Consider the following 144,179-nt stretch of genomic DNA (forward strand, 5'->3'; position numbering starts at 1 on the left):
TTCATGTGAATTTTAACTAATCAAAGAGGATACGTTGAAAAAGTGTGTGTTAAAATATGTGTTGCTATGTTTCTCAAGATAATAATCGAGAGTTACCACTATATAGTTTTGAAACACAAACAGCCTTTACAAGTACCTGTTCAACTGCATCACCTAGACCATCAATGTATCCTGAAAAGTAATTCATTAGTGAAATACGCATACTTTTAGTCTGATTATGAATGCATTTTCAAGCATCTAGTACCATTAACAAAATTTAATATATAGTTCCACGAACTAAATTGGTACACTTAACTCTATACTCCAGGCCTGAAAAACAAGTGTTTTACTTCATTAAAAAAGTATTCTTGGATTAAAACAATATCATTGAAGAGGATCATAAAATACGAGCCATTGAAGCTTATACACATCCACTGAAGTCATTCCAAGTCTACCAAGGGAATCTTTGAGCGCACTGATAACACTAATGTGGCCTTTAATTACAAACTGCATATTGATAATTATACAAAAAATGCAAGTGTTACCTTCCAAGAAGAGTTTCTGAATTTATGGCTTTGAAGGTAATACAAAGTTTTGAGTGAATGATTTAGATTCATCAATGAAACACTACTAACAGTTTCATTCATCAATGAAACACTACTAACAGTTTCATCATTGTTTCGCAAAAACTCATTTAAAAATGATTTCAAGAACTACAAGTATCTAGGTATTTATGTTATTCTAGTCTATCTTTAATTTTCCTTCAAATACTTTTTTTTTAATTAAATTTTTACTGTTTTATGAACAAAAGTAAACGATTTAGTTTTTTTCTAGCTGAACCATAGAACTTGTCTTATAAAGAAGCATATAGTTGTGTGGATCTTTTAATTGAACTAACGAGTATTGTGTTACTCCTTATCTTAGTCTTAAATTACACTTTAATGTAATGAGGTGTAATATCTCTAGGCTTGTTCTTTAGTTTTTTTTTCCATCTTCTATTAAAAAAATGAATAATAAAGAAAAAGAAACACATGTTTTATATTTGTTAATGTTTATGCTTACACACACACACGTATAGATATATAGGTTGACTAATTTAAATTAAGGAAGTTATTATATTATTAATTAATGTTATAGGTGTAATAAAGAAAGAGAAGGAGATCAGTACCAAAACTTCAAATATTATCTATATATATGTTAGTGTAATACAATTCAGTCACAACTGATATTAGAGAAAAACAACACACACTGTATTGTAGTATATATGGTAACCAAGTCTACATAAGCTTACACATATATAAATTACTATAGATAAATAGCTCATCTCATGTATGCTATATAGTCCAGCATGCATTCATCACATAAGCTCAAGTATTCCTCATATGTTGTATAACAATTCATATTGACAAATCAATTATGCGGCGGGAGCTAGATCGATACCACCATCATCGTCATCGTCATCATCGTCATCAGCTTCATTCTGGATGTGAAATCCAGTTTCTACCCAGTCGTTGCTCAAGACAAACAAAGGCAAACCAGGTTTTGTGCAAGTTAAAACCACCATTGTGTAAGTATTCTAATACAAATTACACTAGTTGTGAACTGCTGTGTTGACTTAACTCCCCCAACCCTACTTATTTATACCCATAAAATATTCTGTTTTAATATTATATATATATATTTTTTTTTTTTGGTCTAGAATATTATATATTTATATTCTTCGAATTTGGAGTTTTTTTATTAATATTCATGAAACAGATGAGAGAGAAAATGGAGATTTTTTAGGTTTTCTTTGATTTTTACCTTATAAAGTTTAGTATAGAAAAATTGGGTGCTTCTAATATAAACCTCTAAAAAGAGTTTGAAGTTGAACTCTTACCTTTTATAGAAAATTATAATAAAATATTACTTCTAATATAAACCTCTAAAAAGAATTTAAAGTTGAACTCTTACCTTTTATAGAAAATTATAATAAAATATTACATCTCTTCCTTTTTATTATTATTATTATTATTATTATTATTATTATTAGAAAGACGAACTCACTTGCCCGTCTTTCCGCTCTTTTTATTACGCTAATGCGTGTTGATTATAGCGGATATTTTATAGAAATTTTGTTTGTAAATTACAAACAATATTTTATAGAATTTTTTTTCTGAAATAATGATATAGATAAAAATTATAAGTATAAATATTTGTGACTTACAAATTCAACAAACCATATTTATCTTTTTCAATGACAAAAATAATAGAATAAATCTACCAAAAATTCATATCTTTGTTAATTACATCAACATTGCAACATTATTAAAGGAAAATTTGTTTAAGGGTATAATTAAAATAATAAAAAATTCAGCTCAAAATCTCCCCAAAATATCCTATTTTCTTTATGTATAGTATAGATTATTATTAACTTTATTTTACTAAAAATGGTAATTCCCTTTAAACAATTTCGAGGTGTATATTGGACAGACCTAAAATAATTGAAAAATGGAATCATTCACTAGTAACCAAAATTGTAAGATATTACTAAAATAATTTATCATCAATATAATTGCAATATCTTTCATTTATTATTTTAGTGTATATTACGTTTAATATTTTGATTCCATAAATAATCTATAAAACCTGCACATGCAAGAATTGTTTCAAATTATAATTGAAACAATTTTTGACTAGACTATCTTTCCGGACAAACTCCGAAGTATGTATTAGGGTCTTCTTTCCCGGCAATCCGAAAGTAATAGAAAAAACTAGACTTTTGACCCGTGCGTCGCACGGGTTTTCTCGACTACAATAGAGACCAATAAATAATTTTTAACCCGTAAGATCATTGATATGGTAGAAAATATTTTCTTCAAAAAAAAAAGGCAAGCGGATAGGAATGAAATTGGTGTGCAATGCATTTTTTTAGATGGAATTTGTTAGGTTAAATAATTGCAATCCTAAGAAAGTAAATGAGCGGGAAAAAATTAGGTTAAGTTGCTGCAGTCGTAACAAAATTAATAAATAAGGATGTCAAAAAAAAAAGGCTTGAAATTAAAAAAAATCCAAAAAAAAAGTGTAAAATTCTTGACAAAAAAAAAATATAAAATAGAAGGATCATAGGTGATCATTGATATGGTAGAAAATATTTTCTTCAAAAAAAAAAAAGGAAGATGATAGGAATGAAATTGGTGTGCAATGCATTTTTTTTAGATGGAATTTGTTAGGTTAAATAATTGCAAACCTAATAAAGCAAATGGCGGGAAAAAATTAAGTTAAGTTGTTGCAGACGTAACAAAATTAATAAATAAGGATAAACAGACATACATCTATGATGTATATACTATTTAGTTACAAAATCTAGCATTACAGCCCATTAATTATAGTTTCATATATTAAGCTATATATTTTTCAATAAATATAGATTGCTAGCAATTTCAGATATGCAAACCTAGTTGGGATCGTTGAATCTATTGTGATACTTTTGTACACCAATTTGCTTTTAAAATCAATTCTTGATGCTTACAAAAGAGGGGATTGGATGATCTGTTCATGCTTCTATCCATACAAATTTACTTAGTGGAGTGTGAGATTCCAAGCTTGAGCTAACCTCATGGCTTCTTGTTACAGAAAGAAGTGAACATGTGGAATTAAGAGTTACTACACACGCATGAGTGCAGTGGCCTCATGCACCAAGATGACTTGGATATACTAAAAATCTAGACAATAAAGGTGAATGCAGAAGGAAATATAAGAGACATGTTCTAGTTAAATGTGGCTTTGGTTAGAAAGAAAGGTTAAAGTTGTGCTTGTGCATTTCTCTCATGACTCTTCAAAGACATATGTGGCCCCAATTTCTAAAGTGAAACATTGGATGCTTATATTCCTTGTGTGGTATAACTGACCTTAATAATAACTTATATAGTTTGTTGACAAAATAACTTATATAGTTGGATATTAAGTTGTGAGGACAATTTATTTGTTCCCGAAATGGCTTGGGACGAAGTTTTTTTATATATGGAAAGAAAATTATTTTTCATGCATGAGTAAATTAAATTTGTGTTGTCGTAACAAATATTTAACAACATGATATTCATCAGCTCATTTTCTCTCTATGATCACATCATCGGTCTATATTTATGACATCACTCTTTCTTATTTCTATCTCTTTATAGGTGTATAAACATATTTTAGTGTCTAACAAATGTTTTTCAATATTTAATTAATTGGAGATTATAATACAAAGGTTTTGCACATAAACAATTAAACTAGCAACTAATATGTGCTAAGCACGGGCCCGTGCTCCGCACGGGCTAATTCGAAGCGGGGGTTGTGCATCAAAGCATATTGCAATGTTATATGAATTGAGAAGATAAGAAAAAACTAATGATAAAGCCAACGTTAATGATAAAAGGGAAAATTATTTTGACTTCCTTTGAGATTTTCTTAAATAACACAGAGACCCCTTCTAATTTTCCAAACACATGAATCTCCCTTCATTTTATCCATTTCAATAACTTTGTAAATATACAATTTAATCCGTCATTTTGGTTTGTTTGTATCAGCTTTCTCTTTTCACAAATAAGTTAAATGAAGTGTTTTTCTCGCAATGGAGAAACAATAACATTTGTTTTTACCACTAAATAGAATCTAACATCGACAATTACAGAAGAGATCAAAAGAGAATATAGAAATGAGAAATTTTTTGGTGGATGGACATTGTGGTTGATCAGTGAAAAGGAAATAATCTTTGATATATCTGTTTTATTACATTTGAATTTAAAAATTAAACCACCTTGACCTAGGAACAATAAGTTGGGAAAAACTACCTACTTGAAAAATGGAAAGAAAAATGGTCAAAAATTAAATGAGTTTCATACTTGTATTGCTCAAAATAAATGGAATTAACAAAGTCTAAACCATGTTATATTATAAGAGAAGTGCTTGTCAATTTAATAAAAAAAAACGGGACATTAGTATTTAGTTAAAAAATAGAGTTGGTGTTTGTGTTATTTAAGAAGATCTTAAGGGATGTTAGTTTAATTATATGTAAAAATATTTAAAATATTAAATATTTTGTTATTGATAAAGATGTCGTTATGAGTCCCGTGTATAAATTGTACAAATGTATTATTTACTGTGTTGGCGGTCGATCCATTAATTGTTTTTCGCAGAGGTTCACTTTTCATTTTTTTTTTGTAACTTGGTTTCGCGCCCGTGTACGGGTTTGCTAGGTTGCGCCCGTGATTAGTGAATTTTTGTTAGGTTAGATTTGGGTCGATCTACTTGGTCTGATTTATTATGTTGTATCCCCGTTTTGTGTTGTACCTGAGTCAGGTCTAATTCCCGCAGACTCTTTATCTATTTCTTTTTATTTAATATAATTTTTCATTTGACTAAGAAAAAAATAAATAAAAAACAAAGGCAAATTATTTTTAGAAAAAAACAATCTTGAAAATGTCTAATATTTTGAAAAATAGATATATGTCTTGTAATAAATATTTTGTAACTTTCTTGAAGTTATGTTATTTTTTTAAGAATGAAGTTTTGTTATTTTGTGATCATCAATCAAATATAATTGAATGTTTTTTCTTAATGAAAATATTTTTCAGTGTTTTGTTAGTATCGAAGATAACTGTCTTAATCATATTTTGTTATTTTATTGATAATTGAAATGTATTTATTGATATTTTTTTATTAAAATTTATATTTATGAACTTTTTTCTTAGACTAAATATGTAAACAATTGTCATTTTTTCATTGGATTACCTACAAAAGAAAAACTCATAGAAAGGTAGTTCTATTGCATCCTAAAAACTAAAAAATCATAGGAAGTTAGTTATGTTGCATGAAATAGTTTCAATGTCAGATAAAAGCACATGAACATCATAAAATTTTTAAGGTACAATCACAAAACTTATTTTTAATAAATGCAAATTGAATATATGGTTCGCTTTTAATAAAATAAAAATATATTTTGTTATTGAATAAAAATAATATATATATTTTGATGTTCAATCATTTAGAGATTATTTTTGAAAAAGCATAATTAGTTTTGTGTTTGTTTATCGTAATAACAATCACTTCTTTAAAAGAAAAAAAATTGTTTGGATACAACTATATAAAATGGATTTTGTATTACAAAATTATCTTCTTGTTTAAAGTTTTTTTTTTAAAGTTATAGCAAACCCTGTAGGGCTTATTTGTTACGAATTAAAATGAATTTTTTTTTCATTCATTAAATTAGTGATTTTTTAAATTTTTTATAAAAATATCATAATCTATTTTGTGTTTGTTTATGGTAATAAAATCATTTTAAAAAAAATAATGATATAATGTAGTTTGTTTAGATACATCAGTATGTCCTCGTGAGCTTAGCTCAGTTGGTAGGGATAGTGCATAATATATGCAAGGTCCGGGGTTCAAACCTCGGCCACACCAAAAAAAAGATACATCATTATAAAAAAATTATAAAAGAAACTTTTTGTTGCAAAATCACATCAATATTTTGAAAATTATAAAAGAAACTTTTTGTTGCAAAATCACATCAATATTTTGAAATTTATGTTCTCTCTCAACTAAATAGGTTCTTTTGTTACGAAAGACACAAAATGATAAATTAAGTTGAGGTGTCAAAATATTAAGATGTGATAAAGTTGTGTTTTTACTGATCATTAACTTTCATAATTAAAGAAAGATAATAAATTTGATAAAAAAAATATAATAGATTGTATTTGTTTTTTTTAACTCTTTAGATATTTAAAAGTTGAATTATAAGAAAATTTGTTTTGATTGGGATTAAGATTAAGTTTGTTTGTAGATTAAGTTAGTGTGTTTTATTGAGTGAATTTGTTTTAATTTGTTTTTAAAAGAGAAAAATAGGGGGAAGTTGAAACAAAACACACAAAAGGATATAATTTTGATGATGTGTCAAAAGATTAAGAAGGGGTAAGATTGTATTTTTGGTAGACATTAAGTTTCATGATTAGAGATTAGAGATTAGAGAATAGAGAATAAAAGATTGTAATTTTTTTAACTCTTTAGATATTTAAAAGTTGAATTATAGGAAAATTTGTTTTGATTGGAATTAAGATTAAGTTTGTTTTTTCTTTAAAAAAGATTTAATTAGTGTGTTTTATCGATTGAGTTTGTTTAATTTGTTTTTAAGAGAGAGAAAATAGGGAGAAGTTGAAGCAAAAGACACAAAAGGATACAATTTTGATGATGTGTCAAAAAATTAAGAAGGGGTAAGATTGTATTTTTGGTAGACATTAAGTTTTATAATTAGAGAATAGATTTATGGTGAGGAGGTAGGGAGGTTGGGGGCCGGAGTGTGTCTTCTTGGTGGAGGGAGGTATCAAAAATATGTGATGGTGTAGGTGTTGAAGAGGGAGGGTGGTTTGAGGAGTGTGTATCGAGGAAGGTGGAAGATGGCGTAGATACTTATTTTTGGCATGATCGGTGGTTAGGAGGTGTTCCTTTTTGTGTGCGGTTTAGGGGCTTATTTCAGTTTTCTGTGAATAAATCATGCTCGATGGCAAACATGTTCTCTCTTGGTTGTGGAGGGAGGTAGCAAAAATCTGTGATGGTGTAGGTGTTGAAGAAGGAGGGTGGTTTGAGGAGTGTGTATCGAGGAAGGTGGAAGATGGCGTAGATACTTATTTTTGGCATGATCGGTGGTTAGGAGGTGTTCCTTTTTGTGTGCGGTTTAGGGGCTTATTTCAGTTTTCTGTGAATAAATCATGCTCGATGGCAAACATGTTCTCTCTTGGTTGGGAGGATGGGGATGCGGCGTTTAGGTGGACGAGACGTTTGTGGGCATGGGAGGAAGATATGTTAGTGGAGTGTAGGACTTTACTTCATGGTGTTTCTTTGCAGTCTAATGTTACATATCAGTGGCAGTGGCAGCTCGACCCTTTAGGAGGTTATTCAGTTCGTGGTGTCTACCAACTTTTAACCTCACAGGAATCTATTCATGTGGAATTTGAGGCGGACTTAATTTGGCATAATCAGGTGCCTCTAAAGGTCTTAATTTTTGCATGGAGACTGCGCGTGACAGGTTGCCAACTAAAGAAAATTTGATGAATCGCGGCATAATCTCTTCGGAAACTAGTTTTTGTACGGCAGGTTGCGGGCATGTGGAATCTGCACAACATTTATTTCTATCTTGCAGCACTTACGGTTCACTTTGGCATTTAGTTTGGTCTTAGATTTGTTTTTCAGGGGTGGATCCTCAGAGTCTTCCAAACCATCTAATCTAGTTTATTTTTTCTTCAGGTTGTTTGAAAGCTCGCTCATTTTTACAGCTCGTTTGGCTTCTTTATGATTGGATAGTATGGAATGAACGCAATAATAGATTATTCAAAAATATAGAAACTTTCATACCTCAGTTATTGAATAAAGTAAATTATTATTCTTTTTGGTGGCTGAAAGCTAATAAGGCCAATTTTGTTTATGGCTTTCAGAGATGTTGGTCGAACCCGTTCATGTGTTTGGATATTGGCTAACCATTATTTGTAATTATTTTGTTGACAGCTTGTAATTTTTAGTGGTTTTCTTGGTATAACTTTTGATAAAGAGACTATTCTATCAATGTTAATATATTACATTTTTGCTTGTTAAAAAAAAAATTTGTCTTCCTATTTACATAGTTCTCCTTAACATATATTTAAAAATAAATTAGGTTATCCTGGTTCAAGGTGTCGATTTAGCGGGATTCTATGGTTGGAGATATAGACAGTTGAGTCATAAATGTTTTTGTTTGGGAGTGCTAACAAGAGCCCCTAAGAGCAAACCCATCCGTGGGGGTTGTTTGTATGGGAGCAATAGTTGTTGGAATTCTGCTCTTTACCCAAATGGTTTTGCTCACTCTCAAAGTAAAAGTCCAAAATGCCCCTACGCGACTTAACATGCGCTAGTATATTCTGAGCTTATGTTAAGTCACGCTACGTGACTTAACATGCGCTAATGTATTTTGAACGTGACTTAAGGAACGATATAACTAGCGCATGTTAACTCACGCTACGCATGTTAAGTTGCGTAGGGGCATTTTGGACTTTTACTTTGGAAGTGAGCAAAAACTATTTGGGTAAAGAGCAGAATTCTAGTTGTTGGGGCTGCCTGCGACCATTAATGGTCCCACAGTTTCCACAGTCGCGGATAGCTAGTCGTTGAATTACGACCTCGATGAGTTGTATTCTAAGAAGCACAGACACAGATATTAATAAATTTTTTAGAAAATAATATAATTTAATGTAACTAAAAGTGTCGATGTCGTGGCAATATCGGACAACATTTGTCAGACATCAAAATACGCCTTCGATCAAAAGTGTCGATGCACAAAACTTGTACTTAGTGAAATAGGCAGATATTTATTTCGGTGATGATCGATAACAAGGAATGACCAACAGTAAAGACCAAAATCTTATCCAGTGTTTGAAAATCTTGGACCCCACTTAAGGTTATCGTCTTCAATTGGTAGCTACTCCAATATAGGATTCCAACTCCCCAACATCTTTTCAACGGGAGGGCTGTAGTCGACCCAAACGGTACTTCTTTTTATTTGGGTGGTGTCACAATTGAGTCTAGCATATGTTTGTTACTTGTGAGTCTTTTCTACCGGTTTCGTGTAGTAAGGTTTGCACGTGGTACGGCAAGTCTTACAAACATGCAAGTTTACAATAGTTAAACCATTCGAACCTAATGTGCTTTAGAGTATAGTAAAAACAAAAAAGATAGCTTTTGGTCATATAATATATACACAAGCTTATAAATAACCATGTCCAAAAAAAAAAATAGTGTTCATTTAATAGCCTAGTTCCAACTTAAAACTTTTACAACTAAGTCTGCATATTAGCTCCTAATTCAATTGCACCTACAAGAAATAAAAAAAAAAAAATTATGAATAATAATGCAATTCAAAATAGATAACATCACTCCTAGAAAACAAATTAAGAAAGTATTAATAACTTTAGAGGAAAATTCTATGGTGAAGTCATGAAAATGACTTTTTTGGTGAAGTTAACACTATAACATTAAAAATGTAGTGAGTAACACCCCACTATTTATACAGTGGCATCAAAAGTTCAGTCCCTATAATATCACCAATTCATCAGATTGACAATACTGCACTTAATCTAATTATATCTCACCTTGTTTTAAGTGTAACACCCCACAAAGTGTAACACTTAAGACTATCACTTAATATCATCAACTTTGTTTGCATGTTAAAGATGCCAACGATAAAATAGTACATGTAAGGCCAAGATGTTGCAAGCATTACTAGATGAATTACTGTTGATCATTAATCAGTAATCAACAATTTAAAAATGAATCAAACATTAAGATCAAAATTAACTTTTCTAAAAAAGTCAGTTTCCTGACTGCACCATAGAAGCTCCCTTAATTAATATTATTTTCATTATCTTTTCTATTGTTTGGACTAGGAGAATTCAAATGGTTAAGAGCACTAAAAGAATCAGTAACATACCACATAAAATAGAAACTTACATATAAAGGTTAGTATTGAATTAGTGAAAACAATATAATAAGTTCCTCAAAACATTGACAACTCTTTTAATTTTCATTTTATTTGTCTTCAAATGTAAAGAAAAATACTAAAAATATAAAAAAGAAATATCATATAATGCTCTATCATCATGACGTATAAGTGGTTTTTAGCATGTTATTGAATCAATACGGTAACCACATATTAACACAGAGGATGCAATATTTACGATTCTACAACACGTGACTCCATGTCAAGCGGCACTCATTGCTGTCATATTTTGGAATAGGAGTATTTGGAAAAACATAAATGTGAGGTGTGACAAACATCATCTGAAACTATTATTAAAAATAAAAATCATCTGAAACTAGTAGCCAATTTATAGAGCGCACAAACCATCTCATCGAAGATTGGAGAGTCATGAATGTGAATTAATGAGTTACATCTCTATTAATTTCATTGGGACTAGTGAAGGAAATCAGAGGTAGCAGCATAATGATGCATCTATGTCCCAACAATGGAAGCATCCTACAACAAGGATATTCAAATGCAACATACTCCCTCCGTCCCGGTATAATTGACATACTTTGGTTTTTCACACAGATTAAGAAAAGTGTATGAATGAAGGGGAAAGTGGAATATATTGTATTGGGAATGATAAAAGTAGTATTATTTAGTGTTATATTGTATTGGGAATGATGAAAGTTGTATTGAAAATTGAAATGGGTCAGTTATTTTGGGACACTTTTTTTTAGAAAATGGGTCAGTTATTACGGGACGGAGGGAGTAGATGCCTCTTTCTCGACCTCCCTGCATAGAGTGATGATTGGCATCTATATTAGAGACGACATAGGTTATGCGCTTGCTAAACCTTATGTTTCAGTCAGATTAATATGTTCAGTTGAAGTAGGTGAGGCCTTGGGTTTATATCACGATATTATGTGGATTCATGAGTTACATTTAGTAAATGTTGACTTCAAAACTTACTCGAAGAAAATGGTTGACTATTTTTTGCATGATAGCAGTGATATTACGAAATTTGGGACGATTATAGGTGATTGTATTCATTATTATTGTAAGTGTAAATTACACTTCCCCTCCTTTGAAAGATGATTGAGTTACACTCTCCACCCTTTTTATGCAAAACATATTAGAAAATATTTCACTCCCCACTCCTGAAAGACACTTGAATTACATTTCTTACTCCTCTTATGTTAAAATCTACAATTTTCTTAATTAATAAGTTTTTTTATTTCTCGTAATTTATCAGCAAAAAAAAAATGAACACACTCCGAAGAAAAATATTGTGGGTCCACTTTAATATAATCAAAATTCAAATTCATATCTTTCTCTGCTTTTTATTCACAATTTCATTAACATCTAATTTTAAACCTCATTATAAATTATAAAATATAAAACAACATAAATTATGATTATTTAAAATTAATTATGAGTGAAAAATTACTAAGGTCGATAAAATATGATTATTTAAAAATGAATTTTATATTCTAAGTTATAAAATTAATAACAAAATATTTAAATTTAATCATCATTGACATTTAAATTACAAATAAATGGTTTTTTTTCTCTTAAATGGAGTTTTAAAATTAGTAGATTTGTAAAAATATTTATTTATTATTAAGAGAGGCTATTGTAAGCATCTCATGGGGAGGGGAGTATAAGTTTTATTTTTCAAGAGAGGGAAGTGTATATTTTAACTTAAGAATGGATAGGAGTGTAATTCAAGCTTCTTTTAGAGGATGAAAGTGTAATTTGCTCTTATAGTAATTTATATTTTGAAAATTATCATGTCGAGTGTACTACAGGGAGACAAGTGAAGGAGGTCGCTCCTACTTTAGTATCTTCATCTCGAACTAACTCCTACACTTTAATTGATGTATCGTCATGTATCACGGCTTTGATATATAATGAAATGTTATAAGCTTATTCCTTTAATAAAAGAAAAATACATCAAATATTATTTTTTTTGGGGTTACGTCAAATATTATATTAATAGCTCATCATTTTAATTTTTTTTCCCAAAAAAAAAAAAAGCTCATCTTTTTTGTTGTTTAATTCCGGTTTCCATCAAAAAGTTTAATATTGTTTTTTGACAAAAAAAATATTATATATCTTTTTTAAAGGAAAAATATATTATATTATTAGGTGTGGAATTCTACCAAATTTTTTTTTTGAAGAACCAAAAAAATTATTATTAGTTGGAATAGAGCCATTATTTATCTATACTATATCTATAAAGAAAATTATCCCTTTTTGCACTTTTGGGTTGGACTTTTCTTTTCAAAAATACCCTTAATTTTAAAAAACAAATAACAGATCCTATTGGTTCGTTGCCGTTCTTGTTCGTCGTCGTATGCAAGTTGGTGTTCTTGAGTTGTTAATTGGGGTTTCGAAGACATGGACGAACTGCTTTGTCTCGCCGGTTCGTTTAGGGTTGAGGTCGTAGCTGGTGCCACAGCTGTTCTTCATGTCCTTTTCCGGGTGGCTTTTTGTTTGCGACGGCGCTTTGTGTTTTCTTTTTTGTTTGTGTGCTTCTGTTTGTTTGCTGTTTTCGTTTTGTACATAGGAAGATGAAGTTGGTAGCGGTTTGATCCGGATCTTGGTTTTATGATAATCTTAAATCTGGATTTTCTTGATTTAGGATCTGGTTACAAAAAGTTCTGTTTATCTGTGTGGATTTGATTCGACAGATAGTGCTCGAAAGAGTTTGGTGCGTAGTCGCTCCGTGTTGCCGGTAGTAGTCGTTAACCGTACCTTCAGAACTGTTTCATCCGTCATCGGTTGTGCCGTTGGTGGACTGTGTCCGTCGCTTGTTCATTGATCTGGACTTCGATTGGATTGATTTGGCTCGAAAGAGCGCTTTGGCTTGCTGAAGTTTTTTAGGGAGCTGTTGGACCTTGGATCGTTTCTCTGTTGGTAGACGATTCATACGCCTACCTCGATACTCTAAACATTCACGCTGCGTTTTTTTCCAGTTTGGTTTTGTATCCACGCGTGGGTTCGCTGTGCTGGCCGTAGTAGTGTTGTTTTGAGTTGTTTTTATTTACCACACTTGTACTGATTTGTTGTATCACCCGTTAGGGTTTGAGTCTGTGGTTATCTGGGCCAGGTTCATGCCCCCCCAACTTGTACTTCCTTTTGATTTTTAATTCAATTTCTGCTTTGCCTAAAAATAAAAACAAAACAAATAACAAATGTAAATAAACTTAATTTAAGGAGAAAACTTACACACGGTTCCTTATGAATTGTTCTTACTGTTAGTCAATTATAAAATAACACATGGATTACTAATTCATGTCACTAATCGTCCCCGTTGACCCTCTTTTACCTCCGTTAACCACAAATCAAACTCACATAAAACTAGCACAAAACAAAAAGTCATGTTATTTTTTTATCAACCGATTTTATGCTATACATCTGTGTTGTTCCCTCAATACAACCGACAAAGATTGCCAAGTATTTTCATATCCATTCCACAAAAAACACTATTTCCATATTATATTATTAATATAAGTTACTCTTCCTTATACTTTGATAAATTGTAACAAACGTGAGCAAAAAATAATGGTAAAGATAGAACTTTAAATCGTCCAAACAAAATATTAGTAACAAACGTGAGCAAAAAATAATGTTAAAGACTGAACTTTAAATCCTCTAAAAAAAGTTTAATAACAAACATGAGTAAAAAAATTTGTTAAAGATTTGACTTTAAATCCTCTAAAAAAAACGATTAGAAACAAACGTGAGCAAAAATTAATGTTAAAAATTGGAGCAAAAAATAATGTTAAAGATTGGACTTTAAATACTCTAAAAAAATGATTAGTAACAAACATGAGCAAAAAATAATGTTAAAGATTGGACTTTAAATCCTCTGGAAAAAAGATTAGCAACAAACGTGAGCAAAATATAATGTTAAAGATAGGACTTTAAATCCTCTAAAAAAACAATAGTAACAAACGTGAGCAAAAAATAATGTAAAAATTGGACTTTAAATCCTCTAAAAAAATATTAGTGACAAACGTGAGCAAAAAATAATGTTAAAGATTGCACTTTAAATCCTCTAAAAAAAAGATTAATAACAAACGTGATTAAAAAAATTGTTAAAGAATGGATTTTAAATCCTCTATTAAAAAGATTAATAACAAACGTGAGCAAAAAATTAATGTTAAAAATTGGAGCAAAAAATAATGTTAAAGATTGGACTTTAAATACTCTAAAAAAATGATTAGTAACAAACATGAGCAAAAAATAATGTTAAAGATTGGACTTTAAATCCCATGGAAAAAAGATTAGCAACAAACGTGAGCAAAATATAATGTTAAAGATTGGACTTTAAATGCTCTAAAAAAAATATTAGTAACAAACGTGAGCAAAAAATATTGTATAATGTTAAAGATTGGACTTTAAATGCTCTAAAAAAATATTAGTAACAAACGTGAGCAAAAAATATTGTTAAAGATTTGACTTTAAATCCTCTAAAACAAGATTAGTAACAAATGTGAGCAAAAAATAATGTAAAAATTGGACTTTAAATCCTCTAATAAAAAGATTAGTAACAAACGTAAGCAAAAAATAATGTTAAAGATTGGACTTTGTTGGATATTTGTATGTTGGCTTCACTTTTGCCTAAAACAAATATTCACTTCAGATGTGGAACACAATGTTCCAACATCAAGAGTTGTTCTGTATGTTCTGGGCCTGACCTATGTTTACACGCGCGCATGCTTGATTGAAGGAATCCACACCAGCATGTGTTGGTAAGAACCGTGTGCAATTATGAAGAGATCAGAACATATGTGATTTCTTAAGGAATTGATGAAATGACTTAGGAAAGTATTTTTATGTGACTTTTAATAAGCCTATTTTATAGGAGTTTCTATATCCGTCCATTGCTTAATGAAGAAGTCACTGATCCGATCTGAAGCATGATTGAAGGAATGACACGCCTTGCTTCAGTATATAAAAGGCTGCAAGACCTGAAGATATTTACTCAAGACATTGGTTTACAAATAGAGTTTTGTTTAGGTTTTGAGTCATACATATTGTGAGCCTTTCGTGTATCATCTTGATACATGTTTAGGACTGTGCCTTGAGTTGTATTACTGTACACTACTCCGAAGCTTTTAAGCAAGGAGCTAGGTAGATTGTGCACTGCATCTAAGCTTTTAAGCAAGGTTGCAAGTTGTTGTTTTTCGAGGGTAACCTCATTTGAACTGAGTCTGTAATTTGGGAATCACAGGGGATTGTGATCTGTTGTAAGGGAGTGAGATGGGATCTCAAATCTAGGAGTTCCTAGGTTGAAGTCTAGTTGGGGTAGGTCCTAGGTCATAAATGCAAACGTGGTTTGCTGAGATCTTTTGAATACGGACTGCACTAGTGGATTTTCTTCCTGGCTTGGTAGCCCCCAGATGTAGGTGACGTTGCACCGAACTGGGTTAACAATTTCTCTGTGCCTCTTTTCTTTCCTGTTTATTATTTGCATTGTATCTGTTAGCTTAATGTTCTAAACATCATATACAACATCTGCTTTTCTGTGTTCTATGTTGGAACATCGTTTGGAACATCGTAAGTCTAACGTGCCAGAATAACAATTGGCATCAGAGCAGGCACCCTGCCTGTTATTGGGTGAGATCCAGAGGAGATCTATTCTGGCAATATGGAAAAAGAAGGAGGTTTCGTTAACAGGCCACCGTTACTAGATGGAATAAACTATGACTACTGGAAGTCACGCATGAGTGCCTATCTCAAGTCTATTGACAGCAAGACTTGGAAGGCTGTGATGAAAGGTTGGGAACATCCAATTGTTCTTGACAAAGATGGCAATAAAACCACGGTTTTGAAACCAGAAAATGACTGGACACTGCCTGAAGATGAACTGGCTCTTGCAAACTCCAAGGCCCTAAATACCCTTTTCAATGGAGTGGACAAAAATATGTTCAGACTAATTAAAAAATGTGATGTTGCCAAAGATGCTTGGGACATCCTAAAGACCGCTCATGAAGGTACCTCCAAGGTGAAGAGCTCAAGGATTCAACTCCTGGCAACCAAATTTGAAAGCCTAAGAATGCAAGAGGATGAGACTATACAGGCTTACTACATGAATGTCCTTGACATTGCCAATTCATTTGATTCTCTTGGAGAAAAACTGTCAGATGAAAAGTTGGTAAGGAAAATTCTCAGATCTCTACCAAAGAGATTTGACATGAAGGTCACGGCCATTGAGGAAGCCCAAGATGTATCCAACATGCAGGTGGAAGAGCTCATAGGTTCTCTTCAAAACTTTGAGCTTGTGGTTGATAACAGATCTGAGAAGAAGGGAAAAGGCATAGCCTTCACAGCAAACACTGCTGATGATGAAGGACTGGAAGAAGGCATGGAGGATGAGAATCTGCCAGAGGACGTTGTGATGCTAGGAAGACAGTTTAACAAAATTCTCAAACAAGTAAGTAGCAGATCCAGAGGGAATGGGCGGAACATCAGATGGAACACTGACAGACAACAAGCTAATCAAAGGTATGAGAAAAATGATGAGAAAAACAGTCGATACAAAGGCGTGCAATGCCATGAGTGCGAAGGTTATGGTCACATCAGAACTGAATGTGCAACTTTCCTCAAGAAGCAAAAGAAAGGAATGATTGTGTCCTAGTCTGATGATGACGGAACAGATGGAGATGTTGATAGTGATTCTGCTAAACGTGTCAGTCCTATGACTGGGAGAGTGGAACCTGAATCTGAAAATGAAGATTCTGATTCTGAGAAAGTAACTGTGTCTTGTGGTCAAGACATTCATGAGGACAGCACTTCCAGGCGTATGATGGAGCAGGAAGAAATCATTGATCATCTCCAGGAAGAAAGGATTGGTCATCTGACTAAAATCTCTGACCTAAACAAAGAGGTAATGTTACTAAATACTCAACTTGATAATGTCCTCAAACAAGTTAAATGATGACCACTGGAACTGATGTTCTAGATAGGATGTTAGAAGGTCAAGTGATAGGTAAACCAAATGGCATAGGCTTTACACATGAACACCAGAAACAGGAACAACAAAATAGTAGCTATATTCAGGCCTTAGAACACTATCATAAGGCCAAGAAGGGAAAGCCTGTTAAGAAAATTAAGTTTGTAGCCTCAGTTAAAGTAGATACCATCACTGATAGAGGTCCAATGTTTGAACATGTGGTACAACATCCTAAAACTGACTCAGTAAAAGAGAATCTCCCTTGGAAGTGTCATTTTTGTCATAGACAGGGCCATAAAACATCTGTTTGTTTTGATCTGTATGGTGTACCTAGACACTTTCAACCTAGTTCAACCTGGAAAGGGGTCAAGAAGGAGTGGAAACCTAAATGCTTAAGTCTAATAGCCCATACCTCCTTGAGAGCATCCTCCAGTGAAGATTGGTACTTTGATAGTGGGTGTTCTCGTCACATGACAGGAATGGACAATTTTCTAGGAAATGTCAGACCTTATTCCAAAAGTTATGTCACATTTGGAGATGGTGCTAAAGGAAAAATTTTGGGGATTGGAGATTTAGTTAGTGAAGGATCACCAAGACTGAATAATGTCTTGTTGGTCAAAGGGCTGGCTGCAAATCTGATTAGTATTAGTCAACTATGTGATCAGGGGCTAAGTGTAAATTTTAGTAAAACTGAGTGTCAGATCATAGATGAAAAAGGTAAGGTGAGTATGAAGGGTACTAGGTCTAAGGACAACTTCTATTTATGGACTTCTCAAGAACATGCTCTCATATCTTCATGCATGCTGAGCAAAGCTGAAGAGGTAACACTGTGACATCAAAAACTAGGTCACTTGAATATGCAAGGAATAAAGAAAGTTATCTCTCTAGAAGCAATCAGAGGTATACCCAAACTGGAAATCACTGATGGAAATATTTGTGGTGAATTTCAAGTTGGTAAACAGACTCGGATGTCCCATCCTAGGTTGGAACATCATGGAACCACAAAAACGCTTGAGCTTCTTCATATTGATTTAATGGGACCCATGCAAGTAGCTAGCATTGGTGGAAAGAAGTATGTTCTGGTGGTTGTTGATGACTTTTCAAGATTTACCTGGGTGAACTTCATCAGGGAAAAATCTGATACCTTTGACTCACTCAAGGAACTCTGTATCCAACTACAAAGAGAGAAAAATAGAGGTATTGTCAGGATAAAAAGTGATCATGGAACAGAATTTGAAAACTCCAGGTTTCATGAATTTTGTGCAGAAGAAGGAATCAGACATGAATTCTCATCTCCCATAACACCTCAACAGAATGGAGTGGTGGAAAGGAAGAATAGGACTCTACAAGAATCAGCCAGAGTCATGTTACATGCTAAACACCTACCTCTTTATTTCTGGGCTGAAGCTATGAATACAGCTTGTCATGTTCATAACAGAGTCACACTAAGAACAGGTACTACAACTACCTTGTATGAGCTATGGAAGGAGAGAAAGCCTACTGTAAATTACTTTCATGTCTTTGGTAGCAAATGTTACATTCTAGCAGACAGAGACTACAGAAGGAAAATGGATCCAAAGAGTAATGTAGGAGTTTTTCTTGGTTACTCTACTAACAGCAGAGTAACCAATCTGAAGAAGTCACTGATCCGATCTGAAGCATGATCGAAGGAATGACACGCCTTGCTTCAGTATATAAAAGGCTGCAAGACCTGAAGATATTTACTCAAGACATTAGTTTACAAATAGAGTTTTGTTTAGGTTTTGAGTCATACATATTGTGAGCCTTTCGTGTATCATCTTGATACATGTTTAGGACTGTGCCTTGAATTGTATTATTGTACACTACTCCGAAGCTTTTAAGCAAGGAGCTAGGTAGATTGTGCACTGCATCTAAGCTTTTAAGCAAGGTTGCAAGTTGTTGTTTTTCGAGGGTAACCTCATTTGAACTGAGTCTGTAATTTGGGAATCACAGGGGATTGTGATCTGTTGTAAGGGAGTGAGATGGGATCTCAAATCTAGGAGTTCCTAGGTTGAAGTCTAGTTGGGGTAGGTCCTAGGTCATAAGTGCAAACGTGGTTTGCTGAGAGCTTTTGAATACGGACTGCACTAGTGGATTTCCTTCCTGGCTTGGTAGCCCCCAGATGCAGGTGACGTTGCACCGAACTGGGTTAACAATTTCTCTGTGCCTCTTTTCTTTCCTGTTTATTATTTGCATTGTATCTGTTAGCTTAATGTTCTAAACATCATATACAACATCTGCTTTTCTGTGTTCTGTGTTGGAACATCGTAAGTCTAACGTGCCAGAATAACAGACTTTAAATACTCTAAAAAAACGATTAGTAATAAACACGAGCAAAAATTAATTTTAAAGATTAGACTTTAAATCCTCTGGAAAAAAGATTAGTAACAAACGTGAGCAAAATATAATGTTAAAGATTGGACTTTAAATCCTCTAAAAAGAATTAGTAACAAACGTGAGGAAAAAAATTATGTTAAAGATTGGACTTTAAATCCTCTACAAAAATGATTAATAACAAACGTGAGTAAAAAATATTGTTAAAGATTGGATTTTAAATCCTATATAAAAAAGAGATTAGTAACAAACGTGAGCAAAAAATAATGTTAAAAATTGGAGAAAAAATAATGTTAAAGATTGGACTTTAAATATTCTAAAAAAATGATTAGTAACAAACATGAGCAAAAAATAATGTTAAAGATTGGACTTGAAATCCTTTGGAAAGAAGATTAGCAACAAACGTGAGCAAAAAATATTGTAAAAGATTGGACTATAAATCCTCTAAAACAAGATTAGTAACAAACATGAGCAAAAAATAATGTAAAAATTGGACTTTAAATCCTCTAAAAAAGATTAGTAACAAACGTAAGCAAAAAAAAATGTGAAAGATTGAACTTTAAATATTCTAAAAAAATAATTAGTAACAAACATGAGCAAAAAATAATGTTAAAGATTGGACTTTAAATCCTCTGGAAAAAAGATTAGCAACAAACGTAAGCAAAATATAATGTTAAAGATTGGACTTTAAATCCTCTAAAAAAAGGTTAGTAACAAACGTGAGCAAAAATATTGTTAAAGATTGAACTTTAAATCCTCTAAAACAAGATTAGTAACAAAACGTGAGCAAAAAAATTGGACTTTAAATCCTCTAAAAAAATATTAGTAACAAACGTGAGCAAAAAATAATGTTAAAGATTGAACTTTAAATCCTCTAAGAAAAAAGAATAATAACAAACGTGAGTAAAAAACATTGTTAAAGATTGGATTTTAAATCCTAGAAAAAAAAAAGATTAATAACAAACGTGAGCAAAAAAATAATGTTAAAAATCGGAGCAAAAAATAATGTTAAAGATTGGACTTTAAATACTCAAAAAATGATTAGTAACAAACATGAGCAAAAAATAATGTTAAAGATTGGACTTTAAATCCTCTGCAAAAAAGATTAGCAACAAACGTGAGCAAAATATAATGTTAAAAATTGGACTTCAAATCCTCTAAAAAAAATATTAGTAACAAACGTGAGCAAAAAATATTGTTAAAGATTAGACTTTAAATCCTCTAAAACAATATTAGTAACAAATGTGAGCAAAAAATAATGTAAAAATTGGACTTTAAATCCTCTTAAAAAAAGATTAGTAACAAACCTAAGGAAAATATAATGTTAAAGATTGGATTTTAAATACTCTAAAAAAATGATTAGTAATAAACATGAGCAAAAATTAATTTTAAAGATTAGACTTTAAATCCTCTGGAAAAAAGATTAGTAACAAACGTGAGCAAAATATAATGTTAAAGATTGGACTTTAAATTTTCTAAAAAAAATAGTAACAAACGTGAGGAAAAAATAATGTTAAAGATTGGACTTTAAATCCTCTACAAAAAAGATTAATAACAAACGTGAGTAAAAAATATTGTTAAAGATTGGATTTTAAATCCTCTAAAAAAAGATTAGTAACAAACGTGAGCAAAAAATAATGTTAAAAATTGGAGAAAAAATAATGTTAAAGATTGGACTTTAAATATTCTAAAAAAATGATTAGTAACAAACATGAGCAAAAAATAATGTTAATGATTGGACTTTAAATCCTCTGGAAAAAAGATTAGCAACAAACGTGAGCAAAAAATATTGTTAAAGATTGGACTGTAAATCCTCTAAAACAAGATTTGTAAAAACGTGAGCAAAAAATAATATAAAAATTGGACTTTAAATCCTCTAAAAAAGATTAGTAACAAACGTAAGCAAAAAGTAATGTTAAAATTGGACTTTAAATACTCTAAAAAAATGATTAGTAATAAACATGAGCAAAAATTAATGTTAAAGATTGAGTTTTAAATCCTCTAGAAATAAGATTAGTAACAAACATGAGCAAAAAATAATGTTAAAGATTAGACTTTAAATCCTATAAAAAAAAGATTATGACTCAAAATATTTTAGAAAAAGATTTGTTAGCACTATATTAAATATTAGTAAGTAGGGTTCTTACGGTTCATACTTCGTTCCCGCATTGTTTAGTTTTTCTCAACCTCTCTTAGCACTCTATATCAGAATTCAGAATTAACAATATTTAGTAGAATACAGTTTTCCGTTAGACTAAATTTTGATATTACCATAAATAAGTCACAAGAGCAGACCATTCCCAATGTCGGAATCTATCTTCCACGACATGTTTTCAGCCATAGTCAATTATATGTAGCTTTATCAAGAGAAGTTTTTCAAAATTCAACAAAAGTTCTCATTAAATAAGGGAAAATAGAAGGAAAAGTTAGAGACTTTAAGAAAAATATAGTTTTTAAATATATTCTTTTATCGCAATCATAACAATGTTTCTTTTACATAACATGTCATTTATACATTTATGTTATGATCTTATCAATTCCTATTAGAATAAACAATAAAAGATCATTATTTTATCTTTATTTTATATGTAGAAAAACTAAAATATGTTGAGTTCATAAATAATTTTGTTATATGTCTTGACAATATTTTGTTTATAAATCAATATATCAATAATTTTCATTAATATTTTTAAAATTTAAAAATTTTAATCAAAATCATACAAACAAACATAATAAAATAATCACATGCAAAAGTGCAGTAGAAAGAGCAGACAGAAGGGCACGATAGTGCCCATCTTTCCGCTGGTAAAAATAAAAATAAGATAAATAAAAAAATAAAAGCTAGAATAGAGCCTTATTAGCTGCTGACTCTTTCAGTTCAGTATCATCTCGACGACGCGTTACACCAACAAACCCTATTTTGACAAACCTCACTCACTCTTCCTTCAAAAAAAAACCTCACTCACTCCCACTCCAACAAACTCCAACCCTTTCATTAGCCGCAGCTGCTCTTATTCTATTTTGAGCAACCTTCCACAACCTAAATTCCAAGTTTCATGTAACCAAAAGTTCCTCTACAATTTCACTTCAATATATCTCATCCTCACAGCCCACTTTTTTCCTGGTATTATATCTGAATTTCCTTGTCTTTGTGTCCTATTGATCTGCTGGTTTGCGATCTCTATGATTGAGTCGATGAGCCAGGCACCAAATCGATCCCGCATCGGTGCATATGTTGGACATATCGTGACCTATATATCTCCGACACCGATTAATGGATCCAACAAGTGTAATTTCTTTGATTAATTATGTCACAAGTACTCTTGGTATGTTGTTCAAGCACAGACCGATAGTTTAGAGTTTAGCAAAATACAATATGAAATCTACAAAGGATTTTTGTTCCTCATCGGTGAAAAGGCAGTACGAGAGTTTAGCAAAATACAATGTGAAAAGGCAGTCATCTCATGTGGTGGTATGGAAAACTGCTTTCACAAAATGTTTGATTGACGTTGTTTTTCACATGCTCTACAAGATCATCGGGTGTGTCAAGGATCTTATGGATGCAGAGTGTAGTTTGAGTATCAAAGCTATAAGATCTGCAGAATGATTTGTTTTTTCAACTAGTGTAATTTTTTTGATTAATCTATTGTAATTTTTCTTTTGAAGGGAATCCTTTGTAATTGATATATTCTTTTGTTTTTTGCTTTATTTAGTATTTATTTAGTATATGAATAAATTGTGAAAGATCAATTAGTTTAATACATGTGTATCATGCAAAAACAAAATAATAATCAACAGGTTGAATTATTTAGGTGATTGTTTTGTTCATCATCGGCTTATGACCGATCCAATGTACATATATTGAGGCCTAATCTGGATTTAAAATGAGTTTTTTTTTTTTTTTTTTTTGAAGTTATAGTAGTATTCTAGAAAAACAAACTATTTTCATTTACAATTTTCTTTGTCATACTTTAGAAGATAATAAATATCTTCTAAAAAAAATACTACAGATAGTTACTACTATACACACTTGCACTTTTAACTGCAGATGTTGTTTTGGTGATTAGAACTCAAGGCCATTAGATGGCAAAGTGGAAACTTAACATTAACACCTAACTGATATACCACAATAACAAAACCATGAAAAGGTTTTGTACAAGTTACAGAAAGGTCATGAAGAAACCAGAGTGCCAAGAAGAAAATTGTTGCCTAGCAAAGCATAAGAAGCATCAATAAGGAAAATACTTGTGCTAAACATCAAGTCAAAATTTTAGCCCAGGTCCAACTAAAGTTATATGGGAACAAGAAGTTTGAACATATACACCAAAAGTCCAACACCACTAGTTGCGCCTGAACCAACTGGAAATAAGTTTCGCCATGTATCCAAAATCTAAGAAAAAATAAAGTACAAGACCATCTATAGCAACAAATGAAACAAATGTTAATGAAGGTTGACTTAGTTAGTGAGGGGTTGAGTCACTCGCAAAGTCGTGAGTTCAACTCCTACGGTTGGTTTGATCAGCCCTCATTAATGGATGATCTATAAATACTGTTGTAAGTGCGCTTTGAGCCTTGAGACATACCCTAACCCTAGTGAGCCTCCAGAGCTCAAATCACCTAAACTTTAAGTAAAAACAAAAAAACATATGGAAACAAATCAACTGTCCATTTTTTTTATCAAGAAGAAAGGACAAAACAAAACAAAAACTACAATCTTATGCGAGCAACTCCAAGAACATAATCAAAAAGGGAGTGATGTAGTTGATGAGGCAAAAAATTCAAGACGATCAAAGCATCCGAAGAAGAAGCATCTTGTTTAGCAAGTCAATTTGTACACTCATTGCCTTGATGGAGAGTATGATGAAAATTAACAATCCAATCTCGACGATGGAGCTGGACAATCTGACTAATCAAAGAAGCAAAAGGATGATGAGGTTGGACATTCGACGTAATTAAATCAAGAGTCACCCTAGAATCGGATTCAAGAATAATGTTTATGTGCTCATCATCATAAGTAACACATAGGTCATATAAAATGGCATACAATTCTTCTGCCAAGTAAAAAGTAATACCATAAAAACCAAAGAAACCCAACAACCAATCATTATTATTATTTCTTTTAAGACCTTCAAAACCTTATCTTCCAATATTAGAAAGAGAACTATCGTCTGTTAAGAACTTTATATTATTTAGTATGTTTTTCGTATTTTCTTTGACAAACTCATAATGATTCGTATTGATGCATCATGAGTTTGAGGATAGGTGTTAGATAATAGAGTATTGAGCTTAAGCTATTGGTCATTTATATTTCTAAGTTAGTAGTCAATTAGGTTTTATTCTATATATATATATATATATATATATATATATATATATATATATATATATATATATATATATTCTTTTGTAACCTTTTGTAATATTATGCTCCCCTAGCCATCTTTGTTATTCTCTCTTTTGTACCTGTATTGTTAACATGATATCTCGAGCTTGTTTCAATCCGCCTTAAACCGCAAGGAGATAACTGTCGACAGTGATCTCACGCACACATCGGCCTCTCAAGCATTGCCTCAACACACTAGTTTCGAATCTAGTCTTAGTGTTTGGTTTTGATGCATGAATACCTAGATTATGTTATGGTGACTTCTATTTCCACCGACACTTGTTCCGGTGGTGACTCTTCCCACATATGGATCATATTAGAGGTGAATTTTCTTCCCACCGACGATGATCAGTCTGACTTCTAATTCCACAAACATTTATTCCGGTTGTGACTCTTCCCACATATGGATCGTATTAGAGGTGAATTTTCTTCCCACGACGACGATCAGTTCGGTGGTGACTCTTCTCACATATGTATCATATTAGTGATGAATTTTCTTCCCATCGACGACGATCAATCCGGTGCTGACTCTTTTCCCACAGATGAATCATAATTGTGTCTTCACTTCTCGTCAAAGATCGTGATGTTTTGTTCTAACAAGATCAAAGTATAGTAAGTTTTAACTTGAGGGGGAGCGTTAAAAATCAATTAGTCCACTAGTATTAATAAGCTTTTATTTGTATTAATATTATAATTGACAATATTCATTACGTTATCAATTGTAGTCAATGCATATGAAGAGACGTTCTCAATTGTAGTCAACACTTACGAAGATATATATTATCAATGTGGTCAATTAGACACACAAACATTCACACGCTTTTCATCTTAGAAATTGTGATTGAACCTGACACAATCCCACAAATATTTTTAATTTATAAGTAGACCGAAACTACAGTAAGTTTGAGGCTTTCTGGTATGGTGGGGTTACTGGGTTAGCGACTAGTGTGGGGATGAGGAATAAAGATGTTGGTCACGGGTGGTTTCAATGGTTTGTGCTTTGAGAGAACATATTTTTGGTCAAATATTCCTTTTTTGCAGTGGAGAGAGAGAGAGATTGTAAAACAGCGAAAAGAGGTGGTTTGTGGAGAGCCAGTTGCCCATTTTACTAACTAAAAGTAGTGATATGTGGCATCAGTAGATGAGGGAGTGTAAAGGCGATTGTCCCTAGCAGTCCTCATGTTTAATTGTATGTTTTATTTTAAATGAATTGTAGAACCAAGATCCAAACACACACACACACACCATTTCTCTATTATTTATGAAAGAATATTTTACATGGAAGAACAAAGAAAGCAAGAAATTGTAGATTGAGGGTGATGCACATGTGATGGCAGGTGAAAGGTCGACGACAGTGGGTGGCTAGACGGCAAGAGTCTATTTGAAGGCTTAAAGTTTATGAATAGCTCCTGATAACATCAAATTCTTTTCAAAAAAAATTAAAATAAAGAGTAGACATGTGTCACGATCTAACACACGAGTGATCGAGCGAACAGGGCTGGCTCAAAGGCACTTGTCTTTCCCGCTTCAAAGTCATGGAAGCACGATCCGGTGATGAGAGCATGGAAGCACGGTCCGGTGATGAGAGCATGGAAGACAGAGACGAATAGTCAACGACGTTGAGGTCATGGTGTTTGGTTCTTTGGAGGCAGTGGTTGAATGTTCAGAGCGCAACAAATAATGTTTTCCACAAGGAAAAGAAAAACATTATGAATTCTTTTGCAACTGGTACAAGAACAGCAAAAGAATTGTGGATAATAAAAAGGGTGAATGTCCATTATATAGAATTTGATTTCTATATTCCAACAATGTAAAACAACTTTACAGACATTCAATTATATCTCACCATATGAATATTACGACAAAATACGATCATTGAACGCCATTTTCAAATGAAAATTTACTATCAATGTATAGTCATTGAACTCATAAAAATGAAGATGATGTATGAATTTGAATCAAACTTTACAGATAAGTTTCACAGATTGTCTACATGAAATATCATTTACAAAAGCAAGTATCTTTCAGTCAAATACCATTCATAGAAGAGATCTTGTATTTTCATCCCCCTACTTATTCCCTTCAACCAATCCAATAATTTACATAAGGATAAATCTAATTATGCTTCTTTACTTTGAGTTTTCCTTTGAGCACACCAGCATCCAGCTTTCTATAGTTATTTTGCATCTGACCAAAGACCTTGAGCACAAAGTTGTCAACTTCATCCTCATACCTTTCATAGAGAACTGGAAGTGTATGTGCAGCAACAATACCTTTCGACAAAACATTTGTTTCAGTATTAAAGTATAACATGAATGTACATAACATTGACCAGCATTTGTTCATAATTTAGAAATAAGATTCAGTTTTTGACATGACAATTATCAGAAAGAACTAAACCAGGCGTGTCTTTGTGAATAGGCGTCATGTTAACGTTTAAAAAGAAAAAAACCTTCATCTCTGCATCTTACTATAGTTCAACATATTTTCAGGAGAAAAGTTTTCATAGGGCTAGCTGAAGCATAAAAATATGGGTCTCTTTACTTTGAGGAAACATTTCTATTTCCAGTCTTCACTTTTAATTACAAAACGGTCACCTTGTTTTCAATCTGCTTCCTGTTTTCATAGTATTTCATCTACAAATATTTTACAAGGACACAGATTGAAAAACTGGCATAAGAAAGCTGGCCATATATTTTTTGCAGACCAGTGCTCGTGGCTCCCTTTTTGGGGCTCTAGGTAAGCTCAAGTATATACGACCACAAGTCGATAACTCTCAGGGGGAAAGACCATTTCATGAACTAGAGCATATACTGCTAGTGCTAGGTATGGGGAAGCAACCTTAATAGGGAGGAAATCTTCCCACTTGCAAAAGTATTTCAGAAGTCCACATTTGAAGAAAAAAAGTTTTGCACTGTATAGATGTGTACTTCCGAAATCATGTCTTTTTAAGAAATGTGGGGGTGGGTAAAGTTGCTCCCTCTTAATTACATGTGCAAATATTTGGGGTCATCATGTCATATTTAATAAAACAACGAAGATCCATCAAAAGATGAAAAGAAAGCCGGACTCACCAATATAGATGACAGTCAAAAAATTGCACCAACTCCCGATCACTGAACCAGCCCACAAACTTACGACAACCTGGAGAGTGTTTCAACTTTCAACAATTGATCACAAATTCAAAAGACAGATACATACAACATTTCTTTGTCACTGTAGAAATAAATATTTTCTAAGGTACATCAATATCTGAAATCAAGCTATAATCTTGAGTGTCCTTGACACTTTGCACAATAATGTTCATATCTCTAGCCATAACAGTGACAAAATGAGGCTTAACCACAAAACATATCATTTTTGACAGATTATCATAATAACCTTGACACTTAATATTATAGCAGGACCTAGTGTATTAGCAGACCTCATCCGAACAGAGGTCAACACACCGGAGTAAGCTCTATGCCTCCACATACGTTGGGCCAGCCCAGCTGGCTCGTGAGATTTAGTTCATTCGAAAGTACTGACAAATTCAACCAACTAATCTCTTTTTATATGGGATCGGTTATACATTTGTTTGTCAATTACACACATGAAGAATTAACCGACATTCTTTTCAACATTCTATCTGTATTGGGTGAAATTTCACATATCTCACTAAATGAGTTTAATTTTGATACACCGTCAGTGTAAAACGTTTAACACTGTCAATAAATCACAACCAATTATATGTGTGATTTAGAAACAATTCTGATTGAAATCAAATTTTTTAATGATCTGGAGATTATAATTGATTGACAGTGTAAAAAACCTTTACACCGGCGATGTATATAAATTAAATCCCTTAGTAAATAACCTGGACGAACACTTTATGCACATGTTACAAGAAATTTTCATATTCACATTACTCCATTTACATACACCATGCCTTCTTTTATGCTTTAAAATGAGGAAAAGTGACAAGGATATTGAAAGATGGGATAGCTGGTTTCGGTGAAGCAATTCCAATCGACTCTTAAGTAACTTCTATATCGCAAAGATGGATGTCAGCAGAATAAATATGGTGACAACCTATGCAGTATGATGTTATGAAGTATTCATACAACATACCTACGACAAAATACTGTGCACATTAAGTGAATATTGAGCCTACCATATCAACTAAGAAAAGGTCAAAAAAGTATTCTCCATGACAATATCAATAACATGTCAAACAATTTAAAGATTATGTTGAAAATTTCAAAAGAAAAGGAATTGATTAAAAAGCAAGCACGGAGGACAATGCACATGTTTGATAAAGGTTAACTCTGAATGATAAATGGCTATATCTAAGTAAATAAATGAAAATAAGTACAAACATACAATGAGAAATGTCTTCAAGTTTCCTTCACAAGAAACATCTTGAAGAAACCTCAACCCACGGTTAACCTCATTTCCGATTACAGTTGCAATGTTCACAAATAACTCTTCTGGGACAGCAACACGAGGTACTTGAGATGGTGTACTGTCAACATATATCACACGTCGTAATCAATTAAAGTTATAAAGTTGAGAAACATATCCACATAAATTAAAACAAGAGAAAATGAAAATATGTAAAATTGCTCAAATCACCTGTTAAACATGCTAGAAGCATTTGACCATAGAAATTGAGCAAGCAGGCCAAGAACCAAGACAAAACATAGTAGAGAAATAAAATTATAATTGAGCCATTCAAATAGCACCCATATAATTGTTGCACCAGTTAAAAAACTAGCAGAAATCTTCTTGTTCCTCCATAGCAAAACATCCGCAGCTATAGCATTTAAAGCCAAAAGATAAAATAAAAAGAAAGTGAATAAAAATTCTTAGTTGACGTAAATAATGTACATCTTACATTGAATTAAATTGAGTGTAAATACCGTACATTTTCCACCTCCTAAAAGATGGTGTACAGGTTTCTCGCGTCCGAACAGTCTGTTGATCTCGGAGCTCACTGGCTTTGATTTGTCTTCCTCAAAGAAGGATGATTTTTTTGGCTTGTCCGATAATGTGTCGACAAGGTTGTGAAGGAGGTTTTCTGCTGTGATTTTATCAGGCATTGTTCGTATGCTATCTAAGAACCAGAAAGCACATCATCAAAGACTATAAAAAAGAGCTCTTACAACAAACATCAGCTTATCATCATTGACAATCATTTATGAGAACACAAGAGGCTACAATTTGCTAACTTCAAATTATGATTATATACTAAGTCTACTGTTTGAGAACCATCGAACACCAATTAATTCTAGTAGGTCACAAATGAAACATCTCTAGCATTTGATTTAACTTTTCTGCATTTCAAATTTATCAAGTTTATCAGGGATCATCAAAATTTAATGATAGTCATTAGACATGATTGACGATGCGAGATCACAGCGTCATTTCAATTATATGGTCATTCCTTTCTGCTCATGTAGCACCGACACTTCAGATTGGAAGCATGTGTCCTCTGTCCGACATGTGTCGGTATCTGACACGACACTAACACATGCAGTTACATTGAATCACTTCTATTTTGTTAAAAATATTGTGTCATCGTCAATGTCGTGTCTGATATCCGTGTTTGTGTCGGTGTTTCATAGCTCTATATCACAATTGAAGCAAGGAATGGACCGAAAAGTACAAAAAAATAGGAGGTAAAAACATTCCAGATCAAATGCAAGTTAAAATTAATCAGGAACTGTAAAGAAAGAGCCTAGCTAACCATAAAACATTAATAGCCCAAGAGGATAAGTCAATTATAGTTCGACTTATCTTAATTTACACAAGATACACAAGAATTTCGACTTATCTCATCACTATGCACACTCATTGACGCTTCAAGAAAGATTGACAAAGAAATTCATCAAAGTTATCTTATATTATCAAATCAAACAACTTCAGAAAATACCATTAAAAAATCATAGCACTAACATAATCAATTCTCACTAACCTTCAATTGATATCACAAAAGGCAAAAAATAGTCCTCGTGAGCTTAGCTCAATTGGTATGGACAATGCCTAAAAAATATGTATGGTCCGGGGTTCAAACCCGGTCCGGGGTTCAAACCCCGGCCACCACCAAAAAAACAAAAGGCAAAAAATAACTGATTCCAGCAGACAAGAGAAGCTTAGTGCTTTGTTCGGACCCACGGTGGGAGAGGGCCAAACGTACTTTCTTTCTAATGCTACTATTTGTAGCTTTTCTTTTTTTCACGTTGGGAGGTGTTCAAACGTAACTTTTTGGTGGTAGAAGCTACCCCAAACACACACTTAGTCAATTGCTTTTCGTTAAATCAATCATACCAAAAACCAACACAATAAAGAATATATCCAAATACATGGATAAATAGATATATTTCCCAGAAGAAGAAATAACAAGCCATAATCATACATAAAAAAAAATATGATTGATAAATTGTACTCCCACCGTTTCAAAATATAAGCAAAATTCACTTTAATTTAATGATGTATGTGGTTCATAATATGGACATTAAATGAATGAACTGTTTGCTTATATTTTGAAACGGAGTGAGTAATAGGAAAAGCAAAAAGGAAAAAGGTACCATAGAAATCTTAAAAAAAAAAAAAAAAAAATAAGAATAAGCATAACTTTCATATGATAAACTGCCATCAATCAATCAAAAGGACAAATTAATATACTATAACCAAACAATCACACGTTGCGGTCTTATCCGACACAAAGGATTAATCTCTGTAGTTGCACGCAGAGATACCCGGTTAACACAACAAAATAATCCAAAAACATTTCACTGTATAAACCGAAACCCCAGGAAATAAATGAAACCCAATAAGCAAACTAAATGAACAAAGGAATAAAAACCATGAATAACAAAGATATGATAGAAGAAAGAACAAAACTTAGCATGATGAAATTGACTAACCAGAGACTAAGCAGAGAGAGAGAGAGAGAAACAGAAGGGAAGTACAGAGAACGAAAATGGAAAAATGAATGGGATTGGAATGACAAAAACAGCATGTAAATTGTGACAAAAACAATAACTGACAAAAGTGATCAACAACCAATCATACCTAACCACATGTTTCTCATTCAATGTTAGTATTCAATTTTGATTTTAAATTCTAATTTTACCGTCTCAAAATTTGATTCAATTCTAAGATGGAACAGATTTTTGACTAGATTTTACTTACTCCGTAGCTAAACTTTGATTAATGGATATCTTCCTCTCGGAACAGCAGCGTTAACGGCTTAACACAAACAAACTTTGAGTCACTTTTCTATTTTTTTTATTTTTATAATTCAAAGTATAAAAAATAAATTACGATAAAAGGAAATTGGTTGAAAAGGGTCAAGATATTTTATTGATGTTTTTGAACTTTGTCAAAATAAAATTCTCTTTTTTTAATTTAAAACTATGCACTAACGTGTAATCTAGAAACTCAATAAAATTGTCTTTTTTAAAATAGCCAACTCATATCAAATTTTATTTTAATGTGTCTGAGCTTAACTCAATTGATAAGGACAATGTATAATATATGCAAGGTTTGAGGTTCAAACCCCGGACACCACCAAAAAAATATATTTTATTTTAAGAAAATTTTAATGAGTTTCTTTGGTGTACTTTTTAATAACATTTGATAATTTGATAATAAGTTTTTATGAAAACATGTGTATTCAATATATTAGAAATTGTAATAATTAAATAAATCAAACTAAGGATTACAAAAAAGTCTATTAAACTTGTCAGATTGACCTATTAAGCATTTTATATAAATTATATATTTCATTGTTGATATTGTTGAAGTTTTTTTCATAAACTCAAGCCTTCATATAATTTGGTTATTTAGTAGCAAATATATTGGTGTCATTAGACTTCGTAGGATTTCGTTATTTAGTGGCAAACCTATACGTGTGTTTTAGACCTTTATAAGTTTTGGCCTATTTAGTAGTTGACTTATAGGTGTTGTTGATCCTTAGTGTAAAATAGACTTTAAAATAGCTTTCAGACTTCATCAGACCTTTAAAAAGTTTAAGTCGGACCATGAAAATGAGCCTATGACGGATAATAGGTCAGACTCAAACCTATTATTTTTGAAGTAGGTCAGACTTAGGCCTTACAAAGTCTGGCCCGGCCTAACCCATTTCCACCCCTAGTCCTGAAAGATTCGTTGAGCAATACCCTTTATTTTATTTGGGTAAATCATAGGTATCTTTTGTTGTGTAACAATATATTAACTCCTTTGAGGTAATTGAGATCGATTTAAGAGTTGAACTATCTCAACAAATGTTTTTTACATACGTATCTACCGACAATATAACTCTAAATAAAATAGTTAAGAGATTCAAATATCTACTACTTCCACCACACATACTCCACACTTATTGATCTTCGGAGTAAAACTAGTTTACGTTAATGGCGCATATTATTTTTCACTATTTTTTTGTCAATTTTTTTTTTGGATAAATTACATTTGTGGTCTGTTAAATTAATAATTTTAAGTTTCATTTTGGTTCCTTAAGTCTAATTCATTTTATTTTTATCACCTAAACAAATATTATGCAATTTGGTCTATTAAGTTTTTTTTTTCAATTTTATTTGCTTAAGTTATGAAAATTGGAAACTTTGGTTTTTTTTTTGTCAAGTAACCTAGTGGCAACAGAAATTCACCTTAAAGATGAATAAGTAGGTTGTCCAGGTTCGAACCCCTACCCCTGCTTATATTATGCATTATCCTTAACCAAGTGTGCTAACCTCACGAGGACGAAGCTTTGGTCCTTTAATCAACAAATATTTAGATATTTTGATGATACGAAGAATTAAAGTGTCTAAAATGTGTAACTTAAATGATTAAATTATCTAATATTTATATGTGACCAAAATACAATTAAAAGAACTTAAAGAATCAAATTGTACAACGTTTAAAGCAACCAAAATGAAACAAAAAATAAAGAGCAAATTACATTAACCTCCCTTAAAGTTTAGTTAAATAGCATTAACACCCCCTCTAGTTTTAAACTAAACACAAACCTCCCTTATTTTGTTATCAAATTGACAAACACCACCCTTCCACTTTAACACCGTTTAATCACCGTTAACTCTGTAACTTTCCTACTACTGCCATGAACTCTTCCATGTTGGTTGTTTTTAGCCAGGTTGCACTTTAAATTATGTTTTCTCCTATTCATCATGGTCCAGGTCTTGTATCAAGTTCAAACCAACATGAATTTTAATTTGAAGTTGTTTATTAATTGAATTTTTTAAATATGCAGATCAACCAATTAAAATGATGAACCTGTAAATTTTGAAAGAAAATAGGACTCAAAAAATATAACTATAGCACATGACAGCAAATATAAATCACTCGATGGAAATCTTTATTCAACTAATTGATTTATTTTGTCCAGATAAATTGATTTTTTTTTAGGGAAATAGATAAATTGATTTATGAATTTACCAATTTAAAAATACTATATTTTTTATCTCATGTTGCTATGCTTTGATTTGAGGAAATATGATGGATTTTTCTTCGATTTCTTACCATTTACAATGGCAAAACCATTCAACACCCACTTTTTCAATTCCCAACACCCCACATCATTTTCTCTCTCTTCCATCTAATAATTCAACACTCATTCAACAAATACCCTCTCCAATGTCACATTGGCAATGTGTCTCTGTCGGTGCTTCATAGCTCTACATCACAATTGAAGCAAGGAATGAACCGAAAAGTACAAAAAAATAGGAGGTAAAAACATTCCAGACCAAATGCAAGTTAAAATTAATCAGGAACTGTAAAGAAAGAGCCTAGCTAACCATAAACATTAATAGCCCAAGAGGATAAAGTCAATTATAGTTCAACTTATCTTAATTTACACAAAATACACAAGAATTTCGACTTATCTCATCACTATGCACACTCATTGATGCTTAAGAAGATTGACAAAGAAATTCATCAAAGTTATCTTAAATTATCTAATCAAACATCTTCAGAAAATACCAATAAAAAATCATAGCACTAACATAATAATCATTTCTCTTTAATCTTCAATTGATATCACAAAAGGCAAAAAATAACTGATTTCAGCATACAAAAGAAGCGTAGTGCTTGTTTGGACCCACGGTGGGAGAGGGCCAAACACACATTCTTTCTAATGCTACTGTTTGTAGCTTTTCTTTTCTCACGTTGGGAGGTGTTCAAACGTAACATTTTGATGGTAGAAGCTACCCCAAACACACACTTAGTCAATTGCTTTTCGTTAAATCAATCATACCAAAAACCAACACAATAAAGAATATATCCAAATACATGGATAAATAGATATATTTCCCAGAAGAAAAGATAACAAGCCATAATCATACATAAAAAAAATATGATTGATAAATTGACTAACCAGAGACTAAGCAGAGAGAGAGAGAATGAAACAGAAGGGAAGTACAGAGAATGAGAATGGAGAAATGAATGGGGTTGGTTGTTAATTGTTATGTCATTCAATTAAAAAGTTTATGAAATTGAACAGCATGTAAATTGTGACAAAAACAATAACTCAACAATCAATCATACCTTCTCTAAAAAAAAACAACCAATCATACCTAATCACATGTAACTCATTCAATGTTAGTATTCAATTTTGATTTTAAACTCTAATTTTACCGTCTCACAATTTGATTCAATTCTAAGATGGAACAGATTTTTGATTAAATTTTACTTACTCGGCGGCTAAAACTCACTTCGATTAATGGATATCTTCCTCTCGGAACTATAGTGTTAACACACACAAACTTTGAGTCACTTTTCTATTTTTTTTATTTTATTTTTATAATTCAAACTTCAAAGTATAAAAAATAAATTACGATAAAAGGAAATTGGTTGAAAAGGGTCAACATGTTTTATTGGGTGGATTGGTATGATTGGTAATCTAGAAACTCAATAAAATGGTCTTATTGTCTTTTAAAAATAGCCGACTCATATCATATTTTATTTTAAGAAAATTTTAACGTTTGGTGTATTTTTTAATGACTTTGATAATAAGTTTTTATAGAAATTTGTGTATTTAATATATTAGAATTGTAATGTTTGACTTTGTTAAGAAGTAATTTATTTATTTAAAATCTATAAAGAGTGTTCCGGGTAGGGGTGGGAACAAGTCAGAACGTTCGACAGGGGTCAACGGCCTAATCTATTTAAAGTCTAGTTTTGCCCAACTCGTTTAATCAAAAGGTCATGTTCAAGCTTTTTATAAAGCATATTTAATTAAATAACTCAGAATAAAAATTACAAAAACAAAAACCTATTAAACCTGTCAAGTCGACCTATTAAGCATTTTATATATAATATATCTTTCATTATTGACATTGTTGAAGTTTTTTTCATAAACTCAAGCCTTCATATAATTTGGTTATTTAGTAGCAAATATATTGGTGTGATTAGACTTCGTAGGATTTCGTTATTTAATGGCAAACCTATTCGTGTGCTTTAGGCCTTTATAAGTTTTGGCCTATTTAATAGTAGACTTATAGATGTTGTTAATCTTTAGTGTAAAATAGACTAAATAGCTTTCAGACTTCATCAGACCTTTAAAAAGTTCAAGTCAGGCCATAAAAATGAGTCTATGACGGGTAATAGGTCAGACTCAAGCCTATAATTTTTGAAGTAGGTCAGGCTTAGGTCTTACAAAGTCTGGCCCTCCCTAACCCATTTCCACCCCTAGTCCCAAAAGACTCGTTGAGCAAGACCCTTTATTTTATTTGGGTAAATCAAATGTATCTTTTGTTGTTTAACAATATATTAACTCCTTTAAGGTAATTGAGATCGATTTAAGAGTTGAACTATCTCAACAAATGGTTTTTACATACGTATCTACCGACAATATGATTCTAAATAAAATGGTTAAGAGATTCAAATATCTACTACTTCCACCACACTATGTTGGTAAGTCATACTCAACTCTTATTGATCTTCGGAGTAAAACTAGTTTACATTCACGGTTCATATTATTTTTCACTATTTTTTGGTTAAATTACATTTGTGGTCTATTAAATTAATAATTTTAAGTTTCAGTTTGGTTCCTTAAGTCTAATTCATTTTATTTTTATCACATAAATGTTCATGGACATAGAATAGAATGAGGGCCATGAGATTTGGATTAGAATTTTCGATGAAGGAAAAAATGACTTTTTTAGAAATATTATGTTTGGTATGTAAATAGGCAGGAAAATAATGTGTGTGGTGGCATTTATAAAGAAATAATTGAATAACATAATTGTTGTGAAGGACAACTTACATGGAGTTCCACTACCTCTTTGGCGTGAATGCTAAAACAATTTTGCAGATTGAAATAAATAAAAAAAGAACACTTTTGTTGTGCGTGTAAATAACAAATAAGTTTGTACAAACAAAGAAAACAATAAAGATATTACAGGAGAGAATTGTGAGAGAAGGTAAACTCAATACTGCAAAAGTTCACATAAGTTACAAATATTATGCAATTTGGTCTATTAAGTTTTTTTTTCATTTTATTTGCTTAAGTTATGAAAATTGGAAACTTTGGTCTTTGTTTTTAAGTAGCCTAGCAGCAATATAAATATAAATTCACCTTAAAAGTTCACCTTAGATAAACTCAATACTGCAAAGCTCAATAAAACTTTTGTCAGTTTGGTTCCTTAAGTCTAATTCATTTTATTTTTATCACATAAGTTACAAATATTATGCAATTTGGTCTATTAAGTTTTTTTTTCATTTTATTTGCTTAAGTTATGAAAATTGGAAACTTTGGTCTTTGTTTTTAAGTAGCCTAGCAGCAATATAAATATAAATTCACCTTAAAAGTTCACCTTAAAAGTGAATAAGTAGGGTGTGTGGGGTTCGAACACCGACTCATACATATATTATGCATTATCCCTAACCAAATGAGCTAAGCTCACAAGGACGAAACTTTGGTTCTTTAATCAACAAATATTAAGACATTTTAATCTTTGATACGAAGAATTAAAGTGTCTAAAATGTGTAACTTAAATGATCAAAGTATCTAATATTTATATGCGACCAAAATACAATTAAAAGAACTTAAAGAATCAAAATGTACAACGTTTGTAATTTAAGCAACGAAATTGTAACAAAAAAGAAAGGGTAAATTGCACTCACCTCCCTTGAGGTTTCATTAAACTACACTCACACCCCTCCTAGTTTTTAAATAGACATATACCTCCCCTATTTATGTTTGCAATTGACAGAACCCCCCTCTCACTTTAACACTGTTATTCCTCTGTTAAAACCAAAACATTTGTGTTCTTCTTCTACCACCGTTACTTCCCCTCCGACACTGTATCATCCCTCCACCTTCGTGTGACGGTCTTTCGATGGTTTCTTCCCGCTAACACCGTCATTGGCATCCTAATAACACCAATTGAAAGAGACTCGTCGAGGTTGTGATTGTCCGTTCATGACAGTTCTTCTTTCATTACTGGTGCCGCCGCAGGCTCCGCCGTTTCCGAAGGAGATATGTCGGCACCGCTGGTGTCACTTTCTTCATTGCAATCATTGGCAACGTTAGGATTCACTTCCATCCTGAACACAATTTAATAATAAGAAAAGAAAAATAAGAAATTCAAGCGAGACCCATTAAAGAATGGTCGAAACCCAGATGAGAAAAACAAAAAAGATTTGAAATTTACCAAATTCATAAGAAAACATAATATTGTGCGTTTTGCTGAGAAGCAAAGTTTTTTTTTTTGGATATATTGTGCGTTTTGCAGAAAAAAAAATTATGTTTTAACCTTAGTTTGGTTCGATTATTTAGTCTGTTTTTTTTTTTTAAGAGATATCTTGTTTGAAAAAATCGATTTATGAATCTATAACTCAATTTACAAATATTTGTTCCATTTTGCAATTTTGTGTTGTGAAGAAATATGAAGATTAGAAAAAGGATTATGTTCTATTTTGAAGAAATACGAAGAAGCAAATTAAAGTGCAGGGAATTAATATAATAGATACGGAAAAGGAAGTTGTAAAATTAACGGTGATAACAGAGTTAACACATGAGGGGAGGTGGTTGTTTTTTTCAAACTAAAGGGGGTGTGAGTGTCTTTGAATGAAACCTTAGGGGAGGTAAATGCAATTTTCTCAAAAAGAAATTAAGGGTTAATGAAACCTGTAATTAATTTAACGGAAAAAATATATAATTTAGGGAAAAGGATAAAAAAAATCAAAATAATGTAATTGTTTTATTTTGTGAAAGAATATTATTTTTGTATAGAGAAGAGTGGTTTTGTTAAGTACTCTCTCTTTATCTCCGTGAGCTTAGCTCAGTTGATAATGACAATGCATAATATATGCAAGGTCTGGGGTTCGAACCTGGACACCACCAAAAAAAAGTATGCTCTCTTTGTGGTTCCCATTTAGTTTGTTTTAGTGGCGTGTCAATTTAATTGTTTATTTTATTTTAATTTTACAATTTAACTGTTATATTAAAATATTTTAATCACACATCAATTTAACTACGCGTCAATTTAATTTTTTGTTTTAATTAATTTTTTTGATTTAACTGTCATGTTAAAATATTTTAATTACTCGTCAATTTAATTGTTTATTTTATTTTAATTTTACGATTTAATTGTTATGTTAGAATGGGTAATGTTTATTATAATTATTGTTTTTATACGATTAAATTGTTATGCCTTTTTTAGTTATTCAAATGTTTATATTGTTAACGGTTTGTTGTTCGTTAAATAATTTGTATTTCAGTTTTGGAGGACGCATCGGTTGACCCCTTCCTCATACGGGAAGAAGCTTAAAAATGAGAAGCTGACAGTCCCGGGACGAGAGCGTTATGGTTCTGGCAAGAGGTGGATGCATCTGGTCTTGCCCCCCTCTTTCAGACTAGGTATGAGAACATCAGCCCCGGCCTCATCAACACCATGTCAGAGAAATGGCATGGAGAAACCATCAGCTTTATTCGTGAGGTAAATAAGCAGGTGGGTATATTAGTATACCTAACCTTAAGATCGTGTATGACAGACTGAAGGTGAGAAAAACACACAAGAAGGGGGGTCGAATTGTTTTGTCCTTTTCGACGATTTCTTTTTCTAAGTGTTAAACACAACCTGGACAGAATCTGATGTTGCAGATTCTAACTCAGAGTCTGAATGCATTGGAATATAGAACACAAAGATAAAACGTAAAAAGTCAGAGAGAGAGAGAGAGAGAGAGAGAGAGAGAGAGAGAGAGAGAGAAGACAGACACAAAGAAATTTATATTGGTTCCTCCTACAATACAGAAGTAGTCCAGTCCCCTAGCACTTCCAAGGATTTCACTATAATCATTTTTTATTACAACTTGCTCAAGGACACACCAAGCGACTTCTCAATGCTCAAGTACAACTGCAAGAGACTTCTAAACCTAAAGACTTCTTTGCTCAAGCACACTTGCAAGAGACTTCCCTTGCTTAAGCACAACTGCTTAAGACTTTACCCTGCTCAATCACAACTGACGAGACTTTCTAGGTGCTCAAGGTTGCACCAAGAGACTTATATGCTCAAGCACACAGGCGAGAGACTTTCTAAAATGTTAGCCCCAACTGCAAACAAGTTAATTTGTTCTTACACTTTTCTAACAAGTAAGTGTAAACTGAACAAATGAAAAGACTCACTCCTTAGGATTTCTATGATATAAACTTGAAAATAAATCCTAAGTGTTTTGCGCTATTTGATTTGACAGAGTTTTGGCACAGAAAAATAACAGGGTCTTGTTACTTCTTATTCAGGTCTTCCATTCCTTTTATAAGCAGTGATTTGAGAGACGTTGGAGAAGAGTGTCAGCGCAATTGTTGTTAATTTAAGGCTTAAACACACTTTTGACACCTTAACTTTTAAAAAGTTATGATTTTGGCCCCCCTAACAAAAAAAAAACAAAATTTTGGCCCCTTTCGTCTCAAAATTGCTGAGAAGACGCCACGTGTCCCAAAAACGGGCCATAATTGCAACTTTTTGTAAAGATAAGTGGTCTAAAAGCATGTTTCCCTTATGTTAGGGGGTCAAAGAACATATTTCCCTAAACATGGGGGTCATTTTTGCCATTCTTTTAAAAGGGGGCCAAAATTGCTACTTTTGCAAACTTATGGGGTGAATAGTGCGTTTAAGCCTTAATTTAATTAACAGTTAGACTCTAGGGTTTGAGATTTGCAAGGTCCCCCTGAGTCTGATATTCTCAGGTTCTCAGGTTTGCAAGCTCCTATTAAGACCAATATGATACCTTATCAGAGTCTGATAAGAATATCAAATAAGCGCATATTTTTTATTTTTTTAATTTATAAATTGCAGAAAAAATAAACTAGGTTCTTTAACTTCTATTAGGCTCAGCATTCAAATACTTTATCCCCCTTTTGTCATCAACAAAATAATAAAAACAGAAAATAAAAGAAAAACTTGTAAAATCATAAATCAACAAAGATGCAATCTGATAGGATAAACATTCTTCATTAATCAGGAAAATTAAAATTTGACAAACAGAAAAACAAAATTAGCGAACAATAAACAAAACAAGCAAACAAAGACCCTAATACTAAAACTTGATCCTAAACTTTGAACTCAGTGTTTGATCGTCCAAAAATCTTCAATCTCAATCTTGTTTCCTCTTCTGCTAGAGAAGTTTGAAACTGCAGCTCTTACTTCAGCTTCATCATCCCAGCAAGAAGAGTGATGCCAAAAACCTTCACCACCTTGAATCTAGTACTGGAAATCACCCAAATCCAACAATCAAGGCTTATTTGAAGTAGCATAAGCAACCACCATTTGGTATAAAGGCAATAGTCTTCTTCCCAATTTTTATGAGTTGAACCCTAGTGCCCTTACGAATAGCAGAGTTGGGTTGCATAGCTTTGATATCAGTGATGGTGATATCAATTCTCATGACGGATGGTATTATCTTCAACTTTTGATCTTCATGCACATACATCATTTATTTTGTTATAAAGACCCAACTGTCTTTCACAAAAGTTGTGTTGTTTGCCTCATTTAGAGTTGTAGAGATTTTCATCCATCTTTGTGTTGCAAACAGGATCCTCATATCACATTCTTCCGTAGTGGATATTTTGATTAATTTCAGTTCTTCTCCAAGCGTTGTTATCGATTTTCCATTGAGATTGCAGATTCTTTCCCATATACTTAAGAGTTTATCATTTTGGACTTGAGTTTCACTAAGAGTTCTTTAAACACGAGGTTGTTTATCAGAAAACATTTTGAAAGATAAAGTGAAAAGTTATTAGAAAGAAAAATATTTATAAACAAAGAGCTAAACTTTTCAGCTTCAGGAGTTTTTCAAAAAACGTAAAAACAAGAACATTAATGACATTTGGGAGCGCGATGATATCGTAAATAGAGCTTAATCATTATAGCTTTCAGGTTATTACCCAACAGTCACAAGCCACGTTAGAAACTTACTCAAAGAAGTAATACGCAGGTGGATAGGTACAATAATGAACTTTTCTACTTCCTTGCATTGTCAATCTAGATTATCCAACTTCTGTATCACTCCAGAATTTGTTTTAGGTTCTGCTACTTGTCTTAGACACTCATAGAGGTTCTGAGAAAGTAGTTTCTGAACCTTCTTCAGATTCTGTGTTATCACTCAGAGGCAAACATCATTCTGAGATAAAGTGCATATTCAGGTTCTTTTTAATAAAATTAAATCTTCTTAACACACAAGGATTTTGTAAATATATCAGCCCATTGATGACCAGTATCAATGAATTGCATATCTATAACACCTTTTTGAACATAATCCCTGATAACACACAAGGATTTTGTAAATATATCATCCCATTGATGATCAGTATCAATGAATTGCATATCTATAACACCTTTTTGAACATAATATCTGATAAAATGATGCTTTATCTCTATGTGCTTGGCTCTTGAGTGACGAATTGGATTCTTAGACAGACAGATTGCTGCAGTATTATCACAATAGATTGGGATAATGCTCTGAGATGAACTATGCTTCTGGTAGTCTTCCAATTGATGGTGAGATGTACTATGCTTCTGCTGTTGACAGTGTAATAGTGTTTTGTCTTTTACTTGCCCAGGATATCAAGTTATCACCAAGGAGATGAGGTTGGTGTTTAATTTAATTTGTTTTTTAGTTTGAATCTTGGAACTATTGTTATTTCTATTTATGATCTTGAATGACAAGGATACATTTTATTAATGAGAACGGTGAAATGTTTCTGCTGTTGAAATTATTAATTAGGAAGAAAATTTATATTATTTTTGTGATCTAATGTCGAGTTGTGTAACATCCTTATTATTAAATATATTATTATTATTTAATATTTATCGACGGGAATTAGGGTGTTACATAGAGGGGCCAACAGATAGCAGCGACTCAGAAATTGGGGTATCATGAGGGCTACATGACTTCGTTCTATCTTGTATCTCATCCTATCATGAGCGACCCTGTGCCTGTCGCTGAGTACACAGCTCGTGTCCCTCCTTATGAGGAGGTTATTGTTCAGCAGCAGTAGGTCAGACAGGTTCCCGACCCACTCCAGATTATTGCAATCATCAAAGACAGAGTCGAGTCAACATTGGAGTATCCTGAGGTGCATCCATTCTTTATCGATGTGTTGTAGGGCATCCGATCGGAGTATCACATTCTTCAGGAGGAGCCGGTTCTCCAGAGGTGGATTAGGAGCCATAGTTTAGAGGAGTAAGGTCTTATTTTATGACATTTGTATATTTGTAGTTATTTTTATGACAATTTGGCGGATATAAATGAAATATATTTACACTTGCACTTTTGCAAGGGTTTATAAAAACAATGGTTACTTGATGGTGTCGTGCAATGGTGGTGTTCTCTCATACAATACCCTCAATTATGATTTTTTTAAAGTTTATTGGTTTGCCAAATTCAAAAGTAAATGGCGTTTTATTTTCAAATTCTGCCATTGATACAACAGTATAAAGTTGTTCATTTGAATCGAATTGATGCTCGACTGGCCAATAATGGTCAATATTTAGAGATTCAGAAGCTGCGTTGCCGAGTCAATTTTGGTGCTCTTAGATTTACTCCTCAGATTGAGGAGTTAGGCAGAAAGGTTATCAATCTTCTAAGGCTCTAGTGATAGTACAATAGTCTAGTAAAATTAGTATGTATGAAGCTTTAGTGATCTTGTGAACTAAGCTTTAGCATGTATTGATCTATAGGTATTGTTGTATGAAGCTTTGGTATACGAATTAAGATTTTGCTATAAGTATAACCTCTTCTATTATGATTTTGTGTTTTGTTGATAATAATTTTTAGGTTTAATTGCACTTTTGGTCCTCGCATTTTGATCAGCTTACGAAAATGGTCATGCCTCTTTCAAATCGAACAAAACCATCCCTAAACTATCATGTTTTTTTGCAGTTTTAGTCCTACCCCGTATTTTCACCTCCAAAAACGCACAGATGGCAAATGAACACCTATGTGGCATTGCCAATCTGGAAAATGTCATTTACATGTAATTAAAAAAGTAATTTTGAATTTCAAAATACAATTTAAACATTTCAAATATTAAAACAAACAAAAACATTAAAAGAAAGAGGAAAGTTAATTTGAAATAAAGTCATAAACCCTAATTCCCAAATTGGTTTTCAATCCATTCAGAAATCATCTTCTTCCTCAATTTCGTCTTCCTCATTGTTTTCTCCTTCCATGTTTTTGCTAAATTATGTCTTCTTTCTCCTCGTTTTCTTCTTCAATTTATTCCAATTTTTCTTCTTTTATCGAAATTGAAAATGTCACAATATACTGTGTCCAGTAACAGTTGTGCATCACGTAGAAGAGATGTTTGTTGCTTCTGTGATCTTGATTCACCTCTTACTACTGCATGGACAACTGAGAATCATGGGCGTAGGTTTAATGAATGTGGGTTATACAAGGTAAATCCTAGATTCTGTCAAATGAAGGTATCAACATAAGTTGAAACCTAGCTTTTTCTTTGCCTTTCTGTGCCATGGTCGAATTAAGTACATCGAAGTAAGGAAGAAGAAGATTTTTCGTTTTTGCGTTCGTATTTGGGAAGAAGAGCAAAATCGATTTGGGAATTTTGGGAAACTATGGTTTTCTATCTTTGTTTCCTACTAATATGTTTTCAATTTTTAATTCATTGTAATTTCTGAAAATGTTAAAATGTTTTTCCCTATTTATAAAATTAATTTGATGAATTTATAAATGAAATTTTCCAAATATGCAATGCCACATATGTGTTCTTTATGCCACATTACTTAAAATTTTGACACATGTGCGTTTTTGGAGGTGAAAATAGGGAGTAGCACTAAAACTGGAAAAAACATGATAGTTTAGGGACAGTTTTGTTCGATTTGAAAGAGGTAGGATCATTTTCGTAAGCTGGTTAAAATGTGAGGACCAAACAATTAAGCCTAATTTTTATTGATTGGATCTCAAATTGGTCTCCAACTGCTCACATAAATGAAATGAATGTATGAAACTAATTTCGTACTGCAGTAACTTTGCATAATATCAGTATATTTCACATTGGTGGGCATTTTAGCCGATGTGAAATATACTTGTTTGCCATCAGTTTCAATGGTACAACCGATGTGAAAACCTATTATTTAGTATTTAATTATCACATATAAAATCTGTGATTATCTGCCCGATGTGGAAAATTACTTATCACAATGGTTCCCTTCCTGATGTGAAATGTTACAGACATACAACATTACCTTTAGTGACATCGGCTGGGACCCGATGTGAAAAGCAGATTTCCACTGACGTTAAATGTCATTTCGGTAGTAGTGTTAGAGGCACATTTGAAAGCAATGTGAATTTTATCCTTGATTCCTTATCCTTAAAATTCATCCCATTGAAATCCCTTAGCCCCTCTTTCCATCATTGTACTTGCAGAATGTACTTAACCCTTCCAAACGACTTATGGACCCTAAAACTACACCATTTTGAATTGTAGGTTTAGAATTCGAAGATGGGCCATTAGGGATTGATGAAAAGTTTTGATTTTTTGGTTGGGTGATTTTGAAGGAGAGATTAATGGGTCATTGTGATTTTGTTCGAATTGTAATTCTAGGGATTGAAGGTGAAGGAAGCTTTGAGAGAGAGTGTTGTGGATGGTTGTGAAGTGTGAATCGATGTATTTCCGTGAAAGAGGGAATGAAGACAAGAGTGAAGAGTGTGATTGAAGACCATTGCATGATTTTTTGAGGTTTTCTTTCTTGTTGTCGACGAGTTTTAGTTCTGCGGCGATTATTTTTTACGTTGTTATTTTTTTTAGTTTGAAAATGTTTTGATTTTGGACCTAAAGTTGAATGAATTATAGTAGCAATCAGTGATTCAATGTCATGTTTTTGTGCCAAAATGTGATGATTAGGTTGCATTAGTTGTTGGAAGAAGATGGTAAGGGAATAGAAGAAAACAAGCGAGATGCATTAGGTGTGAAGGGTCTATGTTACTATCATATCGAGTCCATCTTTGCTCCATTTATGTTTCCTCAATTTACCCTATTTCAAGTCATAGATGCGTGACATGAGGAAAAAATAAAATCAATGGCCGTGGTTAAATGGGTTGGAAAAAGCAATTCTTTAATGAGGAAAAACACTACGCGCTCTACTATGATACAAATCCAATGCGCGTACAAACTCTCCTTCTTCCTTCTCTGATATCACCTATCTCCCTCCCATCGCCGTCACCGCCGCACCTCTCCCTTCCTTGTCCGGCGCACTCTTCCCCTTCTGCTCCACATCACCTCACCTAAATCATCCCATTCAAACGTTTATCTTCACCGCTGCCGCCTCTTCAAACCGCCATTGTTAAGTAGATGTAAAAAAATGGGGATTTTATGTAATATCCCGCCTGTCAGTATCGGTATATTACCAGTTGATTGTGTCAGAGGATTTAAGTTCATGGAAAATAAGTGTGATGGAAATATTTTATGACATGTCAGCTTATCATGGATAAAGTATCAGAGTCGTATTGAACACGTTTAAGACAAGGGCAATTTGGTAATTGCACGGGAAGGGATATTTATTTGGTTAAGGCACCAAAATATCCCATTTTCAATCTTCTTTCTCTCTCTAAGTTTTTGGAAAGGCTTCTCCTCCTTCTCTCTACTCGCCATCGCCACTCTCCCTCTTCTCCTCATCACCAACCTTCCAAAACTTATTCCTCTCAAAGATTAAGCTTATGTATGGTACTTCCAAGATCAAGGAAGAAGTAGAAGCTTTATTTGAGCTTGTTCTTCCACTATATCCTCACAAGGGAAGAAATCATGAGATTAGGGTTTTGGTGAAATAAGCTTTGGAATGGATTAGAGATGAGCTAGTAAAGATCATGATGTTATGGATTGCAAGAAAAACAACCAGATTGAGAAGGTTTGAACAAAGAAAGTAAGTGGATCAAAAACTAGGGTTTTGGGCATGCTTGGGCTTGGAGCTTGGAGCCGTTACAAGAACATGTTTAGAAGAGTTCCATAGATAGATATCCTACCCTTGGGATTATGTTTATGTCATGAAAGATTAACATGAAAATTCTAGGTTCCAAGTATTATGTTTAGTACCCCTTTTGTACCATTTATGATCAAATATTGTTAATTGATGCCATGCACATGATATAAGCTGTTTTTATGATGTTTTGGATGATTAGAATGAATTAGAACACTTGAATTGAGGTTTTTATGCAAAATCACGTTTTCTGCAGAATTCTGGACTGCTACAGTTCGCCAGGCGGAATTTAGCTCGCCATGGCGAGCTGGGGATCAGGGCTCTCTGGAGTAGCTCGCCATTTAGCTCGCCACGGCGAAAAATTTCACCATGGCGGAGAGAATTTGGCCAGGCGAAATTGACTGCACATCATGTGTTGTCAATTCGTTTCGTGGCCAGCGAGGGCTATCCGAGGCTCGATCTTACAGTATCGTTTTAAACTATGAACCCCTCAATTCTAAGTGCCTAAAGTACAATTCCAAACAAGGTTTTAATCAAGGGAAAGACATGGAAAATTGTTATCAATACTTGTTGATAAATGATACGCAAGAGTGATATGTTATGCAATATGTCCGGGTAGTGATGAAATAAGAAAGGGCATGAACGTAGAGCCTCGACATAGTTGTTGAGAACTAGTAAGTTAAGCAAAAATCTCTAGAATGTTAAGACGCGGAGTGTAATCTCTTCGCATAAGAGTTAAGTGCCATACGAGTATGGCAAGACGTGAATCGATTCCATATCCATTCACGAAGTAAGTTAAGCAAGCATTAAGCTTAGCTCTAGTGGGATCGTTTAAGGGTCCGAGGTAAAAGAGAAGGCATGTTTAAGTTTATTTTTCATGCATAAGACTAAGACTTATAAGAAAGAAAGAGTGTCATGTCTCTTGTTATCCAAATTGGATTCAAGGGGTTCCCCGATGGGAATGGTTAAGCCGCAAGGGAGCCGCATTTCACTAAGCTAAGGTGCCGTGTCTTTTGTATTCCATCCAAGGTTGGGTACAAAAGGTTCTCCAAGGGGAACGAGGTAAGCCATAAGGGACCCGCACGTTCACTAAGGGAGTCCGGTGCGCTCTTGCTAAGCATTTCACCGGTAGTAAGGGATTATCTTCCGGGGTTACTCCACTCGGGACTAATCCATAAAATGAACCAAGATAATTGTTTGTTACACGCTAACATAATCAATGAAGCTGCTATCCATATTCATCATACGTTTATGTGTTATGTCATAGAGCCTTGGCATAGACTGTCAAGAACTAGAAAGAATATAGAAGTAAATAGTCAAGAACTAGCAAGCTAGAAAGAGTCACTTTTGTGGCAAGAGATGATATGTTGTTAGATGCAACATATTCAAGTAAGCAAGTTAAGAGAGTTATACCGACGATGATCATAGGTTTCCCCTAATCGTCCGGTTTAGAGTTGTGTCATGACTTTAGCAAGTGAAGGCCTTGATGCGTAGATCATATCTTGGCATTGCGGTTTTAGTTTTCCCCTTAACCGCCATGACATGTGTAAGATGAGAAGCTTATAACAAATAAGATAAGCATATGCCGGGTTTAGCATGCACTACCGTCTAGGAAAGCAAGACTCCACACACGTATAATCAACCGCCAGGTTGTATCGTAGACACGTGGCGACTATAGGTTTTCCCCCGAGGTTGCCATTAGCCTAGGTGATGAGTCATTAGTTAGTCTAATTTAATGCATTATTTAGTTTAGTTTTTATTTAAGATTTAGTTTTATTTTATTGCATTTTATTTCCTTTTTGAATATTTTACTTTAAATTGCTTTTTATTATATTTTAGGAACGAATATATGGTGGAAGGTGTCTTGGAGCAAAAGAAAGAGGACTGGAGCAAATACAGTACGAAAATACGAAGATACGGGACAAAAATATGTTCCCACATAGTCAAAAGCTTGGCACGGCCCATGCCAACATGTGGCACGACCGTGCCCGTCCCAGAAACCTCTTTTGCTGCTTTTTCTTCGGGCCCAAGTTACCCTGTTGCAGCTTTACTGTTTTATCCTTTTAGTTGCTTAGTTTCTAAGTAGATTGTAAAGCTATAAATAGAGTAGCTCTCCACCATAAACACTCACCTTACTTTTGCTTAGAATATGTTAATTATCAATAAAAGTCTTTATTTCTTTACTTTCTTTCTTGCAATTTTACTTTATTGTTATTTTCTCTCTTCTTCCCCCATGTCTACGATGAACATGAGTGAATAGACTTCTTTGTCTTGGGATTGTTGGGAAGTCTAATGACATAATCCTAAACAAACCAAGCTTAAACCCTAATTTTATGTAACCCTAATTTCTAATCTAGATTCACCGTCTTAACGTGGATTAACAATTATCAAACTGTGGAAGCGAAAGCGGAGGGTTTGATAATCGTTAATCCATCATCCCAAACATCAATTCATAAAGCGAGAGCGGAGTTTTGATGTTGGAACAAGTGAATCTAGACAATAATTGCAAAACAGTGAAATAGTCTTTGCAATTATTGAGACACAAGTAATTTCAATCCTATATGCATCTTCTAGTAATCAAGTCAGCGAAATAGGCTTGGTTACTAGAAGTAAACTCTCACCGGACTTTCATCGAAAAGGTGAGGGGCTAAGGGAAACCGGTCTTTAGAAATTAAGGTGTAAACCATGAAATTAGATGTTTAAGTCTTGTCTAGTGAAGGGTTTGTTATTATGACGAACCAATAATCCTAAGGCTCTTTATTATTATTGTTAATTACTTTCAGCAATCAAACCTCCTTTTACTAAACTCTCTCTACTCTAATCATTCTTTAAAAAGTTAATTAAGTTGAACAACTCCCTAGCGGAACGATACTCTACTTATTACTATTACTTCGATAGGCCGTGCACTTGCGGTTTGGCCCTATCAAGTTTTTGGCGTTGTTGCCGGGGAGTTATTGCAATTTGGTTAACTTTTTTTTAACGATTAGACTAAAAAAAAAAATCTTTTTCGTTATTTTATCCTATTTTATTTTATTGCGTTTCTTTTTATATTTCTTTCTAAAAAACAAACATATATATATATAAAAAATATATTATTTCCTCTTTTATTATTATTTTACTTTTATTTTAGAAAAAAAAAATCTTTTGCTTTATCTTATTTTATTTTATTTTATTTCTTTCTTTCTCTATTTCTTCTTTTTCCTATAACTTCTTGGGAAGATAATAACGATATGACTAAGGAACGCTCTCTCAAAGAGTATGCAATCCCATCTTCAAATGAGTCATACGATGCTATTGTGTACCCAACGGTTGAGGACAGTTTTGAAATAGAACCTGCACTTGTTCTCTTAGTGCAGTAAAATCAATTTTTCGGATCACCCACTGAGGATCCGAATTTTCATATTTCAACCTTTTTAAGACTCAGTGGAACCTTGAATGCAAACCAAGAGGGCGTAAGGCTGCACCTCTTTCTTTTCTCCTTAGGGGGTAGAGCTAGTGCTTGGTTTCATTCATTGGAAATTGGTTCTATCTTTTCATGGCAACAAATGAAGCAAGTTTTTCTTGCCCGATTCTTTCCCTATTCTAAAACCGTCCAATTAAGGATTCAAATCACACAATTCACTCAAAAAGATGGAGAATCTCTTTACGATGTGTGGGAGCGTTTCAAAGAAATGCTTAGACTTTGTCCCCATCATGGTTTAAAGAATTGGCTTATTATTCACATTTTTTATAACGGTCTTTTGTATACCACAAAAATTTATGTTGATGCAGCTGCAGATGGAGCTTTAATGAACAAGGATTACACAGAAGCATACGCCTTGATTGAAGACATGGCTCAAAATCATTACAAGTGGACCGACGAGAGAGCCATCACTAATTCTTCACCCTCCAAAAAGGAGGCATGTATGTATGAAGTCTCTAACTATGATCACCTTGCCGTTAAGATTGATGCATTAACCCAAAAATTTGAAAAATTAAATGTTAGTGTCATCTCTTCTCCTTCTTCTGCATCTCCTTCTTGTGAAATTTGTGGTGTATTTGGCCATATTGGCATTGATTGCCAACTAGGTAGTGTTGTTAGAAGTCCCGAGCAAGTAAACTATGCTCATTATAATCAAGGGTTTAGAAACAACAAATTTTTTATTCAAACCCCTCAAAATCTTTTTGGACAACAAACAACAACACCCAGTTATGCAAACAACCAAAGAGTCCCTCAAAAATCCAGCTTGGAACTTTTTTTAGAAAATTTTCTTATCAATCAATCCAAGCAGCTCCAAGAGCTCCAAAATCAAACTGAATTTATGAGTGACTCTTTTGCCAAACTTACATCGAAAGTAGACTCCATAGTTACTCACAGTGAGACGCTAGAGACTCAAACATCTCAAGTGGCTACTCCCTCTCAATCCTCCAAAGTCCTCCTAGACCAAACCGAAACCAACCCCAATAACCATATAAGTGTCATTACCCTTAGGGATGGTAAACAATCAGAGGACCCCATTGTGAAAGCTAATAACAATGAAGGAGAGATAGGGTGTGATGAGCCTCAAAGTGAGAAAGCCATAGGAGAGAATGAAAAGTCATTTGTTTCACCATCTCATGAGCCTGAAATTCCATTAACACAAAGGTTTGATGAGTCCAAGTTAGATGAGCAGTTTATGAATCTTATTGAAATACTTCCAAACAAATTGCCACCTAAGCTTAAGAATCTAGGAAGCTTTTCCCTACCTTGTGTCATAGGATCTAAAACCTTTGAGAAAACCATGTGTGATTTGGGAGAGAATGTTTGTTTGATGCCATTGTCCCTTTCTGAAAGATTGGGTATATGATAGATAAACCACTTTCTAACCGTCAAGCTAATGACTCTAAACGAGCACTTCGTGGGAAGCAACCCATGATTTTTATTGCTTTTATTTTTGTTTTGTGTTATTTTAAATTGTTTTGTAGGTATTTGTCCAAATATGATGCAAAAAAAAGTGAAAGAAAGTCGAAGCTGTTGACCAGAAACCAAAAAAAAAATCAAAAAAAATATTTTTCAAAAAAAAAAAAATTTGTTTCTTACCAGAAGCTTGGCACGGCCCGTGCCGGTGGTGGCACGGCCGTGCCAACTTTTCAGCCAAGAAAAAAATAATTATTTTTTTCCCTTATTCAAAATAACCTCTTTCCTCCTTTCTCCATAACTCTCTAAACCAAATTCATACCCCATTAAACCATAACCAAAAAACCAAAACTTCTTCACCAATCTCCATCATTCAACTCTTAACCTTCACCCAAAATCCACACCAAGTCAACTAAGGTCAATTGGAATCAAAGAGGAAAGGTAAGGAGATTGAAGACTCCGGAAGTGATGCAAGAAGAAATCAACAGCCCGCAATCATAGGATCAAATTCAAGGATCCCGAGCAAAGGAATAGGTTTAAATCTCTAATCTCCAGAACTATCTCTACTTGCAGGTACCTTGATGTTAATGTTATGGATAGACTAGGAATAGAGGATAATGTGATTAGGCAATTGAATAACACAACCCCGTGCTTAGGTACTTTCAAAGGGTTATGACACCATATAGAGTAGGAAAGAGATAGGAATGATGAGGACTGATGAACTATTTATGTTGTGGGCTATGCTTTATAACCATTCTATTACCATTTGCTATTATTTGCTTGTTTATCTTGTTTCAATTGTTTAAAAAGAAACCGGATGATAAGGATGATATAATGGTAGGTGGAATCATCGCTTTTATTGCTAGGAAGTTTGGGGTGAGTGTGAATCAAGGGATCAAGAGGATAGAGGGGAACTATTATCTAGACTTATATACTACTTTGTCCTTCCTTAGAACCCATGACCCTACTCACAATTACCAATATGAATGGAGAACTATTAGAGCTTATTGTTTGATTATTCTACCTAATCCGGACTTAACTATTCTGGAGGTGGTGGAAAATTTGCTTTATGTTGGTACTAACCCACAGGTACATAATGATGGTGATGATGATGGTAATAAAGAGGAGGTAGATGCAAACTTGCACCATGAACAAGAAGCCGGTGGATATAATGATGAACGGCGGGCATGGATGCAAACCAAAGTTCAAAGAATAAGTACCGAGCAACAAAAATAAGGTGTTGAAAGGAACAATGTCCAAAGGAGCAATCGAATAAATGAAGAAAACAATCAAATGCTCCAAAACATGATGCAACACCTTCACCTCCAAAGTCCACTATGGACTTCAATAAAATTGTGAGCTTTCCTCTTCCTCTATTCTTCTTCTTCTTCTTCTTCTTCTTCTTCTTCTTCTTCTTCTTCTTCTTCTTCTTCTTCTTTTATTCTTCTTTTTGAACCATTGAGGACAATGCTTCCCCTAAGTGTGGGGGGTCCTAATAAAGTGTCTAGAGTCGTAGTGTTCCCAAACTCCCTTGAACTTTATTCTTTTTGTTTTGTTTTTATAGCAAGAGGCATGACTAGTAGCTTGTTTTTAATGTAAAATATGGCATAAATTTTTTTGTTTTGTCTCTTCTTTAAAGGTTGTTTCTTAAAAGTAGTTTCTAGTGTTTCTTGTGTTCTTGCTATACCCACATCTTGTTTTATTGTGAAAAATCTCCAATGAGAAAAGCACCCAGTTGCAATCTTTGAGCAAATGTATGAATAGGTATTTTAAGGAGCACGTTCTATCTTTAGTGTTAACTTAGACCCTTTAAAGTCTTCAAAGTAAAAGTAATATAAGTTTGTGTGGGAAAAATCAATGTTCTTAATTGTTATATTCCTAAATTGTTAAAGTTATAATGGGGCGGGAGAATGGCACCAACATGTGGGGGAAAGGACAATCCCTAACTTCCTAATTGTGGTGATACTTAATGTACCCATAAGCGAAGAAGTTGGATATATATATATATATATATATATATATATATATATATATATAATCATGACCGAAAGATTCGGTAAGAGTTATTGTTGGAACGGGTTTATGATATTCTGGAATGTCAGAACAAGGCTACAAGATAGTGAGAAGTCGACATATGTTGACGGAGTCAGCAGGCTCTCAGGAATAGCAATATGTGAATGAAATTAAGGACATGTATGCTCGGAAAGTTGCGTAAGTGGCAATGTAACGAAGTAAGTTATTCGTAGTGGAGGAAGTTAAGGATTCAAGAGAAAGTTTTATGTTATCAGGAGTAAGGCATTGGTTTCCGGCGTGCCAAGAATTGTATCGAAAAAGGTTGATGTTGCCATGCATATGTTATAGAATATTTTACGATGATAGGAATGAATGATGTGCATTGTATACTTGAGAATAAGAATTTTATGCAATAAATGTTTTCCGAAAAATAGAGTTGGAGAAGCTCACCAATAGCAAGCCTGGGACGAAACTTCCCGTTTTGTGAAATCTACTAGTTTGTTTCTATGGTTTGCAATGACTATTGGGGAGATGTCTTCACAATAATATCTTATGTGACGAAAATCTTTTATGACATCAAGTAACGAATGCATATCATATCCTAAGATTTCCAAGGAAAAAGACATGGGCAACCATCAACAAAATCGATACGGTTTAAGGTAGCTTTGTAAGTTAATGTGTTAAGAATCAAGAACGAGCCAAGATCAAGAGTATAAAAGTTCTGGTATCTAGTAGGAAAGTCACAGATGTTTATGCAAGAGGTATGAAGTAAGAAGTTAAAGCAGTGCAAAGTTATGAGGAATCACAAGGTTCACGGATTATGTGGAATTATGACGTATCTCTCGAACCTATGTTTTGCTTAATTGACTTGCTAAGGCTCATTATGAAGTTGAACTATAAAGTTTAAAGGATTTTAAAAAGATTTACACGTATAGGTGATTGAGGTTGATATTTTGAAAATTTACGAGATTTTCTAAGAACCGGTTTGATTCGACACTCGTAGAGCGGGCTAGACTTATAAGAGTCTAAGTTTGATGGCACGTATGTGTTATCAACTCGTTCTATGATTTTAGAGCAACGGCCGGGGCCTAAACTCAATTTATATAGTAGAAAATTTTCAACGTCAATGACCCATGCGTTAGTTTACAAAGTTTTTCTTTAAAGGAAAAATTAACGAGCAAGCATTGATATGATTAAGCAAAATATAGTATGCGAGAAGGCAAAGGTTAAATGTTTAAGAGAGATTTGTTCAAGTACAAGACGAGTTGTCAAAGGAATTTGAGTTTATTCGGAAACAAGTTCAAGTATGATATGTATACCTCAGCAGGTAAATGCAACCAGCAAGGATGTAAGGTTTACCCCCAAGTCAAGTATTATGAGTATAAGATAAGTTATCACGAGTTTTGAATTTACAAAACAAGTGTAAGGTTGTTATGTTGGTTGCAACATGGAAGATCTCAAGAAGTAAGTATTCAAGTGATAAGCATGAATTGAAGTCTCAATTGCTCTAACGGATTAGAGTAATGATTTAAGCCAACCGGTGGGAATCAGAGTAGCGCCATGGAAGCTAATCGTTAATCATGAAACATGGAATTTTAGTGTGAAAGAATTTTCGGTTGGTAATGCAAGTTTAACAAGAAAGCATCATAAGACAAGCGAGGAGTTCTCGATGCGATATGTAAGGAGGGATGCATATTCAGTCAGTGTTGGCTAAGGTAAAAGTTTTAAGTATGTGTTGTCACCTAAGTAAGATAAAAAGGGCAAGAATTGCTATATATGAATTGGTCAGGATGCATGAATGATGATAATAGAAAACATGTAAGGTTCAGAAGGTTACCTTTCATTACTCAGGTAAAGAATCAAAGCATCAAGAATGATGACCGGTATTCGGAGAAGGTATTAATGTTCAAGTAATAATTGAAAGGATTATTTGAAGATTCAAGTTTAGTGTTCCGAAGAAGAGGAACAAGTTAAAGTTAAGAGGTTCAAGGATTTTCTCTGGTTATGATAAGTGGTAATACAAATAAGTATACCAGATAAGAAAGGAAGAATCCACTTGCGAAGTAAGCATGTTATCACGAAAGGAGATGCAACTCTTGAGTATTATGCAACGAGCTTCATACCCTTGTATGCAATACTTGTTGAGTGAAAACGATACTTGTTAACACATGTCAAGCCTTTTATAACTTTTAAAGCTAAGATTGGTATTATGGAACTTGGGAACGATGCTTATTTTTTCTTACTCATGGAATTATACATTTTCGAAACTGCTAAGATACGTTGTAAGTAAACTCACTTAAGACGTACAAACTTCAGGACCAACTTGTCATGGACAAGTTTTGGGCGAGTTGTAAAATCTTTTTCAAAATATAGAAACTCATCTGGTGGTTCTGTGGGATCATTACACAATCAGTTTTGGAAATGAGAAAATCTTTTTAGTTATGTATCTGTACGTTCCAAGAACCCGAATACCAAAGTTTAAGAAAATTTCTTTAAGCAAGATGCTAGAACACGTATCGTTATCATTTAACAAGTAGTGGCAATTCAAAGTATGCACACGTTATGGAAACAACAACGTTTATATGAAACCAATAACATACAGGATACACGGTAATGTGTTAAGAATGTTTGATATATGTGCAAGTGGTTTTGCTAGAAAGTTTCAAGAGCATGTGAACCACGATGTTGGTGATTAATGGTCAGATGAACGGTATTGTTGATTTCACATCTTCATGTCAAGTTATATGAGTTACCCATTAGTTCGGGTGCAATAAGATGCAATAAGTTCTCAATGAGATCGGAAGATTGCTTAAGACTCAGAAAGAGATTCGTAGAATCGTTTATATGAGTAATGCAAGAAAGAGACATGTGTCTCAAGGTATAGTAAGTAAACTGATGTATGAATTATATGTTTACCCAATAAGATTATGTATGCATGAAAAGATGTTTTAAAGTTGCAAGTAAGCACTGCAGGGCAAACCTGGTATCCGGTAGGATTCCAGTTAAAAGGCAAATCCTGAGTGTACATGTTTATGATAAGATACTTTTATGAACGGTTTCTGTTAAATGGGTAAGGTACGAATCCGAAACAATGAGTCTATGTGTAGCAAAGGAAAGTTCCAAATCATGATGTACTAGGATAACTTCAAAATTTAAGAGATATTAAGATCAAGAAAGCTATAAGCTTATGTGTATGAATTAAGAACCAAGATGAAATGCATGTTTTGAAGAGAAAATTATACGATGAACTTCTTGAGAATGTATGATTAGAATATGTATGGCTTAGACCAAGGATGGTAAGTTTTTGTCATGATGATTAGTAGTCGATTTCTAAATTTCGAGGACGAAATTTCTTTAAGGGGGGTAGAATAAGTGTGATGGAAATATTTTATGACATGTCAGCTTATCATGGATAAAGTATCAGAGTCGTATTGAACACGTTTAAGATAAGGGCAATTTGGTAATTGCACGGGAAGGGATATTTATTTGGTTAAGGCACCAAAATATCCCATTTTCAATCTTCTTTCTCTCTCTAAGTTTTTGGAAAGGCTTCTCCTCCTTCTCTCTACTCTCCATCGCCACTCTCCCTCTTCTCCTCATCACCAACCTTCCAAAACTTATTCCTTTCAAAGATTAAGCTTATGTATGGTACTTCCAAGATCAAGAAGTAGAAGCTTTATTTGAGCTTGTTCTTCCACTCTTTCCTCACAAGGGAAGAAATCATGAGATTAGGGTTTTGTGAAAGAAGCTTTGGAATGGATTAGAGATGAGCTAGTAAAGATCATGATGCTATGGATTGCAAGAAAAACAACCAGATTGAGAAGGTTTGAACAAAGAAAGTAAGTGGATCAAAAACTAGGGTTTTGAGCATGCTTGGGCTTGGAGCTTAGAGCCGTTACAAGAACATGTTTAGGAGAGTTCCATAGATAGATATCCTACCCTTGGGATTATGTTTATGTCATGAAAGATTAACATGAAAATTCTAGGTTCCAAGTATTATGTTTAGTACCCCTTTTGTACCATTTATGATCAAATATTGTTAATTGATGCCATGCACATGATATAAGCTGTTTTTATGATGTTTTGGATGATTAGAATGAATTAGAACACTTGAATTGAGGTTTTTATGCAAAATCACGTTTTCTGCAGAATTCTGGACTGCTACAGTTCGCCAGGCGGAATTTAGCTCGCCATGGCGAGCTGGGGATCAGGGCTCTCTAGAGTATATGTTGTCAATTCGTTTCGTGGCCAGCGAGGGCTATCCGAGGCTCGATCTTGCAGTATCTTTTTAAACTATGAACCCCTCAATTCTAAGTGCCTAAAGTACAATTCCAAACAAGGTTTTAATAAAGGGAAAGGCATGGCAAATTGTTATCAATACTTGTTGATAAATGATACGCAAGAGTGATATGTTATGCAATATGTCCGGGTAGTGATGAAATAAGAAAGGGCATGAACGTAGAGCCTCGACATAGTTGTTGAGAACTAGTAAGTTAAGCAAAAATCTCTAGAATGTTAAGACGCTAAGTGTAATCTCTTCGCATAAGAGTTAAGTGTCATACGAGTATGGCAAGACGTGAATCGATTCCATATCCATTCACGAAGTAAGTTAAGCAAGCATTAAGCTTACCTCTAGTGGGATCGTTTAAGGGTCCGAGGTAAAAGAGAAGGCATGTTTAAGTTTATTTTTCATGCATAAGACTAAGACTTATAAGAAAGAAAGAGTGTCATGTCTCTTGTTATCCAAATTGGATTCAAGGGGTTCCCCAAGGGGAATGGTTAAGCCGCAAGGGAGCCGCATTTCACTAAGCTAAGGTGCCATGTCTTTTGTATTCCATCCAAGGTTGGGTACAAAAGGTTCTCCAAGGGGAACGGGGTAAGCCGTAAGGGACCTGCACGTTCACTAAGGGAGTCCGGTGCGCTCTTGCTAAGCATTTCACCGGTAGTAAGGGATTATCTTTCGGGGTTACTCCACTCGGGACTAATCCATAAAATGAACCAAGATAATTGTTTGTTACACGCTAACATAATCAATGAAGCTGACTATGCATATTCATCATACGTTTATGTGTTATGTCATAGAGCCTTGGCATAGACTGTCAAGAACTAGAAAGAATATAGAAGTAAATAGTCAAGAACTAGCAAGCTAGAAAGAGTCACTTTTGTTGCAAGAGATGATATGTTGTTAGATGCAACATATTCAAGTAAGCAAGTTAAGAGAGTTATACCGACGATGATCATAGGTTTCCCCTAATCGTCCGGTTTAGAGTTGTGTCATGACTTTAGCAAGTGAAGGCCTTGATGCGTAGATCGTATCTTGGCATTGCGGTTTTAGTTTTCCCCTTAAACGCCATGACACGTGTAAGATGAGAAGCTTATAACAAGTAAGATAAGCCTATGACGGGTTTAGCATGCACTACCGTCTAGGAAAGCAAGACTCCACACACGTATAATCAACCGCCAGGTTGTATTGTAGACACGTGGCGACTATAGGTTTTCCCCCGAGGTTGCCTATAGCCTAGGGTTAGGTGGAACTCACTGAGACATTATGTCTCATCCCAATCCTTATTTGTTTCAGATATCAGGATGGTTTGCAAGCTAGTAGCCGAATGGATGCTGCGACAAGTGTTGGTTCGTACCCGATGCCGGATGATGTGGATTTTCAAGGATGTATACATTATGTATTAGGAAAGTTAAGATGTAATCTCTTGTACGAACGCATGTTGTTGTATAAACATTCATTCGAAGTTTTATTGTTGTAAATTTTAATGTATCCATTACTAAAGATAACGCACGTGCTAGACTTTCTAGATACGTCTAGTATGGGTGTTACATTTTATACCTCTGAAACCTTAAAAATTCCACCTGGAGTTGAAATGGTTGTTTCAAATTTTGAATGGATTAAAATTAAGTTGAGGTTCTGTTTTTTCATTAAAAAAATGTTTAAGAAGAGTTGCTTCATTTTCCTGAAGGAATTCATACCATAAAAATGATTAAGAAAGAATTCATTCCATCAATTTTTTTTAAGAAGAATTGAGTTGCTTCATTTCATGGATTATGACTTTGTTCTCTGCAAAGTGTACCTTCATTTTCTTTTCTTTGTATAGAAACCTCAAAGTATAAATAGGAGAACAAAGGAATAAGAGAAAACCACTGTTACAGGTCCTCTTGTCAGTAAAAATAGGAGAAAATGCCTAACAGAAAATATTCTTCTTGATTGTACAAAGAGGAGAATGAAGGAACGAAGAGGGAAGCACAATTTGATACAAGTCCTTTTCTCTTTCTAGTGGCATTCCTTGTGAATGAATTTCTTTTCCTTAACAGCAAAATATTCTTAAGAGCAAAATTTATGGAATGTGAATTTATATGTCTTAATTTATACACGGGACAAGATTAATTTAGAAAATATGATCACATGAATTGTTCTATTAATGAATAAGATCTATATCTATATAATATAAATTTACGACCTGTTTCATGGCCCTTTATGGAAATATTTTTCTTCAATTCTATTCTTGACATGTGTCACCATATTTCATTGTTTTCAATTTCATTCTACTAATGACATGTGACACTCTAATGTTGTTCCATTCTCAAGCATTTGCATTATTGTCACTTTGTGTATTAATTTTTCTAATTAATATATGGAACCATGTGTATGAATTATGTTGTATATTTTTTTTGGAAGACCAATTATATTGTATGATTATATTATTTATATAATCGTGTAATGTAATGTTTTATTATCATATATTTTATAGTTGATATTAAGGAATGAAATTTTAACGAGATTGTTTCATATAATATGATATTTTCAATTATAATATATTTTATAATTGATATTAAAGAATGAAATTTTAACAAGATTTTTTATATAATATCATATTTCAATTGCATATGTATTTGAATATGCAGAAAAAATTGCATATATTATTTAACCCATTAAAAAGATTATCAAATTTATAATTTATCGAAAAGTATAAAATCTAAAAAACTAATAGTAATAAAACAAATATTATTTCATTAAACTGTTCTATTTTTTTAAGAAATATCATTAAGTTGTTCAATTTTTATTTTAGGACAGAAAAAAAAAGCGGAATTGAAGCTGATTGTATTAGTCAAAGAAAATCATAAACATATCAAAACCATTATTTCAATTGATTTGTATTTAACAAACTTTTTTTTGGACAGAAAAAAAAACAGAATTTTGGTCCTAAACATATCAAAACCATTATTTCAATTGATTATTTTTAACAAACATTTTTAAGTTGTATTTAATGGTCTTTTTATTTAACAAACATTTTTCAATAATATTATTTCATTACGGATTTAATCTTAATTGGATGTAAATTCATAATTGTATGTAAATGACATTGATTTTTTTTTTAGGGAGTAAATGACATTGATATGCGTTTTAATGTAAAATGATATTTGACCAAAATATTACCATGATTGTAGGCTAACACGTCACATGATTATTGAGCATTTATATTTATGAGCTACAGACTTTTGTTATAGAATATGGGAAAAGACGACAGTACCTGATAAAAAAATGTCTATAAATTAGAATGTCGGACCAGCAATATTGCACACCACACCCTCCCACCACACTGTTTTCAATTCTTTAGATTTTTTTGTTGTTGTTTATTCTTCTTGATTAATTTTGTATAAGCAATATTTAATCTATTTGGGTTCATGATCAAGATCGAAGTTATCGATCACAAAAATATAACTATGTTTGTCATTTTTTATCTTAATTTTATTGATTTGATTAAGAAGCATATCGACTAGGATGGTGCATCCACCAAGCACAAGTCGAAGAATCACATTAAGAAACAGAATGATTGAATGTTTGGCTATGATGAGTTTTTTATTTTATCATTTATGTGTGTTGCGCGCATTTCATCTTTGTTTTTGTTTTAACTAATTTTTTATTGATCCTTCTGAAAAGAGGGCCAAAGGCCCACTTTTAATTTATTCTTTTATTAAAAAAAACATGTTTTATTTATTTTTAAATATCAACCATTGGATTTTTTTTTACCACATGTCTTTCACCCAATACACTAAATGGATTAAATTGAGCTTATGGTAAATGGAGCATACCTGCTCCCACATTTCACACCATTCTGAGTTATAACTCACAATTTCCACATCACTGCTATAAAATGTGTTTTTTGGTTTCAACATTTTCACTCAATTTTGATATTCATGCTGAAATTTTGAAAATTTTATCGAGATCATTCTTTTAATTTATTCATTTTTACTTCTTATTCTCAAGTTTTTTTTTCTTAGATATAATTCTTAAGACCGATTCAATTTTTAATATTTTTTCACAGGTACAACAATTAAACAAACTTCTCTATGCTTTTCTTTGTCTATTTAGTTGTTGTAGAAGTGGATCTCAAACAACGAATATGATAAAAGAATCAGTAGATGGAGTGAACTTGAAGAAATTTCATTAAACACTTTAATTAGAATGGATGTATTTTATTAGGTTTTTAAGCGATGATTTGTACAATTATTCATCTAATTAGTTTAAGAGATACAATTTATGTTGTAAATGATATTACACTTCAAATAGTAGCGTTTCTATAGATTATTGATTATGTCGTACTTTCAACTTTGATGTGCATCTACGAAAAAATGTTATAAGAACTGTCTTATGTTTATTATGATTTTTGTCTTAATATTCTAATATTTATAAGATCTTATTGAATATTATAGAAATTTGTTATTTGCTTCTTTTTAATTTGTTATTCAACAAAATTAATGAGCACCAAAATACAATTATAGATCTTCTACTTAAGAGACATGGAACATCATGGTTTAAATCCTTTGCCCTATGACTTTGTGTGGGAAATGAACAGAGACAAACTTAATCTTTAGAAATGATTTTTAATGAATTAAAAGATTGGCTTGCAATTTTGATTTTTAATTTTTCAATTTTTTAATAGTTTACGTTATTGGTGATTTGATCAGTTTTTTGTTGAATTTTAGATTTTTTTTATGATTTTCAATTTTAGTTTTTTACTAATATTTGACGTTAAAATTGAAAATTGTTCCATCTATAATCAAAATTACCATGAATGTTTTTTTTTCATATCATTTTGTCTCATCTGATCGTAATAATCTTCATTGATAGGAGTAAAATACTATCATTAAAATTAAACAAACTAAAATACTATCCTTCAAAAAAAATTATTGACCTGTTTTTTGTCAAAAAAATTATTGAACAGTTTATGTTGAATCATTTTATGTTGAATTAAAATGGGATATTCATTTATGTCGAACCGTTTTATTCACAATGATATTGATAATCCATTTAGGATATATGGTACACGTTAAATGCCCATTTTTTTTCATGGCGTGCTATCCATTTAGAAATTAAAATATACCTATTTAACTTTGCATTTTAAGTTAGAGCACAATTTCTTAAAAAAAAATTAAAGCACAGTTATTGGATTATTGTTAACCACAACTTTAAAGGTAATATTTTTTCCAAGGAAACAGTTAATGAGTAAATATTTCCCATTCAATAGACATTATCATTGACCAATAATTTTAATTTGCTTGAAGTGTTACATATATTTTCATACATTAATATTTTAATTTTATTAAATAAAATAGAAGATGATATATTTTTTTAAAAAAACCAAAATTAAATTTATTATCGACAAAAAAACATAGACATATGTTGTTTGTTATAAGAACCAAATAAACCTCACCATTTTATATCATAGACAGATTATCCTACGATTCAAAATATTTACCCTTCAAGGTATTTTTTATAATATATATCCTAAATTAAATGATATATGTACCATTCTAGGTATATATTTCACATTAATATTTTTTTATTAGTTCAATTTTTTTTTTCAAGTAGGAAAATTTTAAAGGAACTATTGTTTTAATGGACATTTAATGAGGAAATATCCATCATTCAATAGACATTACATTGGCCAAGACTTTTAATGTGTATGCTTGAAGTGTTTTGTATATTATAAATACAATGTTAATATTTTAATTTGACTAAATAAAATAAAATAAAATAAAATAAAATAAAATAAAAGATAATACTTTTTTAAAACCGAGATTTTTAGATGGTTATCAGCAAAAAAAAACATAGACCTCTATTGTCTATATTATATATATTAGAGAGTTTTTCTCAAATGTATATATGAAAACAAAGTTCTTCAAAGCCTACTCTTGACATGTTGCACCATGGATCAAACCAAGCATTCTCATGCATTTGACATTTGTGACGGTTATTTTTTTATGATACTTTTTATTGGGAAATGCTAACTTGTGCTCTTAAGGCACAAGATAAAGATCTTAAAATAGAATTAAACATTAGATATTGTATTGAAAAGACAAGTTTTTGATTTTTAAGGTTATGAATGCACAATTTCCAAAGCTAAATTTCTACATTTATTTTCTTATCTTGTGTCCTTAGGGCACAAGTTAGCAAGACCCTTTTTTATTTGGTCATGATGTATGCATTAAAAATAATTTTACTATTCTAAGGTTTTTTTTTGTCATTATGTATGTATTAATAATTAAAAATTATAATTAAAAATGAAAATTGATTTTTTTAAATATAATTGTTTTAATCTTATTTTTAATAAATAAATTTAAATAACATTCATCTACTTTAATAATTGTACCAATAAATTAATATTTTATCTGTTGAACAAGTATAAATAAAAATACATTGATTTTTCGAAAATTTAAATCATTTTTTATCTACAGTACATGGTTAAAATAATTTGTTATTTTTTTATTTTGTTAAGATTTTAAAAATTAAGGTTATATATTTTTTATTTCATATTAAAAGAAACTTATGAAGGAAGGCAAATATCTAAGAGAATCAGACGCAATTTAAATGATATTATTGTGATACAAACTTTCTAAACAAATTATCAAATTGTAATATTTTCAATAAATATTAATTTTAATGCGTAGTCTCCATAATGAGTAATGAAGTTTTCGAAATAAGTCATCTCATTATAATATATATAAAAAAATTAATGAGACATTCTCTTTACCATCAAATTTTAATAATTATAAGTATAATAATAAATAAAAAATTCAATTTTTTATAATTATAATTATACATTATAAGATTAAAATAATGAGTATTATTAAAATAAAAAGGGAAAACCAGTCCATTTCACTTTATCACATGTTGATATAATTTGTTGATTCCAAGATCTATCTTTTACAAAAACAGTAAGTGGCTTGGTGGTCAAAATGCTTTGAAAATAACCAATATGTCATGGGTTCGAATCTTTGGAGATTTTTTCATAAATATTTTTCAAGATCTATCTTTTTACCACTAGACCAAACATTTACAAATGTATTACTTTAATACATTATTTGTTGATTTTAATTATTTTTTTGTGATATTTTATCTCATTCTTATGAGTGTGTGGCCATGGGCGGATGCACCATATGGTTTGGTGTGACTATAGTCACACCAAATTTTTCCTAAAAATAAACTTACATGTGAAAGATGTCTACAAGATAACCGTAGAATTGCAAGTTTAAAAAATTTGGTCAAACCATTTGTGATTATAAATACTTGGTGTTGTTATACATGGTTTTGCATACACAACTACAGGTGTTCACAGGATGGGTCGGTTTTCATTGTAATCTATTACCTGATGCAATAAAGTTTCGTTAGGTTGGATCAACAAATAATTACACATAATTTTTAAAAAAAAAATTCTTAAATATATATAATTAAATGACATTCTAAATTATAAAAATTACTTCAAGACTTGGACTAGATTCTACTGTTTAAAATTGGAAAACTTGAATATAATTGAAACCTTTTGAATCTCTATGACATAAACCAAGTATTAATACCGTGAATACTAGGTCAGTGCTTAGAAGAAACGCGTTATATAACTCAAGTACAATGTTAAATGAGCAAGGGTCGATGCATCGCCGCCTGGATGCAGTAAAAAATAAGCAAGGGTCTCAACATCTTTGTGAACGAGTGTGAGTAAAGAAGTTAGTTCACGAGAGTAGGACCCATTTTAGAACATGGAATAAAGGCACCCTTACTTGAAAATATATGGGAATAGCTGACGCTATGACTAGGAGGAATATTAATTTTGTGCCAACAAGAATCTAAGTGGGTGGGTGAAAAGGCGAAAGAATTACATAGCTCAAGATTTAAGCATTGTTACACTGAAAAAGTTTGATCGATAAATGGTGTAGGCATTTTGTGGATAACTAATGGAAAAAGGATATTGTGGATGTAAAGAGGATAGGAGATTGGATTGTATCCCACAAATTTGTAGCTGAATTAGACATCTTTAAATTTTTTTCTTGAAAGGAAATAAGACAACTTTAATGTTATTAGTGTTTACGCATCTTAGGTAGGGTTGGAAGAATGTCATAAAGCCAAATTTTGGAAGGATTTGAAAGGCTTAATTCAAGATATTCCATAAGAAGAAAAGAAAAATTCCTAGAAGGGGATCTAAATGGGCATGTATAAGGAGTGTTTGATAAGTTTTGAAGGCATGAATGCATAGGGTAAATCCATCCTAGATTTTTTTGTTGTCTTTTAATCTTACTTTAGGAAAATAAAAGGGAGTCTTATTACATATGAGATTGTATTTTAATCAATTAATCAAAGATATGAGCTTATTGTAATGTGTTGAGGCTTACTGTTAATATGAGATTGGGTGCATCTTCGGTAGAGCTGTCAAGATGGGTCAGGCCCACCGGGCTGGACCTTCGGCCCTTTATTTTAGTGTGGGTCGGGCAGTAAAAAAGTTATGAAAAAAACGACCCTATCTTTTTGGGCCAGCCCATCGGGCCTGCATTTTAGATGGGCCAGCCTGGGCTGGCCATCGGGCTTGCGGGGTCGGCCCTTTTAAAAAAATAAATAGTTTATAAATAGTTTTATTAGGTAAGACTGAATTATTTTATTATGTAATGTTGAATTTTGTTGTCTTCAACGTTCATTTTGTGAGTTATGATAAATACTCTACTTTTGCATCGATTCTTTTGTGCTTTTTATGCTTATGGATGTTGATTTAATAGACGTTTTATATATAATTTAACTAAGTTTACGAAGACATGTGATTTATTTCATGTATAATAATTTATGTAATATGTTTCTATTAGAAAAAATATGTGATATGTAGCTTTATTGTTCATTCCGTCGATTTTTTTCGAAAAAAATAAAATAATACATTTTAAAATATGGGACGGGCTGGCACATCGGGCCGTGTAGCCCACTACTAATTGGGCTGGCCTCAACTTTAGTATCCCATGAATCAAGTGGGCCGACCCACTCAGACCCATTTATATGAGCTGGTCCACTGGGCCAAGGCGGGCTGGGCCGGGCCGGCCCATTTGACAGCTTTACCTGCAGAGCAGGAAGAAATTGGTAATTTTGACAAGTGGATACTCTCAATTGGAGACGGCAACGATGCTTCGGATGAGAATGGTGAAATGAAGGTAGAAATTCTTGAAGATTTGCTCATATCGGACACAACAAATCCGTTGACGTCACTTATAGACTTTGTGTATCCCGATTTGAATGATAATCTTGGTGACCCGCTATTTTTCCAAGAAAGGGGAATACTCGCACCAGCGCTTGATTCAGTTGAGCATGTTAACGAATATAAGATGTCACTGATTCCAGGTGAAGAGAAAGAGTATTTAAGCTATGATTCTGTTTGTCGATTGAGTGAAAATTCTGATGTCCAAAGCGAGTGGTTCACAACGGAATTTCTTAATGGTATTAAGAGCTCTGGAATTCCAAATCACCGGTTGAAACTAAGGGTGGGATGTCCAGTTATGCTGATGAGAAACATCGATTAGGCCAATGGACTGTGTAATGGTACGAGGCTGACAGTTACACATCTAGGGAGGAGCACGATAGCTGCTACCGTAATTACAAAAAAAAGGGCAGGTACCAGGGTATTCATTCCCAAGATGAATCTTATTCCGAGTGATCCATGACAACCCTTCAAATTCAGGCGCAGGCAATTTCCATTCACGCTTTGTTTTGCAATGACAATAAATAAAAGTCAGGGTCAATCTTTATCTCGATTGGGAGTTTATCTTCTTAAGGCCGTGTTCACGCATGGACAACTTTATGTCGCTGTCTCTCGAGTTACTTCTAGAAAAGGTTTGAAGCTGCTCATCTTGGATGAAGATAATAATGTTTGCAAGGAGACCACAAATGTTGTGTATCGTGAAGTTTTTCAAAAAGTATGATCATTGGTTATGTTTTAGAATTGTTGTTGGTATAATTTAGAAAACTAAAGTTGCGTATTGTTTGGAAGTATTTTTTTTTTAATTTCTTTGTAAGACGTGCTGGTCATTACAAGACATGCAATTTCTATATAAGCAGATCCTCCTGCTATTGACTTTTAATTGATGCACTTTTCAGGTATAACAATATGCAGAACTTTTTTTTACATCATTGTTACTCTAAAATACAATATTTACATTAGACCATTGATTTTGTAAAAAATAAAAACAAATAACAATCGGCGTTTCTGTAGCCCAAACTATATTTATACACACCCCTAAAAAATTTAACGTTTGCATTCACAGACTAGGTGTATACATCTGACACTGACTATTATATAAAAAAATACAATTTTTTTTAGTTTTTATGATTAATAAAATACATTATGTCAACAAATAATAATATACAGTACGTCGACGTATTTTTGCAAAAATATTATATATGCTAAGTTTAACAATGAGTACATCTTATACTACAAATAATTAGTATAAGTATAAATCCAAATACTTTAATCGTTATGTGTAATGTTTAGATATTTTAAAATATATACAAAATTAACAAAATTAAGATGATATTTTTTTACATATCAAATTTAAATTATAACCACACTTATAACTCTAAGATAACATAATATAAAATCTATATATTTGATCAAAAAAAGTTTTTTATTTCCCGTGCTTGGCACGGGTCACTATACTAGTATTGTATATGTAAAGCATAAACAATAAACCATAAACAATAGATTATCATATTACAAAATATAGCAGCAAATATTATGTTGCGGAGGCTTTTGAAGTCGCGACATTGGTTGTTTAAAGCTATTAGCAAGTTTATTAGGCTATCAACTTATAAGTAATTAAAAGAACTGCAGTTCCGATAACTCCCTTAACTCATAAGTAATTAAAACACCGCAATTTCTGATAACTGCGTAGGACTTGAGTTCTAAACATGTCTACATATTTGCGCATCATTTCATTGTGGTGAAGATATTGTTAGAAACATTAAGTCACATAATTAATATATATATATATATATATATATATATATATATATATATATATATTACACAAAATATATACATCACCATATAAGCCATTAACAATTCAATATATAAACAATAAGTCACAGAATATATATATATATATATATATATATATATATATATAAAGGGGGCTGCTAACTTACTTCCACCTAAAAACATGAAGGAGTAAGTTAGCAACCCTACTCCCACTTGTATTTTACTAAAAACTCCATTATCTCTAATAAACACCACTTTAAGTTATGGCTAGTATTGTAATTTGCTTTTTGTTGGAAACATTATCTTTTTTTAAACGTGGTGGAAACATAAAACATTGTCTCTTTTGTTCAAAAATAAAAATAAAACATTGTATTTTTCTTTCGTTGGAAATATTTTTTGTTTTAAATGTGGTGGAAACAATGTTTTAATTCCTTGGGATTAATTTTTCTATGTATCTCTATGTCTGAACGTAATTTTCAATCTCTATGCCTGAACGTAATTTTCAAATTGCTCAGACGTCTTTAATTATTTTATTTTATTTACAAATTCAAATGTCTTTTATTTAACAATAAGTGTTTCCAATAATTGATTTTTTTTAACAACCTAAACTGAAATTGGTGTCTTTATGATTGGACTGGTATGTCGTACCAAGGTTAACTTTTCAAGTATTAAGCACAATGAGAAACCATACATGGAGAGGAAAAAAAAATTAGTGGATTTGGTGAAAAAAACGTCAGTATTTATCAACAAAAAAAAAGTCACTTTGATGTAACAAAGACAAAACGTTATTCACCACATAATCAACCATTGCTGCCAGCTGTAAAATAGGAAACAATTGTGTGTTTTATAAATTTTAAAATAAATAAATTGAAATTGACAAAACTATCCTTTATTTCAAGTAAATTAAAATAGTGAAAGGTGGTATTTTGGTAAAATACAAGTGGGAGTAGGCTTGCTAACTTACTCCTTCATGTTTTTGGGTGGGAGTAAGTTAGCAACCCCATATATATATATTACACATGCTTGCATATAATGCATAGTTTCTTCAATAAGGATTTACTTCTTATAACATTAGTAACGTCGACGTAATTGGAATACTTCAATTTATGTTGCAGAGGATTCTGAAGTCGTGGTGTTGGTTGTATAAGCTATTAGCAAGTATGTTAGGCTATCACCACATAAGCAATACGTTACAAAATATTTATTACACATGCCTGTGAATATTGTAAAACATTTGTAAAAGAACTGCAGTTCCGATAACACTTTTAACTCATAAGTAATAAAAACACCGCAATTTTTGATAATTGCTTAGGAATTGAATTTATAATATCATTATAAACAACATATCTTTGTCATATAATGATTCAAGTTTTGAATTAAGGTCTTGGCCGAAAACTGTAAAAGTTGTTAGCAACATGTTGCAAGGCCATGAATCTTAAAATCAGCACCTATAAACTTACAAAAACACCTATAAGTGTCCACAAAGGCACTGACATAGCAGAAGGAACAAAAACAGTCCAACAACCCATCAAACGTGATTGTATGTGTCAACTTGACTTGGTTATGACTCTTGGGTTGTCGCTTGATGTTGAGATCCATTGCCATCTTGACTTGATTGTGTCGCTTGAACTGTAGTTTCTTGCTGCATAATGTAAGAAAATATAAATAAATAATATGGTTTGACAAAATTTAATACATTGATAAAAACTACTTACCGGTGGAACTCCTCTTGGAACTCCTCAAATATTCTTGGAGTGTAAACATTTGCAGCTTGTATGAGCATACGAGCCTTCTTCATTTTCAATCTAGGCAGCTTATTTTTTGACTCATATTCAGCTTCTGACTCATTGTTTTGTTTACCATTAACAACTCTTTTAAAGTGTGTAAAAAATTGTGCCAAATTTAAATTAAACTTCAAATGATTTTTCAAATCAGTATTAAAGCTCTCACTTAATTGAGTAGATCTCATACCTGCAGTGAATGTTTTTCGAACATATGTCCATGCCCATTTCTCCTTCAATTGAAAAATTGTATGCAACCACGACCCTTCCAATATATTATGCTCAACAAGTAAACAATTCCAAGCATTCAAAAATTCACCCCCATCTTCATGTAGATTTATGCATGCTTCAAAATCCAAACAGAATTGTGAACTCTTTTGATATAGGTGGTTCACATGCCATAAATCGTTATGTCTTATATGCCAAGTGCACAATCCATGAAATGTTTCTGGTATAACTAAAGAAATAGCCTTAGCCATCGCGACATCTTGATCCGTCATAATTGTTTTCGGCTTTTTTCCACCCATTGCCTTGAGAAATGTTTCAAATAACCACTTGAAAGACGGGATTGTTTCGTCATATAGCAATGTTGCCCCAAAAATGACTATTTGCATGTGATTATTTAGTCCAACAAATACTCCCAGCGACCGATAACCCTTATTTGTCTTGTATGTGGTGTCAAAAGTGATAACATCACCAAAATACCCATAATCATTTATCATTTGTGCATCCACCCAAAATATATTTGTTATTTGCTCTTCAACATCCATTTGAAAGTCATAAAAGAACGAGGGATTTTCACTTTCTTTTTTGAAATACATCATCAATGCACCAACTTCACCATACTTTAGTGACTGCTTCCTTTTGGTTTCAAGGTAATTCGTAAGGTCTTTTTTTGTAAAACCAACTGTCTTTATTCCACCAGCTTGCTTGGATATATATTCTTGCAAATCTTTTGGTCTTGATCCATATTCATCTCCCAAGACAATTTGTGATGCTTGTGTCTCAGATATGCGTCGATGAAAGCGAATCATATGAACATGCTCATGTTGAATTTGATGGTTATGTTCAACTATAAAGTCAACTACTTTATATTTCTTTATCTTCCGATCGAGTGAAATAACCATACGCGCCGAACATCTCGTTCTAATTTCTGCTCTAGGCTCCCCTTTTGGTTGACGTCTTTTATCAACACCTCGTACACCCTCTTTGTAGCATGTGAATCTTCTTGAAGTCAAAACTCCATCTACGCTGCTTTTATTTGCATATTCTCGAAGAGTACCAAATCCAATTCTTTTACTGTACTCATTATAAAATTCATAAGTCGCCGCTTGAGAATCAAACTTCATTTCCAAGTGAGGTACATTGTTGGCAATACTTCCTTGTCCGCGTTGCACATTCTGTTCATGAATGTTGTTCAGCAATTTATCGACACAAGCTGAAAAAACCAAAATTTACAATTAAGGCCACCATAACTGACAATTGCAAGCATAAACTTACATGAAACAATGTCTCAGATATACTTGAAGAACGTAGACTGTATAAGAATTTGTTGACCATAAAGTTATCTATTACTATTAAAAAAGCATTTTAGGAAAGGATGGTGATTATATATATATATATATATATATATATATATATATCACGTAAGACAACATCACGTAACAAAGAGACAACAAATAATAACAGAGACGTCAAACTAAAAGAAGAGTAGAGTAGATGGAGCTATATTACATTGATCAAAAACAATGGCGGCGACGCTGGGATGGTCGAAGACGAAGACATCGGGTTGGTTAGTGTTGGCAGCTGGATGGTGTGGTTCGCTCATGATGCTGAAGGCGACGAAGAGAGAGGTGCAGCGGCGAGAGAGAGAGCGGGGGGGAGAGGTGGCGGGGCGGGGGGAGGGAGAGGTGGTGTCGATGATAATGGGGGAGGAAGATGTAAAGCTATCTGAGAAAGGAAGAAGAAGGGTTTGTATCAGAAGCGAGTGTAGTGTTTTTCATCATTAAAGAATTGCTTTTTCAACCCATTTAATCACATCCATTGATTTTATTTTTTCCACATGTCACACATCTATGATTTGAAATGGGGTAAATTGAGGAAACATAAATGGAGCAAAGATGGACTCTTATCATATACGTCAAATAAATCACACCACACATGAATGAGGGACTTTGCAATCAGAAAGAGGGTAAACATAGGGACCAAAACAACTCAAAAAAACTAGAGGGGCCAAAATCACACAATTGAGAAACTTGAGGGGTCAAAAGTTCAATTGTACCTTATTTAAAAACTTTTTCAAAACTTCCATGTCGAGTTTTGCCAGAGAAAAACTAATGGAGTCACTCATAAATTAGCAAAGATATACTCATATAATGCTAGCTCCCACCTCTATGCTAATGTACTTACATGCATCCAGTTTATGATTTGTTAATGAATTAAATTAAGTTTGCTTTCTTAAGAAAAAAAACTCTCTTACCATATTTTTCTTTAACAAAAAAAATAATGAAAAAGAAACACTCTTACCTTATTCGTCTTTATTTGCTCTCAAAAAATATTAGCTAAATTACATCAGAGGTGTAATATCCCACTCGTCAGTTATGGGAATTTTATCAGTTGGATGTGTCAGAGGACGAATGTTCTTGGAATTCATTTATGACGGGGGATGTTTATGATGCAGCGTTAGTAGTTTACACGCGGATTCAGTCAGCAGTATCAAGTTGGGTACGATTAAGACAAAGGGTATTTCGATAATTGCACGCGAGGGGTGTATAAGTGAAACTTGTCCTAAACATTTCATTATTCTTGATACTTTCTCTCTCTAAGCTCACAAACTCAGATTTTGCTCTCTCTCTCTCTCTCTCTCTCTAGACTAGCTACCCTCCTCCCTCTCTTCACTCAATCTTCTCAAAGTTCTATTCCTAGCATGATTGTGGCTAAAGGATGGAGTATTTATGATGCTTACAACTAGGAAGGACTTGTAATAGCTCTTCAACTAGGATTTTCTCTTATGTGGAAATTGCATGAGCTAGGGTTTGGTTGTAGCAATGTGGCTAGATGGAGCTTAATCTTGTATTGGAATCAGAATGTCTCACGTGAGTTCTTAGATAGCTTTCCTTACCTTTGGGTTTGTGTGAATCTTATGTGAGAAATCTTGATTATGTTTATGTCATGAATTAGGTTTAGAGAAACCCCTTTGTACCATAAATCATCAAGAGCATGTTAATATAGCCATGCATTCTATCTTTGACTGTTTTTATGTGTTCTGGTTGTATTGTCTACATTAAGAGACTTGAAATTGAGGATTTTAGCCCAAAAACACGATTTTGCAGGTCTAGTACTGATGAACTTCGCTTGAAGCGAGCCCAACTCGCTTAAGCGTGCAAAACGTCGAGACTATCTTGCTCGCTTGAAGACTCGCTTAAGCGTGGGTGCAAGCGTGCGCTCGCTTGGCTGCTTGCTTGGAGCTCGCTTAAGCGAGCCTTGACATCACAACATGTATTAAACTTGTCTTGTGATCCAGTAGTGTCGTTCGAGGCCTTTTCTTGCAGTCTTTTCTAATTTTAAACCCCTCAAACTTCAAATATCGAATATACATTACATCTTATAATTTATTAAAAGGAAATACATGGTGAAACATTAACAATTCAACGACGAATGGCACTTGAGATTTATGACATGAGTTATGTACGGGTAGAAGTTAACCCTAAGAATGGGAAAACCATAGAGCCTCGACATAGATCGTCGAGAACAAGTATGTTATCATGTAGTCTAAGTACATTAGGTCTAGTCCAAGAATGAAAGAGCCCAAGCATGTAATGATTCACCGCCATACGAGGAGGTTACAAACTCGTGGTAATCATTCAAGTAAGATTAAGTATAAGTCCTTTATGTATGAACAAGACTAATAAGTATAAACATGTCGTGTCTTTCCGTTATCCACGCCAAGGGGATACGAGAGATTCACGTTAGGGGGACGGGATACGCTCTGCAAGGTAGGCCCGCACGACATTAAGAGGAGTTCCGGTGTTAGCCTCAGATATGAATTTCACCAGATATGTCATGGGATTAAATTCCGGGGTTACTCCACTCGGGATTAATCCATAAAACGAACCATGATAATGTTGTTTGTTACAAGCTAACTCTCTAACATAATGAATAATTATGAACCATGATATGATACGATTATGATTATGCTATGATATGTATAGGTAAATGCTTCTGCAACAAGTTTTGATAACTCACTGTCGACGATATTAGTTTTCCCCGATCGTCCAGTCAGAATATGCCATGTACATGATATGTTAAGCCATGCTAGTGATGGTTTCCGACATAGTGGTCTTAGTTCCCTTGACCGCCATGGTATGCAGGGCATTTGGCAAGACTTATAGGTTATGTCATGTAGAGACTTATGGCGATCTTAGTTATGCACGATCGTCTAGATAAGTAGGTTTTCACACATGTATAATCAACCGTTTGGTTGTGGTGTAGACACGTGGTGACACTAGGTTTCTCCCGAGGTTACCTATAGCCTAGGATTAGGTAGAACTCACTGAGACATTATGTCTCATCCCAATCCTTATTTGTTTCAGATCAGCAGATTATGTAGCAAAGGACGTTATGCAGGTAGCTTAATGGATCATCATCGAGTACATGTTCGTACCAGTCGAAGATTATTGTTTGGATCCAAGTGGTTACTAAACAAATGTATAGGATTTCCAAGATTGTTGTATTGAACGTACGAATTTGTATAGATGTGTTTATTCATTGAAGCTGTTATGTTGTAAATTTTAATATATCCAATACTAAGATAATGCACAAGCTAAACTTTCTAGATACGTTTAGTATGAGCGTTATAAAAGGTCCTTTAAGTTATTTTATTGTAACAAATTAGTTCTTTAAGTATTTTTTCTGTACCACTTAAGTTCTTTTAAGTTATTTATTTGTAACAAGTCGGTCCTTTACGTTTTTTCATACCAATTAGGTCCTTTAAGTTATTTAACCGTAACAATTTGGAGGATCAGGTCTTAAAAATGTAAGTTATTAAGGACCTAAAAGTTACAATTAAATAACTTAAAAGATCTAAGTGGTACGAAAAATACTTAAATGACAAACTTGTTACAATTAATCAACTTAAATGACCTAAGTGGTAAAAAAACTTAAAGGATCAATTTGTTACAATTAAATAACTACAAGGACCTCTGGTGTAATTTAGCTAAAAATATTGGTCTCTATATCAATTTATAATTGCTTGTGTATTTTTTTTTTTAGCGTGGTAAGTGCTTGTGTACGAACTAAAAAGAAATAAAGTATTAATTTTAAAAACTTAAAAGGCTGTTAAAATTTACCTTGATGGGTGATTGGTTCTAAAAAAAAGAAAAACAGAGAGAGCTAAAATATAATAATTAATAAGTAATATTTTTTTTTTGCCATGAACACATAAAATAAAAGAACAGTACATACGAAAAATACTTAATTGGGCACAAGAGTTTAAACACTTGGGGTATGTTTGGTTTGGAGAAGAAAGTTAAAGGAAAGAAAGTGAAAGGTGTAACGGTTCGGTTTGGATTGGTTTTCAGTCAAAAAAATGTCCGAACCGATGAAATCTTCATCGGTTTGGATTAGTTCGGTTCACTGTTTTTCAAAAAAGAAACCGAGCCAAACTAATCGGTTTGGTTCGGTTTGGATTGGTTTGGTTGATCGGTTTATTTAAAAATACAATTAAAAAGATGGCTTAATTACTCTTTTGGTACCTTAACTTATTTTTTGGTTTCGTTTTGGTCCCTTAAGTTATTAACGTTACAATTTGGTCCCTTAACTTACTTTTTGGTTTCGTTTTGGTCCCTTAACTATTAAAAGTTTCGTTTTGGTCCCTTAACTTATTTTTTGGTTTCGTTTTGGTCCCTTAACTCTAATACATTCATCCTAACGTAAAGGACCAAAGTGGTTGACGGAGGAAGAGTTAAGGGACCAAAACGAAACCAAAAAATAAGTTAAGGGACCAAAACGAAACCAAAAAATAAGTTAAGGGACCAAAACGAAACTTTTAATAGTTAAGGGACCAAAACGAAACCAAAAAGTAACTTAAGGGACAAAATTGTGACGTTAATAACTTATGGGACCAAAATGTAACCAACAAATAACTTAAGGGACCAAATCATTAATTAAGCCTAAAAAAATTCATATTCTCACAAAATATTTCATAGAACTTTGTATAATTGTATTTCATATTTTGTTTTTTCATGTTCTCTATTTTTCAAACAACTTTTTATAACTAACCTTACTCAATATTTCACACATATGATCCAAGATTCATTCAACCATCATTCTTCAAAAACAACTTCACCAAACTCAAATATTTCAATCATTCATGATCCATACATGCATCATTCATCAACAAACACAATAAATTCCAAAAAGAACATCCTAAAATTAAAACATAGTCAAAATAACAAATCCATGGAAACTGAAATTAAAACATCCTGAAATTTAAGCATCATGAAATTATGGTCGCCATGAGTATAAATCAATGGCATAAACATGATAAAATTAACAAAGAGATGAACGATTTCAGCGGTGACCGGTGGCGATGAACAATGGGTATGGTGTGGTTGACGGCCAGGGTTTCTTTTTTAGTAGAAACGAAAGAGTCCGACTGATGAGATGAGATAAAGATGAGAGAAAGTGAATGAATTAAAAAATATTTTATGTTTAATTTTGGGCCTAACCATAAGTTTGTGAGGTAGGATAATATTAGTAAAATAAGGAGTGTGGTTATCATCGGATTGGTTCATCGGTTTCACGGATCTCGAAATGAAAAACCATGAACCAAACTAAACTAGATCGGTTTTGATTGGTTCGGATCGGTTTCAAACCGAACCAAACAATGTCGGATATTTTTTCGGTTTGCTTCGGTTTGAACTTTCGGTTTCGTTGGTTTTGTCCGAACCACTTACACCCCTAGTATAAGGAAAGAAAGGTAGAAGAAAGTGAGATGATTGTTTTGATTGTTTGGTATAAAAGAAAGTGAATAGATTGTTAGAGGAAAGAAAGATATGTATATTTGCAAAATGACAATTTTAACCTTAAAATGTTTTAGCTAAATGTGTTTGTTTTAAATTAATTATACTATCTACACATTTAAACATATTTTACTAATAAATATTAATTTACATATAACATTTGTTAATTTTTTATCAATGTTTTTTTTTCAAAACATCACGCCAAGAGAAAAAAGAGCATGTTTCAAAATCATAACTTGCTTGCTTACCAATGCTTGTTGAAGTTGAACACATTAATATTAATAAATTATAGAGGGCATTTTTGACTTTTTACAAAAAGTTGGTGCTTCTTTGTGTTTTCCGTCCAAAGAAGGGAGGAAAGTTTTTGAGAGTGGGTCCCACCTCAAACTTTCTTTCCTCTTCTTTTTTAATTGCTGCCAAATTGTGGAATGACAATCTTTCCACAAACTTTCTTTCCCTTCACCTCTCTTTCCTTTATCTTTCTCCAGATCCAAACACAGTCAGTTTGAAATTGATCATGCAAATATCTGGTGTTTTGGTTTTAATCCCTATAAAAATATTTTTTTGGTTTTAGTCCCTGCAAATATATATTTGGTTTTGGTCCTTGCTATTTTGTTTTAATCATTGTAAAATCATTTCATATTGAAATTGGTCCCTATAATATTCATCTTAGTCCTATTTTGAGGGACTAAAATCAAATATTCTACGTATTACAAGGACCAAATCCAATAAGAATCAATTTTACAAGGACTAAAACAAAATACCAAGGACCAAAACCAAATTTTTTATATTTTCATGGACTAAAACCAAAAAAATATTTTTACAGGGACTAAAACCAAGATATCAGATATTTGCAAGGACTATTTTCATATTTAAGCATTGAAAAAATGTAAAGAGAAAAAATAATTAAATAGTATTTCTTTTTTAAACAATTAAATGAAATCTACTTTTATGTGTGGGTGCCTAAATAATGTGTCTAAATGTTTGTGCCCAAGCAAGTCATACATGATTAAATCCTTGTGAACACAATGGTAATGTCCTCTAGTACAAAAACCAGAAACAAAATGAGTGTACAATATTCCACGTGGAACCAATCACAAACCTTACAACCTTATCCCACATCACAAATGCAATCAAATATTACCAATCATCCACTTCAAATCCAATATCCAAAACCAACCACATGTTCAATGCCACATCTGACGCACCATATCTAAATGTAATTCAAAGTCCACACACACTCTCTCCCGACTCTCAGTCTCATTCATATTCACAAGAAAAAATAAACTATACTTAGACTCTAGCAAAATGGCCTCTACACAATGCTTCTTGCACCCTCAATATGCTCTTACAACTCCATCTAGAAGTTTGTCTCAACGCCAAATTGTTACCAACAAACCAAACCATATTGTTTGCAAGGCACAGAAACAAGAAGTTGAGGATGTTGCTGTCAGTGTTGTTTCTCGTAGGTTAGCACTTTCTGTACTCCTTGGTGCTGCTGCTGTTGGCTCAAAGGTTTCACCTGCTGATGCTGCCTATGGAGAAGCTGGTATTTTTGCTGACACCTTATTTTTTTTCATCTTTAAATGACAAAATCAATTATGAACCTAAGATTAGAAAATTGTATTCTAATTCTAATTTTAATTAAATGTGACAAAAGTTATTATAATCCAGATACGTCAGTTATATAATGAATCTGAAAAAACAAAAGTTGTTTATAAATGTGACCGGAGGGAGACTTGAGACTATTCATACAGTCAAAAGATTTCAACCATTGTATGAAGATTAGACGGCACATATTCTAATATTATATTATAATTTCCTTTAAAATACTACTTAGAATATGAATGAGTTGTTTAATATTTAATCGAACGGTGGAGATTTGAGACTGCCTGAATCTGTGACTGCGGAGAATTTAATTTCAATAGACTCTATGATTGAAATGATGATGATCATAGCTCATGCATGTTATGTTGGTTTGAAATGAAATGTTTTCATTTGTTGTTGTGAAAATGCTCATGTTGATTTTGAAAATATAATCAGAATAGTTGTGGTTGTTGAACTAAATGTTAATCACATTTTACTTTGGTTAAGTGAAATTTCTCGAAGAAATCAAATGAAAACTAGTGGTTTGGTAGAGTTTAAGATTGAAGAAATTTGAGTGAAAAATCTAGATATTGTGCCAAAAGTGACTTTGAGATTAAGCAATATTTATGTTTGATTATTTTCGTTGCAGCCAATGTCTTTGGAAAGGCAAAGACAAACACAGACTTTTTGCCATACAATGGAGATGGATTCAAACTGTTGGTTCCAGCAAAGTGGAATCCAAGCAAAGAGAGAGAGTTCCCTGGTCAGGTTCTTAGATACGAGGATAATTTTGATGCAACAAGCAATGTTTCCGTTCTTGTCCAAACAACTGACAAAAAGAACATCACCGACTATGGTTCACCTGAGGAGTTCCTATCTAAGGTTTTAAGAATCTAAACTTTTTTCTTCTTTTTTGCTTATACTAAAATTTTGATAAAATCAATAATATATATTTTACAACCGTTCTCGAGGGAATTTAATGTTACAGGAACAATTTAAACACTTCGCTTAATGTTACACGAACAATTTTTTACCACTGAGCTGACACCTTATGAACATATATTTTATTACATATTATCTGCCTCAACATACAATATTTGTTGATGTAGCTAATATATTAAATCATGTCTGTACTGTCTCTGCAATTTTATGTTTATAAGTATTGCCTCTATAACTTCAAATTTCTAAATTCGTCACTGGTTGGCTTCAAATAAGATTACCACCAATAGGAGCTATCTTTGGATTCCATTTGGAAAAATAGTTTGGTTCAATGATTTTTGGACTAAATATCAGAATTCTTCTACTTAATGTACGAGGAAGGAATGCTTACAATAAAAATCGACGAATGTTCAGTGGTTTTGAGTGAAATTTTCAAAGTTCAAATGAAAATGCCTTTGAACTTTAAGGGCAATAACAAAAGTTCTTGGCTGAAATTTAAGATTTGGTTTTGATCTTTGCAGGTGGACTATTTGCTTGGAAAACAAGCCTTCTTTGGCCAAACTGATTCAGAGGTAATTTGTTAATGATTTATAACAACCCTGCATTATGAAATGTACTGTGAAGCCAGATTTCCTTAAAAGATGATGCATATTGGTGTGAAAGACATTTGTAATCTTCGAAGCACTTTCATAGACACCAGATATGAACTCACATAGACACTAATAATAATTTAAGAAAATAAAAGTGATTGAATGTAACCACATTTGTCGGTGTCAATGTCAGACACTAACAGATGCTGGACAGCGAACACCCCTTCGATTCGAATTGTTGGTGTTACATAAATTGTAACTTCTGCATTTGCAATTCATCTTTCCCTTATTAGCACAACTCATCATTAAACTATTTCTGAACTTGAATTCCTCAGGGTGGTTTTGATACAAATGCCGTAGCTGTGGCAAACATCTTAGAGAGTTCAGCACCAGTGATTGGTGGGAAACAGTATTACAACATATCAGTTTTGACAAGGACTGCTGATGGAGATGAAGGTGGAAAGCACCAGCTGATTACAGCAACTGTAAATGATGGAAAGCTATACATTTGCAAGGCTCAAGCTGGAGACAAGAGGTGGTTTAAGGGAGCAAGAAAGTTTGTTGAGGACACTGCAAGTTCTTTCAGTGTTGCCTAAATTAAGAACTTTGGTGAAGGGTTGTTATTTTGCATGTAAATCTTATTCTTAACTAAGCACTTGGAGTTTTAATCATAATGGCTTTTTAAACATGCTCTCTAATTAAGAATTTTAAGCTGTTAACAAACCATTGAGAATTTTAAACTATATATGAAAAATCATTTATTGGAAGAAATCAACCTCGTAAATGATTAAATAAAAGTATCTCAAAGGATATGTCTCCTGACTCGGGCTCTTGGTTGAAGGTATCCTAAATTTTATCAACAACAAAAATAAGGCTAATTTTTATTTTTAAATACGGCTGATTCTATGGTAAATAAATGACACAATTCTTCGCATCATGCACAAGCTAATTTTCACCATTGTTCCACCATTTGATCAATAAAACCCACCATTAAATTTAATGGGATATGAAGTGAGTAATTGATCCAATAGCAAAACATACATTTGTGCAAGTGCAAAATCATTTTACTTATCCATGTTAAACAAAACTCAAAAATAAAAACATTGTAATACCTTAAATAAGGGGTTGAAGGTTTGAATATAAAATGGTTACAATGGTTTATTAGTATTCATCATAAATCAAAGTCTCAATACAATGAATACTATAATAAAAAAACTTAGTAGTTAGCAGGAAAAACGTGAAGTTCTTGCTTACAGATGAGCTTAACTCTCCAATCACTACAAGAAAAGCCGAATTTTACTAGAGTTCCAAATCCGAATTTCTAGGGTAATCTTTGTCCTCTGTTTATTTAATTTTGTGAATTTGATGATATTGTAGATGGATGTGCTTTCAACATGACGAGTCTTCCATCCTATGAGCTTCTGATTTGAATCGTTCATTGAGTCAGACAACAGGCTTTAATGTATAGAAAATATGAAACTTTTTGAATTTATAGAGACCAGAGGCCTTAGGACTTGTGAGAATTTTAAATTTGACCGTGATTAATGTGTTCGCAACACACTATTTTCTTAATTTAACTTTTATCTTGCCCGTGAGATGGTTATACAGGCTGAAGGAGTCATTGCTGAGTTAACATTTCATCTTGTTATGATCTTGTCATCTTGTGTAATGTTACAACATCATTAAGGCTTGATGTATCTCAATGTGTTCTTACGTGAATTAAGTGTTCAATTTCATTTGCTTTTAGAACCTTTCTAATAATGCTTGTTTCTGTACTTACTGATACTTTTTTATTATATTCGATCTCCCAAAGGATAAATGATGTGTTTGTTTCCTCTGGTTTGGCAACTCCCAGTTGTCAAGAAAATCAAGTGCCTGTTCAACAGATGTTTGAATTTGTTTTGCATCGTCCTTCGATATTTGTTCATTTCTCTTCTTCCAAATGTACCATAACACCACTGCGATTGTGCTCTATAGCTTATTCTGCAAGTTGATGATTTTCATTAAAATGACAATCATTATCACTATCCCTGAAAAGGAATATTTAACCAATGTTACAATGTTTGTGGAAGTCTATTAGTAAATAGAGGATTACCTCACCAGGTAAAGGTTTTTATGAACTTTCATTCTCTGCGGAGGAAGATCTTCGAAGTATCCAATCAGGACACTCATGGAACATTAACCTCAGTTATCTTAATCTCTTTATGTAGAGTGAGGTTTTAAACCTAACTTGCAACATCAAACCAGTTCACAGGGCTGGATCTGCATATCTGGAATTGCTCAGGACTATTGTGGACACCTATATGCATCGACAACAATACTAGTAAGTCTAATTTTTATCGAAGCTTTGATCACCAAGCTAGAATTCTGGTAGATGTTGATCTTTCTGGACAGTTACATGATAAAATGTTAGTTGAAAGAACAGGATACTCATTCTATGTGGACATTGATTCTGAAAAACTCCCTAGTTTTCGAAATGTTAGCAAAAGTGTTAGGCATTCGATCCATGAGTGCAAGAAAGCCAATATTTATAGAGATAACAACGAGGATAAAAATGCTAAAGCTAGTAAAAAGAGTTCCATAAAGGTTACATGCAAAGATGTCAATAATCCCATTATGGCTAACAAAGATGGTAATAACTATAATAGGGAATCTCATGTTTTAGGGTTACCAACACGGAAGAGCTTGACATGGAATTTAATCAACTTAATATGGAATCATTTCTTATTAGGGTTGGTAACATTGAAATTTTTTAATGAAGAAGCCGATAATGGGATGCTTGTTAGATCACCACAGGTTGTGCAGGAAACTCAAATGCATATTAATGTTGATCTAGTTTTTGAAAATGTTGATGATATTAATTCCATTTTTGCAGAAGTGCAACAAGATATGAAAATCTTAGATGAAGATTATATATTGGAATATAAGGGGTATTTCCAATTCCCCATCTAAATTACCTTTCAAAAGGTTATGCTATTTGCACAAGCCTGGGGTTTTCTTTATCGTTGATCCCTGGATGAGTCACATCGATTATCGAGCTAAATTACTCATTAACTTGCAGTACAAGTTATTCTCTTTCAACAATAGAGACGATTTACTTCATAACCGGTGGGGTATTTATGATAATCAAATTAATCATATTGTTATTAGCACTTCGGATCAACATATTTCTTTTACCTGGAGTCTTAATGATATTGCACTGCTTATGGTGCTATTATGCTTCTACTACTTATATTTCTAGAATGAGGCTTTGAAATTTTATCACACAGGAACATCAAAATTATGATCTCCTTTGATGATTTATGGATGATCTCAACACTATCTTGGGTGCTCATGAAGGATATAAAGGGCATCATAATCTTGCTAAAATTTTCAATAATGAATGGATTGATGTTTCAAGAGGGGTATCCTTGGCGCAACTGGTAAAGTTGTTGTCATATGACTGGAAGGTCACGAGTTCAAGTCCTGGAAACAACCTCAGGCTGCATACAATACACCAAATAATGGGACCCCTTCCCGGACCCTGCGTATGCGGGAGCTTTAGTGCACCGGGTTGCCATTTTTTTTTAATGGATTGATGCTTCAAACAATAGTTCTTGTATTATTCTTACAAAGGCCAGATCTAATCATTGTCCTATATATCATGCTGAACTGATCTATAAATGAAGCTACATTTGAATCTTCTTTCAAGTTTATGAAAATGTGGAGTTCACATGATAATTTTATAAATGTGATTAGTGTTGTGTGGAATGATCATATTTATGGGTCTCTTACTCATGTTCTTAGATTGAAGCTTAAAAGTTAAAAGCTAGACAGAAATATAGTAATAACTGTGTGGATTATAACATTCTTGAAGATTATATTCCCTCCTTGTTTGATAATCAAATGAATGTTTTCATGCATTTTTTATGCGAGCTCTTTGGTTTCTTCATTTTATTTTTTACTTTATGTAGTAGGAAAGAGTCAGGATCTTATCTACATACTTTCTTACTTTGCTTGATTTACTGTTTTTTTTTTCTTTTTCTGTAACTTCATTATGGAGTTTGAAATTGGAAATTTTATGTTCTTTTGAGTTTTATTATGCATATTTGTCAAATATGTGTCATTTAGAGTGTGTTTGGATGGGGTAATTGAGAAATTTTGAAGGATTTAGAATTCTAGGTAATTTAAATGATTCAATTAAATTGCTTTCATTCCTAAATATTATTGTTTGGATGGAGTAATAACAAAATTATTGTCATATTTTTGGGCAACTTTTGTAAATTTTAATTTTTTTGGGTCAAATTTGAAAAATGAAATTAGGGGTCAATTTACAAATTTCAAAAATTTTGAGGGGTCAAATTATAATTTTTGGAAAATTTTGAGGGGTCAATTTGCAAATGTTTATGAATTTATTTGGGTCAAATTGAAAATTTTGGAAAATTTGATGACCAAAATGCAAAATTTGAAAAATTATAACTTTGAAGAATTTTGAAATTCATAACTTTTAGACGTCATTTGAAATTCTCTAAATTTAACTTAAACAAAATACTTCATAAATTTCCAACATTTTAAGAATTCTTCAAATTATTACCCAAACAATGGAATTCACGTCAAAGTATTTGAATTCCATCAAAACATTACATTCCCTCAAAATTACCCCATCCATAGTTTTTTAAAGCCATTTCCATTTGTTTTTTTTCATTTTTTTTTATTTTTACTTTTTTTTTTTAACTTCATTGTGGAGTTTGAAATTAGAAATTTTATGTTCTTTTGAGTTTTATTATGCATATTGTCAAGTATGTGTCATTTATAGTTTTTTAAAGCCATTTCCATTTATTTTTCATAGACTCTTACAACAAGTTGAATTTATGGACTCTCCATGAGTCTATATAGACTAGCGCGAGTCCGACAACCTTATTTGTGACCATTATCAAGAACTACACATTCACCATTCAACCTTTCAATAGAAAATGCAAATATAATAGTGACATTCAAGAATGGTCATAACGAGTTATATATCTCAACTTATTTAATGTGTGTCTTGATGTTGTTTAATGATGTTGATCAACTAAGTTTCAACTAGTTTGAGAAAGCAGCCAAAATTAATTCTTTGGTTTTGATAAAGTGTTTGTATTCCATGGTTCTTGCGAAGGGAGAAAATATAACCAAGAAAGAGCCAATGAAAGATGGGGGAGAAAGGAATGATACCCATGTAGCAAAAATTCGAGTAAATTACGTACCCTGCAGTAAAATTCAGGTAAAATACTCTCTGTGATTTGGAAGCTGATTTATAACAACTGAGCTTTGGCATCAACGCCCTATGCCCACCTCACCTTTAACGGCGATAACGGACTAACAGACTAAAATGTCAAACATCAACAAAGTTGTGGAGGGAACTGCCAATTTGCAATTTTTCACTATCAATCAATTAATAACTTGATTGTCAAAGTCTTTGCAGATATACCATCATCCTTCATGAAATCTTAGTTTTCCTTAATCACACTATTTTCTTTCTCCGACCGTCAATTTAAGACCCCTTCGAATAAAAAAATTAAATAATTAATTTGGGAAAGAAAATAAAAATTAGAAAAGGAAAAGAGAAATTGAGGAGAGAGAAAAGTTTCATCAACTATTTTCTACTCAATTTCACTTCTCCTTTTCTATGGAACTCATTTCTCAATTTTTTTTTGAGGGATTTCTCAAATTTTTTAACACTCTCTACTTATTAATTTTTATTTTCTTTCCCTAAGAAATTGAGTAAAGATCCACTTGATATAAACCAATAAGAAAGTGAGTGTTTCATAAACCATTTTTCTCTCTGCTTATTGAACAAAAACCATAGATAGATGAGAGGAGAGTAAAAACAAAGAGAAATGATATTTGTTAATTATTTTTAAATAACTCTTTCTCATACTCTCGTTGAGTTCTTAGTCTTTTTTTTTTTCTCTATTGTTTTCGACCACTAGTTGTCTCAAAGGCCATGTTTGTCTCAAAACATGGTCCTATTTCGACCAATAAAAAAAGATAAAAACATGGTTGTCTCAAAGAAAGATGCTAATAACACCATCTTTTCAACGTTTACTCTAACGTTCATTCTCTTATCATGTAAAACTTATATAAAGTCTACACTCTACACGAGTTACATCCCTTAAAAAGTGAATGTTAATGTTGAAAATATACTTGTTATTTGAACAACCATTTTTTTTTGAACAATTTGCAGGACGACAAATGCAAGTATTGACATAAAAACCAAAACAACAAAGAGAAAAAGTAAAAATACAATGTGAGAACGAAAAAGAAAATTTACCAAATACAACATGTTGTTAGAGTAAAAGAAGAGGAGTGCTAGCAACACTCTCTCTAGCAGTCACTCTTTTATTGGGTGAAATCAATGTAGGACCTACACTTTGAAAATGGAACCGGACATACATTGATTTCATCCAATAAAGGAGTGAGTGAGAGTGAGTGTTGGAGAGAGTGTTCAAAAGAGAATGTTGCTATCATTCCTCCTATGTCGCCCAACAAAACTGAGAGAATTAAGGAGACAGTTGTCAAAGGTATCATTTCCCGTAAAACACATATCTATACCATCCAATCGCCTTCTTCTGCTTTGGTAAGTGCACAGAGAAAGAAAAGAGAAATCGGTTTGAGGGATCGACGTTGCCATATCACCGATCACTCATCGGAATCCGGCGAACTTCAGATCGCTTTTCTTGCTTCTCCGGTAAGTCCTTTGATCATTTTCACTTCCTAGGCCTGCAGTTTCCGATTCTTATTCTTTTCTTCTTTCGGTTATGAATCTGATTCTTGTTTTATTCTTTAATGCTAAGTTCTTGCTTTGGATTGTTGTTGTTCACTGGTTCAATTTTTTACTTAATTTAGGGTTTATGAATATAGGGTTTAGGGATTAATTTTTGGCTTAATAGCAGTTTTCGGCTCTAACTTTCACCAAGTTGCGATTTTGGTCAATAAGCAAAAAAAAAAACTACAAAACCGCCCCTAAGTTTTGCAACTGTAGCAGTTTAGGCCCCAGGCCAAAAAAATAAAATAAAAAAAAAACATGTGGCACCTCACTTAGGGTGCTACGTCAGCGTAGACCGAGTCAAAATTGGTTTGGGGACCAAAACTGCCACAGGTGCAAAACTTAAGGGGTGGTTTTGTAGTTTTTTTTCTTAGGGGCCAAAATCGCAACTTTGGGAAAGTTAGGGGGCTAAAACAGCTATTAAGCCTTAATTATTTAGGGATTAAGCTAGCACGCTTGTAAAATTGTTGGGGAAAAAAAGAAAGTGTTTAATTGGGCATTGTAATTACAGTAGATAGTTAAGTTTTCTTAGATCTCTGTTATTGTTTCTAAACACCGACTTCGCAGTTCCGTGTTGCAGTGAGTGGCACAATATGTGAGTAAATTGTACTTGTAATTCAAGCAAACGAGAATGATCATTATTAATTATCTATATTTCTAAACAATAATTGTTTTATAGCTAACTATAAAGTTTAAGTGTTTTTTATTCACTAAATCACACATTTTCTGTTGCATAATTGAAAGCATTTTCTTATCAAACACTGACACAGATGCTCTGTGAAATTGAAAATAGCAACAAGATTCAATGTTGCGTCGGTAATTATAAACTCAGATGGTATTTGTCCAATGTGAGTTTACATGTGTAATTTGTTGGTAGCAGAAATTTTGCAGCAAACTAAACAAAACTTTCTTTCTTTTCAAACTCTGTCCGTCTTTTATGAAGGACGCCCTGACTTAAGCTTCACTTTTGAACCTTGGTAGGAAGATATGCTAGCATATTTTTAAAAGATCATGGGTGATTCCAGTCTAATAGTGTTATATTTTGAGGGAGGTGTGAGTGTCACTTAGTCTAGCAATTAAGCAAGGTTTTTGGTCATTAAAAAACTAGAGGGGGTCTTTGTAAAGAGAACATAAGGGAGGTGGATGTAATTTAGCTTTATTATTATTGTTATGTTATTATTTTAGTTTTATGGTACACCAAATAAGTGTTTCAAAATGCTTTATTGATTTCTATGCTATTTGATTATTTATTTATGCTGTGGCTTGATGTTTTTTTGTGTAGAAATTTGCATCTAGGCCGTCTTTGGAGGCATTTTATTGTTGGTTATTATTTCATGGGAGGTGCGGAAGATGAAGAACCAGCTTTGAAAAGAACGAAATTGTCACCTAATAGTTCATCTTCTATGGAGCACGTTGTAGGCTCAACAAGTGACTTGATGGCTCCGCCCCGATCAGCCGAAGGGGACGACGAAGTTGTTGGCACAAAAGGGAGCTTAAAAAGAAGGGAGTTTGTAAGGATGATCACCAAAGCGATGTATTCTCTTGGTTACAAAAAGAGTGGGGAACACCTAGAGGAGGAGTCTGGCATACCTTTGAATTCGTCTGCGGTAAATCTGTTTATGCAGCAAGTACTTGGCGGTGATTGGGATGAAAGTCTAGCCACATTGAAACAAATTGGTATAGAAGATGAAAGCATCGTTAAGGCTGCCTCACTTTTAATATTGGAGCAGAAATTTTTTGAGCTTATTGATGGGGATAAGGTCATCGAGGCATTGAATACATTGAGGAATCAGATAACACAACTTTGTGTTGATAGTACTAGAATTCGTGAACTTTCGTCCTGCTTCATGTCACCCTCTGGCCAAGGTGGTTCTTCCGGGCGAGATTTTGTAAGGGCAAAAAATCGGTTGAAACTGCTGGAGGAGCTACAAAAACTGTTCCCCTCGACTGTAATGATACCTGAAAAGAGATTAGAACATCTAGTTGAACAAGCCCTCACCATGGAACGAGTAGCTTCCTTGTGTCGCAACGCGTTGGATAAGAAGATGTCGTCATGTTCAGATGACTTTGGACAAACTCAGATACCTACTAATCAAGCTTATACTTCTGTTGTTTCTGATGATAACGAATCGGTTAACTTGTCCAGAGCTGATTTTGGAAGATTTGTCAGTACTGCTGAAAGGGTGGACAAGCTAGAAGAAAAATACAAAATGTTATTGAGCATGCTTTCTGAACTCATAAGCCTATTTCGAACCCCTCCTCCTCAATAGATTTTAAATTATGTTTATGTTTTGATTTTTATCAAGGAATTTTGGATTTTATGACAATGTGGTCTTTAGTTTTACCCTCTATCAAAGAATTTTGGATTTTATGATATTGTGGTCTTTAGTTTTACGCTGTGAATTCTTGGTACTTGTAGAAAGGTGTAGTGCCCATACCGGATATGCGTACGGTACTTGTGAAACTCCATTTTTGTTCATTATTCTATTCTATTGTGGCTATTCCGTGTTGACGGTTTGTCCATACACTACTTGTTAGACTCTTACCGTTGTTGTTTTTATTTCTTTGTATCACCCGATTGGGTTGACATACACTTTGTGTGGTTGACTGAGTTAGGTTTATGTCCCCCAGTTAATTTTTGTATTTACTTTTTCCTTTTTCTAATAATATTCATGAGCACATGACATAGACTGAAATATGCAAGACATTCCAACTTTTAGACTGTTTTCTATTCCTTTTTATGTCTTTGGACTCTGGCCTTATCAAAAAGGAGATAAACTTAAAATGAATCAACTATATCAGTTTGAAAATAGAATTGTATTGAACCCCTATACTACCATTAGCTTATATGCTATTGTTAATGCTCTGAAATGTAATTGCGCTCTTCCATCAGCTTTTTAAACTTTGACATATTTTTCCAGATATCAATTAAAACCAAGAAAAATTGTCATAGCAAATGTTCGTTAACACTGACCTATTTAGGAAGGTGCAAGTCAGAAGCACGAATCTTTTATGTTTGGACAAAAAAACCAAGTATTCATTTTACATAAGTACATTAATAATTGGTCATTACTGTAACTTGGTTTGTATTTTATAATTGGGCATAACATTTTTTTGACTGGGTCATCACGAGCATCCTTCACCACCGTTTGAGCTTTGGTTTGATAGAATACTGCTTTCTTCACAGCCAACCCCTTGGCCCCTCCCATGTCGTAGACAAAAATTTGATTTGATTAGATGCATATGCAGAAAAATAAAATCCTAACACAAAAAGTAGTTTTTGAACCATATGGTCTTATATGGCTTGTATTGGGGCACCGTAAATGAAATTAATAAAACTAAACCTAATTTGATTCTATGCCCTTGAGTGTTCTTTTGAAAATATAAAAAACTAGACTGAGTTGGTAAAAAAAAAAAAATATTAAAAACTAGACTGAGACCCTTTGTGCAGGTGTAAGTTAAATCGTATAATATGTTCAAATGAGTGAGATGATGATAATATTATTTTAAAGACGGAGTTTCTGAATTCAACTTTTTTTAACAAAAAATTTAACATTTAAGCGTGAATAAGTTATATTTCAATTTGTCAAAAAAAGTTATTTTATTTCAAGTGCGAACCTGCAAACTTAGTTTGGTGAAACAAACAATGAAATAAGAATCCAATCCTTGATATGCTTCTCTGATACCTTAGACCGAACATATCAATATATAAGTTGTTCCAAAATGCTACAAATTTTATCTGCACTTTTGTCACATTGGTTTTTGGTACATCCACTATATAACATAAATAGATTCAAGTGTGTCATTGTTATTTGGGTATTGAAAATTGAATTTGGAATAAGAGTCAATAAGTTTTATATGTGCATGCATGGAATAAGCAGCTGTTGTTGATGGAGGATGGGTCAAGTTTGGATGAACACAATCATGTTGGAAGAGAAGTTCGCAACATTGCAGATCTAATATAAAGGAATTAACAAAACTGATTAAATTGGAATCAAATTAACAAAACTGATTAAATTAGAATCAAGAGTGAGGATATGAATCGATGTATATGGTATAACAATGAAATAAATAAATGGTATTAAGAAATTAATAATTGATTAACTTATAAACCTATTTAAGAAACAAAATGTTATCCAAGATTTTGCCATCACAACAATAAGAATGCCATCATCACACCTTGTATCGGAAAAAAGGGAATGCCATCACATTATGAAAGCAAAGTATATACGTATTTAAAAAGAGTTATGCTATATGGTACGAAACAATTTGTCGTGCATGCCACACGAATGCACACTTAACTTTACAAACTCTTTGTTTATGGACTTGTTTTATTATTTTAATATTAATCATAGCAAATAATTCTTATTTCTAGTGCCACCGCCAAATCACCTCTATACTTGCCGTCATCTTTGACCCCGCCATTGTCATGTTGAATCTCATTGCCATGGCTTATACAAAAATCATGAGAGAGATCAGAGCAGTGAAGCACAAAACAGATGAGAGGTAGGTAGTGGCAAGGGAGCAGAGCACTGTAGCTTAAAAAGAAAAGAAGCAGGTGGATATCATCACAAAACAATCTAAATATTCATCTTTTCACATTAAACCATATTGTTTCAAATGGGCATTACGAGCAAAATAAAAATGGAGAAGGGGATGTGAAGATGAAAACATAGCATAAAAATGGAGAGAAACGTATTTGATAAGGTCAAATAAGCATAAGAAACAGCATTCGCGTGATTAGCACGAAAAAAGCTATCATGCTATTTAGCATTTTTGATTTAAAAATGTTGTAAGACCAACATCTTTGTTTTTCCCTTTGGTGAAGCAACCATAACTTTGGAGGATATCATGGTTTTTCGGAGTTACCCTGTCGTTGGCGATCAATGAAAAGAAGCTCGTCATTGCAAGATAACAACTTACTAATGCAAAAGGAGGTAAGGCTTACACATCATTTTGAATGGATATTTTCATTGATAAAGGTAGTGAAATCGAACATGAAGTATTCCTTGCTACTTGGTTGTCAATTTTTGTTTTTTCTCATAAAACTTTGGTGAAAAGTTGTTTGTTTTCTATTGCTAGAGGAAATCCTATTGCTGTTTTAGCTAGCATGTATAAGAATTTGACTTTGTTTGAAAACTATTATGCAAGGTGGTGGATCAAGATGTTCCAAGTATGTTCCTAGGCTCAATGAACCTAAATCCATTGCTTGGAATAACTACTGCGGACCCATATCTCATAACAATTTGAACTCTCCATCAAGATTATTTGAGGCAGATGTTACCACACGTCATGCAAGGTGGTGGAAGACACGTTATGCAAGGTGGTGGAAGCAATCGGTATTGGGTAATGACTGTTAGAATTTCTTCTAATATTTTGTGCGCTACAATCAATTGTTGGTTTTGGTTTTAATAAAAACGGACTGATGTTGTGATCCATTTGATGATGCTTAGGCCCTAATAAAAGTGATCAATTAATAATAGGCTATTGGACACTTAATCTGATTTGTGTAGAAACATAGTGTAGGCCCAAACACTAGGCCCATGATGGGTGGTGCCTAGGGTTGCACGGTTATAAATAGAAAGGCTAGGTCCCCTTTGCCATCACTCTAATAATACGCTCATTAGTGGTTTACCCAATCGACAACCCTAAGAACCGGAGCACGTGAAAGGCAAAGGAAGACTCAGCCATATGGCATCGAATCCGACAAGTAAGTGTGTTCTATCTCATATAATATTGTTAATCCCCATCGACAACCCTAAGAACCGGAGCACGTGAAAGGCAAAGGAAGACTCAGCCATGGCATCGAATCCGACATGTAAGTGTGTTCTATCTCATATAATATTGTTAATTTTTCTCACATGTGGTATCAGAGCCACTATTATATGATTTAGAACCCTAATAATCACTTGTTTTGAATTGCTAATTGATTTTATTCGAAATTATGATCCCTAAGATTAATATCTCATGATTCGTTGAAAATTGGCTTATACAACTCCAAGATTTTTTGTAGATTATGATCATACGAATTCAATGAGATCAAAATCGTTAATTTTCGTTGTCTGTAGAGAGAGAATTTCGAATAAAATCAATTAAAACTTTTAGGGTTTATTTGAAATATGAATTCAAGATTTCGATTCAAATTAATTGGGGCTTTTGTTACCAAACGATTAGAAATTTGATTATCATTGAAAACCATCTTTTTCTTTTGAAAATTGAATCATGAATTCATGTTGTTTTTGGTGAAATAAATCCGGTTTATTTTTGTATTCAATAACATGATTATGTTGCTTTTTCCTTGCGATTCTTGTGTGTGGTGAATTGGAAATTGAATTCCGGTCGAAACCCATCAAAAATTGCGTAAAACCGTTATGTTTTGAGTGAAAAACCCGTCTTTAAAACCCAGACCCGTTTCTGGTCGTGGGTTGACCCGCCAGAGGTAGAAGATGAAGTTTCTTCATCTGCAAACGAAGCCCACTCTCAGCCAGAGAGAGTGCAGGCGCGTATAACCTTACTGTAGGTCCGAATTCGTTTCCCTTTTTTGCGTTGATCTCGAAATTAAATTTCTGATTTTTCTATATACTTTTCATAATTTTTTCCGCTGCGTAAATATTTTCCGTAAATTATTTGACATTGATATGTTTATTTAAACAGTTTTATAATACTTATAAAATAGAAAAGTATATTGGAAAATTGGAATTTGATATTCTGAGTTCAACAGAACTGGTCACTCTCCCTAATTAACGACTCATGATTATGAGTTAATTTTTGTTCCCTATACACTATTATTAAATTGTTCAGCAATCCTGTAGCAAACAAAATTTTGATGAATGCGAATTGAAATGATACTGACCAGTCTAAATGCATTTAAATAATGCATATTTTTTCTGTGTTGTATTTTGACAAGAGTTGTTGATTCCTATGCAAAAGAATTTCTTGCGTTAATATAGGCCGTTACCACCAAAGTGGGACCACCTCTATTGATTGATTGATGAAATTTCTTTTTGTAGTTTGAGGAATGTTTTTAATTGTAACATGTAGTTTCCTGCCCAAAGGTGGTTATTGCATTTTGTAATTAAAAATTTATTTGGGATAAGTTATTGGAGAATGTTTTGAACTAGGGAATTTGTCTGCCCAAAGGTGACAAATTTCTGAATTCAATACATGCTCATTGATTAACTTACCTGAGGTTTTGACTGGGGTTTTAACCTTAGTTTGTACATTCTGCCCAAAGGTGATTGTACTATTGTATTGGCCTCATTGTGATAGCTGGTTAATTTTGAGCTATATCTTGTCATATGATTTATTTATTTATAATGCATTCATGTTTTGTCTCTACAGTGAATTTTTCTGTGAACAATTGTTCTGCTTCCATCGAAATGTTGAATGGGTCGAACTATAAGAAATGGAAGGAAGATGTAGATTTTTCCTTGGGGATTGCTGACTTAGACATAGCATTACGCGAGGATAAGCCTGTGGTCAATGCTGAGAGTACTGCTGAACAGAGAGAACGTCTTGCTAAATGGGTGAGAGATGACAGGTTAAGCCTAATTGCTATCAAAAGGACTATCTCCGAGCATCTTCTTGGAGGTTTGCCTGAGGAGTGCACTGCTAAGGAATTCCTTGATGCTTTAAAGGAGAGGTATATAGTGTCTGACAATGTTGAATCTGGCCGTCTGTTGAAAAAGTTAATGGATGCAAAATATGATAATGATGAGGGTGGTGTTAGAGATTTTATTCTGAAAATTGTTCACATTCGAGGCAAGCTGAAAAACCATAAGATTGACCTGAACGATAAGTTTATCGTGGGAGATGCCCTAAATTGCCTTCCTGCTGATTTCACCCAAATCAAGACTGCCTATAACACCATAGGGGTAGACTGGACTGCGAATGATCTTATTGCCAAATGTGTTGCTGAGGAGGAGAAACTTAAGAATGAAAAGAATGCATTAGCCTTGCTGTCTGTCCATTCCAAACCCCGTTTTGGCAAGAATAACTGGAAAAACAAAAACTCATCTCATGCTTCTCACAAAGGTCAGGATGTTAAGAAACCAGGCATAGGTCATAACAACTTTGTAGGAGGTCCTAATCCAAATCCGTTTAAGAAATCAAGTTGGTGCTTCTTTTGTAAGGAGAGGGGTCACAAGAAACTTGATTGTGCAAAGTTGAAAGCTTACCTAGAAAATAAGCAAAAGTCTGAAGGTAATAACTTTGCCCTTGTCTGTTTTGAGTCTAACCTTGTTGATGTTCCTATAGATTCTTGGTGGCTTGATAGTGGTTCAACAATCCATATTGTTGTGTCTTTGCAGGGGTTCAGAAACCTGAGAAAGCCCAGTCCAAGGGAAAGAACACTGAGAGTAGGAAATGATCTAGCAGTAGCTGTGGAGTCAGTGGGAGATGTCAACATAGTTTTAGATTCTGGTTTTGAACTTGTTTTGAAAAACACCTTTTATGTACCTTCTTTTAGAAGGAATCTTATTTCTATTTCTTTGTTGGATGAACTTGGTTTCAGTTTCACTTTTGGTAGTAGAAAAATAAGTATGACATTAAACTCCCAAGTTATTGGTTTTGGAATTTTAGTTGATGGTTTATATAAATTGTCTTTGTCTTCAAATAACCTTGCTTCATCTTTTGTTGTTGAAAATCATGTTGCTGAAAGATCTAAGGTTGAGGAAAATTCCTTCTCCTTGTGGCATAAGCGTCTAGGTCATATTTCTAGGGAAAGGGTTGAGAGATTAACCAAAGCGAATATTCTACCTTCCTTAGATTTTGATGATCTAGGTACTTGTGTAGATTGTATTAGAGGCAAGTTCACCAAAACCAATAGAAAAGGTGCAACTAGAAGTTTTGAACTCTTAGAAATTATCCACACTGACATTTGTGGACCCCTAACTCCTAGAATTTGTGGCAATAAGTTGTTTATTACCTTCATTGATGATTTTTCCTGATATGGTTACCTTTATTTGATCAAAGAGAAATCTGAAGCTCTTGATAAATTTAAGATTTTTAAAACTGAAGTAGAGAAACAATTGGGAAAAGTAATCAAGATTGTAAGGTCTGACCGTGGTGGAGAGTATTATGGCAAACATGGTGTTGCAGGACAACATATGGGACCATTTGCCTCATACTTGCAGGATTGTGGAATTGTTCCACAATACACCATGATTGGAACTCCTGAACAAAATGGTGTAGCTGAAAGGCGTAATAGGACACTGAAAGACATGGTGAGAAGCATGATGAGTAAAAGTAACTTGCCTGAATATTTGTGGGGTGAAGCCTTGAAAACCGCCCTTTACATTCTAAATCGAGTTTCCAGTAAATTTGTCCCAAAAACTCCTTTTAAACTATGGACAGGAAGAAAGCCAAGTCTTAACCATCTTAGAGTGTGGGGTTGTCCAGCAGAAGTAAAGATTTATGATCCTTTTCAAAGGAAATTAGATCCTAAAACATGTCGTTGTTTTTTCATTGGATATCCAGAACGTGCTAAGGGATATCGATTCTACTGTTCTGGAGGTGGTGCAAAAAATTGTGGAATCTATAAATGCAAAATTCTTAGAGCTTGATGTAGCTGATCCTATTGTCCCGTCAGGTGAAAACAACACTTCTCCACCATCATCGGTGAGTTTGTCTCTGCCAATTGTTTCAACAGAGACAAATGTTCAAGCTGGTAATGAAGATGCTCCTCAGAATGATTATGATGATGGTGATGTAGATGCTCCCATTGAGAATGAAATACCACAACAAATTGAGCCAAATGAAGCTGTCCCTTTGAGAAGATCTACTAGACAAAGGAAACCCACTATTGGAGATGAATTTTTAGTTTATCTCAGTGAAGATGCTTTTGATATAGGAGATATTGTTGATCCAAAGTGTTATCACGAAGCAGTGACGTGCCCTCAATCTGAGAAGTGGAAGCATGCTATGAATGAAGAAATGCAATCCATGTTAGTAAATTAAGTATGGAGCAATGTCCGAAGAATGAGGTTGAGCGAGCAGAAATGAATGATAGACCTTATGCGAGTATCTTGGGAAGTCTCATGTATGCTCAAGTTTGTACTAGACCGGATATCGCTTTCATAGTTGGCGTCGAATCCGACAAGTAAGTGTGTTCTATCGACAACCCCATCGACAACCCTAAGAACCGGAGCACGTGAAAGGCAAAGGAAGACTCAGCCATGGCATCGAATCCGACAAGTAAGTGTGTTCTATCTCATATAATATTGTTAATCCCCTTCGACAACCCTAAGAACCGGAGCACATGAAAGGCAAAGGAAGACTCATCCATGACATCGAATCCGACAAGTAAGTGTGTTCTATCTCATATAATATTGTTAATTTTTCTCACAATGACGATTTTGTTAAGAACATTGTGAAGCGGAAGAGAAGTGAAAGTTCAAGGAAACATAGACCTCATGTAGGAAAAGCTAACAGAAGTAGTAATGATGTTGGTGTTCCACCTGAATTTCCTCCCAATCTCGTTCACATTCTTAATTTTGGAAAATTTTGTGATGATGTTCCTGCTGAAAATTCTGCTCATGATTGTATGGAAAGCTGATGAAAATATTGATGCTCCTTCCATATTTGTTGAGGATTGTAAGTTTGTGTTGAAATCTAAGCATTTAGCAGATTTTGAACTTTCAATATGGGGTTTGGAAGAAGATTTTGAAGATGGAAATGGGGGAAAAGAAGAAAGAATGCCCAATGACGGAGCATTTTTATCTGATATTCTATGTGAAATTAAAATCTGCAAAGGTTTTTTCTATTAGAAAAAAGGCTTAATAGCACTTTTGGCCCCCTATGTTTGAAAAAATTGCGATTTTGGCCCCCTATATTTAAAAACTACAAAACCGCCCCTTATGTTTCGGTTTCGTTGCACTTTTGGCCCCATGGTCAATTTTGACCTGGTCCATGCTGACATGGCACCCACATCACTTATGTGGGGGGCCAAAATCGTAACTTTTGCAAACATAGGGGGCCAAAAGTGCTATTAAGCCTATTTTTTATTTAATTCATTTTCTTTTTTTTTTTCTCCATTTTTTTTGTTTTGAAAAAATTAAGAAAAAGAGGGAAAATTAATAAAAATCGAAAATAATGAAAAAATTAAAAAAAAATTGGAAAAATTAATAAGAATGAAAACAAAAATCTGGAAAAAAAAAATCCGCATGACATGTGTGTATATACATACCACATCATTAAATCATTTTAATAATAAAAAAACATTAAAAGCTGAAAATCTTTTAAAAATAACAAAAAATCAGATTATTTTTTTTAAAAAATAAAAGATTGATTTTTTTTTTTAAAATTTGAAAAATAATAAAAAATAAGATTATTTTTTTCGAAAAATAAAAGAAAAAAGCAGAAAAGACATTTAGATTTTTTTTTGAAATTTAAAAAATTAGAAAAAAGTTCGGATTTTTTTCAAAATTTAGAAGATATTTAAAAATACTGGAATTTGATTTTCAAAATAAAAAAAGTTTAGATTGTTTTGCGAAATAAAAAAACTGGAAAATATTTAAAATTTTAAAAATCTGGATATATATTTTTTTAAAATCCAATTACAATAGAAAAATTAAATTTTAAAAATCATATAATCTGAAGGAAAAAATTGATTTTAGTTTAATTAAAAATTTAGGGAAAAAAATCTGAGAAGCTTGAATTACATAGGAATATTTTTGTAAAAAGAATTATTAATGCGTGTAAAATTTTAAAAAGTGTCTTATTTAGGAGACATTAAAATTTAAAAAGTGAGTACCTCAAGTTGCTCTTCCAATCTCTTTTGAACTAAAATTGATTTTTTTTCTTCAGATTATATGATATTCAAAATTTAATTTTCATATTGTAATTGGATTTTAAAAAATATATATCCAGATTTTTAAAAGTTTAAATATTTTCCAGTTTTTTATTTTGCAAAAAAAATCTAAACTTTTTTATTTTGAAAATTAAATTCTAGTATTTTTAAATATCTTCTAAATTTCGAAAAAATCCGAACTTTTTTTAATTTTTTAAATTTCGAAAAAAAATCTAAATGTCTTTTCTGTTTTTTTCTTTTATTTTTTGAAAAAAATAATCTGATTTTTTGTTATTTTTAAAATTTTTTTAAAAAATCAATCTTTTATTTTTTTAAAAAATAATCTGATTTTTTGTTATTTTTAAAAGATTTTCAGTTTTTAATGTTTTTTTATTATTAAAATGATTTAATGATGTGGTATGTATATACACACATGTCATGCGAAATTTTTTTTTTTTCCAGATTTTTGTTTTCATTCTTATTAATTTTCCCAATTTTTTAAAATTTTTTTTTTTAAATTTTTTCAGTATTTTTTTCATTATTTTCGATTTTCAAACATAGGGGTCCAAAAGTGCTATTAAGCCTAGAAAAAAAGCTCTTTGTCCAAGGATGAAAATTATGTGTGGCAAGATCTTCAGTTTCACTCCGATATGGCTGCTCAAGCAGAAGCTATGAAAACAGTTGAAGAAAAAGGAAGGAGTGATCATGAAGTGAATCTAATATTAGCAATTTTGCAACTAAAGCCAAACTCATGTATATAAACTGAAGTTAAGCATAGTCCGGGTGCCAATTTTTGTGGGCAAGTCCATCCAAAGCTTTGCTCCGGCTTTAAATGGACCCTCCACTTTAAAAATAAAAAATAAAAAAACTGAAGTGATGCATAGATCTTTGCTAATTTCATCATGAATAATTAATAGAGCTTTTATTTCTCTTCTACATCCAAAAAACATGTTGTCAAATCTTAAAGCTGCTGAACAATATCAGAATAGATATATTTCAGTTCTGTCGTTGTTAATTTCTTTCTACATCATCTTTCATTTTCTCATGATTTTTGTTGTTCCGTAATAATGTCATTTTTATTGTACAACCTGTGCTATGTAATAGCTTTCATTTATAGGAGCATATTTTGCATTGGTGCTAACCAAGAACTTTTGCATTAGAAACTACAGGGTTATTCACTTATTCTGCATTATTTGTTCACTTTCTTTTCAGGTGTTAATGGATGCAGCATCTCAGTGTTGGAAATGAAAGATGATAGATAATTCTGCAGTATCACTTTCTTTTCAATCATTTTCCTTTTTAAAATGAGTATTAATTTTCAATGAGCTGTTATGGGAGAATATAAATGCTAATTAAGGGATGAATTTTTAGCTTTGATGGTGAAAATGGGAAGAAATCTCACTAGATTTTTTGACAATATTTTACTATCCTACAAGTTTTTCAATTTTGATTTCAAATGTTATGTGTTTGATATTTTCGTGAAAGCTTTTGTGATAGCATCGTTCTCATTCCAATTTCAAACTTGTGTGAAAAGAATACATATTTCAACTTGTTGAGTTTCAAGTGTGAATGATTATGTCTCATATCGACTAGGAATGGAGGAAATGTTGGATATATAAGAGGGGGACTCATAAACTTAATGTCTTAAGGTTTTGGGTGGAGACGTGGTGTCTAAGTCTCTTATGGCCCTAGACGTTTGACCCATTGCCGCTCCCCGAACTCCCCAACAACTGGTATGGTATCAGATCCCTGGTTAGGCTTGGTGGGGGAGTGTGAGTGAGGGATCCTAGTGTGGATCAATCAGACTAGTGATGTAGGTGACTCACACTTGAGGGAGAGATTGTTGGGTTTCAAGTGTGAGTGATTATGTCCCACATCGACTAGGAGAGTGGGGACCCATAAACCTAATGTCTTAAGATTTTGGATGGAGACGTGGTGTCTAAGTCTTTTATGGCCCTGGACGGTTGGCCCATTGCCACTCCCCAACACAACTAGCCTTCTTATTTGTTTTCCTAATCTCTTATCTCTAAAATTAATCATGGTTTAATTTCTGGTATAAATCTTCATTTACATCAGAGGAGAAATATTTCTCTTATCTCTAAAATTAATCATGGTTTAATTTCTGGTATAAATCTTCATTTACATCAGAGGAGAAATATTTTAATTAAAAGGATGAACTTAATGTGTCCACGAATGACATGGATTGAAACCACAAGGTTGTTGAAGCAAAATATCTTTTAATTGTTTTAAGAATTATAAACATATTTAAAATAATTCGTCTTGTTATTTACTAATGATTTTTGTGAGAAATTGTTTCATAAGAATGCTCTCAAAAATGCTCTTAAGTTACAACTATATTCTCATCAAAATGTCATTCACGTAATAAGGACAAAAGTGGACTTTATGTTGGAAAAATTTATGCATGGCTATCATCAATTTATTATGAGAAATGGTCTCACCAAATAAAGAAAGAAAAAATCATACGACTTGCCTTTGAAGAATATATATTTATGGGCCTTAAGATGTATATCGACCCATTAATGGTATATACCATTGTCCAATTAGAATGTGTCATGTGGCACACCCTTTAAAAAAATATATCAAATAAAGCATTTATAAAGTAGCATTGGTAGGTGGCACACTCTAATTGGCCAATGGTATATACCATTGGTACCTTAATGGTACACAAGTGGAATCCCATTAAAAGAAAAAGATCTACTCTCATGTAAGCATCTAAGAATGACAACTACATGATCTCATAATGTGACATCATCAAGTCACTTCAAGCTAGCTGTTTAGCACAAACCACAAGTGGAAGCAAGCAGGATACGCGTTACTCTCTTTTGTGCAAGCTGGAATTTTCAAGATCATTCTGAACCATCTCAAGAACACTCTTCAAGTGCAAATTAACATGTTTTCCCTCTAGCCAAGTTTTGGAGCGCAAAACTACATTTGAATTAAAGGAAGACCAACTGAATTTTTGAAGTGGGCAACAAGTTTCCAAGTCTCTATAAATAGAAGAAGGCTTACAAGTCTAAAACCAAGAGTTTAAAATACAAAGCATATATCTTTCTCAAATCAAGAAAAGCTATCAATCTCTTCAATCATCTTTCAACAACCACAAAGCAAACTCCATAATCTTTCACTATATTTGTTTTATTTATCTCTTTTGTTTGATATAACCTTTTGAGTTTGTGTTTGTAAAAGTTTCTTTTGTTTGAGAAATCGATCCAAATCATCATCCTACAAAGTGTAAACTAGATCTCAAGTCTATTGGGCTTAATAGTTTGAGAAAGAAGTGAGAAGCCTGCTGAGGTTGATAATACATGGTGTAACAGACTGATCTGGTGTGATCAAGACCTTATAGTGCTAGTTAGAAGTTTCTACTAGCTGAATACTATAGTGGATAATCTCACACGAAGTGTGGGGACTGGAAGTAGTCGGATTTGGTGAACTAGGATAACTCTCCTGTGTTATTCTTCTTTCTCTCTCTCTTTTATTTTTTACACAATATACACACACAATCACACGTATCTATATTTACTTATCTCTAGAACATTCTGATCCTAATTAATCTCAACAATATTAATCTAGAGTTCTCTGGTCCTAAATTAACACTTACTTTGTTAATTTATTAAATTGCCTCCAGAACATTCTGGTCCAAGATAAAACAACTGCATAATATTTAACTAAAGTTTAATTCAGTCTATAATATTGTTTTATCATTCATTCTTTATATTTCTCCAGAACATTATGATCCCTGCTAAAATTAACTTTATAATTCAGCTTAAGATCATTTTTTCTTATTCTTCTTATATTATCTATCTCCAGAACATTCTGTCCTTTATACATAAACAAATTATTTATCTATTGAATTAATATTAACCAAGAATTTTCTTGAGTATATAAAACATACTTTAAAGTTTCAGGAATCATTTTAAAAAAGGGTCAAAGTTCAAACTCCCTTTTCTTGTGACGTTTATTGCAACTTCAATTGGTATCAGAGCCCGGTCTCTAAAATAAGTAAAAGCATTTAACATGGCTAAAGGAAAAGATTCAGGAAGAAGCAATGTCTTACATACCAGAAGGTCTTTTGAAATTCTTGCGCACTTGTTTTAATATGTTCTGTCAGATGTTTTAACGTTTGCAATGTTCCAACATCACAAAATAAACAGAAATAAAAACAAGAAAATAAATGACTGGAAAGTAAAGAACACAATGAGTTTGTTGACCCAGTTCGGTGACAAACACACCTAGTCTGGGGGCTACCAAGCCAGGAAGGAAATCCACTAGTGTAGTCATTATTCAAAAGCTCTCAGCAAACTCCTGGTTTACACTTTATGACCTAGGACCTACCCGTATAGACTTCAACCTAGGAACTCCTAGATCTGAGATCCCATCTCACTATCCTAATGGTCAGTCACAGCCCCTGTGACCTATCAGACCTGAACACAAAACACACAGTTGAAGTTACCTTCAAAAACAAACAACTAACACCTTGTTTCACAACTTCGGTGTAGTACACAAGAGTATCAAACTCACACACAGTCATAAACAAGTATCACAGACGATACAAGAAAGGCTCACAATAAAGGTTCTAAACTTGCATCACAAACGTTACAAGAGTAGAGCACATGCAGACTCAAAACCCTAAAAATCTAAACTTTTTAGTATGACGGCTTGAATGATCAATTACGTCTTGAAGTCTCCCTTATATACTGAAGCAGCTTGGGCTAAATATTCTTGTTGGGCTTCAGCACAAAGCAGATCGGTTCAGCTAATCTGCAAAACAGAATTCATAAACAAATATGGAAAGTCCTAAAATGTCAGAACATCTTTAGGATCGTTCAAAACAATAACAAATATTTCCTAAAATATAAATACTACTTTAGGATTATTCCATAACTGATTCTGTATGGATATGCGCGTTGCTTGGTCAATAAGATAAGGAAATATTGTTTCCTTAAACAATAAAGGGCGCGCGTACAAATAGGCATGAACCCATGCACACTGAACCGTGCCAGGATGTTGGAACATTGTATCCAACATCTTACAGAGATGCCTAACCACATGTTGGAACATTGGTTCCAACTTACACATCAAGGATATTTGTTTTAGCAATGATGCAGCCAATACAAATACCCAACAATCTCCCCCTTTGGCAAATTTTTGGCCAAAACAAATTAAGGCCAAATCCAAAGAATAAAGAGGGATACAGAAGACAACCATTTCTCCAAGAGCATGAACATATACCTATGAAGAAACAGATATCACACAAAATCTAAAGGGATACCTTAGATACACTTCCTCAAGTCATCACGAACACATATTCAAGAAGAAGAAGTAGCAGATAGTATCACTAAAGAGATGTCAGAAGTGTGCATACAAGAATACCTCACATAATCTTCAATCACAACTTCAGCTGTAGAGGCATTACATTAATCAGAGACATGCAGCAGTGGATAAAATATTAGCATAGTCTCACAAGAGCAGTGGAAAAATAAATTCCTATGCTATAACTAGGAAACATAAGTTCCCTACACATCAGATGTTCCAACATCCTTTACCACATAGAGCAGAGGAAAAATAAATTCCTATGCTACAGTCAGGGAAAACAAATTCCCACACAATAATAGAGAGAAGCAAATTCTCTCAAGAGCAAAGGAAAAATAAGTTCCTATGTTACAATCAGGGAAAGAGAATTCCCAACATCCTTTATAACATCAGACAGGAGTACTTGCCACACATAGAGGTAAGGGAAAAAATAAATTTCCCATACCTACAGAGTACTGTCACCAACTAACCATAGAAGCACAGGAAAAATAAATTCCCATACTTACAGGTGACAGACATGGATGTCTGCAGAGTACTGTCACCAACCACATAAAGAAGCAAGGGAAAAATAAATTCCCATACTTACACGTGACAGACATGGATGTCTAAACATCTGACTCAACATCCTGTCAACCAGCTTGGACTAGTACAAGCACACATAGAAGTATCACTCCCCCTGAATGTGAGAACGTATGAGTGACTACTTACATGAATGTTCCATTACTCCCCCTGAATACATGCATACAGATATTTTGAACACTAAAAAACTCCTAATGCATAGACAAAATAAATTCAGGATCTAGACATAGAATCTTTCAAGGAATATTCACCAACTAGCATACCTAAGCTAGCAGACCTATCAAGGTCACACAGAGACATGTTCCAATTTTTATAAAGCAACAACAGGGAACATGTACAGTAGAAATACTGAGAAAAATGAATTCTCAGAATCAACATGGAGATGTTGTAGCACCAGTGCTAACATCTACACAAGTCTTCCAGACATGTTCCAACATTCTAGAGAACATCAGCAAGGAACATGTACAAAATAAAATTACTTGAGAACAGATTCTCAGAACATCATTCAGAACAACAAGATGTTGCAACATGAGTGCCAACATCTACACATAACCTGAAATAACTGTAGAATAAATGAAACATAACAGATAATATAGGCATACAAAAAAAAATGCAGTATAGAACACATAAAGCTGCAAAATAAATGCAGACAAAATACATGCATGGAGAGTATAGATATACCATTTTCTCCCCCCTTTTTAGCCACAAAATATTCCAAAATTCAGATAATCATAAAGTACCATTAGAATACCAAAATGCAGAGTAACAAAGAGTGCAGAAAAATAAATGGTTACAGACCAAAATTGGCACACACAGGTGCACGGAAATATTCAGGGCATAGGCCACACATAATAAGTACAACAGAATGAAAATCATTCAGCAGCCTCAGTACTGCTCCCAGATGTTTCTTCATCTTTTTTATCATCATTAGCAGCATCAGCCTCTTCCTCATCCTCAGCTGCATTCTCAGCATCCTCATCATTGTCACTTTCAGCAAGATCATCATCATTTTCAGCATACTCTTTCTCCAAGGCATGAATCATTAGCTCAAACTGAGCCTTCCTTTTATCTAGCATAACACAAGTATCTTTCAAGGCAGCAATGATTTCTTCCTTAGTCATGAGCCCTGCAGCAGGAGTAGGACGAGATGTTCCAACAAGATCTGGGACATGATTGTCTCAAAAGAGTTTTTGATGAATAGTGAGAAGAGAATCCATTTTCTTGGGAAGATTAGAGGCATTGACAAGACCAGGATGTTGGTCTAAAATAATACTACACAACAATGAGGGAAAGGCTATTGGAAATCTGACTGCATCAGTTTTTGCATGCCTCACGGTTTGATCAAAGATATACTTACCAAAATCCATCTTAACTCTGGTGCCCACAGCATAAATGAATTTAACCAATCTTGTTGCTATATCTGAGGTGTGGGTAGTAGGAACCCAATTTGCTGCTCCAATCCTATTGAGGATGGCATACTCCACACTCAGCTTACCTGATGAAATCTTTCCCTTCTTTGTCCAAGTTCTCACTTTGTTGGTAGTGACTTCCCTGCTGACTTGATTGTCAGTTGCTTCCAGTTCAACAACACCTTCTTCATTCAACCCTAGGAATCTGTTGATAATTTTGGGAGAGAAGTTGACACATTCTCCTCAAACATACACCTTCTGATATTCCCTACTCAGAGGATTATCACAGTCTTCAGGAATGTTGATTACAAACTCTTTTACCAGCTTTTCATAGCAATCTCCAAGATTGCACACAGTTTTCATAAGCCTAGCTTCATTGATAAGTTCCATGACTTTTTTTATTTTAACTGTCTCTTCACTCAGTTCTCTCTCAATAGCCACCCTCATGTGATAGATAAACTTCCATCTTTGTGCAAATTCTAGAAAATGGAATGAAACTTTGTCAATGGGCACATTTTCTACAGTCTGAGCAGCCTTCTTTCCAGCAGACTTCTTTGTACAAGTGGCGATGATGTTTGGAACATCTTCCTCAACATCATACTCAGACTCACTTGAGGAGATCACCTTCCTCTTCCTTGAGCTTTCACCAGTAGCCTTCCCCCTTACCTTACTCCAACCTTTCTTACGACCTACTCCAGTGGTTTTTGTTCTGATTTTGGGAGTCCCAGTTCCCGAGACAGCCATTTTCTTAGGAATTGTAGTAGAGGGGGTTACATCTATCCCTTTGTTTCTTCTCAGTCTCTTGGCCACACCTCCACCGGGAGTGTTTGCTAGAGGAATGTTGTCCAGATCCAGTTCATCAACATCAACCACATGCTCGTTCTTTTCTATGTCTTCAGAACCCTTTTCCTCCTCTGTCCCCTTAGAGACCTCTTCAGACTTTTCTCCTTCTACAGGAACAAAATTCTTTACAGACTTACAAGTTCACATCTGTTTTTGGCGCAGTTTCATAACTAGGATCCTTATTGCCACCACCAGTAGTAGTGACATCAACAGAGTTGCCAGGTTGGCCCAAGGATGTTTCAACATCCAGCCCAACATCCTCTCGATTATCATGATCTTTGCCAACAGAGTCCTCAACATTTGTCTTGTTACCACCATCAGTATCCATGTTTTTCAGTATTATCTATAGCATTATTTAAATCTTCTAACCCTAATTTTCTATCAGCCCCTGGAATATTCTAAGTAGGGGTTTTAATATGGTTACCTTTTTCTACATCAGAAGTCGATTTCTTCTCAAAATGAGTTGACACATCAGACGAGACTTTGAGTGCTTCTTTACCCTTAGATTTCTTGGCTTCTTGAACTGAGATCTTGGACCGAGCATCCTTTTATACTCTCTTCTTGGTAGATGTCTTCGTAGCAGTAGATTTTGAAGTGGTTTTCTTTTTGGTAGAGATGGGAGTAACCGTTGTGAGAGGTTCAATCCTCTTTGGAACAGAGACGTCTATATTGTGTTGATTAGAGGTAATTTTTTTGGAGGGGGTTAAGTCTGATTTGAACTTCATGGTGTATTGAGATGAATGAGGAAGTTCGGTGAGAAAGGGAAAATGATGGTATATCGTTGTCAGGGAGGGAATGCAGACGGTTTCAAGTAGTTTTGAGAAAGAGAAAGACAGACTAGGGTTAAGGAGGAAATGATTGCACTTAGTTGGGAGTTGAGAAAGGAAACTACCTGAAATGGCATGCACCACTAAGGAAAAAGAGACAGAAAAAAAACTTGCACGCCCTTCATAAATTAACTGCCATAATTTCTTTTCTAACAAAAAGTCAATCCTGTCCCTTAACTTCTCTATTTTCTTTAATATTCTTGTACAAACATTAATCCAGGGATCTTCAGTAGAAATAATTTCCTTTTCAAAGGGATCCTCAAAAGAGTGACTTCGTACCTTAATGTGATTACTCTCCAAAGAAGTCCTTCTCATATTCTCACTGTGTGGGTGGTCATGACCTTTGAGAAATTTTTGATGTTCCAACCTTCTACTCAACATATCAGATTGCTTTACAATCTGAATTTTTTGATATGGGATCCACTTATAGCAATTATTCTTAGACCTAATACCCTTCATTAGCACTTCTCCTTCCTGATCAGTCACATGACATTCAGTTTTATTGAAGTTTACTTCCAAACCTTGATCACATAGCGGACTGATGCTGATCAAGTTGGACACTAATCCTTTGACTAAAAGAACATTTTTAAGTTAAAGTGATTTATCAGTGCTCATATTTCCCATACCTTGTATTCTTCCTCTGCTTCCATCACCAAACACAACACTTCCATTCTTACATGATCTCATGTTTTCAAGAAAATGTTTATCACCAGTCATATGTCTGGAGCACCCACTGTCAAAGTACCAGATGTTACTAGATGATGTTCCTAGAGATGCGCGGACAATTAATCCAACACTGTTACTTTTTGGTATCCAGTTTTCCTTGACTTTCCTCTTTTTTGTGTATCGTGATTTATGACCTGATTGATCAGGGTAACCATGCAAATTGAAACAGAAAGGTCTTATATGACCTTTCCTCTTACAGTAGTGACAAATCCAAGGATGAGTTACCCTTTTACTTTTAGACTTGTGATGTTCTCCTGGATGTTGCAACTTTATCTTACGTGTAGAAGCATTATTTATTCCTGTAGGAACAGTAGGACTGATGTCTTGCTTTTCCTTTCTTATCATCTCATGATCTTCTGGTGCATATGCAAAGTTGCGATTCTTTTGTTTGAGATTTAGAGGATTGTAATCAAACCCTATTCCATTATGATTCTCTTTAACTTGTCCTTCTAAAATATCATCCAGAGCACTAGTACCAGTTGTCATCATTTTTACCTGGTTCTTTACATTTTCAAGTTGAGAGTTCATAAGTCTTACCTCATCATTGAGTTCAGAGATGTTAGCCAAATAATTGCTTCTTTCAGCCAAAATTTGACTATTTACCTTCTTCTGCTCTTCTAGCATCAGACATATTTCTGCATTTCTGTCATACAGTCCTTTATAGGAGATAATTAACTCATCATAAGCTAACCCTTCATCAAATGATTCAGTGTCAGAAGAGACTCTACCGGTCATGGCAGTCACTTGCTTGGTAAACATGCTCTCAACATTTCTTCCTGGACTATCTTCATTGAACCAGGAACCAGACAAGTTGTTCTTTTGTTTCTTGAGAAGGGTAGCACATTCTGTCCTGATGTGACCATATCATCAGTTCCTGTTTTGTTTGTATCATCTTGTTTCTCACTGATGTTGTATCTGGAGTTCTGACCATTTGATCTGGGTCTCCATTCATCTAGTTCCAGAACCTTGTTGAATTGTTTTCCAAAGAGCACAATTTCTTCAGAGAGTCTTTCATCATACTCTTCTAGAGAGTCCATATTGTCATCATTTGAGATAAAGGCTATGCTTTTCTCTTTCTTTTCTTCCTTGTTACTGATCATAATTTCAAAATTCTAAAGAGATCCAATGAGTTCATCAATTTTCATATTAAAGACATCATGAGCTTCTTCTATAGCAATGACTTTCATGTCAAATCTTTTAGGTAAAGATCTGAGGATTTTTCGCACAAGCTTTTCATCAGAAATTTTCTCTTCAAGAGACTCAAAGGAATTTTCTACATCTAGAATATTCAAGTAATAGTCTTGAATGCCCTCATCTTCCAACATTTTCAGATTCTCAAATTTAGTAGTAAGAAGTTGCATTCTAGCACTCTTTACCTTGGTAGTACCTTCATGGAAAGTTTTGAGAATATCCCAAGCATCCTTAGCCACAGTACATTGTCTGATCAATCTGAACATGTTCTTGTCTACACCATTGAATAGTGCATTCAATGCTTTGGAATTTCCAAGAGCCAGTTCATCTTCAGTAGCAGACCACTCTTCTTCTGGTTTCAAAACCTCAGTCCTGTTACCATCAACATCAAGTGTCACAGGATGTTCCCAACCTTTCAGAACTGCCTTCCAGGTTTTGCTGTCAATGGATTTGAGAAAAGCACTCATGCGTGATTTCCAGTTATCATAGTTTGAGCCATCCAACAGCGGGGGTCTGTTTCCAAATCCACCTTCCTTCTCCATAGTGCTAGAATGAAATTTCCCTGGAGCTCACCCTAAAACAGGCAGGATGCCTGCTCGGATGCCAATTGAAATTCTAGCGCACTTGTTTTAATATTTTCTGTCAGATGTTTTAACGTTTGCAATGTTCCGTTCAATGTTCCAATAGCATGAAATAAACAGAAATAAAAAAAAGAAAATAAATGTCAGGAAAGTTAAAAACACAATGAGTTTGTTGACCCAGTTCGGTGACAAACACACCTACGTCTGGGGGCTACCAAGCCAGGAAGGAAATCCACTAGTGTAGTCCTTATTCAAGAGCTCACAGCAAACTCCTCGTTTACACTTTATGACCTAGGACCTACCCGTATAGACTTCAACCTAGGAGCTCCTAGATCTGAGATCCCATCTCACTATCCTAATGGTCAGTCACAGCCCCTGTGACCTATCAGACCTGAACACAAAACACACAGTTGAAGTTACCTTCAAAAACAAACAACTAACACCTTGTTTCACAACTTCGGTGTAGTACATAAGAGTATCAAACTCACACACAGTCCTAAACAAGTATCACAGACGATACAAGAAAGGCTCACAATAAAGGTTCTAAACTTGCATCACAAACGATACAAGAGTAGAGCACATGTAGACTCAAAACCCTAAAAATCTAAACTTTTTAGTATGACGGCTTGAATGATCAATTAGGTCTTGAAGTCTCCCTTATATACAGAAGCAACTTGGGCTAAATATTCTTGTTGGGCTTCATCACAAAGCAAATCGGTTCAGCTAATCTGCAAAACAGAATCCACTAGTGTCGGAACATCTTTAGGATCGTCCAAAACAATAACAAATATTTCCTAAAATATAAATACGACTTTAGGAATATTCCACAACTGATTTTGTATGGATATGTGCGTTGCTTGGTCAATAAGATAAGGAAATATTGTTTCCTTAAACAATAAAGGGCGCGCGTACAAATAGGCATGAACCCAGGCACACTGAACCGTGCCAGGATGTTGGAACATTGTATCCAACATCTTACAGAGATGCCTAACCACATCTTGGAACATTGGTTCCAACTTACACATCAAGGATATTTGTTTTAGTAACAATGCAGCCAATACAAATACCCAACATCTTTCATGTACTAAACCGCCATTGTTCAATGGAAAGAATTATTACTTCTGGAAAGGAAAGATGAAACTATTCCTTAAGTCTCAAGATGTAGATATGTGAAAAGTTATTACTGAAGGTAACTTTGTACCACAAACCACTGATGCAGTCACATTAGTAGTGACTATAAAACCTGAGCCATCATGGACTGACACAGATAAAAATAAGGTACTCTTAAATTCTAAAGCTCAACTCTTTTTACAATGTTCACTAACTATGGAAGAAAGTGAAAGAATTTATGAATGCAATACGGCAAAAGAAATTTGGGATACATTAAAAATTCATCATGAAGGAACTAGCCATTTTAAAGAAACAAGGATAGATATTGGCGTACGAAAATTCGAAATTTTAGAAATGAGTGAAGAGGAAAACATTGATGAAATGTATTCTAGATTCACCCCTATAGTGAATGAGTTAAGGTCATTGGGAAAAATATATTCTCCTCATGACAGAATCAGAAAAATATTGAGATGTCTTCCAAATACATGGAGACCTATGGTTACATCAATCACTCAAGCCAAAGATTTAAATTCCTTGGCTTTGGAAGATCTCATTGGAACACTTAGAGCCCATGAAGATTTACTCCAAGAAGACAAACCAATTAAAAAGGGAAAATGATTGCCCTCAAAGCTACTCAAGACAATCTAGATGAAGCACCTTTACAAATTGAGGAAAGTAAAGAAACAGAAGAAGAACAAATTGTTCAAGAAGAAGCAGAAACTGAACTAGCACTCATCTCAAAGAAAATTCAAAGAATGATGAGAAGAAGAGATCAGATAAAAAGATACTTCCCCAACAGTAGAGACAACTCAAAAAAGGAAGTTGATAAAAGCCAAGTAACCTGCTATGGATGCAACAAGCAAGGTCAATACAAAAATGAATGTCCACTAAACAAAAAGAGTCAAAAATCTCCTTACAAGAAGTCTGCATTAATTACATGGGACTATCTTGAAGAACCACAAACAGAAGAAGGACAGTAAGCAAATGTATGCCTGATGGAAAACTCAAACAATTAAGAGGTAATTCTTTTTGATAAACCTTCTTCAAATAAAGAACTAGAAAACACAATTGATAACCTTTTATCTGATTCAAACTTTTTAACTAATAAATGTTATTCCTTGCAAAAAGAAATCAAAGATTCAAAAGAAGAAAAATAGAAACTCCAAACTATGAACAATGATCAAAAGAAAGTTATTCAAAGTTTGCAAGACTCAAATTTTCAAGCAACTGAAAAATTAAAGGATTTTAGCATGACTCAAAATCTTTTGAAAATAAATGAAAATACTTTGCTGAAAAAAGAAGTCAAAAATTTGAGAAATGATCTGACTCTCTTTATAAAATCAACTGAAACCTTTCAAAAAATGATAGGATTTCAAGTAGGAATTAGAGATCATTTTGGAATAGGTTTTGATACTTCTAAACATCAAATCTACGAAAACACTCTTATACCTAAAAAGGAAAAATTAAGATGCTCATTTTGCAAAAAAGATGGACACATTGAGTCTTTCTGTTTTCACAGAAAAAGGATAACAGAAAACTATCCTCTAAAAACAGAACACTCTTTTCAACACAGAACATTCTTTCATGAAATGTGCATATTGTAAAAAAGGTGGTCATTTAGATATAAATTTTTTTCTCAAGAAGAAAGATCTTGAGCTATTGAAAACTAACAATGAAGGACCCATAGAATCTGGGGTACCTAAGACACCACTAACTCAAAATGCAGAAATCATCACAAAATGCAAGGATAAAGACATGGTATTTAGACAGTGGCTGCTCTAGACACATGACAGGTGACAAACATTGTTTTATTTCCTTCATAAAGAAAGAAGGAGGAGCAGTAACCCTTGGTAACAATGACAAAGGTCAAATCAATGGTAAAGGAATTATTGGTAAAAATAACTCTGCTAAAATAGAAGATGTTCAATATGTTGAAGGATTAAAACACAACCTACTAAGCATAAGTCAATTATGTGACAGTGGTTTTGAAGTAATCTTTAAACCCAACATATGTGAAGTCAAACAAGTTTCTACAGGAAACATCTTTTTCACTGGCTCTCGTAAGAAAACTCTTTATGTTTTATACTTAGATGACATTCCAGCTGAATCTTGCTTCATGTCCATTGACAAAGATAAATGGATTTGGTATAAACGAGCTGGACATGTTAGTATGAAAACTATTTCAAAAATCTCACAACTAGACTTGGTAAGAGGTCTTTCAAAAATCAATTTTGATAAAGATAAAGTGTGTGAAGCTTGTGTTAGAGGAAAACAAGTAAAAAGTAGTTTTAAACCAAATCACATTGTTTCCACTAAAAAACCTCTTGAGCTTCTTCACATATATTTATTTGGACCTGTTAGAACCGCAAGTCTTGTTGGAAAACAATATGGTTTTGTTATAGTCGATGACTTTTCCAGATACACATGGGTTTTGTTTTTAAAACACAAAGATGAAGCCTTTGAAACTTTTGAATTTTTTTGCAACCTTGTTCAAAATGAAAAGGAATCAAACATCATCTCCGAAAGAAGTGATCATGGAGGTGAATTTGAAAACTTATCATTCAAAACATTTTTTGATAAAAAAGGAAATTCACACAACTTCTCATGTGCAAGAACTCCTCAAAAAAATGGAGTTGTTGAAAGAAAAAATCGAACTCTACAAGAAACGGCAAGAACAATGATTAATGAATTAAATGTGGAAAAATAACTTTGGGCTGAAGCCATTAACACATCTTGCTATATTATAAATCAAGTTTCAATTAGAAAAATTCTCAACAAAACCCCTAATGAACTCTGGAAAAACAGAAAACCAAACATTTCTTATTTTCACATTTTTGGTTGTTTTTGTTATATTTTAAATGATAAAGAAAATCTAGGAAAATTTGATTTAAAATCAGACAAAGGAATCTTATTAGGTTATGAAACAAATTCTAAAGGTTATAGAATCTATAACTTGAAAAATCAAATTACCAACAAGGAAGATGATGAGGATATTGTGAAAAATCAAGAAATTGTAAGTAATACAAATATATCCTCTTCATCCCAAACTCCTCCAAAAAGTTGGAAGATTGTTGGTGATCATCCTCTAGAACAAATCATTGGAAATACATTTGATGGAATTAGGATGAGATTATCCTTCAAAGATAGTGATAAAAACATGGCTATGATCTCACATATTGAACCAAAAATATTCATAAACCTATGTGTGAAGAATCATGGGTAAAAGCCATGGAAGAAGAACTTTCTCAGTTTGAAAGAAATGAGGTATGGAATCTTGTTTCAAAACCTCAAAATCAATCTATAATTGGAACCATATGGGTTTTTAGAAAAAAATTAGATGAAAAAGGAAAACTTATCAGAAATAAATCCAGATTAGTTGCAGAAGGGTATAATCAAAACGAAGGTATTGACTATGATGAAACATTTGCTCCGATAGCAAAGTTAGAAGCAATACGTATTCTTCTTGCATATGCATCTCATAAAAATATTAAACTTTTTCAAATAGATGTTAAAAGTGCCTTTTTAAACGAATTCTTAAATGAAGAAGTTTATGTGCACCAGCCACCAGGTTTTGAAAACTGTACCAAACCTAATCATGTGTTTAAATTTACAAAAGCACAGTATGGTCTAAAACAAGCTCCACGAGCTTGGTATGAAAGATTAAGTACATTTTTACTCAAAAATAATTTTTCTACAGGAAAAATTGACACAACACTTTTTAGAAAAGATGATAAATCAAACTTTTTAATTGTCCAAATATATGATGATGATATTATTTTTGGATCAACAAATGAAAAAATGTGTGAAGAATTTTCCTTACTCATGCAAAATGAATTTGAAATGAGTATGATGGGAGTATTAAGATTTTTTCTTGGTTTTACAAATTAAACAAGAATCAAATGGAATATTTATTTGTCAAGAAAAATATATTAGAGATCTTCTCAAAAAATATAAAATGAATGAAGCCAAAATAATGGCAATTCCCATGCATCCATCTACAAGTATGGACAAAGATGAAAACAGGAAAATTATTTCTGAAAAAGAATACAGAGGTATGATTGGATCTCTGCTGTACTTAACTGCCAGTAGACCCGACATTGTTTTTGCTGTTAGATTATGTGCACGTTTTCAAACTTTTCCAAGAGAATCTCATTTAATTGCAGTAAAAAGAATTTTCAGATATCTAGTTGGTACAACTGATCTTGGAATTTGGTATAGCTTACTGTGACGGTGACTATGCTAGAAACAAAATTGAAAGAAAAAGTACCAGTGGAACATGTCAGTTTCTCCGGAATGCTCTAATCAGTTGGTCATGCAGAAAGCCAAATACTATCGCTCTGTCAACTACTGAAGCTGAATATGTATCAGTTGCCAACTGTTGTTCCCAGGTATTATGGGTAAAAAAATCAACTTGAGGATTTCTCAATAAGGTACGAAAATATTCCCATATTTTGTGATAATACAAGTGCAATCAATTTATCGAAAAATTCTATCCAGCATTCAAGATCAAAACATATTGAGATTAAACATCATTTTATTAGAGATCATGATAATAAAAAGGAAATTGAATTAATTTTTGTTGACACTGAAAATCAACTGGCTGACATTTTTACTAAACCTTTAGTTGAAGATCGGTTCAATTTTATAAAAAATAAATTGCATATAGTTAAAAAAAACCGTGAATATTCTTCAGATCAATCTCAAAAAATTCTAAAAATCCATGTCTTTAAACTTGCCTCTCACGTTTCCTTAATTATGTGTGTATTAATGTTTTATTTTGAAATTCAAATTAAGAAAGATAAAACTCTCTTTGGTCTACACATTTACCTATTTTAAATACAGCTAATTAATAAGAATCATCATTAACCTTGAAAAACCACCCATCACAAAAATTACCACTATCAATCAAATCAATCCTTCCTCTTTTCTATCTCTCTATTACAGTTCTCTCTTTCTCTAAATGAAGTGAAGAAACAGTTCTTTCACCTTCCTCTATAAACAACAACTCTCCCTCTTTTGAAAAAATTCAGAACACCCTCAAACACCATCAACAATGGCTAGAACAAAGGGTAAAGGATCCAAAGCCACTCTTCATAAAAACACTTCACCCTCCTCCTCGCCACCAACACGCTCGCCGTCGCCACCCTCTCCACCACCAAAACCGAACTCTCCTTCTTCATCATCTTCATTACCCTTACTAACTCCTCCTTCATCCTTCATTGAGGAAACTCCAGAAACTTCTTCAAAACACCCACCCAAACAATCTCTAGATCATTCTCCAGCTCTTGTAAACCTAGATGAAATAACCTCTCATGCTCTTGATCAAGAAATTGATCCTAAGTACTTTCATCCTCTGGTCATGATTCTTCACCCTCTTTTTCAAACTGAAGCTCCAAATCTCTCTCAGGTTCCTCCACATCTCAAAAATTTTCAACCCAAACCTAACCCTAACTTTGTTAGAACTACTCAATCTAAACCTTCTAAGACTAAAGTGAAACCAACAACAAGGAAAGCTAAATCCTTTCAAAACCTCAGGACTAGAAGATCTCAGAGATTAATCTCTGGATTTGGTACTAAAAAACATCCAATCATCGACAACACTGTCTATGAAATATCCGACTCTGAGGAAGATTCGTCTCACGATAAAAACCCATCAAAAACGGCCTCCAAATCTGTTTTCACAATACCTCCTAAAAAGGCTCCTTCAAAATCTCCTTCAAAAAAGGAAACTTTCAAAACCGACCACAAAGTGCTCCATCCAAACAGGATAAAGGAAAGGGAAAAGCTGAGGTATCGATATCCACTCCAGAAAAAACTCCTCCAACAGGTCAAAGGAATACTATTGGAAAACTGTCTGTTTCAAAAATGGATCGCATCCCTCTAATGGATGATAATCTTTACAAAATCTTCAAAGAAAAGTGGTCAAGACGTCCAGTTGTTCCTGGCAGGTACTTTGATTTTGAGGCATTGGAAAGAGAGGAGATTGAGCTACGAAAATTCAAAGATGCCCTAGGTTGGACAAAATTTCAATAGATTAGGGAAATATATTTTCCAAAGCTTGTTCAGGCATTTTTCTCTCAAGCCAAGGTATTCCCTGAAAAATCCCTCATTGTTTCCAAAATTAAGGATGTGGAAATTTATCTAACTCTTGAAATCCTCGGGAAATTTTTAAATCTCCCCACTGATGGACCGTGTCTGTACAATGATGACTGGAATGAAAAGCTAGGAATAGACATGGATTTTATTTACAATAATCATTTTGAACCAAACACTACAGAGTTTATCTCATCAAATCTTCAATACCATCCAAAGATGCTTAAGATCACGAGTCAGTATAACATCTTTCCTAGAAAAGGCAGCTTTGACATTGTCACTAAAAATGATATCTATCATTTGCTGTTTGGTGAGAGAATAAATCTCCCTTTTACACTCATACACAACATGATCACCACTGTCCAAACTTCTAATAAGCAAAGTTGTGTACCCTATGGAATGTTGCTATTCAAAATTTTTAGGGAACTTATGGTACCATTAGAAGATGAACACTCAGTGCTTGAAGCAAAAAAATTTGGTCCCAAGAACACAAAGCATATGAAGAATAAGACTGTAGTTCTTGCTGGAGATGTTTCAAAGAAAAGAAAGAGTAATGAGGGTGTTTGATAGGCCAAACCGCAAGTGCACGATCTATCAAAGTAGTAGTAAAAGAGAGTATTGTTCCGCTAGGGAGTTCAATTTAACTAACTTTTAGAGAATGATTAGAGGAGAAGAAAGATTATAAAGTGAGAGGTTTAGTTGAGTAAAAGTAAATAATAATAATAATAAAAAGAGAGCCTTGGGATTATTGGTTTCATCGTAATGACGAATCCTTTACAAACAAACCCTTAAACTTATAATTTCACGTTAGTCCTAATTTCTAAACACAAGTTTCTCTTTGGCCTATCACATCTCCTTTCGGTCTCAGTGAGTGTGTTCCTCCAACAACCACACCTATTTTCATGGGTGATTGCCTTTGGAATCCTTGAAGCTCGAAACTTTATGTGTCTCAAGGTTTGCTAGACTATTTTCATGTTTCGCAATCCTTGTCTAGATTCACTTGTTCGAATATCAAAACTCCACTTTCGTTTTATGAATTGATATTTGGAATAATGGATTAACAATTATCAAACCCTCCACCTTCGCTTCTACAGTTTGATAATGGTTAATTCATGTTATAACGGTGAATCTAGATTAGAGATTAGGGTTACATAAAATTAAGGTTTAATGGCTTGGTTTGATCTTGATTACGTCATTAGACTTATCCAACAATCCCAAGACAAAGAAGTCTACTCGCTCATGTTCATTGTAGACATATAGAAGAATAGAGAAAGCATAAAATAATTTGCAAGAAAGTAAAGAAATAAAAAGGAGAACTTTATTAAGAAAACAATTGTCACTATTGAATCCCAAGAAATAAAGATGAATATTTGTGATGGGAGGCTACTCTATTTATAGTTTACAATCGACTTAAAATCTAAGCAACTACAAGGGCTATTCGGTAAAACTTAAAACAGAGTAGCTTGGGCCCTAAGCAAAAGCAGCAAAAGGCCTTCAGGGAGGTGGCACGGCCGTGCCACATGTTGGCACGGGCCATGCCAAGCTTCTGACTTGGGGGAATATATTTTTGTTCCCGAATCTTTTGTATTTTCGCTCCAAATCAGCTCCAGACTCCTTTCTTTTGCTCCAAGGCTCCTTCCATCCAATATTCATTCCTGAAATATAAAAATATGCAATTGAAGTAAAATAGCTCAAAAAGGAAACAATATTAAAATAAAATAAAACCAAATCTAAATAAAATGAAACTAAATAATATATAAAAACTAGCTAAATAATGACTCATCAGTGTTCATGCTGATCAAATTCGCTCTCCAGTTTTCGAGGAACATGGTGTCTTGTTATCAAATTTCCAGACTCAGGCCTCTTCTATGGTTCAAGCCACTAATGTATTACAAAGCTTTGCTTCAAAATCGGTTAAAACAAGCTAGGTAACAAAATTTTCACATCTCTTTATTTCTCCACCAAAAACCGATCTTTCTGCCTTGTTTAAACCTGATGATATAAGCAAGTTTTTTAATCAAGCTGCATTTGTTTAAATTTGCCTCCACCAACTGAAATCCCCTTTCAGCCTCCCATGTTCAATCTGGATGTTCTGGACATCTCATCTTCGTCAGATGCGTCCTCTCCAACTGCACCCACTGCCTCTTCTCCCAAAGAGTAGTTGCCTGTCCTTTTTGCGGTGAAAAAGGGGGAGAAGAAGAGAAAAAAAAATTGCATATTTCTCTTATTTTGCTGACACTGCTGGTGCAGTCTTATTTTGATTATAACTTAATATATGTACTGATGCTATGTTATGTGCTGCTACTGCTGGTAGGTTTATGTGTACTGCAGCTTCTTCTGTTATATTTATATGTACTGCTGTTAAGTTATAAGTACCGCAGCCATGTTTATCACTATTGCTATATTACTAGCTAGCTGCTATATTGTCTTAATGTGCATTACCACTGTTATATGGCAGTTTGCGTTTACTAAGAAGACTTGTTACCATAACTTTTATGTCATCATACATTACTACTACGTTGGTTATATTATGAAACATATTTCAAAAATAAGTAATATGCTCTATAATGTGATATATGAATAAAGTGCTAAATCAAATGAATATGGCACTCTGACTCATAAGAATATCAAAACCTCAATTCTCATTTAAAGACATTAAATGCTATTATTGAGGGGGAGTTAATAATGAAATCATTGTCTTTTAAAAGTCAATTAAAACAAAAAGAATTTTTGTATGCATTAATTAAGGGGGAGTAATTACCATAAGACTTATTTTCAAAAAATCAAATGCATATTTTAAAATGCTTGTCATCCTCAAAAAGGGGAGAATGTTGAAGCAAAATATCTTTTAATTGTTTTAAGAATTATAAACATATTTAAAATAATTCATCTTGTTATTTACTAATTATTTTTGTGAGAAATTGTTTCATAAGAATGCTCTCAAGTTACAACTATATTCTCATCAAAATGTCATTCACGTAATAAGGACAAAAGTGGACTTTATGTTGGAAAAATTTATGCATGACTATCATTAAGTTATTATGAGAAATGGTCTCACCAAATAAAGAAAGAAAAGATCATATGACTTGCCTTTGAAGAATATTTATTTATGGGCCTTAAGATGTATATCGACCCATTAAAAGAAAAAGATCTACTCTCATGCAAGCATCCAAGAATTACAAGTACATGATTTCACAATGTGACATCATCAAGTCACTTCAAGCTAGCTATTTAGCACAAACCACAAGTGGAAGCAAAGCAGGATACGTGTTACTCTCTTTTGTGCAAGCTGGAATTTTCAAGATCATTCTGAACAATCTCAAGAACACTCTTCAAGTGCAAATTAACATGTTTTCCCTCTAGTTAAGTTTTGGAGCGCAAAACTACATTTGAATTAAAGGAAGGCCAACTGAATTTTTGAAGTGGGAAACAAGTTTCCAAGTCTCTATAAATAGAAGAAGGCTTACAAGTCTAAAACCAAGAGTTTAAAATACAAAGCATATATCTTTCTCAAAGCAAGAAAAGCTATCAATCTCTTCAATCATCTTTCAACAATCACAAAGCAAACTCAATAATCTTTCACTATATTTGTTTTCTTTATCTCTTTTGTTTGAGATAACTTTTTGAGTTTGTGTTTGTAAAAGTTTCTTTTGTTCGAGACATCGATCCAAATCATCATCCTACAAAGTGTAAACTAGATCTCAAGTCTATTGGGCTTAATAGTTTGAGAAAGAAGTGAGAAACCTGCTGAAGTTGATAATACAGGGTGTAACGGACTGATCTGGTGTGATCAAGACCTTATAGTGCTAGTTAGAAGTTTCTACTAGCTGAATACTACAGTGGATAATCTCACACGAAGTGTGGGGACTGGAAGTAGTCGGATTTGGTGAACTAGGATAACTCTCCTGTGTTATTCTTCTTTCTCTCTCTTTTATTTTTTACACAATATACACACACAATCACACGTATCTATATTTACTTATCTCCAGAACATTTTGGTCCTAATTAATCTCAACAATAACTCTTACTTTGTTAATTAATTAAACTGCCTCCAGAACATTTTGGTCCAAGATAAAACAACCGCATAATATTTATCTAAGGTTTAATTCAGTCTATAATATTGTTTTATCATTCATTCTTTATATTTCTCCAGAACATTCTGGTCCCTTCTAAAATTAACTTTATAATTCAGCTTCATATCATTTTTTCTTATTCTGCTTATATTATCTATCTCCAGAACATTTTGGTCCTTTAAACATAAAATGATTATTTATCTGTTGAACTAATATTAACCAAGAATTTTCTTGAGTATATAAAACATACTTTAAAGTTTCAGGAATCATTTTAAAAAGGGTCACAATTCAAAAAACCCCTTCTTGTGACGTTCATTGCTACTTCAAAGGTATGGATCATGGTCACTGTTTCTATTTACCTTTCTCTATCTCTGTCTCAATAAGATTAGTTGATTTCTTATGTTTATCGAAGATATACGGTATTTATTGTCGATGAAATATAAGTGTTAGAACGACAACTAGTAACAAAAGATTAATAAGAAACGAAAATTAAAGGCAATGAACGCACAATCTTTGTTAACACAGTTCAGTCAATGGTGCCTACCTCTGCGAAGATAGTGTAGCTATAGTTAAACTTGTATTCATGTGATAATTAGGGTTCCAGTGTTACAAGCAATATATATATATATATATATAGTACTATTACTACAATTCAATTTACAGTATTACCCCTAAACTGTACCCTTGACTTCTTTAGTGTTTTGTGTATGAGTCATACTTTAACAATAATTTCATGAAGCTTAAGCCTTTATTGATGCTATGCTACTGCTCAATGCATTGCTCCTTTAAATGTTGCTTGCCATAATTAGATTATGTTTTGTTTTATAATGGTGTGTGTAGTTTATGTTTTGATGTTGCTAATTTAACTTGTGTTTGGAATGTGGTTGGAAACAAATATTTGATGACTAAAATTGAAAACATCAAATATGTAGAATATCAGAGAAAAATTAATTAGATGTTTAAGTTGACAGGAGGGTATTTTATGAAGATTAAAAATATATTCAAAATAAAATGAGACCGTTAAACGAAAATGAGTGAAGGTGTGGTTGTTTTATTCTCATTTCATATATGTTGATCTGTCAGGTGAGAACGGATGAGTGGCAACAACGGTAGATAATGCTCCGGTGTGACGGTAACGGCTTCCGGCACGGCAGCAATGAGTCTTCGCGGTGGAACGAAAGTTTCCGCAGGCACGTTAGCACTCCGACGCTCAAGTCAGTAATGAAACTGAGAAAGAGTGTGTAAGAAGCGATGTGAAAAGTGATGTGTACCTTGAGGGTGAAGCAAGTTCACTCTTATATAGGCGCGCGTTGGCTATAATCGTCTCCGGGTTATCCGACGTGTGACTAGGGACAGAGCAGGACACGTGTGGGATGATCCTTGCGCGAAGGCTCACTCCCATGTGGTACAGTGCACGCAAGGTGGTGTGCTCCCTTTAGTGCGGAGTCTTAAGGCTGTGTAAGTCCGGCCACGTGTCGGCGTGCGGTTGGTCTTCTGATCGGTCCAGAACATATGTGTATTTTGTTCCATAACTTATTGTTTGTATTGGTGTTTTTTTTGCCTTCACAAATACTGATTTGTTTTGATATTATGTTTAACTTTATATGGAAGAGAACAAGGCAAGGTACATAAGTGGTATTTGTTGTAGCTAATATTTTTGTCCCATGAGAATTGAATCTGTTGTGGAACCTCCGATCCTTCCAAAAATCAATTCATTTCTATGGAGAGTGCAGAAATGTCCCTCAACATGTGTTAGATGCACTTCTGAAGAAGAAACTTACTGCCATCTCATGCTAACATGCCTTGTGTACAAAAAGGTCCGGGGGAAGCTCGATTTATGGCTGAGACTTATGCCACTGTTGTCCGATTTGGTAGATTTCAGTATGGTTTTTCTCAACCTTCACATACAACTTTTTGTAACAGAACAAAGTCGATTCTAGATGTGCCTTTGGAGTATATGGTAAGTAATAAATGAGCACCATTGGAAAATAAAAATGAGGATGCTAGTCAAATTTTCATGCAAGATGCCACTGTCATGCGCAAATGGAGTTAGGCATAAACAAACTCTGCAAAATCAGCATGACAACTCGGTTTTAGATGTCTTTTTGGACCAAACCGTCACCAGGCTATTTGACTTGCAACGTGGATTTCATGCCATTCCAGCAGCATAATAAGATTGGATTTAGAGCCATTGTCAGAGTCCATCAAGTCAGTTTTTTCGATGACTCAGACAACTTGGTCCATGAGTATGATGAAAGTGCATGAAGGCGAGGCTGCGAGCCTTCTGTTGGAACTTAATAGGGTGCATGAATGGTGAAATAGAATCTATTTTTGTCAGAATAATGCAATGCCTTTAATAATACACCTAAACTTGATCTTAGTCAACGTAAGTAAGTAAATCCAAATAATACCTTATGCCACTAGCAACCAGCTTCTTTGTTTGTATCTGCACGTGGTCAGAAGGTGACAAACTGTACTATTCAGAGTCTAATAGCAACCTTCCTTCAAAAGACGACAAAACCGGTTAAAGTCTTCAGATTCTGCGTGTCCTTAGAGGCTCCACTTGAGATGATTTTGACCTTCAGGTGCTTATTGTAACACCCTATTTTATTACTTATTTATTTGTTTGAGTTTAGAGTCTTTTCTTTTATAAATTAATTAATATATTTGATAAGTGATATTTTTGTTGTGTGTTAATATTTATTAGTAGCCCCTATTTTATTATTTAGTGGAGAAATATATTTAGTGGAAAAATATAATTATTTAGAATAATGAGGCTTTGGTACAAAATTGGAATTAAGAGGAAAAAATAGGTTAATGTTTATATAAAAAGGAGAGCTAGAGTTAGAAAATTATATTATGTGCAAAACTGTTTTGGAGAAAGAGGAGAAACCTAGAGAAAGAGGAGAAACCTAGAGAAGAGAAGAGTCAGAGAAGAGAAGTCTGTAGAATCCTCGCAATCAATCAATCTAACGTAAGGGTGAGACTAACATTCAGTATTATTAAGTCTGTAATTCTGATAATTAGATTTAACATGTTGTAGGTTGAGTTTGTGAAAATTTGAGAATTAGGGTTTGAAGTCGTTATAGGTTGTTAGTTGAATAGGAGTCTATCAAATTCATGTCCAGTTGGTGTTCAGTTCATAGAATAATCATAGGTAGAGTTTTCTGTCAATTTTGGAATTTGGGTTGATGAAAATTGGGTTTTAAGAGTAATTCTTAAGTGAAAAACGCATTGTTAAACTGATTTTTGAACTGCTGAGAAGCCCAAAATTGGCCACCGAATTGTCAAAATCGGCCACCAATTTCTGATCTGAATTTCCAGTTTTAGTTCTGCAAAAATCGGCCCCCGATTTGTCAAACTCGGCCACCGATTTTCTGTCAGGCCAATCTGGAAAACATTCCCATTTTTCACCCTTTTCTGTTTTGAATTTGCCTTCGGTGTAAACATGAAAGTTTTAGATAATTGTGTTAGCTTTTTAATGGTCTTGGTTTGGCTCAAAAATGATTTTTAGATTTTGAGTTATGATGAAAATACTCCAAGTGGGTCTCAGTAAAACTTTATGAAAATTCAGCATAACTATTTCTAAGTTAAACCAAAACTTATGGATTGTCTCCAAACTTCAATGTTTGTGTACTATGAGTTCAATTAAGGTGTTTATGAGTATTTAACCTATGATGTGATGAGTCTAACTAGTGGTAGGCTGCCTTGAATTGTTGCCTTGCGAACCTTTCGCACGTGTAGTCATGAGACGACCTTGGGGTAGGAATGAAAATTATTGATGATGTTAGAAGCTGTCCCGAAGACCTGAATTAAGATGATTAATATTAATAGTAATGAGAAGTTGTTAAATATGCACCTTAAGTATTACTTATGATGATTATGTCGATGCGATTCATTCTTTAATGATTATATGATGTATAAGAGCTGTTATTTGCTGCATATGTTGTTGTTTTGCTGTTGTTGACCATTAATGTCATAAAGTTGTAAATGTCTGTCTAAGTTGTAAAGTTGTAAGATGTCGTCCAAATTATTGGAGTCATATAAGATGTTCATGATGTTCAAGATGTTTAAGATGTAAGATGTTGAGTCCATGCATACTCATTCAAAGTTGAGGGCTTGATGCCCTGGAGCTTTTGCTCAAATACGTTGGGGCTTGATGCCCTGGAGCCTTTTTACTCTCAAATATGTTGGGGGCTTGATGCCCAGGAACTTTTGCTCAAATATGTTGGGGGCTTGATGCCCTGGAGCCTTTTTACGCTCAAATATGTTGGGGGCTTGATGCCCTGATTGGTACCACATGCATTTGCATTGTCATGATGATTTAAGATGTTAAGAGTTGCATAGTCGAGTTGAAGTTGCATAGTCGAGTCAAAGTCGTCAAGTTGTTAAAGATTAAAATACGAAGTTGATTATGAAGTTGATGTTGATGATTGATTATGAAGTTGATGTCGATGATTAATATGAAGTTGTTTATGATGATGTTTATGTTGTTAAATGTAATTGATGAATTATATGCTTAATATTGTTGTTTGTGAAATCTCACCCCTTCCGCTTGAAAATGTTGCTCTTCGTATGAGTAACTTGCAGGTAACCAAGACTAGTAGCGGTCGTGAGTGGACTCCTCACAAGTGTGTGTCTTAGGTGCTCTGATACGTAACGGGAAGGAAATTTTATTGTTGCTTTCTGTTCCTTACGTATTATTTTAGAAGTTTTCAAAAATTATTGTTGAACTAAGATTTAATGAGATTTTATGTTGAGGCCCTTGTGCCAAAGATTATTTAAGATGTTGAATTATTCCGTTGTGAAGTTTTAAAATAATTACGTTGTTGGATTTTGAAGGATAAATATTTATTTATTCAGTTTATGATTTTGATGAAAAGAAATGTGACATTCCGTTTGTGTTGAGAAACTCTGATTTATTTTATGAAATTTTTATGTTGGGGAAACAGGGTGTTACACTTATGAATGAAATTCCTCTTATGATCCAACAATTGACTTCTTGGTTGAACTTTCTTCAGATCTTATTCCAAGTCTTGAGCTTCTCCCTTGCTTCAGAATCTTGATCTTGATCTTTCAGAACCAAAACTTGATTTAACATTTTGAGTAGTCCCCCTTTTATCATCAACAAAACATAATTAATAAAAGAAACTGAGAATTATCATTCAAAAGTAGTAAATTGTTTAATACATATCAAAATTCAAATCAGAGTACGAAAATGACAAAGTGTAAAAATAAAAACAAGAGGATAAAAATCTAATTGATGATGTTTATTTTGGTGAAAATAATAAAGTGTGAATTATATGGATGTGATTGGGTGATCTCTTTGGTGACGATAATTTCCTTGTTTATACCTTTGAAATGGTGAATTGTATTTTTTGACTTAATTATGCTAAATGAGGAATAAGGTGAGTAATTCTTATCTTGATGATGATTTAAGGTATGAATATTCTTGATGTGTTATGATAGAAGTATGATCACATGATTGATGTTGAACTGAGGATAATATATATGTGATGGTAGTATTCTAGGAATGTTGAGTATGTATATGTGTTATGCATGAAATCCTTGAAAGCTTATGTTTGATTATGTTTAATTGTGAATTATGAACTAACCCCTAGTGATCGTTTGGTTGACCGCCTTCCTTATTCGTATGGATTGGTAGATGGTGTGTAGGAATAATTTGCTTTGCTTTGGTGAGTTGTTTGTGGATATCTCGGAGCTACCTCGTTTACTGTTTTTGGTGTCTTAGACTTTAGGGCTCTGATTAGAGGTCAGTCTTTGATGTTTATCTTTATTTTGTCTGTTAGAGATTTTTGAGACTATGTATTAATGTTGACATGAGTTGTATGATGACATGGCTACCTGGAGACTTATTATATTATGGTTGACTATTGAGATGATTTATTTAAATGTTGATATAATGATGTTTTATTCCGCTGCGATGTTCTGAGAAAACTGTTATTTATGCATGCTTGGTGATTTATTGACGAAGTAACATCTAGATTCTTGATATGCTCGTATCATTAGCGTAATTTATTGCTTTTAGAGTTCATGGTGTTACATTCTTTGTGCTATTTGATTTTGGCAGAATAATGGCACAGTAAAAATAGTAGAGTCTTGTCGTTATTCTTTAAGTCTTCAACTCCTTATATAGGCATGGATTTGAAAGACGTTGGAGAACAAATGCCAGCGTATTATGAGTCATTGAGAAGCTTTAAATCAAGAATGTTTGCCCTTTGCCTGATATGGATAGTTCGTTGATTGATTAATTGAAATTCCTTTGCGGAAACTGGAATTATCCGTTCATTCTCTTTGTCGTTGAAGTTCTTTGTTTGTTTCTACACGTGATCAGAAGAAGACAAATTGTACTAGGATACTCCGATAGAGACAACTTTATAAGAGGAAAAATCTTACGCGGAGTCTGGGTCCCTCAAGATCTTTTGAGTCTGGAGTTCCTTCAAGTCTGATGAGGTCTTCCGAGTCTGTTGATCTTCAGAGTCTGATGAGAGTCTTCAACATCTGAGTAGCATCCTTTCTTCTGATCCAAGGTGTTGACTTCTGGTTGACCTTCCTTCAGATCTTCTACCACAGTCTTTAAGTTTCTCTTGTGCTTCCGATGCTCTTTATAAATGTTCAGACTTTGTTAAATTTTAATCTATGGTCTTGCACACTTGAACATATATTAACATACCCAATTGTTCTTTAATACTTTGTTATCACCAAAACCTTATAGGAATTGTACAAACCATCGTACTCATTTCAAACTTTGTTTGCATCATCTTTGATTTTTTTTTTTTTTTGCAAATAGTAGCATCAATAGAACCAAAAATGATATCATCAACATATATCTGAACAATTAAGATATCATTCTTTAGAGTCTTTTTGAAAAGAGTAATGTCAACTTAACTTCTTTTGAAATCATTTTCTATAAGAAAGTAACTACTTATTCTATCATACCAAGCTCTGGGAGCTTGCTTCAAACCATGTAGTGACTTTTTTAGTTTAAAAACATACTCTGGATGTTTTAAATCTTCAATGTGATTGTAGACATATACTTTTTCAGATACGACACCACTTAGGAATACACTCTTAACATCCATTTGATATAAAAGGATGTCATGATTAACAAGATATGATAATAATAAACTAATTTCTTCTAATCAAGCAACAGGTGCAAAGGTTTCAATGCAATCTGTATCCTCTTGCTGACTATAACCTTGAGCTACAAGTATAACTTTATTTTCCTTAAACCCTAGAAACTTTTGGACTTTCTCTCTTCTTGTGCACCGCAAAATACTTTGTAAATTGTAGATTCAATTACTTTCTCTTTTCTTCCTCCTTTCATATCCAAAATCTTATCACTCTGCAGAGTTGTCACCGATCGCGATCCATTGTTTCTTCTTCCTCATTTTTCTATGTTCCTTTGGTTCCTCTGTTCATTTTTTTCTCTCTTCTTCCTCTCGTTCTATCCGTTCCTCTTCTTTCTTTTCTTTGTTCATCTGTGTAGAATGGTGGATTTAAGTTTTTACATGATGGATTATTGAATCAAATGATGATTGTTGAATACTAAGATTCTTCTTTCATCTACTAGTGTGTTTAATTTTATTAATCTGCTATCACCATTATGCTTAATTTTGATGAATTAAATTAAATTAGTTGAGTGTTATATTTAATTTTATATTAAATATATGATTTTTTATACTTTATAGTATTATTCATGTAATTTGTCTAGAAATGATCAAATAGTAGCAGTCATCCCCCTATGTACTATCCCACTTTTGAGGTCAGCCGCTACGTACCACTATCGAGGATTGACTATGTATTTGTTCAAGTGCTTGGTTATTTGGACATGTAGGGAAATACTTGTGAATTCTATAATAAGAAGAGTAGATCTGATGGATGATAGTCAAACCACTAGAGGAAGATAAAGCCCTAAAAAACATAAGAGAATTTTATTAAGAAAGATCTTGAGATTAATGAGTTTGTTAGAAATACGGGTTGTGATGGAACATTATTGCGTCGTTTTATCCAAATAGTCGACCTCACTTAATGAGATAACGTTTGGTTGTTGTTACTTGGTTTGTTTACTGTACTCCAACTGTGCATTAGCCTAACTCTTGCAGGCACATGCTATCGCATGGACACCATGGAAATACGGGTTTTTGCATTCTGTTGTTGGTTCTTGAAAAATTTGTTTATCCCGCAAGTCCATTAATCACTTGAGAATCAATTAATCAAATTCAAGGCAATAAGACAAACCAAAACGCTTAAATGAACCATAAAGGTTATTTTGAGACTGCTAAAAAGTCATGATCAAAATGGAAAATGAGTGTCTACTTGTAACTTGTAAGGACAGTAAAGGTATTTATTTACACAATAGCAATGATAAAAATGGAAAATGAAATAGTTTTTCTTCATCTAAGTTCCCCTACAATTGCAGTGATGACCGTTGCCATTGCTGTAGGCATTTGAGTACTTCGCATCCAGACACTTTAAGCCCCATATCCGGACTGTCCGGTCATCGCTTGCTGAGGCCAACATGTGGGGGTTAGCTGGATTCCAGCTCACACAGTTAACGGCTCCAGAATGACCGGGCAACGCATCTACCAAGTCCCCTGAGCTTCTGTGCCATATGTAAACCTAGCAAACATGGAAATCCAATAAACTAAATGGTTGCACAATAGAATTTATAGAAATTGTAGGATACTCACAAGTTGATACCTCAAAAGTTAGAAAATTGACGAAACATCTTTGAAAATTATAAATTCTTGGTCATTTTAGCCTCCAGATACCGTCTTCCGTGTGCAAATATTTCAAATTAGTCCTTATGGTTTAATATTCAAAATCAAACTACTCTCTAAAAAATTACTAATCGCGTTAGTCCTCATAGAGCTAAAACTCAATACTACCCAAAAGATTCTGTGTAGCTAAAACAGCCGACAACGACCACGTTCCATAACATTTTGGTCAATTTCATTAATTCAGAGACTAATTTGAGAACGCCCCTACAATTCATGGACCAAAATGGTATTTCACTTGTCTGTTGACTATATTAAAGGCAACCTCAAAAGCAAAAATAACATGATGTCTTTCATAGACAACCAATTAGAGTAATACCTGTGAATCCTCACTTCCACTAGCAATAAACGATTGCTTAAGCCCTCCAAAGCAAGATCTAATAACAAACCGGGAGCGTCTATGACTTTTATATTTCCCAACAAGCTTAAGATCTCCTTCTATATTCCAAAGATGTATTTCCTGGTTCAGAAGATTAACCAACAAGAATCTGCTATCTTTTGACAAAGAGAATGATGTTATAGTCTGATCCTCTTCAATAAATCTCTCAACCTTCGTTTCTTTATTGAAGAGCAGTATTGCATTTTCTTTAGAAATACTAAGAATATGTTCCCCGTCACCTGTTATTTCCAAATCAGAAATCTTGAGGGTTTTCTGTCCTTTCCAAGACTCAACTTCTTTCCCGTCTAATTCCCACATGCAAATGCTTTTGTCACCGAGGCCAGAAAGTATATACTTTCCACAAGGAAACCATGCACAGGAGATCAGGCCAGAACCATTCTTTTCATAAACTTGCAGGCATTTACCCGTACTGACATCCCAACGCCTAACAGCTTCCTCCACTCCACATGTAAGAAGCTCTTGGCCATTAGGACTCCAGGAAACAGATGAAACAGATTTCTGGTGACCACATAATTTATGCTTCATAGATAGTCCACCATCTGTGTCTACCTATAGAAGGAAGGCCAAATAACAAAATATGTGAAACCCAACATCATAGCATTAAGTAACATTTTGTGTCTATGTGTAAGCTGATCAATATTTACGGGAGCAAGATGCAACAAACATGCATCAAACACGAAAAAAATACTTTACTCTTATGAGCACATCACCCAGTCAAGTTATGGTAGATACTTTGTGGCATACTTTGTGGCTAAACTATACGTCAAAACAGCAACTTGTAGAGGTAAAACATAATAACTATCAAAAGGTCTCAGCGAGTAATGGAGGGCATATCCAGGGAATATAAGGTTGGCTTGGTGGTTGGGTGGGGAAGTTAATGAATGAAGCGATAAGGTGGTTGTGTATTCTATCCCCACCCACAACATATTCTAACATTTTCCATTCCAAATAAAGTAAAAATTAAAAATAAAAAATCCCCAGATCCAACAACTCCAGTGAAGTCTTGCTGCTGTCTCCATTCTCATGCACTATCCAGCAGCCAGATTCCATCACCAGTGATCTTTTTCTGTCTTTATTTTAGACTAATCATTTTCTAGTCCATTGTTCAATTCCACTTTTTTCCGGCTAAAATTTAATTGAGAGCTTAGTTGTCTTTTGCTCTCATTTAACTTGTATTTGATCTACTGGTCTCCTTCCTACTATTATTGCCGAGTTCTTTGCTTTGCTAAGTATCAATATTTGCCACTATTAGGTTAGATTTGTTCGTGACAAGCTGAAGCTTAATGTGTCAAATGAAAAAATTAAGAGCAGTGTTGATCATCTTCTTTGTTATTGATAGTTTGCATGGCATCATCACCGGGATGATTAAAACATTTCTATTTAACCTTAAATTTATGAATTAAATTAAGTGTATATACACACAAAGTGGAAAACACAAATAAGATGCAACAGGGACATGACTTTAGACTACACTTAATTTAACAACCCAAACTTGGATCTTATATGAGATAATTTATTGATTTTGAACACATGAAGTGGGTTATGGTCTTTTACTATTTTTCAATAAAACATGAACTACACCAAAGTAACATAGAATTGAACAATGTTGGACCAGGGATTATGCTATTGATAACAGATGCAGATATCCTACGTAACTGTAGAAGAGAACATGTATTACATCAATTTGGGATATATGAATAACAACTTACAATTGGTCACTGCATTTAGGATCTGATGTTTAAAAGATAACAAGCATATATTTCATCATTAGGTATTACCTCCCAAATGATTGCAGTTCGATCATTTGATGCTGTGGCTAAATATTTCCCATCATGTGAAAATTGTACAAACCATACTTCATCGTCATGGGCATCTAATATCTGTCAGATATTTGATGAATAATAAAATAGCATTAGAACGAATATACTTCTCATGCTATAGAAAGAAATGAAGGATTGTCATGGTTAAACATGTCAAATGTTCCGTGTTTAACATCAATCAAAGCATACCATATAGAGCATACACAAATCTAACAATCAAAAAACTTACACTACAATGATCTTGATAGAAAAATACAATTACAGTTTAAATGAAATTTTACTGCAAAACGATTAGATCTGCAATGCTGCATTGATCTGATTATAAAGTGCGAAAACCCGACAAGATCAATGTCACAGATGAGAATGTCATGATGGATTAGCGGTTGCACAAAACATAACATGATTATAACTACAATTATTAGAAACAAAATTGAATTTGCTCCCATTGCAGAAAATATGTCACGGTCCCATCCTAGGTTTTAACACATTGTAGAAGCATTGGTGAAGAGGGTTGATCGATGGAGAATGGTCGAGTCGTTAGAGATAGGGTGGATATAAAATACCATATGTTAACCCATTTAGAATCATATCAAAATTTTATTATTTAAAGAATAAAAAAAATTGGATACTCCTCCAATTAGAAATGTATACGTGCGGAACATGGGTACTTCTCCATTTTTGGAGTATCAAGGCTTCCTAGGTGTCCATCCACAAATCTATTATAACATTTATTCTCTACAACATCAAGCGTAACATCGTATTGACTCTTCACTACCCAGCAATGAGTCCAAAACATACCTACATTTCATCCAGCCAGCTTGTATTCTATGGTTTACATCTCCCTTCATTTCCTATCAATTTGTGTGCTTACGATAAAATGCACACTCCATGTATGTTTTATTTTTTTTACTTCTATTCAAATAGAAGCATACGCTTCCAGAACTTGTGACCACAATTCTTACTTCCCATCTATTTTTTTCGAAACTTGTCTCCAACTAGAACCAAATCATTTGTAGAAAGCATGGCATCATGGCATTGTTTCAGAAAGAATACCCAAACCAAGACCAAGGTAAAGAATACTATATTAAAGAAAATCAAGCCTTAATCTATAAAATTAACTAATAGTCATAGCAAATATATTGCTTCGTTAGTAAGCTTTCCCAGCATAAAATCGAATTGAATTTTTGTGATGTGTATCTATTAAATTATACTCCACTCATCTAGAATTCTCTTACACGTCATAGTCTGGGCAAACAATTTTATGACCATCTTATGCCTTTTTCCTTCTAAAATCTTACATGTCTCAATTATCTAGTTCAGTCCAACTCTTTTGTAACTATTCATCCTTGAAAGCAACCCAAAACAAAGAGTAAAAGATATTGTATTATTGATTAGAAAACTAAATGTATTAAAAATTGAAAAACTCTTGCAACTCCAGAGCTATTGCTCCTTGAGAAGAGACAATTCAATCTCTGTCAAACCCATCAGTTTCTAACTAAAAAGATACTCCATATCTTTTCTTCCACTCTCACTCCCTCTGTAAACAACTGCCTCTTCCAACTAACTGCCACATCGGCCCATCTCCTCTAACCTCTCTATTCCGCCCATTTGTTGGTCTTAGCCCAAACCCAGTATCCTAACACTATGTTCTATTTATATGTTATATTTCTTCTTTTCCTCCTATTGAACTCAAAATTAACATCTGAAAGATATATTAGATCATAAAGAATAAACCAAACTGCAATTCCAATTAAGGAGACATGCATCTTGTTGTTCACAAAAGAAAATTGCATCTTAGTAATCAATAAAAATGTCCCTAGTTGGCAGCTTGGTTGGTAAGATGAAGGGCATTGAAGGAGTTCTAACCAATAAATTTCTAACATTTTCCTACTGACCAAATTCTAGTCCATTTCTATACTTCTAATGGTTTGAATGTATCTTCAAATTTTTTTATTTTAAGATATTGATATGTTAACGATTAGCAGATTTGGAAGTCTTTTGTTTTCTATTTTGATTGATTGCTGATAATGTCCTTTAATTAAGGATGGAGTTCGGCTTTGGATAGCTCTAGCTCCGGTCCAATAAAAGCCTTCAATGTTCATTAGTGTCACACTGGATTCATTTCTCCAGTTAGAAAACAAGATAATATTTATTTATGTACTCTCTGGATTCAATTATAAGCAAACATACATACTTTCACACTTATTAAGAATCATAGTCAAGTGGAAAAGAGAAAATACATTTACTAGCATACCCCTAATAATAAATGGTCATCCCCTCACAACATTAAGGAGTTAGGGAATGGTTTGGAAACTCTTATTTTGATGCTTTATCATACTTTTTGATCTTCAATTTTAAGACCTTTCCCTTAGAGTTCTTTTTGCCTGCTTTCTCAGTAAAATTTGTTATTTAATTAGGGAATGTTTACAAAAAGTTTGTTAAAATATATCTCTATCTCAATTGGACTCAAACCAGCAACCATTGCCAGACTGAAACATGTGATTAAATTTGGGTTGGAGTTATGTGCCTAAATCAAGTGGACATGAATATCGGAACCAAGTGTGACGATGATACCACATATGGAACTCCCCTGATGACAACAGAATATGCTTGTCACATCAAAACTATAACCTGAGCATTCAGGGTTGATGTAGATTATCCATGAGTTTGGGCCCACGTGAAGTGTTGCCTTCTGCTTTAAGCAGTGGCTTAAAGTTGTAGAATAAATTATGGCAATAACGTGTATGATCGTGACACAAAAAAAGAACAGGGACAGGGAACTATTTCAATTAGAGCAACAGCATATATATATTTACAAGTACTGAAGTCAACAAGCACAGATGGAAACAGGGGATGATGTAGCCAAGGATATGGTTGAGAACCACAGACAACTAGAAGAGACTTCAAAGGAGGAGATAACCAACCAGACAAGAGATAAGTAAGTTTGGTCTTTTATTATTTACAGGTATTTGCAAGTTGCCGCATTAAATATTTACAAAATCTATTACTTCAAAACATCCTTTAGAAATTTAGTACATCTATCAAATGTAACAAGGTAACAAAAACAACACTAGTGGAAAGTAAACTGATGAATTAAACTGCAATAGAAGGTGCACTGCAAATGTTTTGGCTTCTCACTTCATTATACAATGTGAACGTTACATCTTTTACTTTTATGTTTCTAAAGAGCCTAGTAGCGAAACTCACCTACATCACTTGCTGAGAAGTGGGGAATTGGGGGTTCAAACACGTGCCCCAGCATATCAAATGTCCCTACATCCTTTTACCATTTTGAGCTGCTCTTATGGGACGGTTATGTCGAGTTTTTATAGATGAAGAAAATGAAAAGAAGACAAATATTCCAGAATGTCATTAAACAATGTGAAGGTTACATTGGTTTTTATAGACTGCTGACAGTTAGCAAACTAAGCAGCTACCACAATGCTGACTGTGTCAGCTAATCAGAAAGCAGCAGAGAACAATTTAACCATTATTCAATACATATCACTGGCAGTTATCATACAGTTAAAAGCTTGCAAAAGGATAGCAATAAAAATAATAGGGAAAATTACATTAACCTCCCCTAAGGTTTATGAAAATGACACCAACACCCCCTCTAGTTTTAAAACTTACACAAACTTCCCCCGAGTTTTCATGAAATATACAAAAACATCCCTTACTTGTTAACACCGTTACTTTTCCGTTAATTTTCACACATATTGATCCATCTTCCTCACTCGTCCTTCCTCATCGTTGTTATTATGATGTTATCGCTCATGTCATGGCACTCACCATCGTTCACATTGTTGATCTCATCGTCATTCACTTAAAAATATGCATTGAAGGACAAAGTTGTTTTTAATGAACAGTCGGAATTTAGAAACGCATACATGGTATGATAGTGCCAATGATGAAGATGCTATACTATGTAGGTGAAACCTTTGATCCAAATGAGGATTCTTTTGTCAAAAGAAAAGAAAACAAAAAGGGAAGAGTTCATAAACAGGATAAATATCAGCTACATAATTTATAAAATGCTGCAAAGATTGAGGCTTGGCCTGGCCACGTTCAAATAGCTGATACATCTTTTCCCATAACAAGAAACAGACACCACAAAAGAAGGTTACCAAGGATAAATTGGGTACTGTGGCAGGAATTTCCCCAACTGCCGCAACTAGCAGTGGGAAATTTGACAAAAAAAAATGCCAGGTGAAAAGCCTCAACAATATAAAGGAAAATATCAAAAGTAGCTTTCGGTTGAAGAATGAACATGAACAGGATCATCGGAGAGGGGGAAAACTAAAACAATATTGAAGAACATCCGTTAAATATTAATGGAAAATTCTTTAAAGAAATTAACGGAAAGTTAACGGTGTTAACAAACAAGGGATGTGCTTGTCTATTATATAAGAACTTAAGGGAGGTTAGTGTAAATTTTGAAACTAGAGGGGATGTTAGTGTCGTTTTAATAAACCTCAAGGGAGGTGAGTGTAATTTTCCCAAAATAATATTTTGCCACTACCAACTACCAAGTCAACAACGGAGATTTTGCAAACATTTACAGCAAAGTTAAGTAGAAAGATCAATATAAACCTCAACACATCTTTTCAACATATCATTTTCTAACCTGTAATGTTCTAGATGGTATCTGAGTTTTTCCACAGTGATGATCTGAATATAATGACATCTCCTTATCCAATGAGTTGTGAAACGAGCAAGCATCTTGTTGCAAAATTAGGGCTTGTTCAACTAGATGTTCCAATCTCTTCTCAGGTATCATTACAGTCGGGGGAATCAGTTTTTGTAGTTCCTCCAGCAGTTTCAACCGAGTCCTTGCCCTTATAAAATCTCGACCAGAAGAACCACATTGGTCGGATGGTGACAATAAGCAAGAAGAAAGTTCACGAATTCTAGCACTATCAACACAAAGTTCTGTAATCTCAGTCCTCAATGTCTTCAATGCATCCATAACCTTATCCCCATCGAGAAGCTCAAAAAATTTCTGCTCCAATATTAAAAATGAGGCGGCTCTAACAATTCGTTCATCTTCAAGACCAATTTTATTCAATGTGGACACACTTTCCTCCCAATCACCATCAAGTACCTGCTGCATAAACACATTTACCACAGAAGAATTCAACGGTATGCCAGACTCCTCCTCTAGGTTTTCCCCGGTCTTTTTATAACCAAGAGAATACAATGCCTTTGTGATTATCCTTACAAACTCCCCTTTTTTTATGATCCCTTTTGAACCAACAACTTCGTTGTCCCCTTCAGATGATAGGGGCCGAGCCATCAACTCACTCGAAGATCCTACAACACGCTCCACAGAAGATGAACCGTTAGAGAGACTGTTTAATCCGTTACACAACAATTTCGTTCGTTTTAAAGCTGGTTCTTCATCTTCCACACCTCCCATGAAAAATGTGCCTCAGCCCATATATAACAATTTTCCAGTAAAAGAGTAAAAAACAACCAACAACAAAATGCCTCCAAAAGTAGTGAAGGAACAAATTTCTGCAAAAAAAATCATCACAAGAACATCAATAATAAACAATCAATTACCATATAATATAGAGAAAATGGACATGCACTGTCAGGGTAAACTAGTTTTACATTGACGTCCAATTAGAATTGTGAATTGGGTAGTTATTTTCAAAAAGCGGTTATAATCTATGCTTATCCGATGACGGTGTAAAACTAGTTTACACCGTCACTGCACTTCCATTAAACTTATAACTCAAAAAAGCATTTCAAAACTTGTATGGGGTTTACTATATAAAATATAAATAATCAAATACACTGTCATTGCAAAGATTATTTAAACTTTAAACTATCAATCAATCATATTACAAATGTTTAACTTTAATCCTAACTACATCAAAAAATAATCAAATAACACAGAATCAGAACTTCATTTCCACATAATACTCAGAAATTGAACTTGATAACCGAAAGAAAAGAATAAGAATCGAAAACTGCAGATCCAGGAAGTGCAAATGATCAACGGAGTTACCGGAGAAGCAAGAAAAGCGATCTGAAGTTCGCCGGAATCCGATGAGCGATCGGTGGTAGAGCACCGCCAATTTCTTTCTTTCTTATTTTCTTTGGCCTGAAACTGATTTTTCTATGCGCAGTTACCGAAGCAGGAGAAAGGGATTGGATGGTGTGGATATGTGTTTTATATATAGAGAAATGTTTAATCAATTATTCTATTCAATTCTACTTTTTCTTTTCCATCTTTTCTATCTTTATTTGTCTACGTTAGCATAACTTAGTTGATATAAACATTGTGTTAAATTTTGGATTCCCTACTTATTTATTTAAGGGGAAAATTTTTAACTATCAGACTACTTGATAAAAATTTTTATTACCTTCTGATTTAAAGTGGACATAGATTAACGTTGAGATGGACGATAATGCGGAAGACGCAATGATTATACAGACGGATGTTGGTGTGTCTACAATCACTTAGACGATCAAGTTGATGATTGTCTAGAGTGTGAGGTTTCCTTTGCGAAATCCACTGTTTGGCTACTTGTCTTAAGAGATAGTTATCGAAAGACGAATGGTGTATGCTTGTATGCTCATCATGTGATCCTGATGGTGTCTATGGACTTGCTTGTTGATCATGTCGGACATGAGATCATGGGGTTGATGGTGTTGAATGGTCTCTGTGGATGACACTTCCCTCTTCTTCTTCGCCATCGGCCTTTTTTTCTCTAAGCGAATGGAGATGGTGTACCTACATGTGCTTCGACGCTCAAGTCAGTGAGTATGAGACGATAAGTTTTGTGTAGTGAGTACTAATCACACTTGACCCCATGCTTGAAAGCTAGTATTTATATAATGGAGGATTATTTAAGGGACTCGTGTGATGGGTTGTATCTGGAGCTAAATGAAAGCCATTTACAGTTGAAATTTGTCCGCGCATTTTTTTTCTTTCTCATGCCATCAAGTCCATTATCGTTAGTTGGTATGTCAATCTCATGGCTTATTAAGGTCAAGGCGTGGATTTCAACGTAGGTGCTTGCGGCCCGTCCATCTTTGTGACGGACTGATGATTGCATTTGTCAAAAGAGGTTGCAGTTCTAACCCTTCTACTGGTCTTGCATCTAGAATAGTATAGGGAAGTGAGCTTTATAGACCCTAGATTTTGTAAGGAGTAGGTTAATATGTTACTTGTTGTGCAAGCTTTGTAATATGACTATATATAGCCAGGTACATTGAGTAATAGAATAATGAGACATTTGCCAAATTATCAAGTGGTATCAAGAGTTTAAAAGGGCCCTGATTTGTCTCAATCTCCCAAAAGAAAATTACAGTTTTGTTTGGAGAGAGAGAGAGAGAGAGAGAGAGATAGAGAGAGAGAGAGAGTTGGTTACGGTGGTGCCAGAAACGGTTACAGTGGTTTCAACCCTCCTTCATCTTCTACCTTGCAACTATGACAAAATCCTCATCATTTCGTCAACCTGCAATACCGAAATTTGATGGTTTCTACGATCATTGGTCCATGTTGTTGGAAAATCTTCTTCGTTCCAAATAAAACTAGAATCTTATTGAACATGGAGTCACAATTGCACCTGCAAATGCAACACCGGAGCAAAGAAAGCTTGCAGATGAAAGCAAGCTTCGTGATTTGAAAGTAAAGAACTACTTGTTCCAATCCATAGACAAATCAATCATGGAAACAATTCTTGTTCGTGACACTGCGAAAGATATATGGGATTCCATGCGCAGAAAGTATCAAGGCTCCACAAAGGTAAAACATGCTCAATTACAAACTCTGAGAATTTGAAGTTATTGCCCTGAAAGAAAGTGAAACGGTGAGTGAATACATCTTAAGAACTCTTGCTATTGCTAATCACATGATTGGACATGGTGAAAGGCTAGAACAAACTGTGGTTGTGGATAAAGTGTTGCGTTATATGACCTCTAAGTTCAACTATGTTGTTTATTCAATTCAAGAATCCAATGACGTTAGAACACTCACCATTGATGAACTACAGAGCAGTCTTCTTGTTCATGAACAAAGAATGCAATCTCAACTTGTTAAAGATGAAGAACAAGCATTGAAAGTGTTTAGAAGAGGTAATGAGCGTGAAAGAGGAGGAAGAACTGGATTCAGAGGTCGTGGTAAAGGAAGACAAAGCAAAAAGTTTGTTGAATGTTTCAAATGTCATAAACTAGGTCATTATCAGAATGAATGTCCTAGTTGGGGAGAGAATGATGCAAATTATGTTGCATTTGATGATAGTGAAGAAATGCTTCTCATGGCACAACATGCAAACCTGAATCAAGCTAAGGATGAGGTATGGTTCTTGGATTCAAGATGTAGTAATCATATGGTAGGATCTAAAGATTGGTTATTTGAATTTGATGATAGCTTTAGATCTTCTGTAAAGTTAGGAAATGATTCAAAGATGCATGTTATGGGTAAAGGAAACTTGAAATTGTTCATTGGAGGGATTGTTCAGGTGATATCAAATGTTCATTATTTGCTAGGATTGAGTAACAATCTTCTAAGTATAGGTCAGCTTCAACGAAAGAATCTCACTAGTGTTTCAAAAAGATTCTTGTAAAGTGTTTCATGAAGAAAAGGGGTTGATAGTGTCTACACCAATGTCTTCAAATAGAATGTATATCATCTATGCTCTAGTGATTGTTCATATGTGTTTGAAGGCATCAAGTATGAATGAAACTAAGTTGTGGCATGACAGATATGGACACTTGAGCTACAAAGTGTTGAATACCATGGTGAAGAAGGAAATGGTGAGAGATCTACCTACACTGAAAGAAGACACCGATAAGTGCTCTGATTGCATGATGGGAAAGTATAACGCCCTATTTCTATTAAAGCGATAAAACACGCAAATATAACAAATATTCAAGAAATAGATGCTACGTCTAACACAAAATCCAAAATCCAACATACATGGATATATATATATATATATATATATATATATATATATAATATCTCAACAGTCGCAGCAGATATAAATTAAATAACTCCAACATATACATATGTCATGGTCAACAAAACATCAACATAAAATTCTCCAAATCTCAACAATGAGTACACCTCAACTAAAATAATCCAACATAACTAAGGACACTGATGATGAGTCAATATTTAGTCTATTTTTATGCATTATTTAGTTTCGTTTTAATTAGATTTAGTTTTATTTTATTTATATATGGTTTCCTTTTTGAGCTTGTTTACTACAATTGCATATTTTATATTTAAGGAACGAATTGTGAAGAAGATTTCCTTCTTAGATTTGGCTGGGTTTTGATGATAACAATCTCACATCACAAAAGAAGAAAAACTTTGGAGGCACAAGATGAAGATTAAGAATGAAGATTAGTGCATAAGCTTCTTGGTTATACTCTTTGTAAGTATGACGCTTGTCTTTTGATTTATCATTCTTAACTTATGACTTAGAATGCTCAAAAAATAATCAAACTTTTTTCCAAGTCCTCATATGAAGCAATGTTAAAGCTCTCATGAAAATAAATCACACACTCAACAATTTTCATTTAAAAATGATTTTCATATAAATGTGATTTTGCATGAAAATATTTTTTGATTTGAATTTGATTTAAAAAAAAATAATATTTTTAGCATGCATTTTAAGTGACATAATTGATTATGGGTTTTCTTATCAATTGGAAGTCACCATCGTATTTCTTATTGCATAATAAATTCTGAATCTTTTCATTGAAAGCCATTGCCCTTTATATTCATATTTTTAGCATGTATAATTGCTAAAAATATTTTTAAGTGGCAACGGCTATTATGTGCAACGGCCAGCATTTTTCCAACAGCCACATTTTGAATTTTACAACGACCCTGTTTGTAAAAGAATTGGCAACAACTATATTTTAAAAAAAGTAGCATTGCTTCATAGACATCTTTTTAGCCTCTATAAATTCAATTGAGAATCAAAACAATCAAGACACCAACTTTCATTATCTCAATTGACATTTTCAATATCACTTGCTTTTAAAATTTCATTCAAACTGTTTGGGAAACATTGCATACACTTTAACATTTATTAAAAAGTTTTCTGAGCATTAAGTCCA

General features: G+C 33.5%; 7 protein-coding genes, 1 non-coding gene and 1 pseudogene across 22 annotated transcripts; 4 read left to right on the top strand and 5 right to left on the bottom strand.

The window, feature by feature from the left end:
• The first annotated feature begins 16,148 nt into the window (after positions 1-16,148).
• Positions 16,149-17,138, top strand: LOC146937662 (uncharacterized). Its single transcript, XM_085757788.1, has one exon. The coding sequence runs from the start codon at positions 16,149-16,151 to the stop codon at positions 17,136-17,138; it is 990 nt and encodes a 329-aa protein (XP_085613914.1).
• Positions 17,139-27,076: 9,938 nt separating this feature from the next.
• LOC146937663 (reticulon-like protein B8) lies at positions 27,077-35,727 on the bottom strand. Of its 13 annotated transcripts, XM_085751861.1 has the most exons (7): positions 35,582-35,600; positions 32,100-32,117; positions 30,068-30,286; positions 29,806-29,986; positions 29,554-29,695; positions 28,266-28,335; positions 27,077-27,464 (listed from the first exon to the last, which is right to left on the bottom strand). In XM_085751861.1, exons 3-7 carry the CDS (start codon positions 30,270-30,272, stop codon positions 27,307-27,309), a joined length of 756 nt encoding a protein of 251 aa, XP_085607987.1. In that variant the 5' UTR covers positions 30,273-30,286; positions 32,100-32,117; positions 35,582-35,600; the 3' UTR covers positions 27,077-27,306. The 13 variants fall into 13 exon arrangements, with proteins under 13 accessions (XP_085607987.1, XP_085607992.1, XP_085607986.1 ...); XM_085751866.1 differs by lacking the exon at positions 32,100-32,117 and having other exon boundaries at positions 30,098-30,286; positions 35,570-35,727; XM_085751860.1 differs by lacking the exon at positions 32,100-32,117 and having other exon boundaries at positions 35,570-35,708.
• Positions 35,728-38,615: 2,888 nt separating this feature from the next.
• On the bottom strand, positions 38,616-73,421 carry LOC146937664 (protein FAR1-RELATED SEQUENCE 5-like). Its single transcript, XM_085749491.1, has 3 exons — positions 73,328-73,421; positions 71,528-73,031; positions 38,616-38,742 (listed from the first exon to the last, which is right to left on the bottom strand). The coding sequence occupies exons 1-3, from the start codon at positions 73,419-73,421 to the stop codon at positions 38,616-38,618; spliced, it is 1,725 nt and encodes a 574-aa protein (XP_085605617.1).
• LOC146937665 (small nucleolar RNA R71) lies at positions 51,221-51,327 on the bottom strand. The gene has a single exon (XR_015033722.1). It is a non-coding gene; the product is annotated as a small nucleolar RNA R71 (small nucleolar RNA).
• A 6,450-nt stretch (positions 73,422-79,871) lies between the features above and the next one.
• PSBP-1 (photosystem II subunit P-1) lies at positions 79,872-82,417 on the top strand. The gene is made up of 4 exons (XM_085751871.1): positions 79,872-80,164; positions 80,852-81,084; positions 81,663-81,713; positions 82,067-82,417. Exons 1-4 carry the CDS (start codon positions 79,924-79,926, stop codon positions 82,325-82,327), a joined length of 786 nt encoding a protein of 261 aa, XP_085607997.1. The 5' UTR covers positions 79,872-79,923; the 3' UTR covers positions 82,328-82,417.
• A 5,846-nt stretch (positions 82,418-88,263) lies between these two features.
• On the top strand, positions 88,264-90,889 carry LOC146937667 (WD repeat-containing protein 26 homolog pseudogene; annotated as a pseudogene). The gene is made up of 2 exons (XR_015031007.1): positions 88,264-88,437; positions 89,798-90,889. The product of XR_015031007.1 is annotated as a WD repeat-containing protein 26 homolog pseudogene (transcript).
• A 20,244-nt stretch (positions 90,890-111,133) lies between these two features.
• On the bottom strand, positions 111,134-111,754 carry LOC146937668 (uncharacterized). Its single transcript, XM_085749492.1, has one exon. The coding sequence runs from the start codon at positions 111,752-111,754 to the stop codon at positions 111,134-111,136; it is 621 nt and encodes a 206-aa protein (XP_085605618.1).
• Positions 111,755-131,339: 19,585 nt separating this feature from the next.
• Positions 131,340-140,237, bottom strand: LOC146937669 (WD repeat-containing protein 26 homolog). 2 transcript variants are annotated; one of them, XR_015031008.1, is made up of 6 exons: positions 140,107-140,237; positions 138,718-139,607; positions 134,049-134,150; positions 132,190-132,819; positions 131,794-131,867; positions 131,340-131,712 (listed from the first exon to the last, which is right to left on the bottom strand). XR_015031008.1 is itself a non-coding variant. In XM_085751872.1 (5 exons), the coding sequence occupies exons 2-5, from the start codon at positions 139,507-139,509 to the stop codon at positions 131,491-131,493; spliced, it is 1,746 nt and encodes a 581-aa protein (XP_085607998.1). In that variant the 5' UTR covers positions 139,510-139,607; positions 140,107-140,237; the 3' UTR covers positions 131,340-131,490. The 2 variants fall into 2 exon arrangements, 1 of the variants encoding a protein (XP_085607998.1); XM_085751872.1 differs by lacking the exon at positions 131,794-131,867.
• A 1,721-nt stretch (positions 140,238-141,958) lies between these two features.
• On the top strand, positions 141,959-142,672 carry LOC146937670 (uncharacterized). The gene has a single exon (XM_085749493.1). It carries the CDS (start codon positions 141,959-141,961, stop codon positions 142,670-142,672), a length of 714 nt encoding a protein of 237 aa, XP_085605619.1.
• Positions 142,673-144,179: the final 1,507 nt, after the last annotated feature.

This window comes from Medicago sativa, chromosome 3 (assembly GCF_051527215.1).
Source record: "Medicago sativa cultivar Bolivia chromosome 3, Bolivia_mono, whole genome shotgun sequence".
Classification (NCBI taxonomy): Eukaryota; Viridiplantae; Streptophyta; class Magnoliopsida; order Fabales; family Fabaceae; genus Medicago; species Medicago sativa.

Coding starts and splice junctions, on each gene's coding strand:
- LOC146937668 (XM_085749492.1), bottom strand. CDS start 111,754: ATGGAGAAGGAAGGTGGATTTGGAAACAGACCCCCGCTGTTGGATGGC.
- LOC146937669 (XM_085751872.1), bottom strand. CDS start 139,509: ATGGGAGGTGTGGAAGATGAAGAACCAGCTTTAAAACGAACGAAATTG. Junction 134,151..138,717: donor TACCATCTAGAACATTACAG/GTTAGAAAATGA, acceptor AATATCTGACAG/ATATTAGATGCCCATGACGA. Junction 131,713..132,189: donor GTGGAAGTGAGGATTCACAG/GTATTACTCTAA, acceptor CATGTTTGCTAG/GTTTACATATGGCACAGAAG.
- LOC146937664 (XM_085749491.1), bottom strand. CDS start 73,421: ATGAGCGAACCACACCATCCAGCTGCCAACACTAACCAACCCGATGTC. Junction 73,032..73,327: donor CGCCATTGTTTTTGATCAAT/GTAATATAGCTC, acceptor TGGTTTTTTCAG/CTTGTGTCGATAAATTGCTG. Junction 38,743..71,527: donor TTCCAAGAGGAGTTCCACCG/GTAAGTAGTTTT, acceptor AATTGTGTTCAG/GATGGAAGTGAATCCTAACG.
- LOC146937662 (XM_085757788.1), top strand. CDS start 16,149: ATGGAAAAAGAAGGAGGTTTCGTTAACAGGCCACCGTTACTAGATGGA.
- LOC146937670 (XM_085749493.1), top strand. CDS start 141,959: ATGATTGGACATGGTGAAAGGCTAGAACAAACTGTGGTTGTGGATAAA.
- PSBP-1 (XM_085751871.1), top strand. CDS start 79,924: ATGGCCTCTACACAATGCTTCTTGCACCCTCAATATGCTCTTACAACT. Junction 80,165..80,851: donor TGCTGCCTATGGAGAAGCTG/GTATTTTTGCTG, acceptor TTTTCGTTGCAG/CCAATGTCTTTGGAAAGGCA. Junction 81,714..82,066: donor TTGGCCAAACTGATTCAGAG/GTAATTTGTTAA, acceptor TGAATTCCTCAG/GGTGGTTTTGATACAAATGC.
- LOC146937663 (XM_085751858.1), bottom strand. Junction 29,987..30,067: donor TACACTCAATTTAATTCAAT/GTAAGATGTACA, acceptor TAAATGCTATAG/CTGCGGATGTTTTGCTATGG. Junction 29,696..29,805: donor GCTTCTAGCATGTTTAACAG/GTGATTTGAGCA, acceptor ATATGTTGACAG/TACACCATCTCAAGTACCTC.